Genomic DNA, 144,179 nt, shown 5'->3' with positions numbered 1-144,179 from the left:
TTTTTTAAATCAGAAATCTTTCCCGCTCTCTTAATGAATCAGAGTTGTTACATTAAGGGTTGCAAATGGGTCCACAACTTTAGGTTGCCACCACATACAGTCTTGTTTCCAAAACAAAGTCTCCTCTACTCCACCTCTGAACAGTGGGAGTAGTTGTTCCTTGAGGCTTAAATAACTTCTCAGCCTTCATATTTGCCAATATTGATGGTAGCATCCCAGAGAATGAGCTGCCTGTTCTGGAGGAATGTGATATTTATATCGGATTTGGTTTTAAAACTGAGCAGACCGGACAGCATCAAAACTAAGGCCAATGATGAAAGCAATAAGCCTGGAAAGATGGTGTCTCAGAATTTGGAAGGAAGTAGTAGAAGACATAAAAGTTTTCTTCCCTGAGAATGGGAATGGGACCAAAGGAATAGAAAAGAGGTAATTATGATGGGACTATACTTAAAGTGAATAGTTCCTTGTAATACAGGAGGAAAACTAAGAAGAAGGAGGGAAATGAAGGTTTCTAATGCTCATGTTGGTAAGGAAAATGCTAGAGAAAAGTGTCCACTTGTCTGAATTTAAGTTCCAAAGATTTTGTGCATCTTTACCTACCTAGTCTACATGTGGAGCAATCTCAGCTGAATGCTTGCATTTGGACATTTGCACACTGTCTTCCATTGGCATACACAGGTACCTTTTGCCTGCATGCATGGGTGAGAATTGGATCTCCTGGTACTGTTAAAAAATGCAGCAGCATGTGATAACTGCAGGGTCCTGGCGAGATGCTCCCTCTCCAAAGCACATTCCCGGAGGTGCAGTCAGTGCTGTTACACACCCTATGGCAGTCTTGTGTGTGTGCAGAGTAACTAGTTGGTGTTAAGTACCTAAACCCTTGGTGAGCCACTTTGGGGTAGCGCAAACAATGTCATCTGGAGATGACTGCTCTTCTCCTCCTTTCAGTCCAAAACAATTGAGGTAATAGATGAGGTTTCCTGGATGGATGAATGTGACTCACCCAGCTTGATGTACAGAAGGGAGAGGAAATGAAGTAAGGGGCCAAAAATAGTCCTAGAGACATTAGCTTAGAAGGAAGGACAAAACAGAGCACTGACTAGAAAAAAAAAAAAAAAAAAGACCTACAGTGATGTGACATTAAGACCATCTGGACAATGTTTGGCAGCAGTTGAAAAGCAAACAAAGCCCTGAGAAGGGTTTCTAAAAGTGAGGGGAATATAAATGACATACTGCCCAGCAAGCGCTTAGAAAGCATTGAGCTCTTCTGATCTATCTGCCTTGGTGTATCCAATTTTGAAAAGGGGCAGCGCAAATGCAAGAAAAAAACTGTCTCAGGGAGTATGACAGTTTGAAGAGAGATTCAACCAAGTCTTGGCTTGCTTATACTTAGAGAAGCTCTCCAAGAGATCTGGCTGAGACAAGGGTGTCTGAAAAGCAGGTAGCATAGTAACTCTAACCAGCTATGCAAATAAGCCCAAACAATAAAGAAGAGCTCACTGACTGACATGCAGAAAAGTGTAAATGGGCCTATATGTTTGCATAACATCTGCCAAAATGATTGAGGTTGCTAGGTGCTATTGCCAGAGAAATGAAGTAATATTGATAGTATCAAATGCGGTGTAAGAAGAACTTCAAAGCTTTGAAATTCTTAAGAAGAAATAGCACTTTCAGGGTAGTTCTTGATAATCACTATATTTATCCAGCTGCTTTAAACATGACAACAACTGTCCATGAGAAATGCTGTAGTTGAAGAGAAAGAAGGGACTGCTGGATGCTTTACAGAACAGACAAAGGTGGTTTCCTACAAACTTTTTTCCTGAAGGAAATCCCAAATCAGAAAGTTTGCTGTGCTTTTTGGGTTAGTGTTTTGGAGTTTTTTCCCCTGCTTATCTTTTTCTTTACAGAAAAACCCAAAACATATTCTAGCTACAACTTTTCAGGCTGTGAGACAATAAGATAAGGAGAAAGAAGAAATGCTAGGAAAAAAGTTGTTTGATTCCTCCTCCCCCTTCCCCTGATAACACTCATTTTGATCCAAGTGCCACAGCAACACTGTTGGGAATGTTTCTCCTATCTCTAGTTCAAAATTAGAGTGAGGGAACTTTTCTGGCAGGCAGCTAAGCTTTGTGTTGGGGAAGTCTATCTGTACAGACGATCATGAGCTACGCTGCTTTTGGACAGCAGCTAAGGATGTGGGCCCTTATCCACCCAGACTGATGGATGGAACAAAAGTTTTCCTATCCAACAATTGCCACAAATTGGATCAAGCCCTTAAAAACACCTCAACTACTGATGTGGATAGGTGTCTTTCCATTAACAGCAACGGCTTCAGATAGGGTGACGGTTTGCCATTCTTCTGTATAATGTATGCATCCCTCCCTCCCAACCCTTAAGGAATCGTAAAAGTGGATGTCAGCTTTGGGGTAAGCTGTATGTTTTGTGGGTTTTTGGCTGCTATTTTGTTTTTGCTCTGTGTGTGTTCAACAGGAAATTCCTCCTACCCTTTCTTTCTTCTGACTCTGTTCTTGTCCTCTCAGCACTGGTTTCTGGATCCTCTTATCACACAGTCCTGCTGCAAAGTTCCTTCTTATCTAAATTAGCTTATGTGATCTTGCAAGTGAGCGCGCAGAACAGAGGAAATGATCCATTGCAGGTACATAATCCACAGAGCTTCAAACTGTTGACTTTACGATTTCCCTGCAGTTGTCAAGCAAGCTTGTAATTTCCGAGTTAGGCACTCCCAGTTACTAGACTCACAAGAATTGTGAGTAGGAGTTGAATTATGTGAGAATATTTAGGAAGAGGAATAAATTAATTAGAAATTAATCTCTACCATAAATAAGCGAAATTTGGAGCTCTGCCTCCATTTAGACCTCCAGCACCAAAGGATTGAAAGGGGTGTGACCTTTCCAAACATGGCTGCCCAGCTGGGGAACTAACATTAGGATAGTCAGTGCTCAAGCACATGGCCAGCCGTAGCTTAGAAGATGCCTTGCACCAGCTGAGCTGAGGTAGCTCATGGCTGAGCACACTTCGCTTGTTCCGGCAGAGCGGTCAGGCTGGCCAGCTCAGACTTCTCACAGCAGATCTCTTCCCTCACTTTTGGTTTTGCTGTGGGTTAGGCTGACACCAAGCCACTGAATAAGCAAAGGTAATGTCACCGTGTGATTGATCTTGGAGACTTAAGGATACCTCCACCTTAGATATTGTGAACGTCTCTCATGCTCTGAGGCCACCATCTTCAGCTGTGTCAGTCTCCAAATGAGGGACATACTTGCAGTGATCAAATGGCTAAGAAAGGTCTGCTCTCAGGTTGTCTGCAATGTGAAATCCACCAATGAGCCTGAGAAAAACAGAGGAAGTGAATCTGAGCGTCAGTAACCCATTCGTATAAGCAAAGAGTAGAATAATCTTTTGATGAAGGTGATTTATTTAAAAAGTCAATTTGTAAACAGTAAACCACAGAATACAGTCCTGGAAGAAGTATCTACTCCATTGCTGTGCCTCAAGGCTGGTTCAGCCTTGCTCAAGTTATCCAAGATGGATGCTTGTCTAATCTCTTCTTCAATCTCTCCAGAGGTGGAGGTGTTACACATACGCTCTAGGGCTCAGCTGTTCCTGCTGTTTGAATGTTTGTTTCCTGAAGTCAGAGCTAAAGATCTTTTCCTGCAATTCACAGCATAATTTTGTGTCCCATCTGCAATGGAAATGGAAAGCATGTTATTCCGTTCTTCCTCAGAGCAGCCTGGGACATAGCTGAGGACTGCTCTCATACCACCCTTTGCTCTCCTCCGAGCTGAACAACCAGCAAGGTTTTCAGTCTGTCTTTGCTGGTCATGACTTCCAGCCTTTCAATCACACTGTCACTCTCTGCATTTACTACAATAGATTCACATTTTTCTTGAAATTTGATGCCCCAAAATGCCCAAATGAGTAAACACACGTAAAACCTTACAAGTGTGAAGAAGTGGAAGGATGGCTTCAGATGGCTTAGGCAGAACAGCTGTATTCCTGTATCCAGGCATATATTGGCTGTATCACTCTTGGCTTACGTTTAGTTTGTGACCAGCTATAACACCCAGGTATTTTCATCCTGTATTTGTACTGTTGATTATTCCTGCCTGATTTTCTTTATTATTTTTAAGACAATTAAGTTATTTTCTTAATCCTTTTTTCAGATAAATTTTCTACTTTGTCAAGATGGGTTTGAATTCTCAGCCTGTTTTCCAAAGCCCACGGGCCCTCTCAATTACCACCTACAAATTGATGAACATACTTTCAAGTCTCTCAAATCAATAAAAATACTGAATAGTAAAATGTTGAACACAGCCTTTATCTGAATATTGCTGCAAATTGACTTTTTATTATGCCAAGGCAATCTCTGTTTCACTTAATAACTCCTCCCTAAAAGGAAGCACTCAAAGATGTCTCAGTTTTGCCTCATGCAGAAAAATGCCAATTTCAGACATGCATCATAGGAACAGAGATTTGTGTAAGGAAAGGAGACAGAGTTTAGACGCAGACCTGTTTTATAGCCGAGGTTTCACACTGCTTTGGGTCTCACCAAGCTCGCTAAAGACATTAGGAATCTCTTCCTCACCAAGCAATATAATCAGGAATGTGACTTTCACAGACTGCCAGAGTACAGTGACTCACTCGGCATTGAAAAGGGACAAAACTTTAAGTTTCTTTTACTACTTCACAGTGACCCAAACCTTCCTATAATATTCACCAATAATTACACAGACTGCCAAAGACTATCTGTTACCGCAAGTATTTCATGTGCATAATACAGGGCTTTATGTTCCCCACTGCCCCTATGAATTCCTTTGATTCTTGAATCCGTTCTTATTGCAACAGTCAGAGGTGGAAGGTCTTGTATAAAAACAGAAAAGGTGATAATGGATGTGTCTGCATGTTCTACCAGCCAAAGATATGGCCTAAGAAGACACCGATTTAATACTCATTCTTTTAGCTGATGCCTTGTTATATAATACAGCTCCAACTTTTTCAGGACTTGCACTACTTTGCTCAAGTTCAGAACTTCTTCAACCAGTGGTAGCTGTGTTTTATCTCACTTTTAGAAAATGCACCAAGTTGTAGATGATCCAGTTTACTCTGTCAGTTTGAAACACTGTTGATTCAGCTCTGAAGTATATGTTTCATTATAGAAAAAGGTGGCCTTTCTTTCTGATGCAATAGTAATTAAAGCCTGATTTCCAGCGGGAAACTGACTCAAGTGTTTCTTGGAGGCATCTAGATGTGTTACAAGAGTCCCATTTTTGATGTATGATGGAATTTGTCTCCTCTGGGCTTTTAAAAAGCCACCCTTGGAAAGCAAGTGTCCTGGTTTCAGCAGGGATAGGGTTAATTTTCTTCCTGATAGCTGATATACTGCTGTGTTTTTGATTTGGGATGAAAATATTGATAACATAGTGACGTTTTTAGTTGTTGGTAAGCAGTCAAGGGCTGTTCAGCTTCTCGTGCTGGCCTGCCAGCGAGAAGATGGGGGGTGCATGGGAAACTGGGAGGGGGCACAGCCAGGACCTGACCCACGCCAGCCAAAGGGACATTCCATACCTTGACATCATGCTCAGTATATAAATTGGGGGAGTTGGCCAGGGAGGTGCAGCGGATCAGGAACTAACTGGGCATCAATCAGTGAGTGGTGAGCAACTGTGCTGTGCATCACTTGTTTTGTATATCCCTTTATCACTTTTTTTTTGGTATTATTATGTGTTCTGTCCTATTAAACTGTCTTTATCTCAACCCATGAATTTTTAATTTTTTTTTCCTATTCTCTCCCCTATCCTACTGGGGCAGGGGGGTATTGAATGAAAGGATGTGTGGTGTTTAGCTGCCTGCTGGGTTAAACCACAACACCGTGTAGGCAAGATTTCTGTCCTTTAGAACAACCCAGGATGGAAAGCTGCACTGAAGCTGTAATTGATATTGTTGCTTGGGAAAGTATTTGGTGCCAGCACAGCTAAGTTTTCATAACCTCCTTGCATTGTACCCAGTGTAGCAGGTAGAAATGGTTAAAACTATGTTAAGGACAAATAGGCTCTATCTAATCTTTTGTTTGCAGTGATCCAAAATTTTCTTTAGGGTCTACTAAGGACTGAGACAGTATGTGCTACTTTCAATGGGAAAGTTGCCTTAAATTCAGTAAGTGGTAACTGAAATGTCCAATGGCAAAATTGGGTACTGTTCACAACTCTGGTTGCTCTCCTGATACCCAGTCGGGTATCAGGAGATACCAGTCAGCCAAAATCAGCACAGTGTTGTTGTGGTTTAACCCTGGCCAGCAACTAAGCACCACACCGCTGCTTGCTCACTGCCCCCAAGTGGGGTGGGGGAAAGAATCAGAAGAGTAAAAGTGACAAAATTTGTGGTTTGACGTAAAGACAGTTTAATAGGGAAAACAAACCAGTCCATACTGTACCAGGCTTCAGCTGATCTGATCCACAGCAGTAGTGTGGACCTAACTTCTCATGGTATCAATTAATTTTCTTGCTGGGGAGAGGATGTCAAAGAGGAGAACATTTATTTGCATCTGGTTATTTTCTGCCCATCAGGAACATAAAGATTCTTCCAAGTGCTGTGATCTCATCTTGTTCTTGTTCTTCTCAGCAAATACTACTTTTGATTTTCAGGCCATTATTTAGTATGGGATTTGGGGTGTCGTTTGATTGCTCCTTTTCTTCCAAGAGTAGGAGTGCTTTTACAGTATTAATGGTGTTGCCCTATTTTGGGTAACCACCAAGCCCAAAGGAAAAACCTGTTCTTAATTTCAAGAGGTGCAAGCACAGGTGGGATGAAGTCTAGGAGGCCATTTAGACCAGCACTTTTCACACTAAAGCCATGTTTTAGTACTGTCTCTGCACAGCATCAGTCACCTCCCAGCACTGGAACTACAGGTGTTTTCATTGGACCTCCTCATCCTTTCAGGATATTTGCAATCCTCAAGAAAATTATCTAAGATATCTTGGAGATCTAAGTGATCTAAGGAATCTTGGAGGCCTTATCTACCACCTTCTTGCTTGTGTCTTTACCGCCCCTGTTATAGTAGAGTTTGTGCACATTACAATCTGTCTTTCAACATTTTAATTTCAGAAACTGCTGGGAAGAGGGAAGTGCTTTGCCTTCTACTTCATCAATAGGAAAATCATGTAATGGACCTAGATGAAACAGATCTTAGCCTAACTTCATATTTTTAATAGTCTAACACGGTCATCTTACTTTACAGTCAACAGAGAATGGAGAAGGTAGTCAATGAATCCAGCCCTCAGTCAGGAGGGATGCCTGTGGCATAGCAAAGGAGATGAGATAAACTGGGGTGTCTCCCAGAAGAGCAGGTTAATCCCTAGGTTATTCTTCCTGCCAGATTTTTGCAGACAACTTTCGGCTGGGCAGAGAAGAGGAAGGCTTAGTGGGTAATCTGGTGGCTGGCTGTTCCCAGGGCATCTTTTAGGTTATCTCCGACAGCTCCAGCTCTCTTGTGTGCTTCCAAACCATACCCGTGTCACCATGTGATAAGTTCTATCTTGTATTAACTTATTTCATCGGTAGGAGAAGCTGATTCTGTGCAAATGAAGCCACAAGGAGAAGTGAGGTGGTGATGACAGTGTGGCATGAAACAAATGAAGGGTTGCTTTGTTATCTAATTGAGGATGGCATCATCTGGCCACACAAGGAGTTGTGGAGGTGAAATTGAGGCTGTGAAATCATATGATTAGGTGATTTTCTCCCTACGATAAAAACTAAATTAAAAATAGACATTAAACCGTTCAACTACTTAGGCTGCAATAATATGTGCCGTGTTGGAAGTAGCTGCTTCTTCCCCCTCTGCCTCCTTATAAATAAATCATATGCTTTCTGGATCAACTCATCCAATTATATCTTAATTGTTTTGAGGAGCAAACGTTACTACTACATTAATTGTCATACAAGGATTTGTTCACACAGGGCCAGATTCCCATTGGTGATATTTTAATCATTATTACAGTGCAAACAGGGACTTCAATAGCTTATTAACACTAGAGGGTTTAGTAAACTTTTATCAGCAAACAAATACCAAAAAGGGTGTTTCCTGTGTGGAGGTTGGTAAGCTCTTTTCTTAATTCTTGATAACATCTCTGAAGAAGGCGCAAACCTGAATAGGTCTTAGAAGCCTTATTTGGTAATGGAGATGCATATGGTGATGTATCTGACATCATCCACCCCACAATGATGTTTGACATGCACTATATACTTAGATATATTACAAGACATGTAGTGAAACGGAGGGGTTATTTTCTTGTTTTGTTACAACTAAATTTCTGAAGTATAAGGGGCCACATAAGGTTTACAAATAACATTTAGTCAGACAGGTGCAGATTTAAATCAAGGTTTAAGAAAGCTGAAGGTGGCTTTGATAGTCTGAGCTCCCAATGACATTCAATACAGCTTATCCTCCTACATCACTTTGGCACTGTTGAATCTGCAGCTCTTCCATGTGTGTTTTAGCATATGCCAATAAGCTATGTGGTTAAAGATAGGATAAGAGATGATGAAACTTGCAGTGTCTTATCTATATTAGAGTTTCGTAAGGCTGGAACTTTGTGAAAAATAGGTCTTTACACTTATTTAATTTTACTGGCCATGTGACAATTTTTAAAACTTTATCTTTTGTTTGATTGTTCCATTATAAAACAAAAAGCAGTGGGAAAAACTCATCTAGAGACAACCAAAAATTTAGGCTTGAACAAAAACATCTATTTTCAGCAGAGACTTGAGTTTTGAAAGCAAATAAATAAGCAGAAAGAGTTTTGGTAACAAACATAATTTTGAAACCAGAAATCAAAATGTGATGTTTAGGCAGTAGTGGATCAAAAGTAAGCTTCATTTTGCTTGATCTCCCTCTCCTCCTCCTAAAAAAATTCTTTCCTGATGAGTGACATCTTAAGCTGCTCTGTGCTACCGACCTAAAAGCTTTGGTTGTCTAGGCTTTGTATTTTCAGTGATGGGGTGGGAGCAACAAGCTCCACCCAGCTAGAGCACATTGGTGAATAATAACTTTGCAACAGTGAGAAACGAGTGTTTGATCTGCACCACATCCTTCAAACTAGTCAAAACCATCCCCTCTGCAAAGAGAGAGCAGCAGCAGTGTGAGCTTCCTCAGACCTGCCCAGACACATGTCTCACCCCCTCTGAGAAAGAGCCTTTTCTGGGGCTGAGATAGGCTGTCCACTTAGTCTCTCCTCTTCAATGTCTTTGCCGAGTTTGGATGATGAAAACTATGACAGCGGTTTCATGTCATCTAATGCAGCCCAGGAAGGTCTTGAAAATATTCATGGATGGGAATAGCTTAAGCTCCACCTGGAGCTGGGCTCTCCCAGTATGCCCCAACTGTCTCCCATAGCACTCCCCAGTTTGCATCAGGGTGAGAGAGGAGAGAATTAGCTCCTGAAAGATTTATTCTTCTAGTGGTTTTATCCATGAAGAAACTTATTGAAAGCTGTTAGAAAATGCTTGTTCTCATTCTGCTCTTTCAACCAGGCTGGTCCATTCACTTCATTTTGTAAAAGGAGAGGCTTGCAGCCTCCAGCTGTGTTCTAGGACACCTGAGTTTGGTCTCCAAACCCAGTTCTCCACGTGGCTCTGTGAAGTGCTCTCAGCCTGAAATCCAGCTCTGTAGAGCACTCATACACGCCTCTGCTTCAAGCTTATTCATGGAAGGAGAGCACTTTGCACAGGGCCTAATGTCATGAGGTCATGTTCTCGGTTTAAGGACCATCTGGGCTACGTTACTTTATTGATTAGGGATACAGTTAGAAATAAGATGAAGTGCGCGGCAGGTCTCTGGTTGGCATAGCTATGGACGTGATGCAGCTCCCTGGAGGTCAAAGAGTGAACTTTTGTCTGAAGTTAAGCCTGAATATACTATTATTTCCCTTTCAGTAATCCACTAGCAGATAATCAAATAAATGTGGCACAAGAGAGGATGGAGACCTGTTGTTGCTGTGATAACTTGAGTGGGAAAGCAGGACTAGAGACCAACAATAACACACAAGTATCCAGACTCAGGAAGAACAGGACCAAGGTTAAGCTAAGTGCCAGTCTTGACACACGTGCTGCACAGCCAGAAGGCCCTGTGAGCTACCCCATCTGGATGGAGATGCAAAGGTGGACAGAGATGCAAAGGAGTTATGTGCCAACAGAGCCCCGGCCAACTCCAGCTACCCCATAAGTGCAGAGACCTCCTCCCCAACTCACCTCCTGACAAGGAGGAGGGAGATGTGGGGCTTGGCACACAGGCCGTCCCACGCCTGCTGACAGACCTTGTTGTTCCCCAGGAATCACTAACGGGGCAGCCATGCTCTGCTCTCACCCCTTGGTGCTGTGAGAGTAGTGAAAAGGGGCCAGAAAAGGGAAAGCCATGTCAAAGAGAAGAGCAGCCTGTCGTTGCATGGATTGCAGCACTTGCTGGAGCTGAGCTGGGGTGTGTGCCGTTTGGTACTGCTAGCTCTGCCACCAGAACATTGCCTGGGAGAAGACACCAGCGAGGATGACAAGTGTGATATTAACTTCCAGCAGAAAAGACAAAAAAAAAAAAAAAAAAAAAGGATGAGGAAATTTTAATGGGTGAGGTTATGCTGTCTGCATTTATTCTCCTGTGAGGAAAAAAAACTGGAGAGAGAGACTTCTAGCTCTTTCTATCTGCAAAGACAACCTGGCTTCTCTAAACTGAAAGCGTAGACTGACTCCTTGTGTCTACAGACAGATGGACGGAACTAATAGCACTCGGCCAGATACTTGCCCCATTTCAGTGCTGGCTCTCATGCCAAAAGAGATCCAGCTCATGCACTTCATTGGGCATGGACAGAGGCACCACCACCAAATCTCCACCTCTGTGAAAGGATGCTGTGCAGGACTGTGTCTGCAATTGCAATTCCAGCATGCAAATGTTTTGCCAAGTGGCAAGTCACTGGATTGAGGAACTGTGGGTGCTTGCATAATCCTGCTGCAAGTGGAGGTGCTCACACCACAGATGACTGATGCCTCTCCAGCTCCATCTGGGGTGCTTGCTGGGGAGGATGGTGGCACTGGTGGAGATGGGAGCAAGCCCAACACCTCAACTCAGCTCTCTGCTCTGCCTGTGGGTTTTCCACATGAGGCTGTTTGGTCTTTCGGTGCAGCAGTTCCCCACCTGAAAAAAGGAATATTGCCATTACCCCATCCCAATGAAAATGAAAGGAAAATTAAAAGCATGATGTACTCTGATCCTGCTGTAGAGGCACAGCAGTGTTATGCAGAGCTGGGGTCATTCAAGTTTATTCAAGACTCGTTCATGCTGCAGTGGGACCCCTCACAGCATCTCGATTAGTAATCTGATGGGCATCATCTGGGCCTATTCTTCTGTTATTCGGTGGCTGCTTTTTGCTACTTTGGCAGGTGGGGATTTGTTTTTTGAGGTCAATACCAGAGATAAAATCTCTGACATTCAAAGTTTTTGTAGCCAAACAGAAGAATATGCCAGACACCCAGCCAGGGACCTTCAGGAGGAGAAACTAGAAGAACAATGATGAGGGCTCTCCCGTGGTCCAAATCCTCTGCACTGTTATCCACAAAGCTCTGAGGACCTGGGTCTCCCCTACTCCACCCTGCTCCAGTAGCATTAACAAGCTGGCAGGGTGGGGGGACCAGTCAAAGTCACTTCTGAAGACACCAGCCTCAGTCAGACCACCCTGTGCATGAGATTTTCTTCAGGACTAAGTGTGAGGCAGTGTCTAATCTTACACTAATATGCTGTTTTTAAGCAAAACAGAAGTCTGTAATTCATGTCAGTGATAGACAATATCCCTTGGCACATAGCAAAACTGGCACAAATGGACACTATTTAGAGTACATGTATACATATGTATAGTTGTATTTACCTTTCTGTTAGGTTATCTTTCTCCATCTTCCCTTTGTATTTGCTTTTTATTCTGGCTCCCCGTCCACACATGCCCTTACTGTAACAGTGCTCTTCTAATACTTGTATTTCTTCTTCAGTTGCACAACAGGGACTTTTGATGGTTGGAGGTTTAAACAGAAATTCTCAGGTGCTTCACTGTCATTTTCAAAACTAACCTAACCTCTTGGGAACCTAATGCCTTGTTGAAAATGAATAATTAGGATTTTAAATTTCTGGTTCTCTTTTGGAAAGGACACATAAATTGGCTATCTTTTAAGTGCCATAAATGAGATGAATTCATGGGCCAATCCTGTTGCTAATGAGAAACTCACGTGTTACTGCAATGATGGGCAAGAAGAAGTACTTGGAGGTAGAACTCTTTTCCTTAGATTTCTATCTTAACCTTTCCTCAATTAATTCATCTGGATTTGTAAAGAACACAAAATCTTTCAGCTGGGTAACTCAGCAGTGTTGTCCCACTGCTGTGAATGTGTATTGAATATTTACTGATCTTTTGCCTGTTTCAGACCCTTTCATATTTCAAAGGTATAAATTTCACCTTCAAGAACAAAGGCTAATCTTGATGCAATTATACAAAAAACTTCATTATAAGAGGCACAAAACAAATTACAGCTATTAGAAGGAATCTTTCCACTGTTTTTCACAACTAACTTTGCTCTGGCAAAACTAGCAAAGACCACTGGACAATTAATAGCACACAGAGATAATTATGACGTTGCTATTCACAAGCAAAAATCTTGTGCTTGGTTATTCCAAGTACCTGTTCCTCACTTTCACCTTTGTTTAGATGTTTTTTATTTACCTATAGGATATTTTCTTTCCCAAGAACTTATTTATACTTGATAGGATATTTTTACTGTTGCCACTAGAGGTCTATTCACTACTACAAATATAAAAGAAAGAGACAAGCAATGCATTTTCTTCTCTGGATTTTATTTCTTTTAATTATCTTTCAGTGTCAGTATTGGACTAACGATCTGAAGTAACACGGCTGTTGCTTTATAGCAAGAGATGTTACGTCAGAAAGTGTCACTTTTTTTTAGGGTGTATACAATTCAGTCTTGCTAATGTCATCCATTTGGTTTGTTAATGGGCATTTCTTGGTTGTTTGGTTTTTTTTTTTTCTGTCACGACAGGGCAGTTATTCGCTGCACCCAGATCCGTGCAGCCCAGCTATGACACCTGATAGGTGTGTAAATACGTTCCCCTGTGATAAGCAAAAGGAAAGGCAAGTATTCCCATCCTCCCCAGATTTGCTCCTGGAGAGATACACTCAGTTATCGTGGACTTCAGCAGGATTTGTTTCAGCTTGGGTAAAAGCAGAGTCTGTTCTTTTCTTCCCCAAGCTTTCCTGCTCCTTCTTCCCCTCCTTCCATATTTCTTTGTCGTAGTCCATGTGAATGCTGCTTTTGCCTGGTTTATCTTTTCATCCCTTTTTTCACTTTCCCCGCTTTGGCTGACATTAAATCAGGCTTCATTGCTGATTATTTGAAACATGCCTCTGCTCGGCTCTGGAGGGAAGGAACAATACTGCACTGAACAAGTGGGGTTTGCAGAAAGGCCAAGCCCCGATTTCATTCTGTTCCCATTGTTAATAAGGTGTAAAATTTCTGCTGACTTCAGTGAAACCAAAGTTAGGCTGAGCTCATGGCATTTGAAAATCTCCTCTTTACATCCTTTGAATCCATTTTTCCAAACGAACAAAATTAGAAGGCACTCCAACATTTTTTTCTGTGGTTGGTTTAAAAGCTACCCTGCCTGTCCTTTCCTCTTCAATCTGTGTAGATGAGCTTAGTGCAGGACAGGATCATGTCCTACCCCAGGAGGAGAAGTGGCAGGATTCTTACAGAATCATAGAATAGTTTGGATTGGAAGGGACCTTTAGAGGTCATCTAGTCCAACCCCCCTGCAGTGAGCATGGGCATCTTCAACTAGATCAGGTTGCTCAGAGTCACGTCCAACCTGGCCCTGAATGTTTCCAGGGATGGGGCATCTACCACTTCTCTGGGCAACCTCTGCCAGTGTTTCATCACCTTCACTGGGAAAAAGTCTTCCTTATATCTAGTCTAAATCTACCCTCTTTTAGTTTAAAACCATTACCCCTTGTCCTATCGCTACTGGCCCTGCTAAAACGTCTGTCCCCATCTTTCTTAGAAGCCCCCTTTAAGTACTGGAAGGCTGCAATAAGTTGTCCCTGGAGCCTTCTCTTCTCCAGGCTGAATAACCCCAACTCTCTCAGCCTTTCTTCACAGGAGAGGTGTTCCATCCCTCAGATTTTTGTGGCCCTTCTCTGGACCTGCTCCAATAGGTCCATGTCTTTCCTGTGCTGAGGGCTCCACAGCTGGATGCAGGACTCCAGCTGGGGTCTCAGCGGAGCAGATCAGAGGGGCAGAATCACCTCCCTCGATGTGCTGGCCACGCTGCTTTAGATGCAGCCCAGGATTTGGTTGGCCTTCTGGGCGGCAAGTGCACATTTCTGGCTCATGTCCAGCGTTTCATGCACCGCTACCCTGAAGTCCTTTTCAGCACGGCTGCTCTGGATCCCTGCATCCCCCAGCCTATACTGATACTGGGGGTTGCCCCAACCCCAATGCAGGATGCTGCACATGGCCTTTTTGAAGGTCATGAAGTTCACATGGGCCCATTCCTCAAGCTTGCCCAGGTCCCTCTGGATGGCATCCCATCCTTCAGGCGTGTCAACTGCACCACTCAACTTGGTGACATCTGCAAACTTGCTGAGGGTGGACTTGATCCCACTTCTATGTCATTGGTGAAGATACTAAAGAGTACTGGTCCCAATATAGACCCCTGAGAGACACCACTCATCACTGATCTCCAATTGGACATCAAGCCATTGACCACTATCTTGTGGATGGGACCACCTAACCAATACCTCATCCACCATAGTGCTGTGTTTTGGATTTAGTATGAGAATAATGTTGATAACACATTGATGGTTTAGCTGTTGCTAAGTAATGCTCATACTAGGTCAAGGACTTTTCAGCTCCCCATGCTCTACCAGTGAGGAGGTGCACAATAAGCTGGGAGGGAGCATAGCCAGGACAGCTGACACAAACTGGCCAGAGGGATATTCCATACCATACGATATAACATCATGATCAGTATATAAATGGGGGGAGTTCGCAGAGGGGTGGTGACCGCGGCTTAAGAACTGGCTGGGCATCGGTCAGCAGGTGGTGAGCAATCATATTGTGCATCACTTACTTTGTACCTTCTTTTTTTTTTCCCCCTCTTCCCTTGTTGTCCTATTAAACGGTCCTTATCTCAACCCACAAGTTTTACCTTTTTTTTTTCTGACTCTCCTCCCCATCCCACAGGGGTAAGGGGGTGGGGGGCAGAGGAGTGAGTGAGCGGCTGCATGGTGCTTAGCTGCCAGTTGGTGTTAAACCACAACAGGGAGCCTCAAAAGGAGTGTGTCAGTTGCATTTGCTTCTGCTCTGACAGAGCTGTTTCATCCTTGCCTTACTTCAGCACAGCCTCCCAGATCTACAGTGGGCTTTCTGTTTGGGTTTTTTTTTAGTTTTTTTTTTTTCACATTTCCTAGCTGTTTTTTTGAACAGGGCAGAACTAGCAGGAAAATCACGCATTATCTTTATGGCAATATTACCTGAAGGTCCCAAACAATACCATGGGATCTCTGGGATGAGACCTTTACACCCCTAAGCAAAGGGAAACATGCTGCTCTGAAGCGCTTTTAATCTAAAGCAGATTTCTCAGTCCTGTTGACCTAGCCTGTGTTACATTACAGTCACTTAATGGTTTTACAGGTTTCACCATAGCACAGATCTCCATGGCTGGACAGAAGGATGCTTTCCACTGTGCTTTCTGTTCCCAATGTGATACAGCATACAGCTGGAGAAGCATAAACCTATATAGGTAACACAGGTAAAGGTTAGGGGATATATCTGTAATTTCCAGAAGACAAATAAACAGAATACATAGTTTATTCACCACCCCTTAAATCTTTGCTCCTTTGAAAAACACCTCTGGATTTTGCACAGTCTATGAAGAGCTGAACATAGCAAGAGAACATGTCTGTTTGGAGGCGTAGGAGCTGTGAACCTCAGTGGAAAGGAGAAGCCTCATGTCAGCTTTTTTTCTTGCTTGACATTTCTTTGAATCTTGGTGGCTTTGCTCTTCATCTAACCAACGAGTCACATATGCATATCAGGGTAAGCTTTGTGCTGCTGACCGTGACCGATACAAAAGAAGAGGTCTGCACACACACACAGTCTATGAACACGAAAAACATCCCACTGCATCACCTTGAGCCATGCCATTAATCTGTGACTTAAAGCCTTTCTGAGTTTTGGAGGGAAAAACGGGTAAGTTTCCCAATCTGGAATCACAGAATTACAGAATAATTAAGGTTGGAAAAGACCTTTAAGATTATCAAATCCAACCATCAACCCAACACCACCGTGTTCCCTAAACCATGTCCCGAAGTGCCACGTCCCACATGTTTTTTGAACACTTCCAGTGATGGTGACTCTACCACCTCCCTGGGCAGCCTGTTCCAATGCTTGACCACTTTCTCAGTAAAGACATTTTTCCTAATATCTAGCCTAAACCTCCCCTGGTGCAACTTGAGGCCATTTCCTCTTGTTCTATTGCTAGTTACGTGGGAGAAGAGACCAACCTCCATCTCACCACAACCCTCTGTCAGGTAGTTGTAGGGTGCAATAAGGCCTCCCCTCAGCCTCCTTGTCTCTTCTTCCTCAGCCTTCTCTTCTTATGGGGAGCTTATTTTGCTCTCTATCCCTGTCTTCCAGCTCAGGGAACCGAACACCTGAAGCATACCTGCTCTGGCTATTAAAGACTCAGGCAAAGAAGGCATTAAGTATCTCAGCCTGTTCCTCATCCTTGGTGACAATGTTCCCCCTGCATCCAATAATGGATGGAGATTGTCCGTGGCTCTTTTTTTGTTGTTAATGATAAGCTCTTCGCATTCATGTTCCAAAAAAACTCAATAGGAATAAAACAATGAAAGGGTCACATCTTCACTACATGTGAATTATAGGAGAGAGGCAGGGCACCCCAACAGGCAGCAGCTGGGGAGCAGCCCGGTGAAAGAAAGCAGGGCACTTGTCCTGACATACTTTGTTTTGCATCCAGAGGTTTAGAAGAAATCCTGCTGTCCTTGATGCTGGAGCTGTTTACTGTTTTTAGGCTTGACAGCATATTATTAACTGCAATGGCAGAGAACACCATCTGTCCTTTCCTGAGCTATTTGATCCGTCTGTGAGTTGGAGGTTTTGTTGTTTTTTTAGAGGAAAGGGTTGTAATTGTCCTGATTTGGTGAAAGATCTTGAATTATCATATCTAAATTAGAAATTTAAACTCTCAGACTTTTATTCTTTCCTTTATGGCCTCTCAATATCCTGAGCCTATTTTCTCTTGGCAGTTGACTACTTTTAGTAATCATTTGTAGTCAATCCAGGAAATAGAAGAAGACAAATAAGATGACAGACTGGAACTTGGAAGGTTTTGGAGCAGGTCATCAGCTAACATGTCTAGCTTAGTAAGTAGCACTGGCTGTTTCTTTTCATTATCATCTGAATTTTAATTGTTAATCTTTTTCCCTCTGCAATTAGTAGGACTAAAATTTTGCTTTTCTTCTCTTTTTTTTCCAGAGGTACTCTTGTCTCTGTGTGGTTAAATTTGGAGTCCCTAGTACCTACAAAGAGACATCAGAGAAAGAGTGTTAGTAGGAAGGTAGACTGGTAGACTTGGGAAGAACTTTAGGATAAGTATCACAGAAACTGGAAGCGTTATGAGTAGGTGTATTTGGTTTATGTGCCAAGGTTTTGGTAGCCGGCAGGCTGTAGCAATGAATTCTGTGAGAAGACACCAGAAGCTGCCCCCATGTCAGAAGGAGCCAGCTTCAGCCAGCTCCAAGACTGACCCACTGTTGGCCAAAGCTGAACCAATCAATGACGGTGGTAGTGCCTCTGTGACCACGCATTTAAGAAAGGGTAAAAACTGCTGTGTGAGAGCCACTGTGAGAAAGAGGAGTGAGAATATGTGAGTGAAAGAACCCTGCAGACACCAAGGTCATGAAGAAGGAGGGGGAGGAGGTGCTCCAAACACCAGAGCAGAGATTCCCCTGCAGCCCATGGAGAAGATCATGGTAAATAGGGTTGTCCCCCTGCATGGAGGCCCATGGTGGAGAAGATTTCCACCCTGCAGCCTGTGGAGGACCCCATGCCGGAGCAGGTGGATGTGCCCTGAAGAAAGCAGCAGCCCATGGAGAGCTTGTGCTGGAGCATGCTCCTGGCAGGACCTGTGGCCCATGGAGAAGAGCCCACACTGCGGCAGGTCTTCCGGCAGGTCTTCCAGCAGGACTTGTACCCCATGAAGGACTGCACCCCATGGAAAGGACACATACTGGAGCAGTTTGTGAAAGACTGTCTCCTGTGGGTAAGACCCCACACTGCAGCAGGGGAAAAGCATGAGGAAGAGGGAGTAGCAGGGATGAAGTGTTGTCGACTGACCACAACCCCCATTCCTGCCTGTGTTGCTTGCAGGGAGGACATAGAGAAGTTGCGAATGAAGCTGAGCTTGGGAAGAAGGGAGGAGTAGGGGGGAAAGTGTTTTTACATTTGTTCATATTTCTTATTATCCTAATCTGTTTAATTGGTAATAAATTAAATTAATTTCTCCAAGCTGAGTCTGTTTTTCCTATGATGGTAACTGGTAAGTGATCTCCCTGTCCTTATCTAGACTGGTGAGCCTTTCATCATATTTTTCTCCCCTGGTTGACTTCAGGAGGTGGAGTGATAGGGCATCTTGGTGGGCAGCTGGTGGCCAGCCAAGGTCAGCCCACCACAGTAAGCTCAAATCTTTTGGCAGGTTCTTCATTCAAGGTCAACACAAGTCTCACTAGCACTGAAGATCTCTTTAGCGCTACACCAAGATAAGATGAGGAAGGGGAACTGGTTTACAACTGAGAATCAGGATCACTCTAAAACTGACTTGCTGACTTCCCAAACAAAACTCCCTGCAGCTTATCCACAGGGAAAATACTCCCCTTGTGCATGTTTGCTCCCTATTGTCTTTGTCAACACAGTGAAACACTGTGCGCAGTTGTTGCGCATGTGTCATGCTGTCTCAGTACAATGCCCATCACCAGCGTGTGGTGGCGTTACTTTTGCAAAAGCCAGGAGAAATTTCCATGAGTAAATTGGGGTGTGGGTTTTTTTTCTTATAAAACACAGACCAAAGTAGTACAACATTGATTTTTACATTCCTACCCCTCCTGCTTTTTTTTTTTGGTACTGCTCTTGTGAAGGATTATTCTCCCAGCGCCTGTGTTACATGTTAGAATTTTTTTCAGCCTCTGCTCAAGCAGCAAGGATGGATGGTGCCCAGTCCCAACCTCAAAATGGGAGCAGAGCTTTCCTGGATGGGGAGGTGGGGGGGCTGGTCCTCACCCACCAGCACCCCTGCCCGCTCCCCACTGGCTCCTCTCATGGTCTGCATGTGCGGACCAGGACATGGGTTATTATTAATTAATAACAAATTAATTATTTCATATTGCAATAATACTTCACAGTTCTCATAGGGAATTGGGACTGCTATTCATTATATTCTTAATGCAGTAAACATGCAAATGCATGATATTGTAATTATAGCAGTCCTGGATAGATGTGATGGAAATTGGATATAGGTATTTTATTCCTTGCAGAGTTTTGGAGACAAGTTAAATGTTGTTCTGTAATAGGTGAGGAAAACAAAAATAAGCCCTCCACACTTTTCGTTGGTATGAGAACTGAAAACTGTTTCACTTTACATAGAAAATTAGATGTTTCACTTTAAAATTGATGTTTTGATAAGCAAAACCAAATTTGTGCCAGCAAAGCTGAGTATTTTTTAAAATGGTGTTCTTTTGCTTAAATTGGTTTCCAGAAAAGAAACAAACAAAGAAACAAAACAAAATCCCCAATGTTTTGTCTGTGTTTTTTCTCTTGCTGTAAAGGCTCTTCACTGGCAAAGGTAAAGAATGGATCAGTGCCACTTCTGGGTGGGATTGTGATACATAACAAATTAGTAACAGCAATGCAAAGTACCTGTGCTGTCTGCTGAAAAAAAGGGGGAAGCTGGTATAGTGGTTTTGGGAACTCAAGTCCCGACTTGCAAAAGGTCAGTGAAGAGGTAGCACCCATATCACTACCACAATCTCTGAGGAAACATGCCCATGAGGTGTGCAGACACGACCGCACAGCGAGTTGTAAGACCTGAGTGCCAGTTCTCAACCCAGCTGGAGCTGCAGAGGAAGGGAGTTGTGGCTGCAGGCTTCCTTGGGAGATACCAGAAAGCTTCATCTAGGGGCTCAAAAGTTTTACAGTGGAGCTGCAGCAGCTTATAACCTCTGGGGATCTTTCTGAGAGGTGATGATGCTACCAAGGTGTCACACAGGCAGCTGCTTCATAGGATTCCCTTCACTGAGGAAAGACACTCAGGCATTCGTTGTTATTTTTGGCCTGGGCAAGCAGTTTCTGAAATGGTTTTTCAGGGCAAAAAAGAGAGACACAACCTCCATGCTCCAGAACTGACTAGATGAAGTGTGATACGCTGGAATGAGTGAGGCATGTGAGAGGGAAAGCAGAACAACGTCAAGGACTTTCTGCACTTAGGCACTGAAGTGCTACCACTGCTTTTCAGTAAGGTCTGCTTTTTCATAAGGTGTCAGCAGCATGGGTATAAGCATCGCTGCCGTTGCCTGCCTGCCTCCTTGCAGAGCTTGCAGAAATGAATCTTCCAAGAGGCTTCTCAAGCATTAAGGAGTTACTGAGAAAGTCAGCAATATTATCTCCATTTGATAGGCACAGTGTATCAAACCAGGGAAACTGTGCTTTTTGCAGCAGAGACTTGCAATGAGACAACAGCTTCTTTAGACAGAGCTCACATATTTCAAACATTATTTTCAAGATAACAGTGGTAAAAATATTTGCGCTGGTGAGTGATAGAAGCCACAGACATTAATGCAGCTGCCGTCACTGCCACGCTGCTAGTGAGTCACCATTAAATACCAGCGTAATGACACAGTGAGAAGCTTGAACATGTTCAGCTTAGTGAGTCCTTTCAGTGCTTTGGAGATGGATCCATTTTATGACAGCAGCTCCTAACCCAAGGGAATTGCTGCCACTGCATCCTGGGTTACGTGAGTGCGAAATGGCTCTCCAGCTCTTCATTACCAGGACACAGTGCTCATCTGCATCCTTGGAAGGAAGGACAAATTACCCACAATGCTTCTCCTACGCACTGGGTGTGTAGAAAAAGTGTATTTATTTGTAACTAGGAGACCACCACACATTTAAATCCTACTCTTATTTTGTCATCCACTAAGAGCAGGAAAATGGCCACATCCTTGGCCCTGCTGGCACAGCATGAAGCTAGCCCTTGCTGTGGAGGTGTTGAACCAAGAACACAAAGGTGAATCCAAGGCTGAGGATCCACCTCTAGAAAAACAAAGAAAGCAGCTCTGTGAGTGCAAATACAGTAGTGTGCTCCACAGTGTGTGGTATATGTGGGTTGGTGGGGGAGGGAAGAGGATATGTGGCATTGACCACCAAACTAAGCTTAGTGACTGTTCCTATCTAGAATGGCCCAGACGTTGCTCTTCTTGCCATCACTCTTACTAAAAGGCAAGTCTTTCATGACAGACAGCAGGAGATCATCAAGTCTGCCTTCTGGGTCCAAGACAGACTCAGCTGTATCTACTTTATTCCCAGCGGAGGTTTGCTTAACCTGCTCCTAAAGACATCCCCTGACAGAGGTCCCACCACCTCTCCTACTCCCTCACTGCTATGAGGAAAAAAACTGCAGGAATATTTCCCTTCAGGTCTCATCCAAGCCTCATTGCCACAGCTTGAATCCATCACCCCTCCAGTTGTGGAGACGTATTCTCTTTCTCTCCCTCTCCTCCTCAAGTATTTGAAACTTTCTGTCATGTTCATCTTGAATCTTTTCTAGTCTCAACAGAAGCAAGCTCTCTCACAATTTGCCACTTTCTAGACTTCTCATCATTTCCACGGTTGTGCTCTGGACGGGTAGTGGTTTCCAAAACAGGATACAGTACTGCTGCCATCCAGTGGAGAAGGGAATTGTTCTGGGTGTGTTGTATATGAAAACCCTGTTTGTACATCACAAACTTACTTTCTTGTTTTTCCCACAGCAGCACACCACTGCCATGTCCTCTCAGCTTCTGCTTCACAAGGACCCTGATCAGCTGTGGCCCTGGTTCCCAGGCCCACCAGGTGATGGAAAGCCATCTCCACAGTTCAAGTCCATCTGAACTTCAGTGCTCTTCAAAGGCCGATTTTGAAGTGCGCAGGGGTGAGTTCAAGCAGGTTGCAGAGCTGCCTTTGCAGCTGCCTACCTAGTTTTGGGCTGAACATGGCTCCACTGGATAAACAATTGCAGATCTGTTTCAGTATGTCATGCAAAGCAGGCAAAAGTATCCAACTTCGGTGGTTTTTTTTTAAACCAGGTTAAAAATTACATACATCCTGCTCAGCCTAGCCAGCGAGGAAGCTAGGAGCTGGTGTGTGTGCTGGTCTACCATTAACAGCAAACAGAACTGGTGTAGGGTGAATCCCTTGATCTCTAGTATTACTTCTACCTGGCATAAACCACACCGATTTATCTAGCAGCTGTGACCTGAGGCTAGCTCACAGTCTCCAAGGAGCCCACAGGTGGATTGGGAAATACAATGGCCTTGGTGTACTTGATATATTTGCCTTCTGTGTTTTGGGGCTTTTCAGGTGCTTGCTGAAATTTCTCATGAATTTGCATAACTGCAGCATCTAGTGACTTTCAGGCAAGTCCCAGATTCCTCAGGAACTGCAATTAAATGTAAAGAAATTAGCAAAAATGGACTCTCCTAGCTGTTATGAGCATTGAAAGATTTTTTAAACAGGTTGGAATATATATATATTTCTGTACACTAACACTGTACACCTTTTGTCTCAGTCTAGACAAGCCTTTATCTTTCCCACCACTTCACCAGAAATTCCACATCCTGAGCAGAAAAAAAGCCTCAGAAAGCTCCTCACCAACTTGCAAAACGCACTGCCCATATCCTTCATGGAACAGAGTGTTTCCCCTTCAAAGCTCACTCAGCAAACCCTGAATATCTACAGCAGAAAGAGATGCTAAAGAGAGAATGTGAGATTTAGAAATGGGGGTTGCTGGTGCATGCCTGCTCAGTGACTTGATTTTGTTGGGGTTTTCTTAACCACAGACATAACAAAGAAAACAGGACAGAAGCGAAACAAAGGAGAAGAAAACTAGTTCCTTAGTCCTCCCAGGATACAAAAGGGTCTATTTTGGTTCTGCAGCCTACTGCAGCACAGTGCCGACTTCTTCTACATGCTCTTGTTCCTGTGTTTTTGTTGCACTCATAGTTTGCCAACCTTTATTGGTTTAAGTGGTGGGAAAGGTATGTTCCTATTACATACACACAGACACTGTGGAAAATGGGATTGCTCACAGAATAGAGTTCCGCCAGTGGAAAAAAATGACAGTGTAAACCTCATATTTTATTCTTTCTTTGACAAACTTACTCTTTAAGCTGTTGCTGCCCACTTTGATGCTGGGCTGAGGCTCCTTTCTCAAACCCACTTCAAAGCTCCCACTTTGACAGCTTGTGCTAATGTGACCCATCTTTCCCTAATACAGCTGAATTATCTTGATGCAGCATACAAGCAGCAGACATGATGCAAGTATCCCCTGCTTGCGTTGGGTCAGAAGATTTAAGCACAAAGATAAAAACAAAAAAACCAAATCACAGTACTTCTATAACAGTAACATCTGATACCACAAATAAGCTCAGGGTTCCACAGCACCAGGACTTGTAACATACACAATAAAATAGTCCCTGGTCTCCAGAGGCAAGAGAAAGGATGGCAGAAATTAGCACATTGATCCAGTTCTAGGGCTGGGTAATTAAGACACCCTGTAGTTAAGTAACTTGCCTAGTTTTACACTGGGGAAAAAAAAAAAGAAGGCAGAGGCAGGAGCTTATCTGAGGCAGTACTTTAAGTATATCATTTCAGCAGATTGTTATTAGACTGTTCCACCCACACAGCGCTTAAATGGGACATGTCTTAATGATTCTGTCCTTTCATCTGTGCTGTCATACAAGATTATTTTTCCGGAACAAAACGATTTATCTCCTAACTTCTGTGTTGTAAAGTTTTAACTGTTTTGTCTGTCTTAGTGGTCACTGCATATTTTGTGTCATGTTAACTACCAGGTTACCCTGACATCAGCTATAACCTTCAGAGCTGTTCACTGCTGGGTACACACTGCAAGATTGCTACCACAGCTCATCCCCTTTGGCAAATATCTAGGATAGGATCACAAACCAAATTATTTTCTACTGCTCTTTGCACTAAGTCAAGAATATTATCCTACTTTATAATAAAGTCAAACTGTTTCTTTGCAGTACCACACCATTAATGATTTATTTCTGAATGCTTTAACAACTTCCCATCTGACAATCTTTGGCCACAAGAAAGTACCGACTTTACTCATTGTTTAGAAAGAAAGTCCCTGGTAGATCTGCTGGATGGAGCAGGATGGTAAAAATACAACCTACATAGTCAAAGTTGCACATTTGTGCTTTGTGGCTGTGTCCAGGTCCTGTATTAACATTTTCACCTCTAGATTATTACTATTTAAATGCAAGATGGAGACAAGGTTTGAGCAACAACAAACCAAAACACACCACCTGCTTTGCAAGACCTTAGAGTCTAAAAATAGACAGGATGGGTTAATACAGTTTAAGAGGGAACAAGGCAGGTGAAGTGACTTGCCAAATGTCACCCACCAGAGAAAGAGCCTCTTAAATACAAGTAAAGAAGGTAACCCGGTAAATTGTATTAAATTTTACCAGAGTCCTGCTCACTCAACTACACAGCTTTTTCAAAGCCAAGGCCTCTGGTTTTCATCTTGGTTTGACCAGTGTCAAACAGCAAGACATACAATCAAAGATGACACACTTGGACATGCTTAAAAGTCAACAAAATGTCCAACAGCTGTAAAAGATAAACCAAAATCCTTGAGGAACTCTGCAAGGGCAGGTCTGATTTTGACCTTTGTTATACAGACGAAAATCAGACCTATTCTGCTACAAACAGAAATCACTTTGATGTGTTAGAATAGGAAAACATTTATAAAGTTCAGATGATTTCTACAGTGAGGCACCAGAGACAGAGGATGAAATGTGTAACCTGGCATAGTCCTTGTCAGGATCCATTGGGGCACCATCCTGCCATGGCCACCAGTTGCAGCTCATCATTTTATTGCATGGGACTTGTTGACTCATGCCCTCCCATCTGGAGGCATTTGGGAGGCCACCTAATGAACACCTACCAGATCTGGTTATACAGAGGCAGTGTGCTGGCTCGGACCACCACAGCTGCTTCCAGCATTGAGCTGCCTGATGGCTTGGTGAAGGCCACCATCCCAGCTCTGCCACTTGCCAAGGCAAGGAGTCCTTTGCTTGCTAAGGGGGCTAGGAAGGGTTGCCCAGGCTCCATAGGCACAGGAGTCAGGGACCCACAAGCCCTGGTGGGGAAAGCTCTGACAATATACTTCCTACTCTGCCTTGTCTGGCACTGTGCAAGAATTCGGTGCTCGCCTCAACTTGGCCTCTTCTCCTCGTGTGGTCTGCGCGGCATCATGCCAGAGCTCGGATTCAGTACTGCTCAATTCCTTGGAGCACTCCAAGATTATTTCATATTTTTTTCTTTTTAAAGGTGGGAAAAGAAAAACCATCTCTCCTCTCTGAGAATGGGATGGTGCCCAGCAGATGAAAAGAAATTAAACGGCGCTAATTTGTTGATCACTTACACTGCCATAAACATGTCTAATAGCAATTTTGTAACTTGATTACATCCTAGCTGAAAAATCACACTGCTTGGAAGAGGAAAGCCTCATAAGAGTGCTGCTGTTTTGCTTAAATGCTTTTTCAATGGTTACAACGCACCTCTATTCCTATTGGTACAAGAAACCTCTTTTCCTTTTCTGTTCTAGTTAAATGGGTGCCTTGTGCAGGAAAAGGAAAAGGAAATGAGGCGAACCTGCAGGAGGACAGAGGCAAAAAGGTGAGTGGAAGCGGGGCAAAGGGAAACAGAGACATCATTTGAACAATGCTCAGACTTGACAGTTGCAGGGTTTAATGTGTGACAAAGGCTCATTCACAGGAGCAAGGGTGGACCTGGGGGCCTCAGAAGGAAAATCATGTCCTTGCAGGAAGCAGAGAGGAAGAGGCCAATGCTCTGACTCTTCTATTGCTTGTCAAGCTGGAGGAAATAAGATTTCCTCATGTTAAAGACCAGCAGAAATGAGTTGTCTTAGCAGCAGGGGAAAAGCAGCAGAGCGGACTTGCTCCTTTGGTGTACCTCTGGGTATCAGACTGGCTGCTCTGGAGGCCAGGACGACTCCCACATGCTTCCTCTCTGAGGGCTATAAAATAAACAGGCAAAAAGAGAAAGCCCCAAACCTAGCAATGTTGCATCAATGAGGGGACAGCATCCCTTTAAAGTTTCCTTTTTATTATAAAAAGCTGAATATGAGCTCTTAATATCACAGTGAATAAAAACAACATGAGGAAGTGCCTAAATACAGTAAAAGGCAATCAGTTATGGGAACGGCCTTAAGTATGGGGGGAAGCTTTTTACTGAACTTCCCACTGGGAGAAGTGGTATGAGCATTACTCTTTCTTATCTGCATCAGCAATTCCAGCGATCAAGCAGGAGGATCAAGAGGAACTCACAGTTTCTGCCAGTGAGGATTTGGCTTGCTTGTGAATGGGACAAGAGGACATCAAAAATAATGACCTTCAGGACCAATCAGTGTTAAATACATGCATATGTAGGAAGGTGTTACTAATAGGCTGTAGTAAGAAGCAACGCTGAATTCCACTGCCTGGGAGCAGATTGCTAGTCAGAGTCGTGAGCTTACTTTATATTTCCCCATCTTCACCCCAGGGAAAAAAATGATCAGCTCGTGCCCCTAGTCTGGCTCTTGCTCATGCGCTCCTCCTCTTCCAAGCTGCCTGCAGTACTGGCGATCAAGAAATCACATTTCTCTCTCCTCTTCATCCTATTGCCTTACAGAAGTGCCAGGTTCTGGCTGACAGGTTGCTCAGCCTGGGTACTTGTGAAACAGAGAGGCTATGCCAAGGAATAAGCAGTCTGTCTGGAAACTGAGCACATGGATCAGTGTTTGGCCCTAAATAAGGACATAAAATATATTATGATGTGTGAGTGTTAGAGTTGATCCAAGTTTTCACATTCTGAAATCCTGAAGGGAATTACTAATCTAATTTAAAGGGAAAAAAAAGGGGAGGGGGGAATGACAGACTGTTCTTCAAAAAAGTTAACAATTTCTTTCCCCTATATATACACCCTGATTAGCATGCTGTACAGATAACAAGTCCGGGGTACTCTGCAAAACTCAGGCTGGGTCTGGATTAGGTGTAGGGGATGATTCTGGTGTTGGACTGAGACCAAAGCAAGACCACGGGTCATGTTCACAGTCATCAGCACTGAGTTTTACAAGCTGCTCTCAGAAGCAGCTGCCGTCAGGGAAGCTCTAACGGCTGTTTGATCTCGTAAGATTTTCTCTACCTGGTATGCTGGCAGTTCTGCATGATAACACTTTCCTAACCTCTTGGAAGACTTTCAGGAATTTCCACAGGAAAAAAAGAAGAACAAACAGAAGGCCAAGTCCCGGAGCTGCACTGCAGCAAAAATGACAGAGGCAAGTTTAGAGAATTCACATCTGGAATCCAGAGAGGTGTCCTGACAGCGGCAGCGCTGGCCTGTAGAGGTGATATGGCCTTGTCTGCAAGGCTTTGGGCAAGTCAATTCCTCCTTGGGCAAGCTGCTTTGGCATAGGCTGTAAAGGTCTATGTGCAGGAGCAGGAGCTCTCTCTTACCAGATGCTTGTGTGGCAATTAGCACCTGGTCTCAAGTGGTAGCTCTGTGCCTACTCTAATACATATAATAAGGCTCCAGCGCAGAGCCCTCCAGTTGGAGCTTATTACCTTGTGTTGAGCTGCAGGAAAGAAGCCAAATCCTTACGTTTTTAAGCACTCTAGCTGAACTGGAAGAAGAGATACTGAGGAGTTCACTGACAGCTACCAAGGTTGCAATCCTAACAAAAGGTACAAGGCTACAAAACTGAAAAGATTGTTAAGGCAGTGAAAGGATCATTAAAATAGCCTCACTTAAAAAACCTTTCTAGAACTCCACAAAGGGTTCTTTGCCTGAAATTGCTATACTCAGCTGGTTCCTTTTTACAGCCACTGAAATGAAGAAATCCACTGCAAAATTAGCATGGCTAATAGATCATGAGGAGGCACTGGGTGAGGGTCTAGAATGAATTCTCTTGGGGCACAGTACATCCTATGAATAAATCTTGTACCAAAAATAAGTACAGGCCATCCAGTACATGAGAACATCCCTACATGGGAACCTAGGGGGGTAAGTGTATCCCAGGACATTTGTTCCAGCCACTGGTGCCTATAAAGCTGGGAGTGGCTTAGGGAAGACCTCTGCTTTACCTCACAACTGATTGTTCGCCACAAAGGCAAATCAAAGAATGACTTAAATAGGAGGTGAGACAAAATAATTGCAGTTTTTTTCTGACATTGCTTTCCATGCTGCGGATTTCATCAGAAGGATCAAGCCACTCTCCATCATTTATCAGCAGTCCTGGTTAACAGGGGAGGCCCCAGATGACTGGAGGCTTGCCAATGTGACACCCATCTACAAGAAAGGCTGGAAGGATGATCCAGGGAACTACAGGCCTGACAGCCTGACCTCGGTACCCAGCAAGATTATGGAGAGGATCATCTTGAAGGGCGTTCACAGGCCATATACAGGACAACCAAGGGATCAGGCCCAGCCAGCACAGGTTCATGAAAGGCAGGTCCTGCTCGACCAACCTGATCTCCTTCTATGACCAGGCAACCTGCCTAGTGGGTGAGGGAAAGGCTGTGGATGTTGTCTACCTGGACTTTAGTAAAGCCTTTGACAGTGTCTCCCACAGCATTCTCCTGGAGAAACTGGCAGCTCGTGGCTTAGACAGGTGCACTCTTCTCTGTGTGAAGAACTGGTGGGACAGCTGAGCCCAGAGAGTTGTGGTGAACAGAGCTAAATCCAGTTGGTGGCCAGTCAGAAGTGGTGTTCCCCAGGGCTCAGTTTTGGAGCCGGTCTTGTTTAACATCTTTTTCAATGATCTGGATGAGAGGATCGAGGCTCCCTCAGTAAGTTTGCAGATGACACCAAGTTGGGTGGGAGTGTTGATCTGCTGGAGGGCAGGAAGGCTCTGCAGAGGGATCCGGACAGGCTGGATTGATGGGCTGAGGTCAGTTGTTTAAGGTTTAACAAGGCCAAGTGCACTTGAGGTTTAACAAGGTCCTGCACTTCAGTCACAACAACCCCATGCGACAATACAGGCTTGGGGAGGAGTGGCTGTAAAGCTGCCCATTGGAAAAGGACCTGGGGGTGCTGGTTGACAGCCGGCTGAACATGAGCCGGCAGTGTGCCCAGTGGCCAGGAAGACCAACAGCATCCTGGCCTGTATCAGAAATAGTGTGGCCAGCAGGAGTAGGGAAGTGGTTGTGCCCCTGTACTCGGCACTGGTGAGGCCGCATCTTGAATACTGTGTTCAGTTTTGGGCCCCTCACTACGAGAAAGATGTTGAGGTGCTGGAGTGTGTCCAGAGAAGGGACAACAAAGCTGGTCAAGGGTATAGAGCACAAGCTTCATAAGGAGCAGCTGAGGGAACTGGGGCTGTTTAGTCTGGAGAAGAGGAGGCTGAGGGGAGACCTTATTGCTCTCTACAACTACCTGAAAGGGGGTTGTGGTGAAGTGGGTGTTGGTCTCTTCTCCCAAGCAACCAGCGATAGGATGAGAGGAAATGGCCTCAAGTTGCCCCTGGGGAGGTTTAGATTAGATATTAGGAAAAGTTTCTTTACTGAGAGAGTGGTCAAACATTGGAACAGGCTGCCCAGGGAGGTGGTGGAGTCGCCATCACTGGAAGTATTCAAAAGACGTGTGGACGTGGCACTTCGGGACATGGTTTAGTGGGCATGGTGGTGTTGGGTTGATGGTTGGACTTGATGATCTTAGAGGTCTTTTCCAACCTTAATGATTCTGTGATTCTGTGAATGGCTATAAGAACAGTTTGAAGTTATTGCTCCTAAGCTGGAAGCTGCCATCTCCTATCAAGCAGCAGTGTCCAATGCTCTGATTGCTCCTGCTCTGTGGCAGAGTTATCTAGGAGGAAAATTCCTGCAAAACCTATACCAGTTGAGTAAGACATATCCAGGCATTTCCACACTGACTGTGGCTCTATCAGACACAGCGGTGAATCACTTCTTACTTCAACTTGAGAATTAAGTGGGTGGTATTTTGTGGGAAAAATCAAACAAGTAGAAAAAGCAATGGAAGTTAGGTGATCCCATGCTGATTCATGAACATCCACTCTCTCATGACTAAGGGGTCAAGACGCCAAAAATCCAAGGCCTGGCAGCTGCTGTTTTGACTTTGAGACATCATGAGTGCCAGGGTTTAAAGCACAGGTTCTGTGTGTGTGTGAGATGGGCAAGGAGAGGAGCTCTACTAAGCAAGAGAAAGGGCACATGGCACAATATTTATGCTTCTATTCTTTATAGCACTCTTCCTAGAAAAATTGTGTTCCAGATTCCTCCTTGTCTTCCAGGAAGAAAAGCATGCAAGAACCAGCTGTGATAGCATGGATCCCACCTGGATGCTAAGCAACTCTCTCATACTCCATCTTTATCCAGACCCTCAACAACTGTAGCTGCCTAAAATAGGAAACATCTTTTTTTATAGTGTGCCAATTTCACGACACACCAAACCAAATCCAGCAAAGGTTCTAAAGTCAGGAAGATTTTCAGAATGTGATTATTTCTCCCCCTTTTTTTTTTTAAATGCAGACTCATGAGATAGATTGTTAATATTGGTTGTACAATAGCTATCACATCTGTTACTCTGCACCACCTGTCAGTATGCACGCTCTTTCTGTGTCATTTCACAGAAAATGAAATTGCTCACTTTTCTTCTGACATAGGGTACTTTATATTACCTTGCATTTACTGCAGGTAAAAGCATCCAAACAGGCCATCAACACAGAGCATGGAAACTTGTGACCATTTAGGAACTGGTAGCTTTGGGCTATTACACCACTGAGTAAATGGAAATATATCTTAATTCCCTGTTTTAGGACCTCTGGTAGGTGAAGCATTGTTTTGTTGATTAATGTCTCCTTCGTGTCTCAGAGAATTTCTCCATAACTGAAAGGCCTAAAACTTGGTTTCTCTACGGGAGGTTTCTGCCCACATTGCAGGAGAAGGAGACCAGAGCATATGTCTGTGCCTCTGCTATTCTGTTCTTGGTCAGGGTTTTAGCTTTGCCTGCCAGTAAACTTGCTGGGCTGTGAACAGTGGTTGCTGAAACAAAGACACATGCCCCCTCCTGCTGCCCCTTCAACAGAAGCAGAAAACCTTTTTAGCAGGAGACTGAAAATAAGCAGCACCTCAACCTCTGCCCAGCAAGGATGGAGAGAGAGCACTGGCCAGAGTCCTAACAAACAGTTTCTGAAGAAGAGACCAGTGTCAGGCAAGAACAGCACAGGGGACCAGAGAAGAAATTGCAGGTCCTGGGTTTGATTATCCAGGTACTGCACATTAAACAAAGTGTGCTGATGTCCTGGAGAGCCTGCTGACTTCCCCCATAGCGCTTTTGAACTTGTTGTAAAAAGCAGCTGAATCTTCACTGCTGCCTACTGTTCAAAAAGTGTTTTGCTCTAAATATACAGTCTCCAATGCCTATGAAAAGTTCTGCTGAATGTGTTACTTTGACAAATATTGTGAAATATCATTCCATTACCACTGACATATGGTTAGAAAGTAATACCACACAATCTATTCCGGGGTGCTTCATCTTAATCTGAAGCCATATTTTGCTAGACAGATGCAGCTTCCAGATTTGCACCTGCAGAAGTGAAACCAGCGTTCGGTCCAAGTTAGTCACTGAAACAGTTGTGCTACATAGTTAGACTGCACTTGCTATGGTAAAACCAATATTTCAGTGCATTTCTGGATGCTGAAGAATACGAAAGCCAGCATAATCCAACTGTTAGAAGGACAGAATCAGTTCTCAGAACATGTTATTTGCCTAATGCTGTTTTATTAAAAATATTTTAGTTTTATTACAGTAAAGAATACATAGCAGGCAAAGAAGTCAGCAGGTTTGGGATCAGAATTACCATCAAAACAGCCTGCTCTTTGGAAAACCGGTACCACTGCGTAGTAGCAGGTACTTTTTTGTTTCCAGGTTTGGAATTCTGCCCTCTCCAAACTGCACAGAGATCTAGACTGGACCACATCTAAGATGTCATTTTTTTTTTGCTATCTGCTCATCTGGACAACCCCTGGAATATAAATAGACTTGCTGTCTCTTGCTCCTGTTGATTTGTGTATTTATTTCCAAGGGGAGATTGAAAGAACAACTCCAGCTTGATTCAATGTTACCTCGTAAGAAGAGCTAGAAGCTGAGCTGTACCTAACCCTCATGCGCCTGACAAGAATCACTGGTCTTTCAGCAATGAGCTACGCTCTTTCTAAGACTTCGAGCCTTACAACTCTGGGACACTGGAATCAGTTTTCAGCAAGTTTTAATACGGTCAATTAGAAGAACAAAAGAACTCCAGATCAAAATGTTGCACCTTTGCTCTGAACTTGATTTCTTTGCTGCTTCATTCGGATCCAGACCACTTCCAACCAGTAAGTCTAGCAAGTGAAATGTCTGAAGAAAACACGCAGATCTCAGTTAAGCCTGGAGGAAGAAAAACGTTACTGAGGAAGAGGAAACCACAAAGGAAACCTCCAGGTACAGTGCAAATGAAGGACGCTGCCAAGAATTTCAGGTGGTAGGACCCCTTGTTTTCTGATGGGGCAGTTCTTCACTGGCTGTATTGAGAGCACAGTGCCCTTTCCAGGCACCACCCCAGACTACCCTTCAACAGCAGTGGACCCCCACTTGTATACCACACCAGCTCTGTTACCCAGGACAGGAGTTATCTGCAGGTGTGTGCTGTGCCCCATCCTACTCCTGCCCGCAAGTCCATCTTTGTGCAATCTGCGGGCTTTGCTTGTACTTCTCTGATGATCAGCTCAAGCAGAGTGGGGTGTTGCAGAGGTCAGACTTAATATTACACTGTACTTTGCGGTGCAAACGCACCCCAGAACAGACCCCACCTCTTGCAACTTTCAACACACAGATCTGTTTCTATGGCAAATGAAACAGCAAAATTATTGCATGGTGTCCTCAGGCCATGCTCAGTGAGATCTCCACTAGAGGTGTGAAATGCTGCTGCCAACCATGGTATGTGGTGGCATGAATTGAGGCCTCTGTTGGCAGTTCATTTTATCCTATTGCCTTTATCCTCATGTTGTAGTTTAAGTCAGGAGAGACAAGACACACACCTTAATAACTACACAGTAATAGGATCCAAATGAAGGAGTTTGAGTGTTTATCACCTCAATGAAACAGTAGTCAGTGGTGCAGAGAACACTACAGACTTACATGCAGAAAAGCAGTCACCTCTATTTCCCTGTTTCCTGTGGGCAGGAGCAGGGGTCACAGTGGTTGGAAGGAGCAGGGTGCTGAGTATGTCGGCTCCTGCCATACAGACTTGGTCCAAGGCATCCCTGGAGGTCCTCCACAGCCTAATGTCCCCCAAGTCAGAGTTGTGCCATCCCTCATGTTGGGCAGAGGTGGACTAGGATGATAAGGAGGAGAGCATCTTCCAGGCCATTGGATCTTTACCAGCCCGTGGACTGCTCTGAGCTTTTGCTTATTGATTTTTATAGCAAGATGCTGAGAAACGATCCTCATGTAAAGTTTAGTTCTGTTACTTCTATCAATTGCACCATTTTTTCATCTCACCTGCCCAATTGTCCTTCATCTAACAAAAATTACATCCCTCACAACAACATAGCAGCACACTGGAAGTCAAAATGTGGGCCTCCTCTGTCAACTGAACTACTTGACCAATGCCAGCTCCATCAGCAAGGAAACACCAGTATAGAAAAGAATACACAACCCAGCCAGAGGTGCTGGCAGAAATGACCATGGTTTATCTATACAGCTTAGCCTTTCCTGTCTGAGTATTAAAATCTGCTAGACAAGATCTCAGACCTCATATGTTGCCCATTTCCACTTAAAAGGAACACTGTATTTTCTCCACTGATTCTTGTCTAGTATATCTGATAAGGCACACCTTTCTCTTCTGTGTTTTCTAGTTCTAATTTGCTATACTCCAGAGTTTTTAAATTCCACAGTCACTAGGCACTCTGTAGGCATAAATCAGATTTTTCACTGATTCTAGGTCATCACAACATCTGAGGATCTGACCTTTTAAGCTGACCATCTTAGTATTGCCCTTCTAAGTCTATCTGTTGGTTTCTGTTCTAAAAACACTCCTGGGATAAACAAGATTATTTGATATTGGTAAGATGTGACTTTTCCCTAACAGCCAAATAAAGATGTGATATCTGATGAAATGCAAGGGCTGTTATTTGCTATGCGAGAACGATACCTATTTTAAATGTCAATTCATAACATCTTTACTATAAATCACTTGGACAACTGCAATCTCTTGTTTTTGTTCCCATATAAAGGTCAAAGTGTCCTAGTGAACACAAGTTCTCTACAAATAGTAGGAGCTAATACTCTGCATGACTAAATGCCTGATAGAGACAACACACCACTTACAGCAGATCTGGATATAGCAGCAGAGTTTATAAAAATCTTGGATCAGAGTTTCTGATAAGCCTGTCTGCAGGCAGCATGCCTGAAGGGAAGCAGAAGTGGCATAAAAGGCTTTTTGCCATCATCTCACTTCCCCAAGGCTTTATCTCAGACCTCATCTTATCTGAAAAGCACTAGCATTTATGACATTAAAAGCATGTGTGTATCTCAGTTTAGTCTTGAACTCCCGAACAAGTTGCTGCTTAGAAAAAAATCTTAGAAAGACTGTTGAATGGTCACACAAGTGACAAAACAAAAAGAAAGACCCAGTTTTCATCTCACATTTATTTTAATCTTCATGAAATTCATGGTTCAGAAGAGACAAAGGATAGGTCAGAATTAAGATTATTGGAGTGTTTCTTGTTTTATATCACTATTTAGAACAGTTTTATCAGGAAAGCTGAACACCAAATTGTATTACAGAAAGCTTCCAAGAAAAACTTTTTGTTTTAAGACCGTGAAAGGCAAAAATAAACTGCGTTTTTCTATGTGATCAAAGACCCAGCATAAAGAGTGTCAGGAGGACTTTAAATGCCAGTTCCTGTACTCCCAATGTGTGTATCTTGGACTTCTTCCAATATGGGAGCAAGATGGACTTTTATTTTATTTTCTTTTTAAATGGAAGAAAGCTGCCAAAATACATAAGGAGAAGGATTAAAGCCAGTTGCTCTTTGTTGGTTCTTGGGTGGGAACATTGCCAGGCAAAGCCGTATGCTGAATTCCCAGGGAATTTCACTCTCAAAAGCCAGCTTCTGGATTTCCCTCGTTTGGGAAGCTCTCCCTGAACGGCATATTCATATCTAGGAATCGGCTCAATGCAGAATTGTTGTGCTGGCAAATTGGCTGCTGGCTATTCAAATGCTTCTCTGCATAGCAGCCTTTGCTGATTATTTTTCTCTAGGTTGGGATGACTGGTGAGACAGGCATGTTTCAAAAGCAAGATTGCAGGGCACCCTGGGTAATCCAAAGTGTACTCTTACAAAAGCAGGACGAGAGCGTTGCTCTTGGTATCAATAGCTGCTAACACTGAATCTCCAGAGTCGCTTGCCAAGGCTGAACAATGACCACAGACACATTATTTCTGTCTTCTGTGACAGCGTTGCAGCTGTTATCCTATAAAGGGCTATCTCTTGATACTAATCTGCCCTGTGCTAATCATTCTCACTGTCCTGCATCTCTCCTTTGCTCTATTAGGTGGCCACATTAGTGCGGGGAATGGAATATTTTTAAAGGAAGCTGCACCTTCTCAAAATTTTCTTGCTATCTACATAAGCAGAAGCAAAGGATGTGAAAAAATCAGACAAAAGATGCAATTCTGAGAACTGCTTTGAGATGGCAATGGTTTTGTCAACTCAAAAAAATAATCTTGGCAGGAATCACACTTCATATTTTTCATATGTCAAGGAGACATTAGAGATCTTGAGAGATTTCCTTGAGGCTTTGCAATAAAATCTAGTACTGCAGAAAGTATGATTAAAGTATTAGACAGGGCCTCTGGATTTTTCTTCCTGGAGAAGTAACACATTTTTTACATGTCTATGGATCACTTCTTTCCTCGATATTTCTGCCTGTAAAATGGATGCAATAACATCTATGTACCACAGGTAAATTCTTGAGCTGTTTTGAGACATTCAGAGGCTTCAGTGATGAGAACAAAAAAAAGTGCTAAGAAATAATAATATATACTACAGATATTACACAGAAAAACTGAGCAAATTGTCAGATATTTCAGCTGGCTTCGGCATATAGCAAAGAAAGAAAGCATAGCATCATTAGCCAAGTATGAAAGCCACATAATTCACCTTTAACCTACAAACATCTGTGATTTTGAAATAAATTATTTCTCTGTTCATTAGTACGAGGCATTATTTAACTTTGTAATAAAGTCCAAATATTCTTATTATTGCTGAACCCTGATGCTGAAATGTAGCTCTTTTAGAGTTAGCAGTAATCATTTGCAATACAGTAAGCAGATGGAGACCCCATCAGAAATCAATGTCCCATTGTAATAGGTCCTGTGCGTCTAGACAGTCAGAGACAGTCCCAGCCTTTGAAAAGATTACAGGCTGAATAGACAAGAGAGACAAAAAATGTGGAGAAGAAGCCAGCAGACCACAAATGAAGTGTTGTGCTCAGGTTCCCAGTGCTGGTCCCTGGTGAAACAGAGATGAGGATATGCCTGGAGGTGCTGTGGCTGAGTGCCTCGCACATTACCTCCCACTTAGGGCCCAATGTAAGGACTGCTGAAGGGCTCCTGCTGCCAGTGAGAATAACAATGAAAGAAAGATAACAGGATCAGCCAGGGATTCTGCAGCTGAGGAGAGCTGACATGATATTTATCAGCTGTCTGCAGGAGGGAATCATATTTCTTTTGCACAGATGGATGCGCACATAATCAACTTCTGAAGATGCAAAACAAGAGTTTCTGATTCCCACCCAGGTTTACCTAGCAATTACATTAAATCCAAAGATGTTTGTACCTGCATCTGAATAATTATAATTAGGAAAAATGAATTAGTGCATGTACACAGAAGTACCTGCAGGTGTAGCGGGCCCACTTTAAACAGGTCTTGTTAGGATTAAGCTTCTGTGAAAATGGTCTGTGTGACCTCCAAAACTGTTTGCCAATTTCATTCAAACTTCACACGGATGTTCCCATAAGATCTGTGAAAATATGTGGTTGATAGAGAAGACCAAAACAGGGTCAGTATCTCTCCAGCTGCATGACATTATCCCACTGGATATTGGAGCTTCCATGCAGGCAAACACAATAGGAACTGGGGTTTTGTTTCTTCATGGTATGACTTGTCTGTAAATGCATCCATTGTACCTCATTTAAATGCTTCTTTACCTATCTTTCTTCTCTTCAAGGTCCATAGGATTGAACATTGCCTAAATCAGATTTGGTTTTTTATATATATGTTTTGACTGGGGGGTGGGGTTTAATAGATATTATTTTTATTCTTAGCATCTTATCCTGAAACCTTGAGAAAAACCCAAAGTCCAGAGACAGTCCTGTCAATCCTGGTAAAGTCACCTATGAGCCAACAAAAATCAGTCATGATCTGAAAACGCATGGTTTGTTCTTACCTCGCTGGTACAGGACCTTCACAGTGTAATCATCATGAGTACAATGAAAAATCTGTCCTTTGAACTGAGGACATGTCAGAGCAAGGAACATGCCATTACATGCATGGGCAGTACCTATGTATTGCAGATGCCTGAAGAACGTGAATGAATGATAGCACCTTTTTCTTCATTAATCTGAACATAGAAGACATTCATGGATTCACAGAATCCCACAGAATCACAGAATCATTAAGACTGGAAAGGACCTTCGAGATCATCAAGTCCAACCATTAACCCAACACCACCATGCCCACTAAACCATGTCCCGAAGCGCCACATTCACATATTTTTTTAATATTTCCAGTGATGGTGACCCCACCACATCCCTGAGCAGCCTGTTCCAATGCTTGACCACTCTCTTGGTGAAGAAATATTTCCTAATATCTAATCTAAACCTCCCCTGGCACAACTTGAGGCCATTTCCTCTCATCCTATCACTAGTTACTTGGGAGAAGAGATCAACACACACCTCACCACAACCCCCTTTCAGGTAGCTGTAAAAAGCAATAAGGTCTCCCCTCAGCCTCCTCTTCTCCAGACTGAACAACCCCGGTTCCTTCAGCCGCTCCTCAGAAGACTTGTGCTCTATATTGATGCTGTACTATAGGGACATCATGATTTCTTTTCTAAACAAGACATTGAACTATCAACAACCTTTTCTGATGTGCCCAAGTGTGCTGGTCGAGACTGTAGATTAATTGCCCACAATGTTTCAGTGCAAGACTTAAAAAAATTCTTTAATTTTATAACAGTTTCAACAGCTGAGTTGAACAGACACATTAAAAACAGACTATGCCTTTTTTAGTAAGGCTTTTTTTGAGGGTAACTTACAAATAGATAACAAATGTCTAAGTATTGGGAGATGGATTTGGGGAAACAAACACTTATTTCTTATTAGTATAAGAATCTTAGTCATAGACCCATTTTCCTGAGCATATAACTTTATATCTAAGAGTATGCTTCAATCCAACTGGATTGTATACTCAATAAGTATTGAGTATTCAGAAAGAAGACACAGTTCTTATAAGCAAGTCTTTTTTGCACTTTTCTTATTTGTGTGTGTGTGCACAAAACAACCTGTTAACCACTCTGCTTATAAACTCTGTTTGTTATTAGGGGTTGTCTATGCTATTCTATATCACAGTGCAAGTTCACTTCTCATTGCTGTGTATGCTTGTCTCCTCTGTGACCTTTTGCCTCCAGATTCAGTTGAAGTCCCCCAGGAGGTAACAGAAAGAAAAAAATCTTTAACGTCGCTAGATTTAACAGTGGAAGATCATTAAATCCTGGTGATCAGCTATTCAATTACAGTCCATTTAATCATACAGCAGCAAAATAATTGGCAACAGCTCAAGGCAAACTAATTGTTTCAATCTGAAACTCGGCAGGGTGACAAGTGAGCTGCGGATGAGGTGGTGATGGATTTTGAACATCTGACAGGTCTGATCTGTGAGGCTCCTGACAAGGACACTACTGACAGTCCAGGAAGGGTTATCTCTTAGTCATGTCAAAAATAAGGGGCAGAAAAACAGCTGCTGGAGGTAGAGGAAAAGAGCACTTTCAGGAGGAAAAGGGGAGAGGAAGAAGGGTGGACTCTAAAAGCCTCTAATCTAAACCTTAATGTTGCTTTGCAACAGGGTCACAGAGGCAGGCCAATGTGTACAGTTTGTGCTTCTTTTGTTAGTGGTTTTTTCCCCTCTGTATTTCTTGCATCAGCCAGAAAGTAATGAGGCTTGTCAGAACACATGTGTGCCCTGGGAGAACTGTGTGGTAAGCTCAGAGAGCTCCTGGGCTTGGAGCTGCAGGAAGGAATTAACTGGAGCACGCTGGGTATCAGCACATGTCCTGGAGGCTGGCCTGTCCAAGAGACAGGCAAAGCCTGGAATGGCACCAATATTGACTCAGCTCATTGGGACTCAAAATGTAGCAGTTGGGTGAGTATCTCCAGGTTAGTGACAGGCACAGTCTTTTCCTGTGCAGAAGGTAAGCACACCACTGCTGTCAGGTGAGACCCTAATTGGCTCCAGTACACCTTACAGATGCAAATGTTATTCACTACTGGAAAAACATAAAGGTTAGTTGGATATTGTTCTGGTTCAGGCTGGAAGTTCAGATGTTCCTCACTAAGACCTCAAAAGTCAGGAGACATGCCAAAATGTTTGAGGGAGAGTTTTGAGGACAGAATTTCCTGGAAAGGAGGTACAAATGTTTGCCTTGCTCATTCCATGTGGTAGCACAAAAGTTTTTCAAAATACAGAGATGGATGTACCAAAACAACAAAGTGATAAAGTAAAAATTATTTTCAAGTGGGAGCTATGAAGAAGTTGTCACATCTTGTTCTATAAGGCATAACCTGGTGAGTAGCTGAAGATATCAGAAATTAAAACAAAATTTTATTATTAAGAAAAATTTTTTTTCACTGACCCTGAAACAGAAGGCAATAGCTATTGCCAGAAGCCAAAGGTTGAACGTTGTGAGCAAATCATTCAGAATAAAAATTTCAGTGTTTTGGGGAACAAAACCTCTCTCTTTACAGCATGGGTTCATGAAAGGCAGGTCCTGCTTGACCAACCTGATCTCCTTCTATGACCAGTTGACCCGCCTAGTGGATGAGGGAAAGGCTGTGGATGTTGTCTACCTGGACTTTAGTAAAGCCTTTGACAGCTTCTCCCACAGCATTCTCCTGCAGAAACTGGCAGCTCGTGGCTTAGACATGTTTACTCTTCACTGGGTGAGGAACTGGCTGGATGGCCGAGCCCAGAGAGTTGTGGTGAATGGCGTTAAATCGGCTGGTGGCCGGTCACAAGCAGTGTTCCCCAGGGCTCGGTTCTGGGGCCGGTCTTGTTCAATATCTTTATAGATGATCTAGATGAGGGAATCAAGTGCAGTAAGTTTGCAGATGACACCAAGTTGGGTGGGAGTGTTGATCTGCTGGAGGGTAGGAGGGCTCTGCAGAGGGATCTGGACAGGCTGGATCGATGGGCAGAGGTCAACTGTATGAGGTTTAATAAGGCCAAATGCAGGGTCCTGCACTTCGGCCACAACAACCCCATGCAACACTACAGGCTTGGGGAGGAGTGGCTGGAGAGCTGCCCGGAGGAAAGGGATCTGGGGGTGATGTTGACAGCCGGCTGAACATGAGCCGGCAGTGTGCCCAGGTGGCCAAGAAGGCCAACAGCGTCCTGGCCTGTATCAGAAATAGTGTGGCCAGCAGGAGTAGGGAAGTGATCTTGCCCCTGTACTCGGCACTGGTGAGGCCGCATCTTGAATCCTGTGTTCAGTTTTGGGCCCCTCACTACAAGAAGGACGCTGAGGTGCTGGAGCATGTCCAGAGAAGGGCAACAAAGCTGGTGAAGGGTCTGGAGCACAAGTCTTATGAGGAGCAGCTGAGGGAACTGGGGTTGTTTACTCTGGAGAAGAGGAGGCTGAGGGGAGACCTTATTGCTCTCTACAACTACCTGAAAGGGGGTTGTGGCAACGAGGGTGTTGGTCTCTTCTCCCAAGTAACTAGTGATAGGATGAGAGGAAATGGCCTCAAGTTGCACCAGGGGAGGTTTAGATTGGATATTAGGAAAAATTTCTTCACTGAGAGGGTGGTCAGGCATTGGAACAGGCTGCCCAGGGAGTTGGTGGAGTTGCCATCTCTGGAAGTGTTCAAAAAACATGTGGATGTGGTGCTTCAAGACATGGTTTAGGGAACATGGTGGCGCTGGATTAATGGTTGGACTTGATGGTCTTAAAAGTCCTTTCCAACCTAGTGATTCTGTGATTCTGATTCTGTGATCTACTGTGATCTTAGTGGGGGGCCACAGCACTGGGAGGGGTGCAAGAAAAAGTGAAATAAAACTAAAGCCTGTTGTGGTTTAATCCCAGCCAGCAGCTCAGCACCACACAGCTGCTCACTCACTCCTGCCATGGCGGGATGGGGGACAGAGTCGGAAGAGTAGGAGTGAGAAAACTTCTGATTTGAAATAAAGACAGTTTGATAGGTAAAGCAAAAGCCACACACACAAGCAAAGCAGAACAAGGAATTCATTCACCACTTCCCATCGGCAGGCAAGTGGTCAGCCATCTTCAGGCAAGCAGGGCTCCATCACTCATAATGCTCACTTAGGAAGACAAACACCATCACTCCAAATGTCCGCCCCTTCCTTCTTCTTCCCCCAGCTTTATATGCTAAGCACGATGTCATATGGTATGGAATATCCCTTTGGTGAGTTGGGGTCAGCTGTCCCAGCTGTGTTCTCTCCCAGCTTCTTGTGCACCCACAGCCTGCCCACTGGTGGGTGGTGTAAGAAGCAGAAGAGGCCTTGACATTGTGTGAGCACTGCTCAGCAATAACAAAAACACCCCTGTGTTATCAACACCATTTTCAGCACAAATCCAAAACGTAGCCCCATACTAGCTACTGTAAAGAAAATTAACTCTATCTCAGCCAAAATCAGGATGAGTTATGTATGTGTGTTTATTAAAGTGGTCGCTGGAGATGAAGGACAGACTGCTAATCAGATCACTTGTTTCTCATCCATTGTAATCCTACTCCAGAAACATGAAAAGTTTCATAAAATCATAAGAATTACATAAAGGTCCAGGCTGGAAGGGGACTCCAACCTTCTGTGGAAAACAGTGCCTTAGGTTAGGTTATCCAGGCTCTGTCGAACTCAGTCTTGAATACTTTCATCAAGGGAAAGTCCACCACTTTTCTGGGCTCCCAAGTCTAATTTTTCTCACGGTGTTTTTTTTTTCTTATACCCAGACAGAATTTCCCTTGAAATAGGGGAAGGTGTCCATAGGTGTCCAATTTGTGGAGATGGTTCCTAATTCAAATTTCCTCCACTATTGGTATTTATGTATTGGTTTGTCATTGCTTCTCAATGTAGAGACTTGGATGCTGATCTCACCTGTGATGACTGAGGTGAAGGCGGCACTAGGTACTTTTGCCTTTTCTGTGGGCATTTTTAATTAACCTTCCAGCCCCATTTGGCAGCACACCTACAGCTTCCTTGTGCTTCCACTTGGTAGCATACCATTAACAGCCTTTTTTGCTGTGTTTGACATCTTTTGCTAGTTTGAGCTCTGGATGAGTTTTTGTTTTCCTAAATACATTTCTGCATGCAGGAGCAATATTTCTATATTTCTCTGTGGGAGTCTCATCTTTTCCATCTCTCTTCTATTTCTCTTCTGCATTTGAGCTCATGAGCTCATTGAGCACTCAGTAGCTCACTTTTTAACCAGACTGTTTTGTTGTTATGACTGTTGCTTTTTCTTATGAAGGGTGTGGACTGCTCATATGCTTTGAGAAGGCTGTCTCTGAAATTCCCCCAGTATTCCTGAGGAACTTTGCCCCCAAGGCAATCTCCCATGGGATATCTCCTAACATTTCCATGTGCAAGCTAACATCTCTCTTTCTTGGGTTCAGGGTCTTTATTCTGCTACTTGTCTTCCTCAAGCCCATTAGGACCTTACACTTCATAATTTTACAGTCTTACAATGGTTAACCTAGAATTTACTGCTGTGTAAAGATGCTGTTGATGTTGAAAGAGCTGGTGAGAGTTCGCACTTTTTTATTTTTGGCAAAGAAAAGTTCTTTTTCCAAGGTTTATCCATTAAAAAGTTACTTTTGGAGGGAGAGCTTGCGTGGAGGAAAAGCTCATGTTGCATGCTAGAAGTGATCCCCTTCTCATTTAAGGCAGAGTTTTACTCCCAGGACAGCAGTACTGTGTGCAAGCGTGCCATTGCGTGCCCACGAGCCCTCTGAGCCCTGGACTCTCCACACCTGAAGGACAGAGCTCATCATACACTGTAGGCAAAGCTGCCAAAAAGTCTTCATTATTGCTAAAGAGTAAGTCCAGAAGAGCACCACTCATAGTCAGTGTATGCAGCAATTGCCTTAGGACACACTATGTCCTCAGCACAGAAATGCGGATTGCTTGTACATCACGGTGTTTCTTTCCCAGCAAATATCAGAGTAGCTGAAGGATGGATAGCTGCTTGCACGTCCCACTTCAGTGAACTGCTGATAATCACATTAAGCCTCTTCTGGGAAAGGGATGGTTTCTTTTTCAGAAGGCATGGGAACAGAGTCTGTGCTGGATGTCTGTGCAGGATTTGCTGTGAGTCTGTATGCTATTTCTCTAGTGTGCTGAGGTAGAGAGACAAAGAATTAGTCAGGTGTTTCTGAGACCTGATCATTCAGGTAGACCTAATTCAAATTTATAGCTGCAGGTGAACACCTGAAACTTCAAAACGTGCAGGAGAAAAAGATCCTTTTCACTGACGATGAAGGTAGCAACAGGAGGACTCTGAACTAAAGCTGAAGGAACAGACTAGGCCTTTAATTGTCGTTACTTTGTACAGCTGATATTGAAAGAGACAATGAAAGCTGACTGAACCTTGCCTTCTAAGCTTAGTCATAGCCAAGCTGCACTGCCTCCATGACAAAGAAAGAAGCTGTGGACATCATTAGAATTTGGCTGCAAGCAAGCCTCACCTCTGTTTGACCCTCCCTACCATTTCACTGACTTTGATGATGGCAAAGGAAGAGCCTGCAGCTAAAACGTGCTCACAAACTCAACTTGTTCTCCTGCAGCAGAACTGGCAATCTGGGTATTACCACTTCTTCATTTTGTAAAAACGTGAGCTTTAGGAGATTCATCTGAGCAGGAACTCTGCTGGAACAGTAAAACACGCATTGTTATTCGTATTGCAGCAGCAACTAAGGGCTCAGATGGAGCTCTCTGCCCATTCTCAGATGGTTAAAATTCATGTCCCAGAGAGCTCGCCACCCAGAGCGAGAAGCAGACTGTGGAGTGGTGTTGGAGAGGAGCTGCCCTGCCACAAGGGCTCACACACTTGGGACTCTGAGAGGCTTTCAGACAAGACCGGTGGCCCTGGTCTGGGCCACTTGCCATGAATGCAAGCTGTGAGACCTTGTCCAGCAGCCTGACCCAAAACCCAATTGTGATGAACGTCCCCCACCTGTCATTCCTTCTTTTTCAGAACTGCATGTTCTTCTGAGAATAAATTTTGGCTTCCAGTAGCTAACTACTAAGTGGCACGATCACTTACACTGGTAATTTTCAATGCTTATTAAAATTTTAACACGCAGCATTTCACATTATGTTTTCTACAGTTGTTAGTTTTATTTACTTCAATGGTGGAATATAAATGAAATAAATACATCTGTTAAATTAATAAATAAAAAAATAATTTTTTTTAGAAGAGTCTTTTAAGAATGAGTATTATTCGTCTCCTTGGGAAAGTTATGCAAGTATGCAACCATGTAGATACACATTAAAGGAATATTATTAACACCTGACATACTATTTATTTACTAAGAATGTGATAAATTCTGTCATACTACATATCTGAAAAAAACTTTTTGTTAACCAGCATGGATAGTCTCAGTGAAACAGAATTAAACACAGAGAATTAGAATAAGTATAAAGAGTAGAGTTAAGAATAAATAAAATCAGAATTAATATTAGATGTAATTCTCAACGATGTGGAAAACAATCACAGAGAAAGACACTTGAAATGAAGAATGTAGTATATAGCCTCTGCCCAAAATATAAGCAATACTTCAAGAAATGCTTAATGAGATACATTGATCAGAATGCATGCCACTGAGGCATATAAAAAGTTGTTGATCCAGACACTGATGTTTTATCAACATCAGTAAATGAATTTATAACAGCTAAACAGGGAACAAGAAAAAATGACTTATCCAATGTCTAGGTACAGCTCGAGCAATCTATGATTAAGAAAGTCAGGTAAAATCCCATTGCCAGAAAAGGTAGCTTGCTATCTTATTTATGGGGAAAACGGACTTCACTTCTTAAACTTTTGTTATCTACTTAATTGTTCATTGTTACTGTTAGGTTATCACAAAAAGATAATGAGTACCACAGACAGACTTGTTTAAATAGCATGGATGATTCAATGTTAAGGTTGACTCCAATCAAAGCTGAAGATATTTTACTTTTAAGTCTTCAGCTCTGAAACTGCGGGATGAGCTATAATTGTCTAGCAAAGATTTCATCAGTATGTGAGGATAGATACCTCAATACTTTTTTGCTAAAGGACTATTTGAATTGCATATTTGGCGTTCAGAAAAAAATCTTCTACAAAACATGACTTCCATTGAACTGAAAGAATTATTTTGACTGTCCTCAAATGTAATCTAATATTCCTGTGGTTGACAGTGTTAAAATGATTTTGTTAAAAAGAAAAACAACAGGAAAAAACCCACTAATTTACTACACTTTCTTGTTGTCTTGGCACCCATTAGAAGTGTTTGCTAGGAAAGAAACTGGCACAAGAGACTTTCTATGAAGATTAGTGCATGTGGAATTAGACATAGATAGTCAGCTGTCTTTTACCACCCTGGAAATGAAAGAGCAAATGGATTATATCTGACTTCTTGTAAGAACTGAAGTGATAATTACAAATTTTTTTCTCCTAAATAAGTATAGAAATTGGAGTCAACTAAATAAATGTATGACTGTGGAACTGATTTTATTAGACCATACATAGTCATAATAGGCTTTTTTATTAATGCATATGAGCAGTAGTTTTGAACTGAGTATTCATAAGTTATTGAATGCTGTACATAAACTGGGCTACCACTGTGAAATCGAACATCAGGAAGCAATATGATTTAGAAGGAATATTATTTCAACACATTTGATTAACATCTGCTATGTTACCTATGTGAGTATTCACAATAGCCAGAATACTGCATATATGTGGAGTACAGACATTGGTTTAATAATGAACGTGAGGAATCAGACTCAAACTGAGAAATAAAACATAACCTCACTTAAAGCAGTATAAGATAAATTATTCTTAAATTTACTATAAGTACACTGAAGAAGAAAATTAAAATTTCCAGACTGTTAGGCTGCAGGAAAAGATCACCAACTTTTATATATCTATATCTATATCTATATCTATATCTATATATACACTACCATCATAAGTTTTCTAAGTTAATAGCAAACGAAATTGAAATCTAAAATAATCCTGTTGGCATCATTATATTTTAAATCGAAAATGTAAAAGAAAAAATGAAAGCATCGCTGCAGGATCCGACAGTTTGACGAAGGATGAACTTTTCTGGAGCTTCGATGCCACCTGCTGGATGGGTAAAAAGAATGCAGTGAGCCTGACACATCTACGAGGTACTTCTGCCACATGGAAATCTGAGGATGGGCTGTCCCCAGAACTGCTGGTACTCAACAAGATAGCTTCAGAATCAGGAAACAATTCCTTCCTGGGACTGGGCAGCTCTCCAGGGAATGGAAGAAAGATGAATAAAAGAAGATGTAAAACAGTAAACTGACATCCTGATTCCATGCAAAGATGGAATAACCATTTCAGGAAAGAGGAAAGTGGACACATCACTTTCACATCACACTTCACATCTTTTGAAAAAGTTTCTCCAGCAAGATCCCTTCCAAGACAGAAACCTCTCACTTTGGGCCCTAAACGTCGCAGTTGAGTCTAGTTTTATACAAGAGGACTTACTCTTCAAAGATGAGAAACATAAGAAGAAACTACAACAAAACTACAAGGACAGATGGTTTAAGATCTACATCTTAGTTGTAAACCACAGAAGACTAACAAATCAGACTCCAGGGATAAAAGACTCCTGAAGGATTTCATATCCTTTGAAGACCCACAAGAGTGAGATTTTTAATCTATTTAACTGGACTCCAGGTTTCTGCTCTGCAAGTTTGGACTTTCACGCTGACAAGCTTCAAATACCGTAACATATGGAAAACACTAAGCCTTCTGCGATACTCCCACTTCACAGAGCAAATGGCAATGTCACTTGGGAGAGAAAAATGAGGCAGTGTAATAAGTGAGCAGTAAGATTTGGAAAACTTCTCTGTGAAGTTAGCAATCAGATACTTGAGGAATGTATGTCAAGGCATGACCTAACTACTTTTCCACACCCAATACAGTCAATATTTGCTTATTAAGATTGACAAAATCATCACTTACCATATTAAAATCACATTCTTACCGTAGAGGTGACCAATGATGACTTTTATCATTGTTTTCTGGGGGGAATGCAGGCATGAATCTTCCAGCTAAGTCAATTCATCTCCATTGCCATCCTGGTTGTGGAGCTTTCTGGATTTTTGGATGGTCCTTTGCTCTCTCCTTTTTTGCTAGTTGGAAATTAAGAGTGTCTTCTGCACTGCTGGAAATCTCTGATGAGACCACATTGCTCAAGCCATGGCAACCAGCTGCACCTATCGTGCATGGCTGCTGTGCTGAATAGTTGTGGCTAAAAATTGTTGGGCTTCCATGCCCAGTGCACATATTCTGTCCTGTCTTCTCAGGAAAAAAAAAGTAATTTGCTGCACCTTGAGTGCATTGGGCACATGTATACATGCAAAAGCATGTAATTCACATGAACTGTCTGACTCTGGTGTCTCAGCTGGAAACACGAAAGCTCTGTCTCTTATAAAAAGCACCACACTGCTGAGGGTTATGGGCAATTTTACTCTTCTGCCTCTCAATGTGTAGTGTTATTGATTATGTACTAGTATTCTTCCACTTTCAGCTTCACTCCATTTACCCCATCACCCCTCCACTGCTCCTTTTTATAAATGTGAACATCTATGGAAGCAGAATCCTTTCATTCTCTCCTCTTACAGCAGCCATGCAACAGCAGTGAGCAGGAGAAAGAATAATTTATAACTCCTGATAATTCCTTTAATTTCTCTCCTCAGTGCAGATTAAGTTGGATGGCATGATTTCTCCATTGCATCTCATTGAAGCTTGGTTAAAGGCTGCTTGCTTTTCCTGATCTGATGTTTGCTCTTTATGCTCAACTTGAATGAGTTTATGCTCAGCTTTGCAGTTTTGAAGTCCTTCTCACCTCAAACAAATTATCCCTTTCATGCCTTTTGCACTTCTAATAATCTTATTTGTATGTGACAATTGTAGCAGAAAGTAAGCGTTACTATAACCATCAATATTTGTAACCAGACATGCAAGTGAACACTGCTGAAGTGTGCAGAGATGCAATCAGAAAAACCAAAGCCAAGCCAGGGTTAGCAAGGGATACATGAAAAGCAACAAGAAGGGCTTCTGCTGCTACATAAATAGTAAATCAGGCAAGGGAAGCCTGTGCCTGCTTGCCCAATGGGTTGTGAGGTACAGTAAGAGCAAATGCAGGCAAAGCTGAGGTACTTGGAGCCTTCTTCACCACAGTGTTCACTGACACTGTTCCCAGGCATTTTAACCCAGAGGCAGGGATCAAGGAGCAGAAGAATTTCCACATCAGCAGACATTCCACTCAGGGGTCTCCTGAGAAACCTTGTCCCATACAAGTCCACCAGCCCTGACGGCATTTGTCTGAGGGTGTTGAGCGACCTGGCTGTGAGGCTGCTCTCTGTCACCTTTGAAAGGTTGTGGGGCTTGGGTGAGGCACCAAGGACTAGGGAGTGCCAAATGTTGCACCCCATCTTTACAAAAGGCAAGAGGATGATCTGCGGAACTCCAGGACAGTCGTCCTCACTTCTGTCCCTGGGGAAAAGGAGGGACCGAGCCCTTTCCATAGCCATTCTGGCCATGTGAGAAACCAGCATGGTGGGGATAGCAATGCCAGCTTCGTTGTTAGAAATACCAAGACTATTTCTGTAGTTTTCATACATTTATTGTACTATATCATATCATCATTAGAACTAGACTAATAATGACAGTCTCCTGGTCCCCTTGGGGGCTGGTGGGTGCCCCAGCTCTTGGCCTGCTCCTGGGGCAGCCTCCTACTGGCGGCGGCGGCGTGGCCTCTTGTTTGGCCGTGAAGTGGCCTCTGAGCTGCTGGCCATCCTCTTTGGGGCTCGCCGGGGCCTCCCAGGAGAGCGTTCACTGCCCGCGTGGGCAGTGGAGGGCCCCGGCACAGTCTCCTGCTGCTCTTCTTGCTCCCCGCGGGTGGGAACAGGGGGAGGGGGGGAGCTTCCAGGACCCCCACGAAGGGCAGCCGATGAGGTCCCGGGGAGCTCTTCTGCCTCAGATCTCTCAGGGCTGCTGGAGGAGGCTGGACTAGGGGAAGGAGACCCCCCTTGGGAGGCATCGGGGACAGGGACAGCTGCGGGGCTGCCCTCCCGCTCCTCGGACGCACGGGCATTCCCCAGGTCCACCCGACGTCGGGCCTCCCTGCCGCACCGCTCCACAATGATGTCAATCAGCCGGCGCACAAAGCTGCTTGTGTGCGTGCCCAGGGCAGCCTGCAGCAGCTGGAACAGGGCTTCCTCGTCCAGGCCAAAGAGGTGCAGGCTGGATAGGACGAGGCTCTGTGCTGCGGCTGCTTCCCAGCGGCCAGGCCTGAAGATCAGCCACAGCTGCTGTCGCAGCCAGAGTAGCACAGGCCGGAGCAGAGCCGGGTCCTCTCGGAAGAGGAACGCCCAGGTGTGGGGATGGAGGCTGCCCACAGGAGGCCTGGGCACTGGCCCTGCAGCTGGCGGCCGGGATGCTGCAGGGCGATGGAGACTGTCGGCTGCTGGGTGGACAGGAGCTCCTCCGGCCAGCTGGACAAGAACTGATGATGCCGCAGGTGGTGGGATGACGTGTTCTTCAAAGTCATCATCCCCCCGCACCGAGTGCAAGATGGAAGTCACCCTCCTCTTGCAGAGGGGGCACTCGGGCTTGCTCTCTGCCCACCGCAGGATACACGCATAGCAGAACTGGTGGAGGCACGGAAGTACGTAGCTGGCCTCCTCCCAGCTGTCCAAACAGATGGGGCAGCGGTTCTCCTCCTCTGCGGCCATGGTCTCTCTCCGCTGCGGTGGGCTGGGGGGAGCTGGGGATGACAAGCCGCTCCCTCCCACCAGCGCTGCAGCAGTGGCTGTCACGCTAGAAAGGGAAGAGAGGCCACGGTCATCGGCTGGCCCCGGGGAGGGGTGGAAGAAACGCCCAGGTTCCTCAAGAAGGAAGGCCTCCCAGCTCCCCAGGGTGAAGTGTCCCCTCCCAGCTCACCTCTGCTGCTGCGAGCGTGCCGCCTGCGTGCCCCGGCTGCCTGAACCTGGCAGGGCTGGGGAAAATCCTCTGATGGCTCTGGGGTCAGGCACGGAGAGCTGCAATACACAACTCCCCGAGCACACCACCAACACCAAAGCGCTTGCTCAACACTCCACACGTCACGAACTCGCTCCGTTGGAGTTTGGGCACGAGCCGGCCGGGTGGGCCTCGGCAGCCAAGTATAAGCAGCGAGGGACGCGTGGTCACAATCCCTTGCTTGGGTACATCATAGTCCGTCACTAGGTGACGTCACCGTCCATCGCTCAGGGATGTCACAGTGGGCCATCCTTGCCCATGGCGCTTGCGCTGGGCAGTGCTACGGCCCCAGCACATGCATGTGGGGTTAGCGCAGTGCTACTGCCCACTCCATCCCACCCCTCTCGTCCTGTGCTCAGCATCGCTGTTTCACACCAGTCCCCCAGGCCTCAGCTATGTCTTCCCTGGGCCCCATCAGGTCGCTCTGGCTGGGGAAGGTGTTTCCAGGCACATACGGCGAGAGGCTTCACTCGCTAACACCTCGTGCCTCCCTGGGAGGCTGCAGGACAAAGTCCCACAGGCTCTCCCCACACCCCAGCCCTGCTGGCCAGCCCTCTGGGCTCCCCCGCTTCCTCCCACCCGGGGTCCTAGGCAGCATTGGGCTTGCTCTTGTGCATCTTCTCCTGTCTTTGTTCCCTAGCCAGGGGGCACAAGGCTGATCCCCTCTGCTCAGCACCCAGCAGGCCTCATCCAGTCACTATGTCATGTTTGGGGTCCCCGACAGGAGATACACTGACAAACCAGAGAGGCTCAGGGGAGCCCAATGGGACTGTGGGACTGAAGTACTTGCCCTGACAGGAGGGTCCGTGTGACTGGGGCTGGTTCAGTATGAAGCAGAGAAGGTTTTGGGGTACCTCACAGCACACCCCCGTGCCTATGGGTATGGGATGAAGGGGATGGGGACAGGCTTTTCCCATTGGTGCCTGCCAGGATGGCAAGAGACAGTGACTTCAGCTGAAACTGGAGAGGTTCAGCATGGTTAGAAGGGGAAAAAAATGAGAATAATTAAGCACTGTAGCAGGAGCTGGAGAGGCTGTGGCATCTCTCTCCTCAGATGTGTTCAAAGTCTGGCTGGACAAAGCTCTGAGCACCAGGGTCTGAATTCATTCTTGACCCCACTCCAAAGAGAAGTTTGGGCTAGAAGCTACCCATGTCCCTGCAATTTACAGTGCTTCTGTGGTCTCTGTGACCTAGGAGTTAGTATTGTTTTACAGACAGTTTTAAGTGGACAGAGTAGCTACACATACAAGTGAATTCCTGATGAATCCAGCGGGCTCACACTCTCCAGCTGTCAAGTTGTGCATATGCTAGGAAAGCAATGTACTGCAGCAGCTACATTACTCCACAGCAGATGGCCTGTTCCAGCTATGAACACTGTGACAGAGGCCTCAGAGCATAGCATATTGTTCTCTTTTATCTGGCAGTCAGGATAAAAAACAAGGTGTTGGAAAGTGCACGCTCAAAATCAAGTAATGCATAAATCCATAGTAAGGTCTCTGTAGAAAGATCTGTTTTGATGTCTAATTCCTCACACCATGCTGGAGAAGATTAGTCTGTGTGTGGGGCAGTACAATTGAGGCCAAATTTCTTTAAATGAGTTTTAACTGCATTTTGATTAAATTAAAATACTTTCAGATAACCACAGTGATGACTGTAATATAATTAATGACTCATACAAAAATAAACGGATCTAATTTATTCATAGTAGGCCCAGTTAGACCTGTAGGTTTTGATTCATTATTTTTGCAGATAAATATTATTCTTGGAATCAATGTTTCAGATTAATTGCTGCCAACTTCTGATGTAATTTCCCTAGAAGCTTTTCCTAGTGCACTCAGCAATCCATTCTGCAACTGCTCAGTCCAGCCCTGAAGTTGGGAAGACCCTCACTGTGACACTGTCAAATCGCAGAAATAGCAATGCCCTTTCTTGGCTGACTGCATTATTTGCCATTCTAACGTCTCATGCAATAATTGGCCTTGATGTGGAAATATTCAGAGGTCTGGCCTTTACATAGCAGCTCTGCAGAACTACAGGAGGCCAATATGCAGCTTCCGGCTTCCATTTGTGCTTGTTACTACAGCACAAGCAGGGACGAACACACGACAGAAGCTCAAACAAAGCCTAAATATTAAAATAGTTGGCAAAGAGTCTGCGCTCTGAAACACCATAAAATCCCCCTACAGCAACAACAGCCTTTCCTGCTAACAGACCCAGCCACCAGATAACTGTCCTCTGAGACACACATTGGCAACTGTCAAACCCAAATAATTTTTATGCCCTTCCCTTTCAACTGTCTAGCACTCCAAAGAAACCAGTGATTAAATAATGAAACTTTTCACAGATAAGATTTGTGCATTTCCAAAGAAACTCTATTGAAGCACACAGAATTCAATACCTTCCTCTCCTCCTCACTGACAAGTAGTCTTTATGCATACACAGATTTAGAGAGTTTAATTCCAATGCCCAGTCAATAGTCTCTTCTGGGCATTGACACTGATGGGCTAAGCTTCCAGAGTCACTAGCCATGATTTTTACAAGCCTGGAAGATGACCTCTGCTTTAAAATGCTTTGGGCAACGTGCAGTATGCAGCCTGGTCTTCAACTGCAAGCTCCCATACAGCCTTTCTTGGCAAACCTCAAACCTTGCAGTAGCAAAATGACACTGACAGGACTGCAAAAGAGCCTATACACAAACAAAAACATGTGTGAAGGGACTAGGTTCCAACTGCAGGCACAGAGCTGGCGTGAAGCTGGACTGTCAGAAGCAATGCTCTAGGAATAGCTCTCAGAGGCAGCATGCCTTGCAGCCACTCCCCAAATTGAGATTCCTCTCCCTACCCCTTGTCCCTTACTTCCTTAATAAATGGGGTAAAATGAATTAACAGTGATTTCAAATTAGGAAGTTCATGTACTTACTCTAGTTACTGCACCTAAACATAGGGGCAAAAGAAATGAAATCAAAGGTTTTGCTACTGAATGAGAAAATTCATGATCTATTTAAGGAAAACTTGAAGATTAGAGTCAGCTGAGAAATCCTTTGTGGGTTTCCTTATGCCTGGTACTGATTTTACAGATGGGAAGTACCATCTAGATATTCCTAATACAACACCCACATAATTATTGTAATAAATATATAAGCCTGTCAAGATGATTGTCTAATGCACTTGCCATGCTGTTATTTTATAGTGAATTCCCAGTATTCCTGGCAGCTGAGTTCCAAGAAAGTTTTTACAAAAGGCAAGAGGAAGATCTGCGGAACTCCAGGACAGCCGTCCTCACTTCTGTCCCTGGGGAAAAGGAGGGACCGAGCCCTTTCCATAGCCATTTCTGGCCATGTGAGAAACCAGCATGGTGGGGATAGCAATGCCAGCTTCGTTGTTAGAAATACCAAGACTATTTCTGTAGTTTTCATACATTTATTGTACTATATCATATCATCATTAGAACTAGACTAATAATGACAGTCTCCTGGTCCCCTTGGGGGCTGGTGGGTGCCCCAGCTCTTGGCCTGCTCCTGGGGCAGCCTCCTACTGGCGGCGGCGGCGTGGCCTCTTGTTTGGCCGTGAAGTGGCCTCTGAGCTGCTGGCCATCCTCTTTGGGGCTCGCCGGGGCCTCCCAGGAGAGCGTTCACTGCCCGCGTGGGCAGTGGAGGGCCCCGGCACAGTCTCCTGCTGCTCTTCTTGCTCCCCGCGGGTGGGAACAGGGGGAGGGGGGGAGCTTCCAGGACCCCCACGAAGGGCAGCCGATGAGGTCCCGGGGAGCTCTTCTGCCTCAGATCTCTCAGGGCTGCTGGAGGAGGCTGGACTAGGGGAAGGAGACCCCCCTTGGGAGGCATCGGGGACAGGGACAGCTGCGGGGCTGCCCTCCCGCTCCTCGGACGCACGGGCATTCCCCAGGTCCACCCGACGTCGGGCCTCCCTGCCGCACCGCTCCACAATGATGTCAATCAGCCGGCGCACAAAGCTGCTTGTGTGCGTGCCCAGGGCAGCCTGCAGCAGCTGGAACAGGGCTTCCTCGTCCAGGCCAAAGAGGTGCAGGCTGGATAGGACGAGGCTCTGTGCTGCGGCTGCTTCCCAGCGGCCAGGCCTGAAGATCAGCCACAGCTGCTGTCGCAGCCAGAGTAGCACAGGCCGGAGCAGAGCCGGGTCCTCTCGGAAGAGGAACGCCCAGGTGTGGGGATGGAGGCTGCCCACAGGAGGCCTGGGCACTGGCCCTGCAGCTGGCGGCCGGGATGCTGCAGGGCGATGGAGACTGTCGGCTGCTGGGTGGACAGGAGCTCCTCCGGCCAGCTGGACAAGAACTGATGATGCCGCAGGTGGTGGGATGACGTGTTCTTCAAAGTCATCATCCCCCCGCACCGAGTGCAAGATGGAAGTCACCCTCCTCTTGCAGAGGGGGCACTCGGGCTTGCTCTCTGCCCACCGCAGGATACACGCATAGCAGAACTGGTGGAGGCACGGAAGTACGTAGCTGGCCTCCTCCCAGCTGTCCAAACAGATGGGGCAGCGGTTCTCCTCCTCTGCGGCCATGGTCTCTCTCCGCTGCGGTGGGCTGGGGGGAGCTGGGGATGACAAGCCGCTCCCTCCCACCAGCGCTGCAGCAGTGGCTGTCACGCTAGAAAGGGAAGAGAGGCCACGGTCATCGGCTGGCCCCGGGGAGGGGTGGAAGAAACGCCCAGGTTCCTCAAGAAGGAAGGCCTCCCAGCTCCCCAGGGTGACGTGTCCCCTCCCAGCTCACCTCTGCTGCTGCGAGCGTGCCGCCTGCGTGCCCCGGCTGCCTGAACCTGGCAGGGCTGGGGAAAATCCTCTGATGGCTCTGGGGTCAGGCACGGAGAGCTGCAATACACAACTCCCCGAGCACACCACCAGCACCAAAGCGCTTGCTCAACACTCCACACGTCACGAACTCGCTCCGTTGGAGTTTGGGCACGAGCCGGCCGGGTGGGCCTCGGCAGCCAAGTATAAGCAGCGAGGGACGCGTGGTCACAATCCCTTGCTTGGGTACATCATAGTCCGTCACTAGGTGACGTCACCGTCCATCGCTCAGGGATGTCACAGTGGGCCATCCTTGCCCATGGCGCTTGCGCTGGGCAGTGCTACGGCCCCAGCACATGCATGTGGGGTTAGCGCAGTGCTACTGCCCACTCCATCCCACCCCTCTCGTCCTGTGCTCAGCATCGCTGTTTCACACCAGTCCCCCAGGCCTCAGCTATGTCTTCCCTGGGCCCCATCAGGTCGCTCTGGCTGGGGAAGGTGTTTCCAGGCACATACGGCGAGAGGCTTCACTCGCTAACACCTCGTGCCTCCCTGGGAGGCTGCAGGACAAAGTCCCACAGGCTCTCCCCACACCCCAGCCCTGCTGGCCAGCCCTCTGGGCTCCCCCGCTTCCTCCCACCCGGGGTCCTAGGCAGCATTGGGCTTGCTCTTGTGCATCTTCTCCTGTCTTTGTTCCCTAGCCAGGGGGCACAAGGCTGATCCCCTCTGCTCAGCACCCAGCAGGCCTCATCCAGTCACTATGTCATGTTTGGGGTCCCCGACAGGAGATACACTGACAAACCAGAGAGGCTCAGGGGAGCCCAATGGGACTGTGGGACTGAAGTACTTGCCCTGACAGGAGGGTCCGTGTGACTGGGGCTGGTTCAGTATGAAGCAGAGAAGGTTTTGGGGTACCTCACAGCACACCCCCGTGCCTATGGGTATGGGATGAAGGGGATGGGGACAGGCTTTTCCCATTGGTGCCTGCCAGGATGGCAAGAGACAGTGACTTCAGCTGAAACTGGAGAGGTTCAGCATGGTTAGAAGGGGAAAAAGGTCCTAGCATACCTCACACTAATTCATGCCCATTTAATGTCAACAGCTAGTGGAAAATGCCTGCTTTCGAAAGATTTTTCTGCGATAGGTCATTCATTGTGAAAGGTGTAAATGCTGCCTTTCATTAATGGTAAGGAGGGAGCTCTTCATGTTACCACCTGCCTAGATTTCCCTCACTTCTCCATTACCAGCATGTGCTCCAAACACCCTCCAGACTGTGCTGCCCTTCTCGAGTCCTTCTAGACATCTATCTAAGTAACAGATCTTTCTAGCCACCATCACAAGCTCAAAATCTTGCCTCTTCCATATCTCTGCTGCTGCTCATCTGCCGGTATCCAGCCTCACAGGCATCCACCTGGAGCATGGCCCTTGGCATACCTCCCCCCTGTTCAGCATAGCCAATACTAGCTGCTTTCTCCACCTTCAGGGCCTTACGCAGGCCATGCTACCATTCCTGTCGCTTTCTCACTTGATTTTGAAAAGTCAGCCATCACTTCCAAAAGGTCTGACACTTAACTTCTGCTATGAATGGGCTGCTTTCTTGGAAGCATTCCTTGCTTCCTTAGATTGTCAGTTCTTTGGGTGAGAACCACCTTCACATTCTTTATCTGCCATCAGTCCTAGTATCTGTGTAGGACTTGTAAAAATTACAGTAATGCTAATAATGATTGGCAGCCTTAACAACATACAGGCATCTAAGACAGTGGGATGACCCAAGCAACAGTGTGTAACGGCAAGTTGCTGCAGAGATTGAATGCACTGACTTACCATGAGCACTGATCGATACAAGTATTTGCCTTGATGTTTGCCAGAGAAACTGCAGAGCCTTTTACGAAGAGTAACTAGGCAAACTGTAGTAACACGCAATACGGAATTTTTTGGTAGTTGAAGAGGTGAAATCTGAGGTGAAAACACACAGACATGTAAACACTGATCTTGTTACGGCACAGCCCTGGACAATGCTGTTGGGTCTAAGGGTCTTTAACGGTCTGGGTCCTTGAAGCCAGGAGTATGCTTACAGCTTTGAACTGATATGAGTGGTAAGAAAATTCAGTCAGTGGTGAGATCTTATCCTAAGATGTTTGACTCTCTAAGCAGAGTCATAGCCTTAGGCCTCTGCCTGATGGACTTACCGCAGTGTGAGGCTTTGAGGGTGTTACTTTCCCAGGTTGTCAGGCATACTATCCTGCTGCTCAACACTTTTCTTGCTTAGCTTCTTCCTCTTTTAGTCTATATGAAACAGTTTTTCTCAGGTGTCAAGGCTATACTTCTTCCATGACTAGCCACTGACTACTAGTGAATTTTTTATAGCCTTGGGGATGCTCTTTTAGCCCACAGTCATGTTTTCAAGGTCTTTGCTACTACCTTATAGTCGAATTGCACATCGTAACACAAGACACTGTTACAAAGCTTCTTTTCACAAAGTAAGTTCTCACAACAAGCACAACAGACCTTGGTCCTCTGGCCTTACAAAGTTAGCATAATGACTGTGGTCTGTTACCAACAACCACAAAACTGCTTTTACTGGGCCACCATCACCTGAAAGTATCATGTCCTTGCATATTCATTGTAAATAAGCAGGCTTGCTCAGGCCTGTTTACCGTCTCAGCTGTCAGGTTCTCCTTCCATTACATCTATTTAGGGTGAGAGACCTAGGAGGTCATTGACACCGGCTGCTAGCTACTGGGGGCTTCCACACCCTGATAAACTACTAGCACGACCCTAAGCTTTGGATAACTCTTTCAGACAGAAAGGGGATAGCACTGACTCATGCCCCCATCTCTGTCATTTAAATGTGCACATCTTTCCAACTTTCAGAAGCATTGGGATTATGTAACGAAACCTGACTGCAGGGAAAGGTGTACTGGAGGCACAAATGCCTTCCAGTTATCTTCCCTACCACGTTGTGGTTTCACTGTGTTTTTCTCCCCCTCTGCAAGAGCCAGCTGTAATTAACAGCTTTGCCTAGTACATTCTAAGACATGAACACATACACCTCCATTTGGGAGACAACAGTTACTGGGGAATCATGGACAACCGAAAAGAGCCAAGCAGGACAAAGCCATGGTGGCATGAAGTTGGAGTAACTGCACCAGGGAGATCAAGTTACTTGGAAACAAAAATCCAGGAGTTCTGAAAAACAAAAAGTAATTGCTGTATCCATTTTTCATCAAAATTGCTTTCTAACTTTTGGACTTCATTTCACAACTCTTTCAAAACAACGTAAGTTTTTCTGTTTGCATCGAAGAGGTTTGTGCGCCCAATGAGTCAGCATACAACCTGTTGTAAATGAAGTTGTTAAGTGTGATACTCCAGTCTGAACACAGGGCAATTATCCAAAATACTTCAGACACAAAATGAAAAAAACCCAAGCACTGGCTGTCAAGGAGAAGCACTATGAAGATGAAACACAAGAGTACTCTGGGAAAAAAACAAGAAGCCTCAATTCTGCAGCTGATGGGAAGCTGTCTGAAGGAAGAGCTGGAAAGTCAAGCTCTGCCATAACCTATTTTATGGACCTGAAGGGGCTGATCTAGAGTAAACACCAAGAACTTATTTATTTAATTTAGGCCCCATACAGTGAGTCATCCTATACCACTCAGCAGGGGGAAAAAAAACAGTTATTTTTTTGTTTTCTCATTCCATTTGCTGAAAGTTCAAATAAATGGTCAGGAAAAACTTCATCCTTAGCAGTTCACAGCCTGTGCAGTGATTCCCAGTTACAATGAGGCTCTTACAAGCCCTCACAGCAGAGCTAAACAGCCACCATGTAAATGAACCCTTGCCCTGCCACAAACTGGTCAGAACTGTTTCATATTATAACCAGCAACCACAAAAATCAGAATAAGAGTAGTCTACATTTAACATACTCTGAGAAGAAAAGAGTAGTGAAATCAACACAACCTCTCAGCACGAGATACTTTAATTTGCATGTGAAGCTCAGCACTTACATATGCTGGACTGATGACTGAAAAGTTAAAAAAAATCCCTTTTATTTTATCTGCAAAGTACAGAATTAGATCTGGTATCAGGCAATAGTGAAAGTGAACAAGTGGCATATTTTAAATTGTAACCACCCATGCAAAAAATAGCAAGGCATGAGATAAAATATCACTTTTTTTTTTTAATGGCTCTCCAAGCAAGGCAAACTAGTTATTCTGTGCTGCCAAGAATGCTGTATTCCTACTAGCAACAGTCAGCAGTTTCTTTTTGGTTGTGAAAGCCCTAAGAGGCTTTGGCTGTCTAGCAGCTGTGTGTCAGAACCTGAGGTGGATGATGACAGAAGCAGCACCACCAGCTGTGTGTGCAACACATGTACACATTCATACACTCCTGCAGGGAGAGGTGTCTCCCACTTTCCCTTTGTATTGCAATGCAGCCTGCTGGCCTCTGCTCCACTGCGCTGCTGGTAAGAAATTACTATTAAGTCAAAATTACTGTAATAATGACTTAAAAAATGTTTTTCCTTTCGAACATTATGTTGACAATGTGGCAGAGTAGAACTTCTCACATTATTAAGAAATTTGGGGTTTAATTATATTACAGTGTTAAGTCAGCCTAACATCAGCATCCTATTTTGCAGAAAGACAGCCTTGGTTACAAAGAAAATGCACTGGGAGATCCCACACCTACTAATGGAAAAGGTTATAAGGAGCTGGGGCAGAGGTCTCTCTTACCATTATAGCTGGCTCAACTTTAAAGGTTCTTTGTAGCAGGGCTCTCTCTACACTGCCTAATCAGTACCTGGGGAAACAGAGGTTAATACCTCATCGAAGGCAAGCACTAACTATTGAAGTCAGCACTGGCAGAATTGAGGCATTACACTGTCCCATCCACTGCACCAGTTTCTGTGATAAGCAAGTAATGTTCCAGGCTCCCTATTTATATGCACGGGACCGAAGCAAGGTGGAAATGATAATGCAGAAAAGATCGTACAGACTTTAGGAAGAGCAGACAAACAACTTATAAATGTTAGTTATAAAGCTTGGGATGACTATGGCAAAGAATTAGCCTAAACCTTTGCAATATGTGCATCGTAAGACTTGTCACGATATTGAAATTATATTTGGTCTTCGAGAAGCTTGTCCTAGGTATAGCAATACGTTGCTGTCAATTTCTTGGGAGGGAAGTCTTTCACCGTGTTCAACAGGAGATTTGCTATGGTGACAGTAAGCTTCTTTCCTGACATGTCAGTTGAGGCCTCCACACATCAGTCGATGCTGCTAACAAACTGCGCCCACATTGAACGGGCCCACTGACTTACAGCATCACTGTGAGAAGAGACCGGGAAGGAAACATTACTACCCACTGTGCATACACAGGCTGAGAGCAATCTGCGCCCTTCAGCGTGGTGAGGCAAGGAGGTGGCTCACTCCATGGCAGTCACCTCACAAGATGACACGTGCCAGCGAGGAGACGCAGAACGACCCCAGCTCCCAGCCACTGCCCAGCGTCAAGGAACCAGCACCAGCCACAGCCACCCTGCAGGCGAATGATGCAGCCTTCAGGTCCCCTTGCCTCCTATAAACACGTATGTGTGTATCAATAAACGTCTAACAATAACGTATAAGCGGTGTATATACGTACACACATACAACCGCCCTCCCCCTTCACGCACGCCCCTCCCTCAGCCCCGCTCAGCGCCGCGCTCCCCGCCCGCCAGACGCGCCTGCGCAGAGAGGCCACAGCCCGCCGCCCGGCTCCCCGCGCCTGCGCATTACTAGCGCCTCAGGTGGCACCGCGGGCACGAGGCGGCCGCGGCGCTGACGAGGCGGCGGCGGGCAGACCAGTGGGCGCCACCCAGCCTGGGCGACCGCGCGTGCGCATCCGCACCTCCCCCTCCCCCCCCGCCCGCCTTCCCCACAGGCTGTTGGCGGGCGGGAGAGGAGCGGCGAGCCCGCGCAGGGGCACTCCGCCTGCCCTGCCCCCTCCCGCCGAGCGGCGGCGCGCACCCGCCGGCCCGGCCCGGCCCCGCCCCACTTGCCGCCGCGCGGCAGAGGGCGAGCCGTTGCTCCTCCTCCTCCTCCCCCGTCTCCTCTTCCCCGCTTGTCCCGCTGCGCTGCGGGGGTCGTGGAGGAAGGAGCGCGAGTGCGACGGCCGGCCTGCCGCCGCCGCCATGCAGATCACGCTGAAAACGCTGCAGCAGCAGACCTTCCGGATCGACATCGACCCCGAGGAGACGGTGCGGGCCACGGGTGGGAGTGGTCACGGCCGTGGGGAGAGCTGGGGAGTGGGGAGGCCGTGCCCTGTCCGCGGGGTGGGGTGCGAGGTGGGGAAGGGGGGAGGACGGACCCCTCTGCTGGGGAAGGAGTTGCCGGAGCCCCCTGCGAGGCGCTGGGGCTGTGTGGGGGTGATGTGGTTACTCTGGGAGGAGTTTGGGGGTGCGGGGCGAGACGGGGCAGGCCGGGGTGGGGGTGAGCGCCACCATCGGGGAGAGGAGCGGGGCGCTTCGGCGGGGGGGGGGCGGGCGTGATGCGGACCCCTCTGCGGCGGGGGGGGGAGCGGGCGGGGGGACACACACCCCTTTTCCTCGGGGTGCAGAGAGGTCACCTGCTGGGTGATAGTGACTGGAGGGAAGGGGCAGTTGTGGCCAGCCCCCCATTCGGAGGGCTTTCCTCGTTGTTTTGGAGAGGAATGCCCAGGAGGTGGAAGGCAGTGTCGCTCACGCCGTACTCTGGAGGAGAGGATCGAGAGGACTGTCGGAAACTAAAGTTTCTCCTTTGAGGAATATATACGTGCCCACACCCGTGGATTAGCGGGTGACGGGCCAAAGTAGTACTCTCTGCTGTTTTATGCAGTGCTGGGAGTGGGTCGGTACCCCGGGGCGGGATGGTAGTGCGGCAGAAGGAGAAACGAGGTTCTTGCTCTCTACGGATTCCCGCCTAGAAAAGACATGTCGGGAGAGTTGTAGAGGTCTTCCCTTGCAGGAGCGTGTACTGGAGAGGAGCTTGTAGGCGTTTGCTCTTAGATGCGTCCCTATCCGCTTAGGCAAGTGTGCGGTGCGTTTGATGACGGTGGGTGATTGCGGGGAGGCTTTGTTGTTTTGCCTACAGCGTGAGCTGCAATGATTAATCTGCGTTTACGAGTGGAGGGCGTGCCTGTGAGATGCTGCTAACCGCTGTAGGGTGAGTGTTGGTGTCTCCTGCAGAACTGGCATTCGGGTGTGCAGTGAGGTCTATGATAGAGTTAGCCTCGTTGGCAGGTTGCAGTGAATGTCTACCTCTGTACTTACAAGACTGGGAAGGGGGAAAAGAGGACGAGTTTTGGTTGCAGGTGAGTGTTTTCTCTTGGCACGTGGGAGTCTGCTGAAGAATCCTGAGGGAAATACAGTGATCTGAGGTGAGAGGAAGGGCCTTAAGTGAGTTTGCAGGGTTGGAAGTTGCCTTGTCACTTGCCTGAGCATGGATGGTTGCCTCTGCTAGCCCAAGCTTCCTTGTGGCCTTCTTTTGAAAGATTTGCGGGGTTTAGCGTCTGAAGGTATGTCTGCAGCAGCCTTTCGTGTGACATCTGGGCAGTGAAACTCTGAGAACTATGGAAAACTGCGTCTGCTCTTACAATGTCTGTTGGTTTACCCTCTTCCACCTCCATCTTAAGAAAAAATAAAGGACGACACTTAACGTCAGACTAACAGCTCATTTGGTTGAACAAAGGGAGATGGCAAGTGTCTAGCTGAAGCATGTTAGAAATCTTCAAGGATTTAAAACATTAGACTTTACCTGTTACTGAGAAAAAATTATCTTTTCATTTTTTTCCTGTTCTCTGTATTCAGTAAGGTCCTGGGAAATAAAAGCAAGGAGAGGACTGAAGGAATGTTGCCAGTCAAAACCCTCACCAGTTTATGAGACAGCAAAATGCATTAGCTAGGAGTTGGATTATGGGAAATTAGACTGTACTCTCTGTTTATAAATGTAGTTGCTACAGTAGCTCAGTAACTGAAACAAGAATGCTTCTCATGAGCATACTACTTCAGGTTTTGGCTAGGAATGGGTGGTAAGGTATAAGAAATGGGGGTAGGATTTGAGGAGAACTTTGTTTTAAGTGAGCAGGCCGTAAGCCTTGATCTTATTAGATGTAGAGGTGAAAAATGTATTTAAATTTCCTTGGTATATTTTTTTTTAGAAAATTACAAAGAAATTCTTGTTGAAGGTGTTGTAAATCGTTGAATTTAACAAAGAGAATAAGGCTTTTGAGCCTTCTGTTAGAAACCAAATCTGTTAAAATTGGAAAATGCTTTGAAACGTAATCTGTTAAGCAAGTGTTTCACAGGTATATGTTTGAAAATTCTCAGTCTGATTTTGAAAAATAGTATTTTTAATTAAGTGCACTGGTTTCTTAGATTAATCTTCTAACATCTTGAAACAAATGTGTTCGTTTTGTGGAATTTGGGAAACATTACTTTTAGTCTTTGAACCATATGTGTGTGTTTCTCTGCTAGAGATAGGCTTGTTTACTTGGAGCTGTGCCCTATACTGTGACAAGGCCAAAAATCGTCTAGATGTGACAGGCCCAGGAAACTTGTTGCTCTAAAAGCAGATTCAGTTTCTCTAAAATTGGTTTCTGGTTCTAGCAATTTCTCCCCTCATTATCAATACAAAGTTAATCTGAAGAGACTTGATGTTACAGTGCAAGGTGATATTCTAACAAAGTCTATGCATATAACTGAAAGCTGTCATTCATAGTAAGGAATATTTAAACAAATCTTCCAGTGAGAATTGGAAGCAACACACTTCCTAATAACTAATTAGACTTGTTACAGCTTTCACACAAACAACTGATATCCCCTGGCCCCGCTTAATCAGACAGTTGAATTTTCAAGTTCAAAACATGCTTTTAGTAATGTGACTTTAGTTTTGGTTTACTTGTCTCTTAAATGTTGGCCCACTGAGTATTTTGACTGAATAAAAATTAGACTTGAAGCATGGAATATTCATGTGAAAGTGCTAGAGAAAGTCTATAAAATATTTTATCTAAAAACGTTGAAAAGATTTACCCCCAGGCCCTATTATTTGAGAAGACTTTTTATCAAATGGAGAAATTTTTGCAGGCATTGCTGGTTTTTTTTTTTCTTCTTAAGTTTTGTTGGAAGTACCTCTGGAATGCAATGGGAATCAATGTTGTATTTGTCGAGGGGTATATTTACCCACTTGTAATCATTTTAGTGTTCTGAGTGGGGCAGCTTAGTAACTTGATCATTCAGAATTAACCGGAATAAATGAAAGCATGCAGTTATCAACACAAGCTGCTTCTTGTGTTTGTTGACTCTGTGAGAGAGTAAATATATTAAGTGTTCTGTGGGGAGTAAATAATAAGCCCTGTTTGAAACTGATGCAGACCTGTGTAGCAGCATCTCTTGTCTGAGGTGAAGGTGATGACATCGTAGGCTTATAAATCTAGTGCTTCTGTTGTAGTTATCACTGTAAAAACATGAAACAGGCTTTTTAAAAAAATCTCAGCAAACATTCTTACTTTTGACTGGTATTCCACTTTCAAAAAAAGTTAGGTCTGTTCTGTTTCTTTTTCAGCTTCTCTGTGCTGTTAACCTAAAAGCCCAATTGTGAAAATGCAGAAAAGTGCGAGGAATATTCAGGATGTCACTAGTCTTTTGGCTGCAATCTGTGTCACCTAATATGGGCTTTCATGTTTCACTGTTCTGCCACAGTGTTTGAACACCAGAACATGCCTGCTTGTTTAACATGATGTCAACAGGACACTTAGTTGTGGAAGTTTGAACTTCTGGTGCATCCTGAATGTGTTTATGCTTTATTGTTAAACATGTATATGGGATTTTTGGATGCTAATGTTATACCCCTTTGGTGCTGGAAGCTGCTGTGTTTTAAGTTTAGAAATTCAGTCTAGATACTAACTGAAGCTGTATTAAACGTGTGGGGAGTGCGCTCCAGCAAAAATGAAACAGGATCCAAAGGGTACGTAATAAGGAAAAAGTGAAGTTTGGCATGTATTTTATTTTTCCAGATAAAACAGGTATACTGCAGGGAAAAAGAGGTACTACTCTCATTTTTCAAAAGGCAATGTAATAGCAAAGAATTTGAATTTTCTGATCTGTATGGGGTATAAAAAGCACTTGGGCTTTGTAACACCAATCAGGTGGTACATAGAAGGGAGGTACTTTTTTAATATGTACGTGGGGGTGCCTATGACAAGCTGCTTTAATTCTTTTCAGAGAGTGCAGCAATAAATTTCTGAATTAGTACAGGCTATCATCTGAGTCGATAGAGCATAATTTGTGAACCCATACAAAAGCAAATGCTATTAGTGAACACAATTTTATTAGTTACCTCTGTTTGTATCTACTTGGTATACTGAGAGCTATACTAAAGCATCTAATAAAAGAAGGAGATGAGTATTGAAAGCCTATGCAATTTTAAACCATGCTTTTGCATCAGTTCTTGCTCTGTCTGGGGCTAGGAAAGGTGCATGGAAACAAATAATGGTGGTTGTAAACAGTATTGATCATATTTCTTATAGCTCTCCTGGTAAACTGTGGGCTTCTGTTGGAAAAACACCTCATCTCGCAGCATTAGTGAAGAATAAAGGTTAACACAATTCAATATATAAGTGGATGAATTGTAAGTAATAGCACATTTATCTCATAAGAAAGTGATTTTTTTTTTTTTTTTTGGTGCTATAAGAAGGTATACAACTAAGATTTAGTTAGTTGGTTTAGTTTAGGTAGTTAGTTTAGTTGGTCATTTTTGTTTTGATGAATTTGTAGTTTATTGTACTTGTCAGAAGAATTAACTTTAGGCACAGTTCTGCAAGAGCCAGATAATATTTCTGGGTGAAATGGTAACATCTGACTTTGAGGCTTATAACCTATAAGAAAATGTGAACTTACTCTGATGGTCTCCTTACACTGTGCGTTTCAGTGTAGGTGAATCCTGCAGCAGTTGCTGTTAGGAGGATTTTTTTCTATTTCCCTGGGAGTTTTATCATCATACTGGTTAGAGGACAAGTGCTCTCAGGATCCTGTTCAGAACCCAGAAATACTCTTCTAGGTTAAAGATGTCCTTCCATCTTAAATCTGGATATTTTTCTCTAATTCTTCTTTAATTTTACAGCAGGTATCTTTGTCCTCTGCTAGAGCACTGTTACGTTGCTCTTGCATCTCCTGGGGTTTTATTGGTAAGTGTATGTACTTGCACAGTCAGAGAAGGTGTGAATTTGAAGGGCTTGTACTGGCTGCTTGAGGTTTGATAGATGATTCTGCAAAAATGGTAGCTTCAGAGTTTACCAGAATAAGAGTGTCTGGGAGCATTTGTGTTTTTTTCATTATTTCTATACTTTCTTTGCAGACTGTAGCATTTTCAAGTGATGTTCTTTGATAATTCATGTTTATTTTATTAACTGTCTGAGATGTTTTGCTAGTGCTTTTCTTTGGTAGCTAGTCTTTTTCCCTATTTCCTGGCTAGAGTTAGCATTTTCAAGCAAGGGACGTTGTTCTGTTTCTTGCCTGAAGAAGGCTAGGCTTTCACGTATTCAGGAATATTTTCCTTAAATTCTAGTGAGTGTTCTAATATAATTTCCAAAGAACTTAATATGACACAGATTTCTTAATAAAAGAAAGGTTAAGATACCATAAGTTATGAATACAACTAATTTTATTAATATTAGAATAAGTTTTCACATGTTAGCCATTTTTCAAATGCATTGGCCCTATGACCATGACTTTACAACTGTTTTATTTGGAATGTTCTTGTATAATCTAGCTGTCAGGAAGAAAAAGTTACATTTGTACTTCTAATAATTTGTCAATATTATGTGCTGTATTTCTCAACAATCCAGATGTTCTTGGACCACCATTCCCAAGGTGGGCAGTAAACTGAGATTTTTGTTGTACGCACTTACTTCTAGCACTGTACATAACTGGGTCTTATATTTAAAGTCTGTTTTGCAGGTATGATTTGTAAGCAAAGATACCTGTCCTTGATATGGATAACAACAGGCTGGAAGGTGTTCCCTTTGGAACTTCAGGGGAGTGAAGAGTACGTGTTAATGAAAGAATAATATGAGCAGGTGACCATGCTACTGTCTATACAGTCTCATTGTTGCCCATGTGCACACAAGGGCATGTTTACTGGCAAACCCTTTAAAAGCATTTTCATTGTATTTCTGAAACATAGGAGAATACTTTCCTGAAGGGAAATTTATAGGGCTATGTAAGCTCACAGGACTGAAGGATATGGCTGCCGATGTCTTCTCCCAGCAAGGTTTGTCTCTTTGGTCACTGTTCCAGGCAGGATACTTGGATGGAGTGGACTCGCTGAAGCAAATCACTTATTACAGAGAATATGGTGAAAGGCTGCATGTCTTATCTGGGCCCTGTAAGGACCAGATTGGAGGCCTCAGTGGCTCTCCTCTGCATGCTGCCCTGTAGGAAGCATCAAATGACAGAGAGAAGAAGAAAGGGCTTATGACTGCTATAAGCATACTGAGTTAGTGTGGTCTAAACGGTAACTGACTCTGTATCCCCCTGTCTCTATCATTCCCTGTGGTTTTTGTATCAGAGGGAAGTTAAGCTCAGGGAAAGGAACAGAACTTGGGGTGATATCCCCAGCCCCCCAACTTGAATGTCTGAGCTTCACACCTTCTATTTCTAACATGTTTTTTCTTTGTTTATCTAAATAAAGGCCATTATCGCATCTCTCAAAACTTGTTTTACCCCTCCAACTGGTTTGTTAGTATGCAGTATTGGGAAAATTGTTTCTTCAGTGTCTTTTTGTAGTTACTTAAAATGTCTTGTCAATTTTGGTCATACTCAAACCACTGTATTGCTTTTACACTCATCATAAATCAGTTTGTAGAGAATATACTTCTTGTAAAAATTGCCTGCTTAGAGGTACTGGAGGGTTTTTCATCCTAATCAACATGACCATGCAAGAGTCACCACTCAGGGAAGGTAAGCTTTCTCCTTGAAACAAGCTCTTGTGTGTTCATAGGGAGCACTTAGAGCTGTCAATAGACACATCTTTCTGCCTTTTTTTGGAAGGTGCAGATAGACAAGCTTTTTTTTTTTTCTGTTGCTTAAAGCTCTGGTTGTGTTTAAATCTATGTGTTCATGTGTTAGTACAAAGCTGTATGGATGCAGCTTTCTTAGTCGCTATTTAGCACCAGAAAACTGGCCCTAATGTCTCCTCTTAAGCAGGGCTTAGATCAATTTTGAAGTACAGGGTAGAAGCATGTAGAGGCCAACTCTGAGATCAGAAATTCGTTTTGTTGATCTCTGGGCAATGTATAACAGCAACTACTAGACTGATAAACTTCACCTAGGTGTAGATGAGCTCAATTTTGGAGAGGAAATTAGAAAGGTGAAGGTAATTGCTCAGGAAATAAATGCCAGAGCTAAATTTGGATTTGTACTGTGCTGATTCCAGACTATTTACCTTCCAGACCATGCTGCTGCTTTTTTTGTATGCGACTTCAGCACAGTAAATGCAAATAGTAAATACAGAAGTTTATGAATGCTTTATACTCTCTGTGAGACTGTTTTCAAATACTGGAATAATTTTAAATGTCTTGTTTGGTTGAATACAAATGGTGTTTTTTTTCCCAGTCACTCACTAACCTTGTAAACCTGACTGGATTCACATCATCTTCATCATGCATGGTTGGACTTGATGATCTTAAAGATCTTTTCCAACTTCAGTGATTCTGTGTGATTCTGTGATTCTGATCTCCTATGCTTCTTCTCAGTTACCATATTTGTTACGGCTTTGGGACCTGAAGTAGGGCAGTAATCTTCATGCAACCATCAAGGTGGTCTCCTGACCAAATATGAGTGTTCTGTTTAGGAAGACAGTATAAGAGATTACTGTAAATGTAGGTTTGTGCCAGTAAAATCTAATTTTATTATTTGTAGAAGGAAGTAGCTGGAACCAAATGTGTTCTTATCAATAAAGCTACTATAAAGCATTTACTTATGAGCTAAGTAGTTTCTTATCCTCTGGACGTTTCAGTGGTAGGTACAATATATGCCATTGATCTGTTGCTGATCATGGAGTTTGATTAAGGGTAGTAAACCTGTTGCACTGGTCAGTTTGTTGCTTCATTAGCTTGTTTATTGTCTGATACAACTGCATCATCCTCATGTGACTTTGAGCGGTGTCTGTATGGCACTGTGGTAAATATGTTTTCAAGGGCAGTAGGAGGGAAGACTCTGGCATATTAAGCCTAAATTCTAAACAGAAGTGTTTAGACAGCATGTCCTCCTTTAGGGAGGAGGCAGAGAGCAAAGCTTTTGTCCTTGCCTACACAATGACTTTTCCCAAAATCTGGGAGAAACCTGTTAGTCTGTTACAGAAAAGATGGAGATTAGTCGAGAATTATAAAGTAGATTAAAATCCCTTTCTGCTCAGAGTCTCTTCTCAAAAAGAGAAGCAGTTCAACTGTAGGTAGGTTAGTAATGAAGGTTGGTCAGACTTAGTCTTGGGATACGTTTTTTCGTAGTCCTTTTATTGATTTGATAAAAATTTGACTATTTTGAGTACAAATCAATAGAAACATGATGGAATTGAAGAACACAAAGTTTGATTATGGGTCAGTCTTTTGGAAATGGCTGTCAAATGAGCAGCAGAGATTAATCAGTTGGCTTCACTAAAAGATGAAGACCTGATGCTCATAGGTCCTGGAACTTCCATTAAGAGTAATGATGCCAATCTGCTACATGTGTGCTGGCCACCTGTTCCCACAGGATTTCTCTCAGAGCAGGGGGAGGAAAGAGGTGCTAGGAGGGTATGCAAGAGACTCCCATATGAAAAGAAACTGAAGGGCCCTGGCTAGCTTAGCTCACAAGCTGGGAGGATGATTTGGTAATGCAGTATAAATATTTTACAGTGGTAAGCACCATGGGAGGTGGGAAGGCTATTCATGCTTGAATTATAACATCAGCATAAGAACAAATAAATATTAATAGTCCATGAATTAATTTTGGGCTGGAAATTAGGAAAAGGATTCCAACATCAGAATAAACTTTGTAGCAGCCTTGTAGTAGAAGAAGTAGCAAATTACCTTACTTGCCTTTAGGTGAAGGTGGATCAGACTCTTGGTGAACATTGTGGTGTGGGAGGTGGGTATGTGGCTTGATGTTGGAAAGGGTCCTATTCTGTTTCTCTATAGATCTCAAGAAATTAAAAAAATTTACCTTCCCTGTGTTGTACAGCCTGTGTAATTATAAATTAAAATTGATAGAAGTATACTGTTTGCTTTTCTATTAGGAGTTATGAAATGTCTTTGAATCAACTGATTTTTTTCCTCTTCTGTTTTAGCATAGTGCATAAGGTAAGAGAAGGGGAAGTTGGTGCGTAAGAGGGAAGGGAAGGAGTTCGCTCAATGTACTGAGCTACAGGAACCATTTGCCTAGATGGAGCCCAGCATGGCCTGCTTGCTTAGCTGGCTAAAATAACTGTAGGGAACAACTGGGCAACTTAGCACTAGCAGTTTCATGTAACCTGTTTTTAGGATGCCTATCTGGGATGCAGTTAAGGACCGGTATTTCTTTGGAAGACCTCAGTTTTTCACTTAGGAGTCGGATCAGCTCTGACTCTTAATTAAACAGATTGCAAGGCATATATTCTGCAGGATATTGTGTTCAGTACAGTTGATGAATAGTAGGGAGTTTCCTATCTAAATTCATAGGGGTGCAGAAGAAAATGATCTTGTCTTGTAAGTTAGCCTCTGTAGTGTGTAAGTGTGCTATTTCTGAATCTTTAGGGTAAGTATATGCAGATGAGTTGATGCTCATTCTTACAAATGTGTTGTTATAGAGTATGGGTTCTTTTTATTCTACTGTGAAATTTATTACAGCAGAAGAAAAATGGGGTTCTCTGAGGTCTGAAATATTTTGAACTCTGATAAAGTGGAATAAAGCTAGGTAGCCTGATGATTTGGTTTATAGATCTGTATTTTTGAGAAAAATACATCATGATGTTATGGATGCAGAGATTCACTGTATATCTTAAAGCTGCTTTGTAGGTTGACGGATGGATGTGCTGGGTGTGCTTTCCCAAAATTAATTTTCATTTAAGCCTGAACTGATGGTGATGCTGAAGTCTGAATTCTCAGCAACCTAATCTGTTAGAGGCAAAGTTTAGGATGCTGCTGTTTTCGGCAGCTCACTGTACCACTAGCTGGAAGATGCCGCTGCCTTTCTGAAGAGTAGTGAGAAGACTTCTCTCTTGTTTCTTTTTTTGTGAAAAGGGAGCATTTACAGTTTAAAACTAAATGAAGGTGGTTCAGACTACTGTGTCTGGTGACACACAGGTTGTTTAGGGAGTGCTCTTATGTATTCTTTTCTGTTGGCAGAATTAAGGGCATGGGTATCTTCTTAGCGGGTGCTAAGTGTTCTGTCACTCCAGTTAGAACTACAAAAGGGAATTTTATGCCACTAGCACACTGCTGTTAAATTGGATGTATCTGATGTTACAGATAATCCTGAGAATTAGTATTGTATCCTCTGCAAATGAAGTGGTTTTGTCCTCTTAGGATAGGCAGTGTTGAAAGCCAAAAGAAGAGGCAGGCACTGCTTATAAAAACTTACGATAACCTGAGTGTTTCTTGAACTTCTGCCTCTAACAGGAGGATGCTGACGTCTGCATCTGACTGCATTCTCTTGCAGATTCAAGTTACAGTAGCTGAGTTGGCTTAAGTAAAGTCCTTTTCGTTGACTCCTTTGAATAGGTATGATGACTTAAGTGAATTAATTTGAGAGATGACAGGTTCACTTATATAAATTACTATTCAATATAAAACAGTTAAACAATATTCTGACGTGTATTTTCTGGAAGTTACTTGTCTGTTTTCTATATTTTCAATTTTATAGGAACAACTTGAAATACATTACAGAATTTTTAATTAATACTTCGGGGCTCATGTCTTAAGTCACTGTCAATCACCATAACACATTAGATGTCTTTGGCAAAAGTTCACAGCAGAGTGAATGTTCCTTTAAATGAGAGGCCTATGTTAATGATCTTTGCCTTTGCAAATTGCAGTGTGTCTATGGAAATAGTTAGCAAAATACTGTAAATTAGCTGAGCTATGTTAAGCTCAAAATTGTTTTAGATTTTTGTAAACTGTCAGATGGAGAAATGTGTCTGAAGTAATTTGTGTTTGAATTTAGTGCATGATCTGTTCTTAAACTGATTGACATATATGGCTGGTACGGAGAATAAAGGCAATCAGTATTGAAAACTGTAATGGCCTTCTCTTTTCAGCATTTCCAGGGTTTTTTTAGTTCCTTTAAGAAGCTAGTCATGGCCACAGTATTGTCAGGCTTTAGCCAAGGATTGCCTCTGTTCTTTGAGGAGCAAATGTGTAGTTTGTTCCTATGTTGAGTACCACTGTGGTTTGTGACACCTGTCTGTGGAGGACTTCCAGGGATGCCTGGGACCATGCTTGCACAGCTGGAGTCACCGTGCTCCAAGCCAAGGCAGCTGGCACCACCAGCTCAGCAGCCAGGAGGAGCAGCATGCTCGCAGTGCCGATTGTCAGAAAGCAAACGAGAAGCAGAGGTGACTGCTTTCACATATCTTTGTAGCAGTATTTGCATTAGTAAGAACTACTTCACCGAGGCAATGAATACTAAACTCCTTCACATGGATCCAATTATTGCATAGTAATTAATGTATGGGTTTAGTCTGTCCTGACCTAAACCACAATATTAATAAAAATGATGTCAGTGGTAGGATCCAAAGGAGGCTTTTGGATGGTGGAAGGGGATTCTGCAGCTGAAGTGCAGTCTCTTGAATATCGATGAGGCTGAGACTGCCTGTGGCTGCTGAATTAGTTTTCCTGGGTGTTCTTGTGGAATCTGAGGGTTCATGCTTGGAGTAGGAGTCTGGCAGGCAGTGCATACAGTACTCCTTCTGGAGCTTGTGTATTAGTAGTATATATAGGATAGCAGTAACTCATAGGTAGGTTAATATGAACTCTTATTCTATACAGGCCAGCAGAAGCTGCATGTAGTAGAATCTGAATTTGGTCTTGCTAAAGGAAACTGTAAACCTCATGATGTTGTAATGGGACTTACCTTTGCATCTTGGCCACTGACTTTTTTGAGGAACAGGTATTTTAAGGATCCACAAAGACATTGAGTATTTAGCATTGCTACTGTAGAAATGAGTAATAATACCCCTTTGATACCTCAACTACCTGATCTCTTAGAAGGAGCGTTAGTAATAGAACTACAGGTATCACTGATCAGTGCTGGCTGAAACTCAAATGGAACCAAATGGAACACCAAACACAATACTGGACTGACAGAGATTTGCTTTGTACCATACATGGTCATGTCAAAGAACTGGAAAGTCAAGCGGTGGTTGGATGACCCTTCACCAACTATGTCTAACTTGTGTGAAAACCCAGTGGGAATCAGAGATCAACTGTATACTATTGAGGTTTAAATATGAGGTAACACCACCCTCCAGTGTGGCAGTATCAGCTGTCCTAGAACTACAGTATAAAGCTGAAGCCCCTGTGAGTCACTCTGGAGCCCACCCGATCTGCACTTGTATGGCAGATCTCAGTGCACAGGGTGTTTCCTGAGGCAGGGAAGTGCCAGGGCGGTGGAGAGACCCCTTGGCAGCTCTTGGAGGAGATCTTGACAAGACCTGGGCACTGCCAGAGCAATGGTGGCCACCCCCACACCTATACAAAGCAGCCTGGGGAGCGCTGTGAGGAGAGCAGGCAAACAGACCCTGGCATGGCAGTTCACACGGAAGAGCATGCAGTAAGGGCATTGTCACCCTACCGGCACAAGGTGTGAGTCCAGTTGATGGCCATCATCCTCTCAGAAGGACCTTAGCTATGGTATCCACCTGGCAGGAAGCCATGTCCTCAGCACTTGCCAGAATGTATGTGGCAACCCAGACAGAAGTCCCATGGAAACATGCAGCCATCCAGGTCTCAGGCTGTGGGGCGTGTCAGAGCCTCCCACTGGTAATGGATGGCAGTAGTGAGAACAGCTGTGTGAGGTGTGACCAGGTGGATGATCTGCTCAGCCTGGTGGCAGAGCTATGAGAGGAAGTATAAAGGTTAAGGGGTGTTAGGGAATCTGAGAAAGAGGTGGCCTGATGGAACCATGCTTTGCCCTCCCTGAGAGAGAAATAGGAACAGCCACCAGGGGGGGAAAAAAAAAAAAAGGGGGTCCTGTATCCTCCTCTGCATGAGGCAGAAGGCAGTAGTTTAAAGGAAAGGAGCAAATAGAGGCAAATCCACGCTCAGGGTGGCAGGTGAACCTGTTCCTTGCCTACCTGCTTTCCCACGTGCCTCTGTACAAAAGGTATGAGACTCTGGATGTGGAAGGTCAGTCAATGGATGTGGATGATGGTCCATCTATACCACAGGTGTTGCCAAGGTTGGAAAGGCCTATGCTCTGTATCATGACCACCTCCATGAGTAAGAAAACAAAGATTATAGTTGTAGGTGACTCCCTTCTGAAGGGACAGAGGGTCCAATATGCCAGGCAGACCCTCCTCTTAAGAAAGTCTGCAGCCTTCCTGGGGTCTGGGTTAAGGAAACTTAAGTTTCACTAGGAAACTTCCTAGCCTGGTACAGGCCTCACAGTTACCCATTATTGCTTTTCCATGTGGATGACGATGAAGCTGCAAGGTGTAGTCCAAGGATGATCAAAAGAGACTTCAGGGCCTTGTACAGCAATGCACACAGCATGGGCAGTAAACAGGAAGAGGTGGAAGCCACCATGCTGTTAGAAAGCTACAACCTAGTTGCCATGACTGAAGCTTGGTCGGACAAATCCCATAACTGGAGTGCAGGTGCTGATGGCTACAGGCCCTTCAGAAGGGACAGGCAAGGCAGGAGGGGCAGAGGGGTTGCCCTCTATGTCAAGAAATGGATAGAGTGTGAAGAGCTAAGAATAGCCATGAGCAGGTTGAAAGCTTATGGGTAAGAATCAGAAACCAAGGAAACAACGGGAACCTCATGGTTGGTGTTTACTACAGGCTGCCTAATCAAGGGTTGTCTACTGACTAAGCCTTCTCACTCCAGCTATACGAGGTGTTGTGCTTGCAGGCTCTTGTCCTGCTGGGGGATTTCAACCACCCTGACATCTGCTGGAAAAGTAGCACCGCAAGCTGTAGGCAGTCCAGGAGACTCCTGGAGTGCATGGAGGATAACTTCTTAAGCCAGGTAGTAGACAGCGTTATCAGAGGGCATGAGATGCTGGACCTGATGGTCACCCATGCAGTTGAGCTCATTGGTGACATCAAGATTGGGCTGCAGTGGTCATGCACCGGTGGGGTTTTGCAGTCCTAAGGGGTATGGGGCAGGCGAAGAGTCAGAACCCTGAATTTTAGGAAAGCAAACTTCCAGCTCTTCGAGAAGTTAGTCAGTAGGACCCCCTAGGAAACTGCCCTCAGGGACAAGGGAGCAGAACAGAGCTGGCAGACCTTTAAGGTCGCTTTCCATAGAACGCAAGAGCTGTTGATCCCCAGGTGTAAGAAATGAGGAAAGGAAGGCAAGAGCCTGGCATGGCTGAGTTGAGACCTGCTGGGCAAACTAAACAGCAAAAAAGGAAATGTACAGGCTGTGGAAGCAGGGTCAGGGATCCTGGGAAGAGTACAGGGATGCTACCCAGTTGTGTAGGGGTGGAGTCAGGAAGGCCAAGGTGCAACTGGAGCTGAAGTTGGCAAGGGACACAAGGAATAATAAGGGCTTCTATGGGTATGTCAGCCAGAAAAGGTCAAAGAAAACATACCCATCTTGATGAGCAAGACTGGCAGACTGGTAACAATGGATGAGACTGCTGAGGTACTCAGCAACTTTTTTGCTTTGGTTTTCACTGGCAGCCTCTCTTCCCACATCTCTCGAGTGGCTGGACCACAAGATGTGGACTGGAGGAGCAAAGTTCCTCCCAGTGTAAGAGAAGATCAGGTTCGAGACCACCTGAGGAAGCTGAGCATACATAAGTCTATGGGACCTGATGAGATGCATCCCAGGGTCTTGAGGGAATTGGCTGATGTGGTTGCCAAGCCACTCTCCATGATATTTGAAAAGTCATGGCAGTCAGATGAAGTCCCTGGTGACTGGAAAAAGGGAAGCATTGCACCCATTTTTTAAAAAGGTAGAAAGGAAGACTGTGGGAACTACTGACCTGTCAGCCTCATCTCTGTGCCTGGGAAGATCATGGAACAGATCCTCCTAGAAGTTATGCTAAGGGACATGGAGGGCAGGGTGGTGATTTGAGATAGTGAACATGGCTTTACCAAGGGCAAGTCCTGCCTGATCAACGTAGTGGCCTTCTACGACGGAGTGACCACATCAGTAGACAAGGGAAGATCTACCGATGTAGCTTTTGCACGGGGGTGGTTGGACTAGGTGACCTTTAAAGGTTATTCCAATCCAAGCTGTTCTGTGATACTATGAATACTGCTTGTTGTTCAGCCATTGTCATAACTAACACGTTTTTCTCAATTCCCTTGTCCCCATAGCGTAAACTGCAGTTTGCCTTTGTCTGGAATGGAGGGCCACCTGCCAAAGGGATGAAAGCATAGCCCTGTCATTTGTCACAAAGTTACACAGAAGGTTTTGGAAGAGGGCAGTGCCCCAGGTGACTTGCAATACAGCAGTTACATCGTAGCATGGGGAAACTGCACACAAGGTGGACAGCAAAGGCAAATGGATCATTGAACTTTTGCTGTCAGTATTTTACTACAGTAAACGTCTTAACTCTTCACACAGATCCAATTATTGTGTGGTAATTAACACATGTGTTTAGTGTATCCTAACCTAAACTACCACATTTAACTGTTCAGCCATTTTTTTTGAGAGAACAGATTTTGGTTTTGTTCCTTGTAGGAAAAAGACAGTAGTCTGGAATAAAACTTGAGCACTAAAACATGAGGAAGACAAAGTAGATATTTGAAACCAGTAGCTTGATTGAGTACAGTGGTCATGAAACAATTTCCTCCTTCAAAATAGATTACACTCACTGATCACATTACAATATTTGTTACAAATCTGTGTCAAATATGGTGGCTGTGAATGAAAGAAGAAGCTTTGAGACATCACCTTTGAGTGATATATACGGGTGCATAAATATATGAATATGTAAGCAGTGTGTTAAAAAGGAGGCATTTGAAAATATAACAGGCTTTTAATGTGATTCAGCGGGTTAATTTGCCCTAGTGCGTGCAGGACACTTAACTGAAGTTGCCCAAAGTATCTAATACTTTAAAGGAGAAACTGCTTGATGGCTTACCTGTGGCTTAAGGAGACTGTTCAGTTGTAAGGTGAATGGCTTCTAGACTTGAATAATGATTGGGGAGGAATTCACAAATTAGATTTTTAGTCTTCAAGGAAATACTCTTTTAAAATAAATGTAAATACAGGGGTAGAACAGGCTTTTGTAAAGTAAGTGCACGAGAGCGATGACATTACCAGCAAATTCTTACTAAAATCAGTAATTGTTTGACCCTGCCTGAAGACTTATGGTTGGCAGTGAGCTGCTGTTAATTTTGCTGTGGAAAAGCAACTGGCTGGCTGAAGACTGATTCTACAGCTTTTGGCAGGTGCTGGGATGGCCTGTATAATAAGAATACAAAGAGTATCCTTACTCCATCTGCTGAGGAAAAAGGGATTGGCTCCTTATTTTGGTGTAGTCCTATAGAGGGAAGTCATATGCTGTGTTTTGTATCCTTGTTGGCTAGTGATGTAAACACCTACATCAGATGTAGGCTTAGAGAAGAGGTTTGATTCTGCAGGGCTCCTGTACTGGGTCATGAAGCATCATAAAACAAACACTTGTATACTGCTGAAAAGATGAAGCTCTGTTGTGAGAGTTAAAGTTTGGTTTCTACCCTTTGGACCAAACATCCAAACTGAAAGGATTAGTCTGGTAAAGAAATTGATAAAGAAACACGGAAATAAAATCTGGGAGGGAGAAGTGAGGGGACCGATGAAGGGAATGGTAACACAAGGTCTGAGACATCATTAACAGAAGAATAAAGTGAAGCCAGGAAGTGTGACTTGTATGTGAAGTAGATGGCATATTTTAATTATGCTGAGAATCATGATGCTCAACTTCTCAGTAAATATTTACCATTTAGCACCTGAAAATACTGTTTCAGGGTATTTACTACTGAAGCAACTGTAATAGTGAGCTACAGCTTTAAAAAATAACAAAAAATGGTAATGCTACAGCTACCTGTGGCACAAGTAGTTGCCAGTCCAATTATGCCGTCAAGATAACCAGCTAAGCACATGAAAATGTGTTTAAATACCTACATATATTCATCTCAATTGCAGTGTTTCATAAAAAAAGCTTATGAATATTCAGAAAGAATAAACTCTAAGAAGTTGGAGTTAATTTGTAGTAGTAAGTTCATAACAGATTGGTTGTCTTTTGTTTTACATGTATTGGGAGGGAGGGTCTCTCAGGAAACAAGAAGAATGTATGTTTCTATACAGGCATTTTGTCTTAAAACGTGGTTTCAAATGTATCAGTACAGAAATGCTTCTACAGGAACATCCTGTATCTCATCAGGATAGCGATATGCAGTCTTTCTGGAGAATACGGGTATTCTGATAAATGACAACTAACACAATGTCATGTGAGCTATTGTATGTGGTACTCTGAGAGTGTGGACTATATGTCAGTATATAGTAAGCAAGTAAATAAGGCAAAATGCTTCCATGTGTAGGCTTAAAATTGCTATGCAAAGCTTCAAAAATTATGGGGGAGGAGAAGGAGTTGAAAACTACTTTTATAGAACAACTGGACAGTTCGCAAAAGTCTTTGCATATCAAGGCTTCAAGTCATTCCAGTGAGTTAAATCAAATGTCATGATGACCTTACCAAAAAAATAGGCTTGTTCTGAAGAGTCGAAGTGATGAAGAAAGCTGTCAGCTGTGTATAGCATGTGTACTCCCTGCATTGAGAGAAGGAACAGTGAGGGGAAATAGGACAGTAGATAAAAGCTTTTTGTGCCAAAATTTCTCAGTTTTTAACTGTGTTGTAAACTCATACTTAAAGACTTGTCAAGGAGAAATTACTGAAGTTGATTAAGCATGAGAGATTATTTGGGAACATGTTGCTCTGCAGGTGGTTACAATGACGTCTTTGGAAGACTTGACATAATCAAAATATGACTGAAACCTACTTTTTAGTATTTAAAACTTAGAACAAAGTGTATTTAATTAGGTTTGTATTGTGAGACAACTTTTTTTTTTTTCATTAAGACTGTTTCTGTGCTTTAGGTGAAGGCACTGAAAGAGAAGATTGAATCAGAAAGGGGGAAAGATGCTTTTCCAGTAGCTGGCCAAAAACTAATTTATGCAGGTAATGGATATTCTGAAGATACTGTATCTAAATCTACCTTATTTTTTATGTTCTACTTTGACTTGGTGTGAATGTTAAGTCTTAAAAAGATTAGAATGCGGAAATGCAAACAGATAAAAAAAAATCCCCCAAAACTCACAAAACCAAACCAACAGCAAACCTCATTGTTGAAGGGAACTCTTAATTTTGAATCAGAATTTTTCAGGTTTTTAATACATGTGTGCCTGTTATCTTTGCTCTTGTAGCATGATACGCTAACAGCTTTAGTGCTGAGTGGGGTGTGCTATGTGAGATAGAAATAGCTTTTGTTACAGGAAATCAACAGATCACATCACATGTTTTTTGGGATAACTCTTGTCTTTTGTTCAGTTTATGCAGTGTATAGCTGAAGTGTTTCTGTATATACCTCAGAGAATTAAAAATCAGATTGTTTCTTTTGCATTACCAAAAGAAACTCACCACCAAATCCTTGCTAAACAGAAAGGTACTTTCAGTACATTTAAGCTCTGTCATGAGAAACATGTCTTATGTATTAGTAAAAAGCAGGCTAATGTCAGATAAAGACATGAAGTTACTTTATTTGAGCTAATGTGGTTAGATTTTTTTTTTTAAACTGTTTTCTGCCTGGCTGGTCCATTCTGGCACTAATCCACAGATCCAGTTTTTTGTTCTCATATTTTGATTATGTCAGAACTTAAAGTTCTATTCCAGTACAGCCTCTAGTGCTTTTTCCTCTCAAACTGTGCTTGAAAGAAATTTTGGTGGTCTTCTTACTACTTCAATGCAGTATTGGTTTTCCACTTCTAATAATCTAAAGCCACTGATCACAATAGAAAGATGCTAATTGAAGATAAGTTGGGAGTCTCTCCATGTTTGTATGGACTCCTCAGGACTATGTTTCTTAGCAAGTTTTACATCCCTTGTACTATGGTGAAGGGAATGCGCATGAAGCACATAAGTCGTATGTATAATAAAGAAATAAGAAGAAGGCAGAAGGCCTTGTGCAGTATGTATAATTGCATGACATTTAATATTATGTCTCTGTGATTAAAAAAAATCAAAGGTTGTATAAGATCATATGATGTGGCTTGAGTATTTTCAGAAGCCAGAATTTATCTGCAGCATTATATAATTCTCACAAGGAGAGGGTGGTCAAGCATTGGAACAGGCTGCCCAGGGAGGTGGTGGAGTCGCCATCTCTGGAAGTGTTCAAAAAACGTGTGGATGTGGCGCTTCAGGACATGGTTTAGGGTGCATGGTGGTGCTGGATTAATGGTTGGACTTGATGATCTTGAAGGTCCTTTCCAACCTTAGTGATTCTGTGAAATAAGATTTAGAATAGAAGATCATCTAAAGATTGATTGTATTTTTTTTTTCTTGGACAAGAGATACAAAAAGATCTACTTTGCTTTACCGAACTTTGAAAATTCTAAAGCTCATTTTAATGAGTGACATCCTAACTGAACCTGATTAAAAGTATACCATTTATTATTAAAAACACTTGCAAATTTAAAAAAAAAACATGCTAATCAGCAGTGAGGTAGATCTATTGTGTTGTCATCTGTATTAGGGTAGAGTCTAGAAACCCTCAAAGTGATGTGTCCTGAGAAGATAGGATATTTGCGTATATACATTGTGCAAGCTCCTTCCCCAATATGCCTATAAACCAGAAAATTGTAAGTAAACCTGTGTAGGCTCTGAGTCAGGTGCTGTACCATCTGCTACAGGTATTACTACTACTACAGTACATAAAATATATTCTTGAGTATTTAACTTGCAAGACTGGTGAAACCAGTAGAGAGTAGATGAGTGCCACCTCCTTTGTGTTCCAAAAGCATTGCTTGATTTCCTTGCAATCATCAGGATAAGGTTATGTCCTGATAGTTACAGTTAAGTGGTGTAATCCACTGGCACTGAGAATGTTTATGAAAATGCATATTTTCCTCTTGACATAGGGAAATGGTCCTTGGCACATCTTCAGAAAATGAATTTATTAAAATCGTAAAATATTTCCTGAAAACTCTTCAGTATAAGTAGGTGCTATAAAACTTACTGACAGACAGACTTAATTTTCTGATTTATGGTACAATCTTTAAATCTGCTTATCCCCCCAAAAAAGTTTGTGGTTTAATGTGTTTTGGAGTTCTTGTAGGTCTGAGGCAAATCAACTTTGCCACAGTACCATCTCTGCTTATGAAATGTCAAAAGTGGTAGAATAACAAACAAATGTTTCTGGTTCTGTCTGATCACTTTTTTCATCCTTCTGTCAAGGTAGCAGCATACGGAATGGTTCTAGCTTTTTCTAATGCTTTATCATTCTTCTAAGAACAAACTGTTTAAAGTTGCAAAGTTGCAAACTTATCTAATGCAGACAAATTTAGTCTGTGGTAGGGAGCTGCAGACAGAAGATAAGCAGGAAGGAATTTTCTTACTGTGTTAAGAGTGTGTAAGCAGGCATAAGTTATTCAGTTAAGCTTATTGTAGGCTAGATAATAATAATAAATAATATTGTATCCTCTACATTATTTGTATCTGTGTTAAAGGTCCAGTAAATCTTTCTCTAGATTTAACACTTGTGTTCTAAATTATTTGAAGCATCTTCAACACTTACAGCAACAGCCTTTAAACTAACTAGTACTGTGGATATCATAGAAGAAAAATTACTGGTAGCTCTACTGCCAAAGCTTAATAGCCAAAAACCTTTTTGTAGGGTTATTATTGTTTCTAAATCTACATAACATGTTTTTACAGGTTTATTGGAAGTGTGTTTATGTGAGGGAATCCCAAGATCATCTAAAGATGGGTTAAATAACTTAATTTGTGTCTGTTTAATTTGCCAGGTAAAATCCTTAACGATGATACTGCTCTAAAAGAATACAAAATAGATGAGAAGAACTTTGTGGTGGTTATGGTGACAAAAGTAAGTAGTCCTTATTTTTGAAAAGGAACTTGCATTGATTTAATTCTTTTTCTTCACTGTGAGTGATTGTATATACCTATCCTTAAAAATAGTGGAATTTGATCATGTGAAAGTTTTGGTCAACAGTAAAAGTAAATGCGTGTGTGAATAGATAGGAAATACTGCTTCACAGTCCTAGTTTGCCTACACTGATTGTTGCTGTTCTGTGCTGAATATTTATATAAAAGAAAAAATTTGCCAGTGGTTGATTTTACTGTTTATTCTTTCTTGTCTCTGTTATTTTTCCAGTGGTATATTAAAAGGAAGAAGGGAACCTGATAGTTTGTTACTAAATCCTCTCTACAGAACTTTTCCAGTCTTGCCATGTTGCTTTTCAAAACTCATGGCTGTTTCTTTTGTCAAGCTCAACAGCTTAAAACAGTAGAGAAAGGATACATATGCCACTCAACAGACCTGTGAGTTTTGAATTACTGCAATGGCAAATTAAAGGGAGTGACTGTGACATGTATTTGAAGTATCTCTCCTTGTAACCAGTCACCAGATTGCTTCTGGGAATCAAGCTACTGGTTTTCTAGGCATTCCAGACCCTTGGGATCTGAATAAAACTGGCTTCAACTCTGTCTTGAGACATGAAGTGAATTTTGGAGTTAGAGGTCCAGCTTCTGACAAGGGAAAACTATATTCAGTTGCCCTTCACTTTTATCTGGCGTTGGTTCATCAGATGTGCTGTTTGAACATAATTGTTAGGCTCTCTTCCTGAACAAACAGCATTCTAGTCTGTGGTTTGTGTGGAGGAGAGGCATTTATTAGTACAAGAAAACAGGTGCAACTGGGATTTCAGGAGTACAGCTTTCATTTTGTTTGTATCAGAAGAAACACAGACCTCTGAAGAACTGATAAATGCAATGCCTTCTTATATTAAAGGACCTGTGTTTTGGAGTTGGACATTTCTTCACTGTTAGGTCTTTTTGCTAAGTATTCAAGCTCAGTTTCCTTTTCATTGATTCTTCTCTGGATAAGACTTGCCTTGTCATGTAAGCACAACCAGTAACTGATGCTCATATGTCTTTCAGTGTTATTCTCCAAAAGCTTCTTAAAATGTTCTTTATTGTGCCTATCATGTTGGAAGCTATTAGTTCTGAACCTTTCATTTCAGAAAAAAGGAGGAAGTACATTTTTCCTAGTTTAAGCAAACATTGTCTGAAAGTGATTCACTTTGAATAAGTAGTTGTGTTTTGTTAATGTTAACTATTTCTCTTGGTAAAGCAGAGATGGGGGTCAGCCTTGTCACTCCTTAAGGATATTTGTAGGTAAGGGACTACAGTGATAGAGCTTTCAAAAATGCAATTCCATACCTGAGCTGGCAGTTACATGCGTTCTGAAAAATGTAGTTTCTATATAATGGGATTAATGCTGCATTCAAGCAAAATCCCTGTTTCCAATAGAGCTGTGAAGATTAAATCATAATTACATGCAAGTGTTACCCACTCTAAATTTGTTGCTGTATATGTAGTAGCCCTTGATTCTGCTGGATTTTTGGTGCTCATTATAGAACTCAGGTATGTGAAATGTTATTTATGTAGTGCTTTGAAGGTAAAGAGTTCTTAAGTAAAACTTGTTGCATGTTAAATTTAAACTTTTTAGCATCTCATTTTACCAGCAAATAGCATTCATAATGAAATGTGATTTTTGTCTTTATCACTTTTTTCCAAATTTGAGTGGTGAGAAAACATGCTTGCTATGCTTGTCAGAAGTCTTTTGACAACTGTTTTAGTTTCTTCTGACAAATGTGCTTCTGTAAAATACAAGATTGTTTTCAGGTTTAGAGTAATGCAGTCAGTAAATATTTATATCTTATCTTTGCATTTCACTTCATACAGTGTGATTGGTCAGGTGTCTAAGTACTTCAGTGACCCTGTCAGTTGCCTGTTTAAACACAATAAAAGGTGTTATAGGTTTAATGTCTTGCAATGTTTTAATGTTATGAGGCAGCAATGTCAAACACAAGTGGTCTTAACAGAACTTACTCAATGTGTTGACTACAGACAGCATGGGTTTAGGAGCTTTGTGCTGTGTCTGAATTCTGTTGTCCTCCTATAGACCAAAGCAGCAGCTGGAGCAACTCAGCAGTCAACTGCTACTACTGCTATTAGCTCAACAACTGCAGCTCCCACACCACCTGCTGCACCAATGCCTGCTGCTGCCCCTGTGCCAGCTCCTGTCCCTCCACCACCAGCACAAGATGCTATTGCTTGTGAATCTGTGCCTGTGAGTGCTCCTAAAGAAGAGGAGCCGGCAGAAAAAACACCTGAGGCACCAGCTGCTGTCAGCCCGTCATCAACTGACAGGTATGAATGAGCCTCCAAAAATGGCTTCCCTGTCCATTTTTGTTGCTTGCAGTTTTGATTTTAAATTGAATTTTCCACTACAGTGTTAGATCAATAACTCTTCTACATAATTTTTCTTCTTAACTGTAGCTTCAGTCTCTGGCTCAAGCATAACATTACTGATGGCAAGAAGTGTCCCTCCCCACCTTCTCCTGTGGGAAGTGTGGTCTTGGGACTAAACCTGCAGACTGAATACTTAAGTGACACAGAACTTGTGCTCCCATTAGGTGTTTCAGACTTACTGTAGCACAAGCTTATTTATAGACTGAGGATATTCACCTGTGTGGGGATCTACTGTTCACAAAGCTCTTAAAGACTTCAGAGGGATGTATCCTGTCCTGTTCATAGACCTCTGATTGTGTTTTGAATCATGCTAGTTAGATGTGAACCATGAATTCTTTATTGCTATAAGTGTCTCTTAACTACTGGAAAGAGCTTTTTCTTGCAAAATGTAGGATAAAGTATCGCTCTTAATCATGTAATGTCTTAAAGCTGCAAGCTTATTTGTTCTGAATGCTCCTTGGCCCATCTGCAGATAGTTGTGGGAGTTTGAGTAGCTTTTAACCTCAGTTCTCTACATTTAAAAAAATCAAATTGAATTTAGATCTTTCATCCCCTTTTTATACTGTGGCCTTTTTTTTTTGCTCACTAAGTTGCTCAAGTATTACATGGGATGAAAATGTTTGTTAACTGTAACTTAATGGCCCTTGAAGTTCAGCATAGCATCAAGTCCTCATTTTTCATACACAGGTTTTCAGTTATTTGTGTTATTTATGTGAATACTGGTGCACAAGACATGAATTTTTGAAGTGTTTGTATGTAAACATCAAATACTGATTTGATAATAAAGAAACAAAATGTGCAATTACCTAATATGTTGAAAATGCTACCACAAATTTATTGGACTAAATATCCCGGTTGATGATTTAATTTTGCAGTTCTGAGAAGTGGAATACACATGAAGCTTCATTTCAGTCAAATAACTTGGTTGGGTTTTTTAAATGTTAATAGGTGGGATTTTTTGCTGCTCAGTTTGTCCAGTAGGTTCAAAGACTGGATTAAATCTTTGATACTGAAACAGTGCTTTCCAGGTTTTCCATCTAAAGATTGAAGTGTTGTAAAATGGCAGTAAGGGAGCCTCAGTGTACATACTTAACTGAAAGCAAGAGAATAATTTAGCAAATACATTGTAGTTACCACCTGCCTTGATTTCAGTGAGCACTCCTTGTTTCTCATTTGCTTTAGAAGTTAAATTACGAAGGCTGGTGAAGATTTATTGAGCCACGACCAGGAAAGCTGGTGTCCTGTTTTGCCTTTGATCTTTTTTAGTTGTAAATCTTATTGGTTATAGATACTAATGAAGCGTTCTTGTTGGAACACGTTTTTTCTAACATAAAAAATGCAGCTCTGTAAATGCCTTGTCAGATTTTTAGCGGCATCTTCTGAAAACTGATTCAGGTTAACCTGATGATATTTCACTTCCTGATAAGAGTTGATGACTCTGGTAGCCTGATAGATGCGAGGCTGCTGCAATTCCGTGTCCCTAGGTCTATCAAATATCAAGACTGAATATGTATTCCCATACCTACACACAAAATGTGTGTGTGTGTAATATATGTGTGTGTGTCTGGCTGCATAGGTCAACAGAGGCAGGAGAAAAACAGCACTCAAGCAATGACACAACACCAGCAGTCGCATGCTGTTCCCTCTGGCTACTCAAGGCAAAGCCCACTAGTGCAAAATACATATGTACAAACATGCAAATGAACAATATGAATTTCTCCAGTAGCTGGCCTTAGACAGGCTGTTCTGATAGCTGGCCCCTAGATCTCCCAGTCTCCCAGGCTTTTGGTACCTGGACATGTGACTGCCTGAGCCCTGCAACCCTGCTCCAGTTGCTGATACATTCTTTTTGAGGATCCATCCAGGAACTGGCTGTAGACATTCACTCAACCTGGTAGTTAGTCCCTAGATCCCCTGGTCTCCCAGTTGCTTCATTCATGGCACAGGAACAGGTCTCTCCACTAGCTGGGTGAGGCCTATGACCTTACCATAGCTGACCCCCAGATATTACAGTCTTTCCAGCAGTATCTCTCTCAGACGCTTCAGTTGACTTTGACTTACAGCTGTTCAATACCCAGCTCTCAAGCATCTTATCCTACTCACTGCAGTCAAGCTTGATGCTTGCTGGTGATTACACACGCGTCGGCGTATGCATCCACACAGAATATGCACGCACTCTAGTCTCTTCAGTTGTCAACACCCCAGGCACATGTTCCTCTGTAGCCTCTTCTCCGGTTGCTGGTACTGAGACTGCCACAGTGTCTGGTCTCTGCAGTCACTGGCTCCACAGATGTGTGTATCCCTGTGACTCATGGTTCCCCGTCCAGTTGTGGGCACTTAGACTTCCATACACACACATGCATGTACAATAGAGAGACCCCCTAGCATGAAAAATAGTTAGAAATGGAATTTAATTAGAAGGCAGGATGGGCTCGTGCTCAGGTGCAGAGCATGGCCAGGCAAGTACTGATTACATGTGACTGGCCCTTTCTCTCCTCTTTTCACTCTCTTTACCCATGCTTTTCATCTGCAGGGTGCCTTGATGCTTCCCTTTCTTTCCCTGCCCTTGGTTCTTCCCCTAGATACCCCATAATAAGTCTTGCACAATCCCCGAACACTTTTTCCTGGCACCCCATGGTGAGTTACACCACCCTGTAGGCAGTCTCTGTAAGGAGACTTGGAGAGCCTCTCTTGTTGACCCCTTAGGGGTGTCACTCTGAGATGAAGAGGCTGATGCTTTAAGTTGCAGCCCAGAGGAGGAGCCAGGAGAGGGGCACCCTTGGCTCTGACTGAGTTAACTGGGGTTCCTCTGCCTGGTGTTGTGCTTCTGTGTTCTTGGTGTTCATGAGGTGAGCCTTTAATCCTGTAATTTAAAAGCTTTCATAACTTGAGATGGAGTAATTGCAAACGTTAGCAGTTTATATTCCTGGGAAAGTAGGATACTGAAAATTTAATAAGTGCTTGCCACTGACCTCCTTTGGTCCTCACTGGGGTCAAACCAGTGTCTATGGGGAAGCAGTTATTGAGACTGCTGTACGCTTTTGAAAAATCTACCTTGTTCTCCCCCCCTTTAAAGCATTCAAGCAAGCAGATGGCTAATCCCTGAGCAGATGGGCAAGAGCCAAGCTATTGGGGGGTGGGGGGGGAGGTTGGCCTTGTGTTAAAAATGGTAGTATTGTAAGTTTGTAAAACGTGGTCTCACTATAAGACCAAAAGAGAGCTCTTTGGAAAGCTTTGTTCATTTTTTAGAAACAAAAGGGGCTATTGGAGTTATAGCTGCTGCTTCTTTTTTTTGAAAAACAGGAAGTTTTCCAAAGTTTTGTAATTACCATTGCACTTGTCTTCGTCTTACAGTACAACAGGTGATACATCTCGATCAAATCTTTTTGAGGATGCTATAAGTGCACTTGGTAAGTGGAGTGTTTTTTTAATGTAGACATTATTTTGGTGCAGCAGAAACAAATGACGGATTAGCAGATGTTGACATTCTCTTCTGTATCTGTCATTGTAAAAGTTATAATCGAATTACTCTTCTTTAAGACCTGAAGTTGGTATCTTAGAACCAGCATCAAAAATTTTACTGAATAATATTTCACTTCATATATTTTTGTTATGTAAAAGGAAGATCCTTATCATTCCTTGTTTTTTCCCCTGTTTGCCTTAATTTCTCTTCTAACTACTCAGTTTGAAGTGGCTTAAATAGAAGACTGGACATAAATATGTGTATGCTTTTCTTTTCACCTTTTGCTTCCCAGTGTGCAGGTCTGATAAAATGCCTGCCTTTGTTATTCACTTGTTCCAGCTTTGACAGTGCTGTCTTTTGACACATTTAATTAGATAAATTCACCAAATCTGCTGCTGGCTGAGTTGAGGAGTGAATGCCTCCATATACTTACACTCAATTCACTTTTCATTTGACAGTGTCTTTGTTTTTCAGTGGAATAAACAGGGTAAAACCAATAGAAAGTTCTGCCCTTCACGTACGTTGATTCTGGTAGCTAGGTAGTTACTAGGCAAACCCACACCTCCTTACTCCTACTTAATTTTTTTGCGGGGGGATATTTTTTTTTAATGTAACAAATTAAAACACAAAAATAAGGGGGAGTTGGGGTTTTTATTTTGTCTTAGCTCTCCAAACATTAAGCTGCAAGTTGGTACAGAAAATTAAACTAATTAAAGAGTTTCACATTTTTGTCTAGGGCTGTGTGGATATATTGGAGGCAGATGTTGTGATTAAGCAGACCAAGGTGATTTAGGAGCAGTAGTGATGTCTTACCTGTATTGGTGGTAACCAATTGGTTTAGTCTCCCTAACTGCTGCTTAGGTCTTATGTTATGACATACTGTTTTAGGCTGAAGAAATGTGTGAGCTTAAATAGCTGATAGATACTGTAGGAGACAAACAGTTGACTTCTGTTGAATTTTTAAAGTGACTGCTGCTACCAAAGGTGCTGCAGGCCTCATTAACCATTCATTATACCTTAGTAGTCAAGATGTGGTCATCACAAATACTCATGTTAACAATAATGACTAACAAGTTTAAGTAAGCTGGTGGTCTTGAGTCAGTTATATGAAAAAAAAAATCTTTCAATGTTACAGGAGAGCATCACCTCACCATTTTATATGGAAGTTCTTTGATTTGTATCTGATACAGTAAACTCACGAGTCACTAACAGGTTGGAAAGAACAGGCATTAAGTGTAATTTCCAGGGTAAGCACACTGCAGGGGTTATATGCCAAAAAAGTTTTCAAAGGCAATAGGCATGAACTCTGTGGTTCTTTTTCTTTACAAACTGTCTTAAAAGGAATTTGCTTGCAGGAATTAATGTAGTATGTTTTTACATCCTAAGTAGGATCCTAGACATGTTCTTGCTGTGGCTTCTCAGTTACATGATCTGAAGATAATTGTCTTCACTTTAAAAACGGATTGGTTTCTACTGAATTGCTTTTGTTTTCAGTTAAATATGCTGACTGAAAAACAATGTGACTTTGTGTGCTACATGAAGATCTGCAAATATTGCAGTTCCTGTGCAACCATGTCTTTCACTGGAGCAGCCTAAGCTTTCTTTAGGGCATGGGACAAGAATTATTGCAGGGAGTGTCATGAGCTGGATTTGAAAGTTAATCTGGCTTTAAAATGTTATTTGAAAGTCAAAAACGAACAGTAGAATCAGTTCAGCATTCATCTCACCAACATTCCTAGTAGCACCATGTAGAGATAGACCTAGCTCTGTAACATGACATTGCTGGTGTGCAATTCCTGAAATATTATTATTGGTCTTAATTTTGCATTACTTGTGTAAGTAGACTGTATATAGGGTTCATGTGCCTCAATTTGCAGTAATTCTGTTTCCTTCTTTGGCTTAGAAGCAGTCTGTCCAGAGCAAGTTGACCTTGCATCTTTTTTTCTGTACCAAATCTCTCATATTGCTCTAGTCTCTACATATCTTATACTGAAAGAGCACTACAGAAATGTTTGAAGTAGTAACTAATTAGGTAGAAGGTGTTCTGTCTGCTGTTTACCTTGATTAGTTTGTTAGCAATAGTAAAGGTGAACTAGTGATGTGTAAGAAAGAACATGAGCAGTAAGTTTAGCAAAATCACTGTATTGGGACAATTTTTGTGTCTCAAGTTATGTACAGAAATAACGTATCTTTAGAGCGAGGATTTTTTTTATGTCTGTGAAAAAATGAAGGTAGATGTAAAATGATTGATCTTGTAGTTGTATGTGAAGACATGAACTACCATTCCTTAAACTCAGGTTGGCACTATTATTTTGAAGTCAGAACATTAAATACTAAAATTAGTCAAGGGTCGTTAAATCCATTATTTATCTTTATGGATAATGGACAAGTATCCTTGGGCTAGGGCTGTTTTATTATTTGTTTTTGAGTATATTGCCCTTAGTCATACATCCACTGATTACTTAGAAGCATGCTTTAAAAACAAAGCAATGTGGTTGTATTAATGTTGGCTTGAGTTGAACACCTTCTCCCTAAGGGAATAAAACTTGATATTTCCTTTGTTTCTTTTAATTGTGACTGACTTGTCTTAACAGAGTAGCTCTAGCAGTATTTTTCCTGTACTTTTTTTTTATTTGTTGTTTTTTATGGTGACTGTTAATTATTTAACTATCCTGACACTAACTTGCTAGTGTTACAGAGTCAGTAGTAGGGTTCCACTGAGGTCAGAAATAGCTTTTTTGAAGGAAGGAGATGTTTATTTCAATGCATGGGTTTGTTTTCTTTCTGTTTTTTGCATGGGAAGATAACCTTAAAGATGTTGCTCAATTACTATTTTATAATAGAATAGTTATTGTTTTGAATTGTTAAACCTGCTGTCTACTTTTAAGAAAGAGAAATGAAATAGATTATGGAAAGAAAGAATAACATTCCCTACGATATCATTAGCATAGTGATCAGTTGTCCTTAAATTGCTCCATATACAGTGTGTGTACCGATTTGTCTTAATGGCTGCAGGTGGGGGTCAGCTTCAGTCCATTTATGCTGTAGAGGTGGGGGTTTTGATGTGATGGATGTCTAGTCAAATACACATGAATTAAATGAGATCACTTGATCTCTTGAAACCCCATTGAAGTCTTGAGTAACTTCCCTACATATAACTTTAAGTCTTCTGCCTGACTTGAGTTGGCCCATGTTAAGTTGATTAAATGACTTTGATCTTCATCATCAGCATGTAGCAATATACAGTTGTAGCCTGGTCATCACTATTTGTCATCAATTTAGCCATAGCATGTCTTTATTTGGAAAAACCTTAATGGGTAACAGTTTGACAGGCAGATTTCTGCCTAGAAAGTTTAATTTCCAAACTTACACTGCAGGAGGCTTTTCTTGATTACATCAGCAATTGAACATGAGCTGTGAGGATGCTGTTGACCTTAGATGAGAGTATAGAGAGGGAATGATTTTGGTTACAAGTACAGAAGTATCGCAAGTGCTGCTTTTTTCAATAGAAGTTTGCATTGTGTTCATTACTCTCTACTATTACAATCAAATGTATAGTGAAACCACCAGGATATCTTCGGAGTTAAAGCAACAGAACCATGGCAAATTTAATATGAGCTATTCTTTACTGTTCAATGAATGACTCCAATCTGGGTAGAAATGAAATTTATCCATTGAAACTTTTTTGTGCCTTTTTTGCCTTATTCTCCTAAAACGGTGGTCATGTTACTTCTAGTGACAGGTCAGTCCTATGAGAATATGGTGACTGAGATCATGTCAATGGGCTACGAACGAGAGCAAGTAATTGCAGCGCTGAGGGCCAGCTTCAACAATCCTGACAGAGCAGTGGAATACCTTTTAATGGTGAGCAGTTTATTTTACTTACACCTTGTTCTTTCAGTCTTTCTTTTGTCCTCACTAATGAATAATTTTAACTTTAATTTACTTGTTATTTTGAATATTATTCAATCAGTAGGAGTAATACATGTTACTCCTACTGTAGGAGGAGCAGCATTGTTGTAGGAGTCACTTCTTAGTTCAGGTGGAATCCATTGTATAGCATTAGTAAAAAGCCTTAGGCTGCAAGCTGTGAACTTTTACCTACATACTGATGAACTTATACTGAACTCTTAGCTACATGAGGGAAGGCCCCAAAATTGGTGTAAATTAGGAAGATAACTTAGCCACCTTCATCAGCAGAAGTTGCCTCCTCGAGAAAAGAAAAGAACGGCCCACCTGGAGACAGTGAAAGGATCCAGTGAGGAACAAGAAAACCCCAGACCCAAATATCGCTATTGGACTGAACTGTCTTGTAAGGGGAGGGAAACTTAGATTGTAAGGGTATAATTGCCATGAGATTCTTCTGTTCAGGGTCCCTCTCCGAGGGCACCCAGCTCAAGCTGTTCATTGCCACCATACCACTTAGTACATTCATCTGGCATATGTATTTCGTGTCAGAGACTCTGCTTTGGTAAACCTAGGGTTGAGGCTGAGGGAAAAGGATGTGCCCGACAGTGAGTGAGTGTGGGGGAGTTGAAAGGGGCACTCAGCTCACTGGAGTTTCCCACTGCAGAGGGACTCTGATCCTAGTAGTTAAAGTCTCAGGTGGTGTGTGTGACTCCTTGATTGGTCTGTGAATACTCGGGTAGTGGCTTCTCCCTTAAAAACATCTCCAAGCATCTGAAAGGCTGAGATTTAGATTTTGTGGGTCATACTATGTTGTAGGAAATACTGCCTTCATCCCTAACTACCTCTATCACTTCTGTGCTTTTATTCTTTGTTGATTTATATGGATATGTATGTAAACTTTGTCCAGTTACAGTGATAATTTTAACTACCTATAGCTAGCTCAGGGAATGATTTTGTGTCACATCTTAGTGACAGCATTAGCTGTATTTTTGTATTAGTGTCAGGGCATTTTTTTAAGTTCCAGTTCATCGTTTTTACTAATAATGCACAATGTTGATAATAACACTTTCCAAACAGAAACATTTCACAGTTTTTGAAGTGTACTTAAATTAACTGGTGTTTTAATTTAAGCAGTGTTTTGGAAAAGGAGCAATTTCTTATCTGATAAATATAGTTCGAAGGGTGAAATGAAATTCATTGGCCTGAAAAGAAATAGAACAGTAGCTTCACTTTAATGGAAATCTTGTGAGTTGTTTTAGGGGCTTTTTGGATTACTTCTCATTGTATACCTTAATCTGACATGTGAATTTGTAACCACCAGAGAATCCATCTGGGAGCTTGTTTTTTAATCAGTATTTCCAGTGAGTTTAGTTTTCACTGTAGCATAACACTTTTTCTGATGTGGTTTTTCCTTGTTCCAGATCTGAACTTTGGTAAAATCTTGAAGCAAGATATCTTGAACCAATACTTGCAAAATACATGCAGATTGAGTTTATGATAGATTGATAAGAAAACTGGCATCTTTACCTCCAGTTATAAAACTTTCCTTTTGTTAACAACATTTTTCTTCAGTAGTTACAAGTCGCTGGTGTGCTTCCTACTTGCATTAATGATCCCAAGACTTTGTAACCTGCAGTTTTTAAACAGACAACAAATGTTTTGAAAGAAGTTCAGTTCTCATCTAGTATTAGGCCAACAAAATGATAAATATTGTCTTGCCCTAAGGTCAAATGCAGTAGCTCCCATCTGCCCTAAGTCTGGAATCTCAAACATTCATTTTTAATGTCTTAAAAATGTTGATTTTACTGTTTCTTTAGTCTGTACATATGCCATAAATCCAGTGCCGTCTGTAAGGGTTGGGCTTGCTGTGCATGTAACAATTATGTACAGTGTGGAGTGCTTCTACACTCAGTCTGGTATTTCCCTGCTCTAGCCTATTTCTGTTCAGGAAGTCCTGAGTAGAAATAGAGCATCTCTGTGGTGGAGTTTGACACATGGCACGTCTGTCAAATAGATTAAGTCTGACTGGTCTGAACAGTTCATTTCTACTGCCTTAGTAGGTCCTGTGTTTAAAGTAGGTCCTTCTGTTACATAAGTTCATCACTTTCTGTTTCATGTTATCCTTTTACTATGAATATCTTTTCTTTGTTCTTACTCTTCTTTGTCCTGGAAAGGTCAGTGGGAAGGAACAGTCTACAATCTAGAGACCATATTAGCAAACAGACTTCTATTTTCTTTCTAGAAGAATCCTGTTGCTGCAAATGGTCTTTCTAACGGTTCTTGATCTGCTGGGGTCTAAACATGTTCCTTACCATCCTGCTGCATAAAAAAAACTTCTCTTTAGTTAAAACTGCTCCATTAATGACACTGTTCTTTGACCCTTTAGTCATCTCCAAACAATTATCAATGTTGTTTTTCATACAATCTGCAGGGTAGGATTAGAATGTTGAGAGCTCTAAGTGTATGCTACCATCCAGGTTTAAAGAATGAGTACACCAAAGGTACCTGTGAAGTGTTGGAAACAAAATGCCAGGAGAGTATTTATGCTTAAAGTGTGGCTGTTCCTTAAATGAGCCCTGAAGAATCCACTTGTTGTCCATGGTTCAGATGACAAGCTCTTTAGCTTTCATAATTTCGTGGCTGATGATCTAGATATAATCCTATGTCAGTGAGCTGTGGTCATGGAAGGAGGTCTTGATTCCAAAAGACAGTTTCTTTTACTATGCCCCAGACTCGTCTTTGGAGACATTTGGATTCAGATCTGGTTTTGACCCAAGGATTTCCTAACCCTTAATTAGGACGGAGTCCTGTCTTTCCTCCAACAACCAGACCATTTGTTACAGCCTCTTAGTTTGGAAATTTCTAGGAAACTTCCTTACTGCAAGAGTGGTCAAACACTGAACAGACTTCCTAAAGAGGTAGCCAATGCCCCAAGCCTCTCAGTGTTTGAGGCATTTGGACGATGTCTTTAACACATGTTAACTGTTGCTCAGCCCTGGTGTGTTCCCACAAGGGAGGTCCGGTACCCAGTGTGCAATAAGCTGATCTTACACACAGAGACAAGATATTTATTTATTTCATGTTTGCACAAAGTTGGGTGCTAGGGGATAATTCCACAAAGCTAGCACACACAGGAAGGAATTACAGTGTATTTATCCTGTTGCATGATTAGCAGAAACAATGGAAAACCCACCCAAATTTATGTTCATTGGTTAGTGATCACCATATCACTTGCTATTGGCTTGTGATATTTAAATTAGCTTGGCTTGCCATGTAAATCAGCACACATGCTCTTTACAGGTGGTGGGGGCAAATTTGTATAGACCCTCAATCAAGTCGGTGGTTGTGATCTCCCCCTGCTGCTTTTACCTTTACCCCAGTTACTGTGGATTTTTGCTGACTTCAGGCCAGTAGCATTCTTCTATCCTTATTATCTTCCTTGTAACAAGATGTCTCCTTGAAGTCCCTCTTATCAATCCCTCCTCTGGAGGTGGGTGACTAGTAAGGCATAGAAAGTAATCAGACCTAAATTAAACAGTGTCACCACTATGTTGACATTAACCCAATCATATGGTTGCACTCAGTCTACTCTGGCCTGGTCAGACAGTTGGACTAGATGATCATTGTAGGTCCCTTCCAATTGGAACTATTATGTTCTAAATGTGTACATTCCTTGGGCTGGGCCTGATGTGATTATTACCCTGTGGAGAGCAATGTCAGCTAAAAACTGCTCTGGTGCTCATTTAAACAGTAAACAATTGTTTAATGCACCATAAGGCACAAATGGCCTTTTTGCTGTCCAAGCAATGTTTACATTCAAAATTAATTATATGTGAATTGATGTCATGCTTTATTCTGTTAGATAGCTGTATGAATGAGGTGCATACACCTCACTGGTTTTGTCTAATTACAATTGTACACAGTCTTGGTTATTTGGAGAGCTTGTATTTCAGAGTTAAGATGATCAAGATGACAAATCATCTTTAAGTAAACTTGGTTGGGCTAGTTTCCATAGTGCTTCCATTCAAGAGCAAACTTAAGGTTTAAACAAGCATGAGCTGTTTGATCTGGGCACAGATTACAGTGACAACATATGCCTGTGAATGGGTAAAATCAACCAGTAATTTCATAAGATTAACCCAGGTTCCTACATTACACTTAAATTCCCAAAAATGACTGATTTTATGGGAAAAGGTATTTCCGCAGTGCTCTGTAAGGTACTCATAAGAGTTACTACAGAATTATGTCATGAATGAAATTTTATTCCTCTTCTGTGGAGGTAGGGATGCATAGCAAGCTGACCAAGCCATGTAATGGTAATGAAGTCTGTGACAGCGAAAAACTTGCATTTATTCCTCTGAGTGGCTTAAACATGGATTTAATGATTACGTGATTTATACCTTGATGTGCTGTTTTATCTCACAGGTAGGGCAAAGTTTTGCCTGGAGCACTATCCTGTTCTCCCTTCCTAGATGTGGCCTTTATATTAGCTGTGTATTTGTCCTTTTTGTTCATTTGTCCTTTTTGACCCTATCGTATGAAGACCATGTTATAGCAGGATTTTAATCTACACTACTTACTAGCGATCTCTGTGGTAGTTTTGCCAAACCTTTTCATTGTCTGGTTACACTGAAGTTCTGTGATTGTTTCTACCCATCCTGTTCCTTATGTTTTGTGGTTCCCAAACTGAAGGGTGCTGCCTTCATTTGAGGCAGGTGAAATATATTCACTTACGCTGGTGCTGTTGTTACCAGAAAGTGGGGGAAAGAACTCTTTTTAATGCCAATGTAGTATTAAAGAGCAGGCATTCTTTACTTGGTGCTGGGTGCATGGGGAATTCTTCCACCTAATGTACACTAATTCGTGAGAGGCAGGTGTTTTTATACATGTCATGATTCACATATTCATTATATTTCCTGGAAAAAGCAGTCTCATGTTGATTAGTTCCCCAAAGTCATTTACATAATTTCCCTCCCTTTCACACATACTCCTCCACACTGTCCTGTGGGGTCCCTTGGGTGGTCTCTGGTGGTTGTGGTCCCCAAAGGAATTGTTCTCTTTATCTCTTGTTCAGGTATCAGCAACTTTGATTGCAGCAGTTAGCATGTAGTTAGCATGTCCCCCTCCTAAGTGCGTGTTTACATATCAACAATTTTGATTGTGACAGTTTCCCCCCTTTGAGACTTCCAAAGTAAGGTCTCTTTGGGATTCTCACCTAGATTGCCATAATTAAGGGTAAATACACATCTCAAGATACATTAAGAATAAGAGTCACAATAAAGCATAATATAATAAGTATTAACACGAAGACAGGGTGTAGTATTTTGTTTAGAATTCCAGTAGCAGTTGATGACCACCCAAAAAGAGAGTCCCATCTTTGATGTTCTCCATCTTTTTTTACTGTCTCTGCCATTTGATGTATTTCTTCCACGTCATGATGGGCAGTAACTAGAGTTTTTTGTCCATTCTCCTGAACCTTCTTCAACAGCTGTTTCAGATCCTCATGTCGTAAAAGTTGCTTTACCCGAGTGAGATTCATTCCTGTAGGGACAGGTAAAAAATCTCAGAATAAAGTATAATTAGACTGTAGTAATTGATAAGTTACAACAGGAGCAGAATAATTTAAGTCACATCCCTTAATGTTAGTAAAATTACAAACACAAATGTTAGAGTGATTACTTACATCTATAGTCATATCATCCGCCAATGTAGAATCACAAGGGGCTCTTGCACCCTTTACCAATATATACAAATATAGTTTTTGGGATTTCATCTGGAATAGCTTAGTTACTTCCCTAGCTTTGTTGGTGCGACAGGGGAAAGCCTCCAGCCATCCTGAGAGGGTGTCAACCAACACCAGGAGATATCTATAATTATTTTGTTTTGATAATTCGGAAAAATCAATTTGCCAATAAGCTCCAGGGGAATTTCCTTGCTTAGTATTCCCTGGGGGTGGTCTTTTCCTGTTCATGGGATTATTTTTTTTAAACAGATGGGGCATTTTGCTATTACAGACTTTACTATCCCAGTCATCCCTACTACAAATAAGAGAATTTTGAAGACTAGAAATCATAGCCTCACTACCCCAGTGTGTTTCCTTATGTCTTTTTCCTACAATTTCAGTCATTATCTGCGGTGGAACAATGACCTGTTTCATGGGGGTTATGAACCAAGCCTCTTCGTGGTTGTTTTCAACAGTGATGCCAATTGTTGGTCTACCTTGCTAGAATTAGGTCTCAGAATTGGGAGTCCAACCTGTTTTACTAGTACCAATGCAAGAATGCTTTGCTTAGCCACCTCTTTAGCAGTTTTATCAGCCAATTGATTACCTGTGTTTACCACAGTGTGTCCAAATTGATGTGCTTTGCAATGCATTACTGCTATCTCCTTAGGTTTTTGAACATCCTGCAGAATCTGGAGAATTTCTTCCTTATATTTCATTGGTGATCCTTGAGCTGACAACAGTCCTCTTTCTTTCCAGATAGCCCCATGTGCATGGACTGTCCCAAATGCGTATGTTGAATCAGTCCATATATTTACCTTTTTCCCTTCCACTATCCTCAGGGCTTGTCTCAATGCCACCAGCTCTGCCTTCTGGGATGATGTGTTAATAGGGAGGGTCCCAGCCTCTATTACCTGTTGTAGTTGTGACCACCGAGTATCTGGCCATCTGTTTTCCATCTTGAACAAAGCTGCTACCATCTGTAAACAGCTCCAAATCAGGACTAATTAACAGTTCATCTTTTAGATCTTGTCTGCTTGAATATACGATGTTCAATGGTTTGCAGGGAATCATGGTGCAAGGATTCGGAGTGCCTCATCTCCAAATTCAAAAACATTGCGGGGTTGATTGCTGTGGTGGTTTTATGTTCCACATCATCCTGTTCCAACAGGATAACTTGGTATTTGAGCATCCAGCTTGGACATAGCCAATGCCCTTCCTTTTGTTCTAAGACAGAAATCACCATATGCAAAATATACAACGTGATTCTTTGCCCTACTGTTAGTTTTCTAACTTCTTTGATTAAAAGAACAGTTGTGGCTACAGCACGCAAACATCCTGGCCATCCTTTACTCACATTGTCATACTGTTTGTAGAAGTATGCCACAGCTCTTCTCCATGTTTCCAGTCTCTGACTCAGCACTCCCAGGGCAAGATGTTGTTGTTCCTGTACAAATAGCTGAAAAGTGTTACCTAAATTGGGCAGTCTCAATGCAGGTGCTGACATCGAAGTCTTTTTCAAGTCCTTAAAGGCTGCTTGGCATTCAGGGGTCCATAGTAGGTGTTCTCTTTTGACCCCTTCAAAGTTTCATGGAGGTTTCAACAATAGTCCATAGTTGGGAATCCGCAGTCTGCACCATCTGACCATATCCAAAAATGCCCTCAGCTCTTGTGCAGTTCTTCATTCTGGAGTTTGGCAGATGCTTCTTTTCTGTCGGCTCCCAGTCTCTGTTGTCCTTGTGAAATCTCAAAACCTAAATAAATCAGTCTCTTTCCCTACCTGAGCTTTACTCTTTCATACACGATATCCCCCTTGTCCTAAGAAATTCAACAGGCTTACAGTCATCTGTAAACACTCTTCCAGAGTCTCTGCAGCCACCAAATGTCATCTACATATTGCAGTATTGTTCTCTCTGGGTTTTCCTTTTTCCATAACTCCAGCTCCTTTTCCAGTTGGTTGCCAAATTTTGTAGGAATATTTTTGAGCCCTTGAGGTAGCACCATCCAGGTAAGTTCTGTTTTGTTCTGGGTCATGGGGCTTTCCCATTCGAAGGCGAGTATCACCTCCTTGTCTTAGTCTAGAGGCATGCAGAAGAAAGCATCCTGAGATCACGTACAGTAAACAACTTAGGTTTTTCCTTCAAGGATGTCAGTGAGGTATATGGGTTAGCTACTATTGGATGAATATCTTGAACAATCTGATTCACAGCTCTTAAATCCTGAACTAATCTACATTCCCTGCTGTTTTGCTTTTTTACTGGCAATATTGGGGTATTATATTCTGATTTGCACTCTGTCAGTAACCTATAATTCAAAAATGTTGTTATTAATTCTTCTAACCCCTTTCTAGCTTCCCACTTAATAGGATACTGGTTTTGTCTTACCGGTTTAGTTCCAGACTTTAAAACAATTTTAACTGGTTTTGCCAATTTGGACCGACCTGGGATTCCACTAGCCCATACCAAGGGTGTTACTGCATCTTGTACTTCTGCAGGAATTTCCTTCTCCAGACTTTGTATGTCCTGTAACATAAAAATTCTTGCTTCCACAGCTTTTGATTCAGGTATAGTGGTTGCATCTCTCCATCCTTAAAGGTTATCTTTCTATCTAATTTGCTCAATAGGTCCCTTCCCATCAAGGGTGTTGGGCACTTGGGCATATATAAAAACTGATGAGTCATACATTGTTGCCCTAACAAATTTTAAGGGCTGCCAAAAGGGCTGATTTTCACATTTCCCTGTAGCACCAGCAACGCTTACAGTTTCATGGCTAAAATTTCCTTTACAACTATTAAGCACAGAATAAGTGGCTCCTATATCAACTAAAAATTCTACCACATCGTTCCCCAGCCTTAGTGTAACCAGTGTTCAGCTGGGGATGGTTTCTCTGGTCATCTTCAGGATTCATCATCTAATGTCATTAGCTTAAAGGCTTGGAGGGCTGGGTCTAGGTTCCCAGCCTGAGGGCATTCCCTTTTCCAGTGCCTCTTTTCTTTGCAGGTTGTGCACTGATCTTCTGCAAGTCGAGGTTGCACAAAGGGAGGTGATCTTCCTGTTCCCCTATTTCTTCCCATCCCTGGATAACCCCTTCCTGTGCTTCCCCTTCCTCTATAGGCTCCTCTAGGAGCCCCTGTTAAAGGAGCAGTAAGTCTCCCCTCTCTTAGATTTTCCCTTTGAACCTGTTGTGTCTCTTTCCTTCTGGCTATTATTAAAAACCGTCCACGCTACCTCTAACATCTTTCCCAAATCCCTTGAATCTGTTTTTGAAGCTTCCTTCAAATCCCCTTCTAGTTTTTGAAGCTTCTTTCTTATATCCGGGGCTGGTTGTCCCATAAAGATAGACAACTGAACAGCTGCTTCTGTTTTTTCAGGGTCCAGATTAGTGTATTTCCTGGCAGTGACTTTTAACTGCTCCATGAAGGTGGACGAGGATTCGTTTGGTTTTTGTTTAACCTCATATAATTTGGACTAATTAATCGCTTTTGGCATACCATGCCTTAGCCAAATAGTATCCATCTCTCATATCTTGTTAAAACCTGCAGGGGTCCCAGCTGGTTGGGATCCCACTCTGGATCTGCAGCAGGAAAATTCTGATCTATTGTTCCCTGCAAATCCCTATTAGCATATGCCTCTTCTACCTGTTTCCAAGCAGTGTTTAATACCGTTTTCTTTTCAATACCAGTTCAATAGCAATATGTCTAATATTACCTGCAAGTCAATCCAGTCAGGATCTTGGGTCCCGATTATAGTTTCAAACACTTTAGCCACCCTTTTTGGGTCTTCCCTGTAACTATGTGCTGCTTCTTTCCAGGATCTTAGGTCTGTTATCAAAAACAACACCTTAACTGTTACTGGCCCATTATTTCCAACTCCTTGCTGGAGGGGAGCTTGAATAACTCCCCTTGTCTCTTCCTGTCTCCCCCTTGTTCTTCCTGCAGTTGAGATAAATTATTCTGCCCCACTAAGTCACCTTCCCCATTCATAGCTACTTTCCCCTGATCCTCCTGTGCTGCCACCAGCCTCATCGGCTTGCTTACGACCACTTTCTCTTGTCCCGCTCACACTACTAGCATCATCCTCATCATCATTTTCAATGGGACTCTAACCCACTCCTTTCCAAATTCCAAACCTGGGTATCCTACAGACTTAAGTCTGATAGGATGAAATCCTTCCCTTGGGCACCTTTATGGCCCAACCCTGCAAGGCTTTTGCTGCCGTGCCTTATGGGCAGGCAACCGTTAACCTTTAATATCCCTTAAAGAAAAGAAAGCCTTTACCTTCTCAGGGGTCTTGCTCAGAGCTCTTCGGTCTGGGGATCGGAGGTTCTCTCTGAGAATCGCTCGGTGCTGGCTGGAGATCCTGCAATCCCACGGATCCGTTGAGATTCAGAAGCAGTGTCCCAGCTGGGGTGCCAGAAACTACTACTGAAAAGTTGGGGAAAGAATTCTTTAACACCAATGTAGTATTAAAGAGCAGGCATTCTTTACTTGGTGCTGGGTGCATGGGGAATTCTTCCACCTAACATGCATACCGATTCATGAGAGGCAGGTGTTTTTATACATGTCATGATTCATATATTCATTATTATATTTCCTGGAAGAAGTCTTATGTTGATTAGTTCCCAGAAGTCATTTACATAACTTCCCTCCTTTTTTGCACATATTCCACACTGTCCTGTGGGGTCCTTCGGGTGGTCTTGTGGTGGTTGTGGTCCCCGAAGAAATTGTTCTTTACCTCTTGTTCAGGTATCAGCAACCTGGATTGCAGCAATTACCATGTAGGTAGCATGTCCCCCTCCTAAGCACGTATTTACATATCAACAACTTTGATTGTGATGCTGCTGCCTTCTCAGTCTTTTCTGGACTGAATATGGTGGAAGACTGTAGGAAAACAGAATTTTTTTGATGCCCTGGAAACGTGAGTGTTGTGAGGTAGAGGGTCTTGTATAGTCTTGCTCGTTTGGGTTTAGCATAGCTCCTTCCACTGTCGCTCTGTGTGTATCAGGAGGTTTACTGCTCTGTGAAGTCTGCCTCTCTTGGGTTCCTGTCGGGCAACTTCCCTTGCCTGTACCACCAGGGCTTGTAGTGATACAGGAATCTTTCTTGGTGTCGGTCCCATGCCAAGTTTCTAGGCTTCGGGGAGGAGGATGGAAACAACAAATTTAGTGCAGTTCAGTGATAGTGAGGAAAGCATGGTTAGGTGTGGGAAGTTTGAAGGATTCCTACGCAGGCGGAAGGTAATAGGGTAAGGTCTGTCTCAGTGTTATAACCCACATTCTAATTTACTATAATTATTCTTTTTTAGGTTTGTCGGTTTCAACCCCTTGAGCAATTAGTTCCTATATAAAGTTGTTCACACATGGAAAATAAGCAAAATTCAAGTTAACTGGTTTTTTAACTGCTAAAATTTGGTAACATACAGGGCTTTTCATACGTAAGATACAGTAGATAACAGTTGTCATGCTGTTGCTTTGAGGAAGAACATCCAAAGAGCCATGTTCTTTATATCTGAATTTCTTGCTAAATTGTATGGCATCTATAATCTCAGTGTGTGCATTGTGTGCTGTAATTCTGTTGCTGTAATGTATCTTTTATTTGCATAATACTGACTTATTGTAACACTATATTTAGTTTAACTTTTTCACTCATATCGAATATCTTAGAACAGGATTCAAAGCAAGTCTTTGTTTATGGAGTAAAATGTATTTTAAACTGATATAGTGAATGCTTTACTACCTCACTATACAAACCACATACTTTTCTTGCAAAAAAATAAATTACTCTTTCTACACTATTCTCTTACAGTTGTAAATGCATACTTATCACAGTATCTTGCTTTGTATTTGCAGTGAAAGCATTAATTATTTTTGTCCTTCATTCTGAAACTGAAATAATACATGCGGTAAAACATACCTTTTAGCATTCTGTAGGGTAATTATGTGAACTGTGGCTTTAGGGTATACCCGGAGATAATCAGGCTGTGGCTGAACCCTCTCAAGCAGCAAGCACTGGTGCCTCTCAGTCTTCAGCTGTCGCGGCAGCAGTAGCAACTATATCTACGAGTACTAATTCATTTGGAGGTAAGAAACTTTATATTTGAGAGGGTGTGATAAACATACCGACTTAAGCATTCTCTGCTTCAGTGAATTTTAAGTTCCTGGTGCTTTGAACTGATCAGAGTGAATTGTATTAAGAGCTGTAACATGGCAATATCAAGTGTGGTACTTGCTTGGAACAAATGGCCTGTATGCGGATGTATCTGGAGTAAAGTGTGAAGTTTCTGAAAATGCTGTGAACTTCCACATTTGCTTTGATTCAGTATTTTGGATTTAAATGTAAGATGACAAATATGGAGGAGGTTGTGTTTTCTTTTCACTTAAACTTCGGCTTCCTACTTCTGTGGCTAACTATGCACTGTTGACTGTGACTGTACTAATGCATTTACTGCTTGGAGGTTGGAATATCGAGGGAGAAACCTGTAATAAGGCCGTGAGGTGTAGCAACTGAGACCTACCCATGACCTCGGACTTCTCACTCAACAGTGCAGCACGTGGACAGAGTGGTTGGTGCCTACTGAAAAGAACTCTGTCTTAAAGGGAAATTAATACATGAAGGGAGCATAATCAAGGAGGAATAGGAAAGCTCTACCTTAGGCAAAGATGGTGTTCAAGATGTAAGCCTTGATAGAGGCCATAGTGTTAAACATACAGGTAGTAGTGACAGGCACGTGTGACGTAATCCATGAAGAGAGAATGGAGGGAATGGGGTATTTCAGAGCGCTTCTGCTACTACTGCGTTCAAGGCAGTACTTAACAGTAAAGGATATATGGGAAGGCAAGACTCAGTTGAGGCAAAGACAGAACTGACCAGTTGCAGAAGGTAGATAACTCTTGTTGTAGGTATAGAGACAAGACAGAAGGCTGGATAGGTGTCTCAGGTTACTCAGGGATGAGACATAAGAGAAAAGTGCTGGAGATCAAGGACAGAAGGCTGTTGGATCTTGAGAAGGCTGGGTGAAAAGAAAATGCATTGTTTAACCTTAGTATAAAGAATTCTTGCTTAAACTTGGAGTAAATTACTGTGAGGAAGCAAGCTCTTCTGTTCTTCAATGAGGGGTGTCTTGTCCACTTTCATGTCCTGTTTCAGTCTAAGTTATAGTGTAGGTATGTATTTTACTAAGACTCTTGGTAACTTTTTGGAAATCAATGAGATAACATGTTTTTTAGGACATCCACTTGAGTTTTTACGAAACCAGCCTCAGTTCCAGCAGATGAGACAAATTATTCAGCAGAATCCTTCTCTGTTACCGGCACTGCTGCAGCAAATTGGACGGGAAAATCCTCAACTACTGCAGGTGAATCTTAAAACAACAAAATAATGCTGCTGATTTTGATTTGGATTTACAAGAAAGGGGTATGTTGATGTTAACTGGGATAGTTAACAGCAGTTACAACATTCTATTGTTGGATTTTCAGAAATTTTTTCTGTACAGAACTTTTTTTTCTATGACATTAGAAATGAGTCTGATCTCTTTAAGAGGTGTAAAGGGCATCAGGAAGAGGGAAGGGTCACTCCAATTGAACTGAAACATGAAATTGCATTTCTTATGGTTAGATTTAATAACTTTTCTCTATGCATGTTCTTTTGATGACTTCGTTCACTGAAAATAAATATTCTTACTTGCCTGTTGGCAGGCTTGAGCATGCTTTATTTTGATATATTTATTTCTCTTATTCTCCAATGCATCACAGCAAATAAGCCAGCACCAAGAACATTTTATTCATATGCTGAATGAGCCAGTTCTAGAGTCCCATCAAGGTTTAAGTGGCAGTGATGATGGTCCCAGCTCTGGAGTAGTAGCAGAAGCTGGAAATGGTCATCTGAACTACATTCAAGTAACACCTCAGGAAAAAGAGGCTATAGAAAGGGTGAGTCTTTCTTCTTTGAAATGTTGCTTGGCTGTTGCTGTAAGGTCTTGACTCTGGTGCATGCTTAAGCTATGCCTTAACTTAAACTTTGTTTATGCTCAGTAGTTCTGCAGCATTTTTAATATTCTGTATTTCATACTTCATACTGTTGTAGTCCTGTTTCAAATCACATCTCTTCTTGCTTTATAGCAGTTGAGTAAAATCTGTTGAATCTGTCTTAGTAGATGCACAGCCTCTTAAGTGATCAGAGGCTATCTGTAATAACTGATGATTGAATGGTTTCCCTCAGGAGTGGGAACTCAGGCAATAATTCCTCTTGCAAAAGCCTCAGACTGTTCTAGATGGTGCTGTGATAGGCTTCCAGGTATGAAGGTGTGTCTGCATGAGCACCGTTCGCAAAGTACTTGCATAGTAAGAGCTTTCATAGTTAAGTAGATTAGTTGAAGTCACTACTTAACGCAGTTATTTGTCTATCCATGAGAATTAGGTAATTATACCTTTCTAAAAATACATGTAAACATGTCTATAAAAATAGATTTGGGGGACGATGTATTGCAGTCATAAATACTGCGTGTTACATGACTAAATATGGATTTGCATAGATGGCAATGCCTCTGAGATTTTTTTCTTAGAACAAATTGCAAAGACTTATGTCATACTGTAGTAGTGTTTTTGTATATCAAAGACAGTGTTTGTCACTGTCAAGCAAAACTGTCAAAGCAAAAGGATCATCAGAAAAGAACAATTTTAACATAGGTGTTAATTTTCTAGATCTCAAGGAAATTGACCATTAGTAAAATTAGTCTAGTAAAACTGTTTGTCCACATACTTCTTCACAGATCATCTTCTCTAGTCTGCATTTCCTTTTAAGGCCATTTTTTTCAGTAGAGCATTACCTCTACAACCTGTTCCAAAACTCAACAGAGACCTGTATGCTTCTTCCCCTTTCCATGAAAGACACACTTCAAAATTTAGATGTCATAATATTACAGCTGACACATTCATGCTGTTTGTAAGCACGAAATTAAATCTAAGAATGGTTGATAAGGGATAATAGGACATAGTTTTTCTCGCAGAGATTTGATCTGCCCTATATGTAAAATGCTTTGCAGGTTCTGTGAGGTTTTTAAGAAAATCTCCAAATGGTTGTATGTACTTGCCTTTGGCTAAAACAAAGATTGGTTTCTTGATTTTATTTAAGTGCAGGCTAAATTCATTTCCCTTGGCACAGTAAAAAGCTCTTCTCTAGTATTCTCATCCCCTATTGTCATTGTGTCCCAGACATTAATTAGTTCCTTGACTTCTGAAAAACAGGTTGTTCTCAGCTTATTTCTCATGGCTGCAACGTGCAGTCAGTTCTTTTCAAAGTGAAAATCCAGATGGAACAATGGAAAGTATGGCTTAGTGTGATGTGTTGGGCTACCTACTAGTGATCACAGGCTGGGAGCTTTTGCTCCAGAAAACTATTGTTAAAAATTCTGAGCTTAATTAAACATTAATAGTTTAAAATGGGCATTGTGTCAAGTTTTTTTTTCTGCAGCAGTGCAATGTGTCATTACTCCCTGACATTACTGTGACCCAAGTCTGTTTTAGTGACTTCCTGTGGTAGTGAAAGACAAGTGACATATTTTATGGTGCTTCATTAGACTCATTCAAATCACTTTTTCAAGTGAGAATTCTGTTTACTAAAAACAGGAGCAACACCTGAGTGAGTTTTGCTCACTAAAGGCTGTATTGAGCTAGACAGCAACATTTGTTTCAAGAAGGTAGTAATTGCTTAAGTAGCATCTCAAGATACTAGACATACATTTTGTATATTAAGCTTCTTTGTAGTTTCTAAATGTGTTTCTTTTCTTCAGTTAAAGGCATTAGGATTTCCTGAAGGACTTGTGATACAGGCATATTTTGCTTGTGAGAAGAATGAAAACTTGGCTGCCAACTTTCTTCTACAACAGAACTTTGATGAAGATTGAGAGACATTTTTTTTATTTCACACCTCACACCAGTGCATTACACTAGCTTTGTTCACTGGATTGTCTGGGATATTTGGGCTTACGTTCGTAATGCTTGGTGTACAGTATATGGGGAGGGGGAGAAAAGAGAATATAAGGAAGAAGAGCAAAAAAAGCAGCAAGTATCTCTGCTTTAAATTAGCAGGTGCAGAAAATCACATAGTGTAAAATAATATACAACCAAAAATCAGCTTCTGCAGATAATTAGTTTCTTCTATAAACTGTAGGTTAACTTTTTTCTAGGTTTTCACACTTACTGTACTAGTTCCAGACATGTAGTGTAATACTCTGTTCATGTTCCTTTCTACTCAGTGTTGGTATTGGAAGTAGCCTGTGCTACCTAGATTTTACAATCTGTATTACATGACAACACTGGATAGCAGCTTTGTGAAATCTAAAAGATTTGAGCAAATGTAAACATGAATACCAAAATATGGGTATTTTGCCCTTTCAGATGTGTTAAAGTAGTCCAAGAAGCACAGTATTTTGTTTAATGCTGGATTAAAACAATGTTGGCTTTTTTAAGTGAAAACCCTTTTCAGTTAAAAGTGTCTTGATCATTGAGAAACACTGCCCCCTCCTCTGCCCCCCTCAAATGATCTGAGAAATTATATACATACAGGTAAAATTATTATGCTGTTCACAACTTTTCTTTTTGGGAAAAATGATAGATACCTAATTACTGTTCACCTCAATGTTATGTTGCAGTAAAAGTTTTAAACGCAATAGATTGCATGTTTGGTTTTGTTATATGCGCTCTTGTAAATTGAGTATTCTTTTTCTGCCAGTAAACAAAAAGCAAGCTTCATTTTTTGTCTGCTGCAATGAGACCAAATCATTTCACATTCCTACCTTTCTTGAACCAGCTTTTACAATACAGCTGTAAGCATCTGAAGATATTGGCGTTCTGTTGCTCTTGACTAGATTGTAATGATCAAACTATTTCTGTTCAGTAAGGACTTTTATTCACTTTATGAGGAAGAGAAGTTCATAACTTAAGATATCAAGCAAACAATCTGGCCCAAAAGAATCTGCACTCACACGTTTCTATTAAAAATAAGGTCTGGTTATAGAGTTTTGAATCTCACTTCTTGGTACCTATTCGTAATTTATTTTGTTTATTCATGATAAAATGTAACAATCTTCCTTCTAATATACATTGACTTTTAGAGACAATTTTGTCCATCATTGCAATGCTAGCAATGAAAACAAATTCAAATTTCATATAAAGCTGTTATGTGCAACATTCCTGAACACAGCTTGGGGATGCTTTGAGTTTTTACTGTTACTCCAATTACCTGGATTACAAATTTATCTGTACAGTAACCAAGAAAATATTATTAGTGGTACAGCACAGAGCTGTTGTACCACTAATGATATTAACCATTTAGTCGTACAACTAAAAAATTATTTTCTGCTTACATTGTGTATCACTGGTTTTAACTACTACTTAAGCTCAAAGTACATGTCAAGTGTCTTGAGAAAACAGAGCAAGAAAGAGTGAAATATTTCTATTTGTTTTTGTTTCTTCATTGATTGGCCATAGTCTGTTAGATAATTATCTGTACAAAATAGTGAAACATATAAAAGGCTTTTAGTTTTTCTTTCTATCCTTAGACATCTGTCATGTTTTTCCAGATAGTGTGTATTTTAATTATTCAGAGTTTATTCTTTTATGGGTATATAATGTCTAAGTGATCAGAAGCACAAACCAATCTTATCAGTAGGAGGTATGATATCGCTAAGTAGAAAATAAGTCTTTCATAATACTTTCATCTTGGAGAAGTTAATGTTAATACCAGAGCCAGACAATGGATTTCAGCTAAATAGGATTCTTAGTATATTTGTGGTCTGGAAGAGATGGATTTTGATTTTAACACTTTGCAGGCAAAAAGGAGCTCTTTGTTATCTATAAAAGGGCCAGCTGCCAGGTACTTGAAAAATCCCAAGTTGATACAAGGACTTCTTAAATGTACTTTACTACTTAGCTAATATCTAACTAAGACAAAAGCTTTTTTTAGTTTTTGGGAGTCATTTTCTCTGATCAAACTGCTATCAGAAATAACCATCCCTTTTCTAGGAGCATGGAGAGTAAAGCAAGAATGTCTGTGGGCATTTCAGCCTACTCCCTCCAATTTTGATTCTGAAATACTTACTATAAATGTAATTGAATTAAAGACTGTTGAGCTTGGTCTGTGTAAAAAAGCTAATAGCTTTGGTCATTTGTAATTTTGCATGTGAAGTGACTGAGGGCTTAATAGCTGCTGTGGTTGAAGCCTTACTAGTAATTCTGTTCCTGTTTTTCAGCAGTGGAACAGTGTTTCTGTGATTTCTGATGAACAACAGGTGTCTGACCTTATGCTAGCAAAAACTGTTATCTGTTCAGTAGTGGGATACTTGCCATGTCTCTCTCTCTAGTTGCTGCCAAAAGGGAAGAATATATGGAACTCATATGGTGTTGAGAAGGTAAGCATGACCTGAACAAGTTGTGTAAGTTGTCTAGGTATGCTCTGCTTTGTTTTCTACCAAGTACAACCAGGAATTGTCTGTACAAAGTACTTTTCAGCTTGTTAGCTACAGATCTGTGAGGGATTTGGGGAGCAGTCTCCTCAGGGCTTTGTGAACAGCAGCGAAGCTTCAGTTTTGGGCCCATCAATACAGGAAGGACATTGAGTTGCTGGAGCGTATCCAGAGAAGGGCAATGAAGCTGGTGAGGGGTCTGGAGAACAAGTCTTACGAGGAGCGGCTGAGGGAACTGGGATTGTTTAGTCTGGAGAAGAGGAGGCTGAGGGGAGACCTTGTCACTCTCTACAACTACCTGAAAGGGGGTTGTGGTGAGGTGGGTGTTGGTCTCTTCTCCCACGTTGTGCCAGGGGAGGAATAGACTAGTATTAGGAAAAAATTCTTTACTGAGAGAGTGGTCAAGCGTTGGAACATGCTGCCCAGGGTGGTGGTGGAGTCACCATCACTGGAAGTATTCAAAAACATGTAGACGTGGCACTTCAGGACATGGTTTAGTGGGCATGGTGGTGTTGAGTTGATGGTTGGCCTTGATGATCTTGAAGGTCTTTTTCAACCTTAATGATTCTGTGAATAAAAAACTATTTCTTCATAAGTTTTGGTACTGGAGTGCTTACTTTTGTTGTAACATTTCTAAGTATCTGCTTAGTGAAAAGCTATTGATGATGCACTTTTCATTGGGATTAAAAAAACTACTCTGAAGTCATATTAATTCTCTAGTTGTCTATTCTTACATCCTTTGTAAAGCTGCATTTTAATGCTATGGTTTAATAACCTTGTCCAGAATCCTCTTACGAATCTAGCTAAAACCCAAGGGATTGATTGATGATATGCTTTATTCTTAACACACTAGGAGAGCTTTTTAGGCATGTGAATTAATTACTCATGAAATCAAACTGTGGCTCTGATTTTGAAGTGTCAAATTGAGCTTTACTTCAAGAATACACATGAATGAATGAAACTGGGAGACAAAGCCAAGTCCTCAAGTAATGTGAATGCATCTGTTGCCTGTGGTTTCATTGGATATTTCAGTTGGTTTTACAGACATTTGGAGGCAGGCATGTTAATATTTGAATTTTTTTTTGCTGATTTCTCTCAAGCACAGCTCTGCACAAAACTAAACTAAGAGTTTCTGTACTTGGAAATACTATATAGTTCAATGGAAACAATAAGGTGGGAGTGAAAAGAGAACCTCTTTGTCAGTAACATTTTTAATTCTTCCTCCTTGCCTGGTTTGGGATGCCAGCAAAGTGTTCAACACTGTCTTTTAAAAAACATTATTTTGAAACTATAGTTATGTGGTTATGAAGCCACAAATTGTAAAATTTTTTTACTTCACTAAACTATCCAGAAAATCAGGCTTGTTCTAAACTATCCAGAAAATTAGAAAGTTTCTAGCTCTAGAAAGCTCTAGGAAGCCTAGAAGAAAGTTTCATCACTTTCATTCACAGTGATGAAACTGTATATGGGGGTAATTTAATAGTTAAAATCACCACAAAATACGTGACAGATCAGCAGTGCTGATGGTTGGTATTTATGGCTGCAGGCTGTAGCTGATGCTGCTGACTCCTACTTGTCAAGTGCTAGTCTGTGTTTATATTTCCTCATAAAATATATGACCTGTGACATAAAAAAGGACACTAACCTTCTCGGTTCTTGTTAGCACTCAACTTCTTCCTTCCTTCCTCATAGTGAGAGATAATTACTGGCTAGGCAAGAAAAATAAATATTAATAACACAATTTCACTCCAGTTCTAATCAAAGCACACTTTATGAAGACACTAGCATCTGTGGTATTTCCTGTCCATACTGCAATGAAATTAATAAAGACGCATGCATATTCTTTAGTAATAGTAATAGTCTGGAAAAATAGTGGTAGGCTCTGAAGATGCTTACCTTGTGCTGTGGTATTTTCCTCAGTGAACTCTTTGCAGTATCTGCTATATACTTTTGTCTGCTGAGAGTCTAGTGCTAAAAACAGTACTTAAGTGAAAGTTTTGTGTTGTGTATACGTATGCAGGTGTGCCTAGCTAAAATGCAGTTTCCTTTACTTTCAAAATAGGTAGCTTTCTATGGCTCAGCACATTAATGCAAGTACTGTGTGCTGCAGAGGGCAAGGAGAAACTTCCTTGAAATTCTTGTTGCCCGAGAGAGGGATTTTAGATTAGATAGACTAGGAGTGACCAGATATTCCAGCAGGCAGCTCTGTTTGCCATCCCAGGGGAAGGATTCATAGCTATCTTTGTAATGTGAAGCATTTGACTCTTCAAATACGCAGCAGCCGGAGATGAAAAAACGAGGCAATGGCTTCCCAGTGCCTGTGTGGCTATATCTGTAGAATTGGTCAAAATCTTGTAAATTCAGGTACATGTTTTTAATTATATATTTGAATTAAGCATGTTCCTTCCCTCCTCCACTCCCTTGTCTTTACCCTGAATTTCCAATTTTTTTTCTTTAAGTATGCAAGCCACCAAGGGAGTGCTATCAGTTCCTGTTAGAGAATGGAAGAATGCAATTTCTGAGGCAGGAGTTGAGGTGTTGAATAAGGAAAGGGTCAGTCTTCTGTGTGGGATATGAAGCAAAACAATAAGCGGTGCGTGCCTGGATTAGAGATTTCTTCTAGGTTGAAGTGAGCAGTCTGCACCTGGAAGAGGCAGTAGTGTTTGTGAGAGGGCATGCCTGAAAGGGTTACATTGAAGGTTGAGAGGAGTGGAGTGCTGTGGCAGGACCAAATGGCAAGTCAGCTAGTTCTGGGACTCTGTGTGTATAAACAAACAAGTGATGGAGAAGTTGGGAACAGGATCAACATTTATATTCAGGCAGACTTCAAAGACAAAGAAATGATGGGTTCCTTTTCAGACAATAGGTCTTTGCCCGGCAGTTTGCTTCTAAAACCAGCTCTGAGAGGTGATAAAGAGGTTACAAAACAAAAAGGACAATTAAAAAAACCAAGCCCGTTTGTATCTTAGTACAGATTTTACAAATGACATGGAGTCTTGGGTAATCTAACAGCACTGAGATGCTCCTGTTTAAAGGTGAAGAAAAAAGTAATTTGATTTTTATTTCTAGCTACATGTTGCATTATGAAGACCTGATCTGCTCTTTGAGTCTCTTCAGGAGCCTATGTTGTTTGAAGTGAGAGAAACGAGTGATCTACCTGAAATGTGCTTTTGATAGTAGTACTGCTGTTGGCTTTATTTGTACCTCCATCTAAAGTATCATATTACCCTTTGGCAAAGGGTGGGATTATGCAGCATACCAATGGAGCAATGGTGCAAAGTTCATTTGGACAACTGCTTCTGGTGGGATTATGCCTCTTGAGTGTGAATGTAATTTGTGACCTGTCAGTATGTGTCAAAAATTGTCCACTGTGACCTGTGGGAAACTGCCACAAAAACTGTGAATACCAATCTCAGAACAGCAGCAGGGTTAAGATGAGAAGCTGTCACAATATATGAAATAGGGCTACAAATCAACAGAACCGGGTTTTTTTTCAGCTGCAGTAAGAAATTAAGTCATTTCTAAACGAGTACATACCTATATTGTTTTTCACTTTTCTCAGAATTTGAAGTAACTGGCTCACTGGTACACAAATATCACAATAGCCAAAAGACCATTTTCTATGCCTGGATAAAGTGTTCATGCAGTGCCTTAGGTTGCTGTTCAAAGTCAGTGGCAAACTGACATTCCTAAAGCACTTAACCTCAGTTTACTGTGAACAAGAGTGATGATTTTGCTTACATGTAGAATAGCAGAATGGAGACCCGTTATTGCTGAATACAACTGTTTGGCATGACTGACTGTGGGAGAGGCACGTAAAAAGCTTTTAATGGTGGCTTTGTCAGCTGCTGCTAGCAATGAGGGTAGCACTGTGTTCTGAATTCAGTTCAGAATTTGCCTTGCAGCAGAGCTGTTGGAAAGGATCTGTTGCTTTGCAAGCTTGTTAGAGAGTCCACTTTGTCACTTGTGGGTTGTAAATAAATCCTATACTGCTTAAAGGGGAGGCTAGTTGAAAGCTAAGAATGCAAACAAGGAGAACTGAGAAGGTCACGGACTTCTTCGTGAAGTGATTAAGACCTTAGGTTTTTTTGGTTTTTTTTTTTTTTTTTTGGAAGAGTCCCATTACTTAAGCATACTGATGCAGGGTTGAAGTCATGCATTTGATGTACTGTATGTGGTGTTCATGCTGCCAGGTGGGAGAGAGAAAGTGGTGGTTTTAATGAGAGAAATATGCCCTGTTGGAAGCTAATGTGGCAGGAAAAATAGGTTTGACTAATGGGGCTTCTTCTAGTGCATAGGCAGAATTCTGCCATCATCTGTGTATTTAGATTTTGAAATTGAAGATACTGATGCTGCAACTTCTTTTTTTCATTGCTGCACTGCTGGAGTTTGTGGTGTCTTTAGAATGCTGGTTTATGTCTTAATAAGCCTTAACATGCCCTTACAATACCCTTTGAATGCCTTAGATATAAGTGATGAAGCTTGTGCTTACACAAATAGGTATCTTAGTGGTAAGATGTTACTTGCATGATTGTGATTTGCACATGGAGAAACTGCAAGCTTATCATATTATTACTCATTCCAGCTGAAAAAATTGTCTCTGTTTGGCTGTCACACCATCTTCATAGCCTGCATGGAACAATTAGTGTATTTTACAGGTGTCTGGAAGACTGTTTTTGTCCCTTTTATGTAGTTTCTCCTTGGGGGTTTTGCTTTATGGCAAGAAGAAAACAAGTAATTTAGAACACTGAGACAAATGAAATAATGTTTTCTGTATACTTACCTTTTACTAGATTCTGCTAATCTCCAGTCATGTGTGTTTGTAGACATTCCAGTGCCCTGAAAAGGGCTGCAATTTTTTTCTTTAGTAGAAACAGTAGCAAGGTGATCATTATGCAGTGGCCTTAATCAGATGGAAGTATAGGTTGCTTACTTTTAATCCTGCTCTCCCTTCACCTCTGACCCCAGACACAGTGTTGCTTGTCCTCATGTTAACACTCAGACTTTGTAATTGTGGGTTGAACTACACTTGTGAGATGAAAATGAAGAATGAACAGTTCAGCTGTCGAACTAGCAGCTACAGAAGTGTAGATGGAGGTCACTCAAAGATGACCAGGCTTCTTGTATGCCTGGCTTCCAGGGCAACTATGGGAAGCGGGGAGAAAGAGACAAAGGGATTCATTTTGCATTTGGGGCAAGAGAAGGTAAAATGTTTGGCAGGTTATTATAGCAGTCTGTGAAGCTCTGCTCTGACTGTAGAGTTTAGGTCCTAAGTTAGTGAGTTGATGCAAATGAGATGGCTAGAGAGGGTAGACACCTGAAGAAACCTCTCTTGTTTATGTGAGGGTTTTTATAGACATATGAAAGTGTATGCAGCTTGCAGTACCAGGGTTGGACTGAAGTTGTTAACTTTTACGTAAAATTGCATCACCTTTGTCTTGCAGACTGAGTGTAACCTCATGATGCCAGAATGTGTGCTTTTGTTAATGGAGTCTGTTATCCCAAATCTGAGTATGTAAGTCTGAGAGCAAATAAAACTGGAGAGCTTGTCTGTACAGGTGGGAAACAGTCATTTGGGAGAATAGGTTAGAGTTTGGTCCTGCACTTGACCACAGTGCAGGCCGTTTAGCAGATCTGAGCAGCCTGAACAGTGTAAAAGACTAACAATTACCCTCAGAAAAATTAATGATTACAAAGCAGGTGGTATGAGGGTTTTGGAAATATTTGCTATTCTGGGACTTTTTAGAAAGCCTATTTCATGAACTGAAACTCTGATTTACATCCTATATTCTAAGATCCTCTGATCAGTTTTTTCTAACTTTTCAGCTTTAAATGATCTGGAAGGAAACTTGACATGCTTGGTGTCTGTCAGTGACTGTCTTTTTTGTCTTTTTTTTAATATGTTTCAGATAAAAAACAGTTCTTCTGTTTTGGAAAATAATATTGGGGGTAAGGGATTACTTTTTCAAATTTGTTTCACTGAGCAGAGGTGCTAGATATCTAGATATTTTTGGATGTGGTCTTGTTTTTTCCACCTATGTGCTTGGATGTCGTGGTTTAACCCCAGCCAGCAGCTAAGCACCACTCACTCTCCCCATGATAGAATGGCGGAGAGAATCGGAAGAGTACAAATGACAAAATTTGTGGTTTGAGATAAAGGCAGTTTAATAGGTAAAGCAAAAGTCACACACAAAAGCGAAGTAAAACAAGGAATTCATTCACCTCTTCCCATCGTCAGGCAGGTGTTCCGCCATCTCCAGGGAAGCAGGGCTCCATCACTCGTAATGCTCACTTGGGAAGACAAACACCATCACTCCAGATGTCCCCCTGCTTCCTTTTTCCCCATCTTTATATGCCGATCCCCATCTTTATATGCTGAGCTTGATGTCATATGGTATGGAACGTCGCTTTGGTCAGTTGGGGTCAGCTGTCCCAGCTGTGTCCCCTTCCAACTTCTTGTGCAGCCCCAGCCTACTTGCTGGTGGGGTGAGAAGCAGAAAAGGTCTTGACTCTGTGTAAGCACTGCCCAACAGTAACAAAAACACCCCTGTATTATGGACACTGTTTTCAGCACAAATCCAAAACATAGCCCCATGTTAGCTACTATGAAGAAAATTAACTCTATCCCAGCCAAACTCAGCACATTGGGGCCAGGAAGAGGAAAAATTACAGTGGTTGAATTTTTTCCTTTGGCTTCCAATATTCTGTGCCCAGGCAGAGCTTCTGTGATGCAGGAAGTCTGGAAGTCTTGACTGTATCCATCATGCCCATCTCATAGCAAGTTAATGTTTCTGGTCTGTGCATAAACAATTATCTGACCTAGTCCAAATATGCTGATTTTACTGTTCATGCACAGATGACTTGTTCGTTGTAGGCAAGGGAGGGTGGCTGTTCTTGACTGCTGTGAGAAGTTAGAGCACTTGAAATCTGTAGACTTGAAGTTTGGACAGGACCAATGGGAAGGAAGAGACCACAAGGAATCAGGCTTTGATTAAAAGAGGCAGAGCTTTTGAGCCACTTGGACAACCAAAAGCAAATGAGATATTGTGCTGCTGCAATAACTTTTATTTACAAGTATGTAAAACTTGGGCTCTCTGATGACATTTTTATTAACTTCATTTTTTCCTCACTTTTTTTCCTTGCTTATGTATTATTTTGAGATGTTCTATTTCTGTTTGGCAGCAGTTTGTGGGCCTCCTTGCAGATACTGTGCAGATCACAGGGTATGAATCACTAAGCTATGGCACATTCAACTTTGGAGATGAGTCCTGAGAACCTGGAGCATCGCCTGTTGTCTGCTGTCAGCAAATATCTGTGAAGGCTACTAACAAAGTCTCTGTCACCTTGTTCTCATTGCTATTCTGCATGAAAGGGATGAATACCTCGTAACAGTTAAAAGCTGTTTTCTTGGATGAAGTGGAAAAGCTGTGTGGTTTTGATCACCATCTGTGCACCATGAAGGGATGCAATTTGAATCAGTTTTTCATATGGGGAACCTTAACTTTATGGTTGGGTTGGCAGATGAGTGTGCTGTTCCCACAGGATCATTTTAAGTTCCAGGATCATTTGTGTCTAACCTTACTTGAATAATGGAGGACATTGTTCTTAATATAACAAAGCAAGATTTGAGTCGAATGTTGGAACAGGTTGACCATAGCGGTCGTGCTGTCTCCACCTTTGGAGATTTTCAAGTCAAAACTGGTTGAAGCCCTGAGCATTCTGGTGTGACCCTATGGCTGACCCCGTTTTGAGCAGGAGGTTGGGCGAAGGATCTCCCAAGGTCCCTGATTGATCCAGTGCCTCAAATTTAAGTACTTTTGTCATCCAACCTTACCATTCTGGTGGGGACATAACTTCTGTGAAGGCTTATCCTTAATTTCCACATCATGTCCTTCCTTTTGTTTGTTTTTTGGGTTTAAGCATAGAGGCTGTGTCTCATCATATTTTAAGCAGACCTGTAAAAATTAACAAAGGAAGCTTGGCTGACACTGTTAGTTCTTTAAAAATTCATCAGTGATGTCAACGCAAGGTAGCTCTGGCTTAAATTTATTTCTTAAGTTCTGATATGTGAGGAAGACAAGTTGCAGAATCAGGTAGAGTTAGCTGACAGTTCTTATTTAATGATGTGTGACATCTACCATAAATTGAAAGAAGGATTTATATATAAATGCTCTATGCATCTTTGTATTACTTACTGTAAAATTGTCTGGCCTCCTTTATCTGGTATGGAAACAACTGCCGATTTGTTTATTTGCAAAAACATTGCTTCCACAATGGGCTTACTTTCCCATCTCTTCTCTATCTAAAAGCATCTGTTAGTGTTTGTGAAAAATCTTCTTTTCAAGCTGTCCAAAAAAGCTTAATTTTGTGTTTTTTTTAAACAGGTCATCGAGATGAAGAAGAACCTGAGCTTCCTCAAAGTATAGACTGAAGTAATTTTAGAAAATGTTACTAGAAAGCCCTTAGTATTTTCAGATCAACCATACGGCTCAATGATCTTGTTCAGTCTGTCTGGGTTGTGAAGAAATGTGTAGAATAAATCATAAATACCATACAGATTTCAGAGACCTAGATTCCCAGGCTTTCCTCGAGGAGAGAACCTGTTGAGTCCCTTGGGTGAGTTGTCAGAAGGTGGGAGAAGCCACATAGCGGAATCCCTGTAGGCTGTAACGGAGAGCGCTTGAAAATTGTGCTAAGATTCATCTGCTGGAAGCAACATGGTAGTCTTTTCAGTGTGCCAGTGTGTTGGGTTTTCAGACCATGCTGGTGGGCATTGAATAAAGCAGATGCACAAGCCAGTGCTTGTTTGCTGTTCCTGTTTTCTGCTCTGGGTTGGTGTCTAGCTAGATTTACTTTGATACTCTCTCACTGTGGGACTGCTGTGACGGATTGCCAAGATGGGTTCATTTACTTTGTTGGGAAATCTTCTAAGTTCAGCTAGTAACATGGATGATTATGGGGGAAGTAGCACCGTGGCATTTCTCAAGAATTCATTTTCTTTGTCAACAAGTTATTTCTTTGGGTGGAAGTTGGGAGGAGGTGTAAATCTGCCCTACTTAGAACAGCTTGTACTGAAAATTTAGAAATTTCACCACTTATCACTGCAGTGACTATTTCTGTCACATCTTCTCAGGTTTCTGTGCTTTGGAACATGCACATTCCAGCTGCCTACAGTGAAAAATGAGGCTCACGTTATCCTCAATCAGTCTGTCAGTCCATGAGGTATAGAACAGCATAAGTATTTATGAAGACACTTAGGAGCCAGAAGGTCAAAGCTCCATTTCATCCACAACAGTAATGCATTTGCTTCTTGGGAGATGCTTGCTAAAATGTCTCCTGATCCTCGTAAGGTTGAACTGCTTTGGTCTCCCTGCCACTAAAGCACTTTGTTCAATGCAAAATGACAATATGAAAGGGAATATCCATGTGGAAGCTTCTGAGAGGATTTATCACCTGATAATCTCTGAGCAATTAAGAGCAGATTGGAAGTGGGAGGAGGAATTCCTGTTCCCAAATGACAGGGCAGGAGACAGCACCAAATGAGGTGTTGCAGCTCTCTGTCTACTACTTCCCTTCAAAGGACCCCTCATTACAGTCCTGAAGTTACCATGTACCTTTCTAGCTGTGAGAAAATGGAGGGATAGAAGAAAGCATTTGCTTCTCAAGCCTGTCTGTCTTGCTAATGCACACAATCCAAGCTATGTCAAACCTATACATTCTTCTTGAGCTCATTCCTGAGTGCTAAATGAACAGAACTTTCCACAGTGGCTGTGGAAAGAAATCACAGAATCTTTGGGTTGGAAGGGACCTTTCAAGGTCATCTAGTCCAACCCCCCTGCAATAGGCAGGGACATATTCAACTCGATCAGTGCCAAGTCCAACCTGACCTTGGATGTTTCCAGGGATGGGGCATCTACCACCTCTCTGGGCAACCTGTTCCAGTGTTTCACCACCCTCATAGTGAACAATTTCTTCCTTATATCTAGTCTAAATCTACCCTTTTTTAAAACTGTTACCTCTTGTCCTATTACTACCGGTTCTGCTAAAAAGTCTGTCCTCATCTTTCTTAGAAGTCCCCTTTAAGTACTGGAAGGCTGCAATAAGGTCTCCCCAGAGCATTCTCTTCTCCAGGCTGAATAACCCCAACTCTCTCAGCCTGTCCTTACAGCAGCGGTGTTCCATCCCTCTGATCATTTTTGTGGTCCTCCTCTGGACCCGCTCCAACAGGTCCATGTCTTTCCTGTGCTGAGGGCTCCAGAGTTGGATGCAGTACTCCAGCTGGGGTCTCACCAGAGCAGCGTAGAGGAGCAAAATCACCTCCCTCAACCTGCTGGCCACGCTTCGTTGGATGCAGCCCAGGCTACAGTTGGCCTTATGGGCTGTGAGCGCACATTTCTGGCTCATGTCCAGCTTTTCGTCCACCAGTACCCCCAAGTCCTTCTCGGCAGGACTGCTCCTGATCCCTTCATTCCCCAGCCTGTACTGATACTGGGGGTTGCCCTGACCTGCATGCAGAACCCTGCACTTGGTCTTGTTGAACCTCATGAGGGTCACCTGGGCCCGTTCCTTGAGCTTGTGCAGGTCCCTCTGGATGGCATCCCGTCCCTCAGGCGAGTCAACTGCAGCACTCAGCGTGGTGTCATCTGCAACCTTGCTGAGGGTACACTCAATCCCACTATGTCATTGATGAAGATTTTAGAAGAGTACTGGTCCCAATATGGACCCCTGGGAGACACTGCTTGCCACTGGTCTCCATCTGGACATTTTGCTCTTGACCACGACCCTCTGGATGTGACCATCCAAGCCAATCCTCATCCACCAAACAGTCCACACACCAAATCCATATCCAATTTAAAGAGAAGGATGTTGTGGGGGACCATGTTAAAGGCTTTACAGAACAGATATATGACAGCAGTAGCTCTTCCCTTGTCCACTGATGTGGTCAGTCCATCATAGAAGGCACTAGGTTGGTCAGGCAGGACTTGCCCTTAGTGAAGTCATGATGGCTGTCTTGAGTGTTCTGCTGTGTTCCGGAATGAAGATCTGCATTTTGAGTGCCTGCTTGTCCCGCCTCTGTCTGAGCGTGTGCCTCAGCAGACTGAGAAGGAAGCAGTAACTAAAAGAACAAGCCATGCACTGGATGGGTACTCAATATAAACAAAAAAAGCTATCTGTCTGCTGACCAGACAGTATCGTATTGTACAGGGTTTTCTGACAGAGAAAACATAGTGATACTGCTGCTGTTTGTGTGAGAACAATGTACTTGGTGCCGTGAAGGTCTCCACATAGATTCTGACATGATAGGAATAAATCTTTCACACCATTAGGTTGCTCCTTGATGTCAGTCTGAGAGCCTGAAAATAGTCTTGTCTGCTTTTCAGACTTTTATACGCTCTTAAGCAGTGACTTGTTTGCATGGTGCCTGTGTTCTGTACATCTCTTTGATTATATTAGCAAATTAAAAAAACTTTAACTGCTTTCCTTTTTTCAACCCCTTCTGCACCCAGTGTTAGAGATGGCCTTTGAAACAATGACTGTGAAGGTGTTGCTGATGTAATGAGGGAAGGAGGAAGTTTTTCTCAACCTCCCTGTCCAAAATAACCCTGGTGCCCCACACATCAGCTCTCTGTTGTGTCATGGTCTTGCCTTATGAAAAAGATGGTGGTGCCTAAAGAAAAATGGAAGTGTGGTTTACATCAGTTGTCCCAAGGATATGTTGCACTATGGTGTATAGTAAAGGGCCCTGTTATATTAGATCTCCTTTGTCCCTGTAAGTCTCCTGTGATCATTGTGGAAATCTGGCTCACATGAGGAGCAGGGTGATTTGTAGATGTTCTTGCTTATGGCAGTTGTCAACCCGAGAGGGGATTACCTTTGTGATACTAAGTGGGGTGGGGGCTCTGTATGAAGCACTTGAATAACACCTCAGCTTGAATGTAAGTTTGAGTTTTATGGTTCCTACAAAATGGAGGGCTTTCAGTGCCCAAATGACAGTTCAGCCTTCATGGGGGTTTTGGTGAGAGTTTGGTGTTTTCAAAAATGCTTCAATTCTCTGGAAAACTTTTTTGAAAGTGGACCTCTCATACTAAATTTTTGGCAGCTTGGTCATTTGTAGTCACCTTAGCACTGGTGACTTTCATCATTCACGGCAAGGAAAAATTTAGAAAAGATGTAATTAGAAATTAGCCTTATGAGAGTTTTTAGTAACTAGAGCAAAAGAGATCACTTGTAAGGAACAGGTCAACTGACTTGTAGCCCAACCTGTACCCCTATAACTATGTTAGCCTGCATCATCTCTGGCTCTCATCTGAAGCAGCTGGCAGTGCTGTAGATGAGTACTAGGCTGCTTTAGATCTCATGTATTTTTAAACTGTCTGGTAAAGATGCAGTTACCTTCAAGCTAAAGCAAGGAATGATCTGTGTTGCATAATTACATTTCAAACTCTTTTTTTAAACTTTTACAGGTCTCCCATTAATCCTGCTGCAGGTTTTGTCAGCAGTATGTTACAAAAGTTCATCGTCTTCGCAACAGCATGCTGACTGCTGTGTGAGTTTCAGATGGCACTGACATTTTGCAGACCCTTTGCAGAACAGGAGGAACTGAAACAAAGACCGTGAGGTTCCCCCTTGGAAATTCTACTTCTCTCGGAAGCCTCTTTCCAAAGGCAGAGTGCTGTAAGGAAGACTAAGTGTAAATAAGAATCAGAAAATGTTTAGTGTGCAGAGGGCTAACAGACAGACCCATTAATTTTCTTTTTGTGATAGAGCAACAAAGGATATTGCAAGGGCCAGAGCATCTGCTGATGTAAATTATCATCGTTTTACTGGTCAGGGAATTCGTATTCCTTCATCCCAGCTAGGAGTGTGTCACTGAGAGATAGTTTAGTGATTTACACCATCAAAATTGAGGGAGACAAAAAAGCAACATTTAGAAAAAGGAATCTGTATAGGTTGAGATATGGGGCATTAAAGGCCTACTTTAAAACAAAATAGAAAAAGCCTACACTTTGTAGTTAATTTGGAAATGGGGTTCTAGTGACTGTTTATACAAGTAGGATGATTGTGTGTGCAGGTGGTCATGTTAAATATGAGGATTTTGTTTGTGATTACTGGTTTTGCAGATTAAATAATATTAAGAAAGTGCAAATTAGTGCCCTGCTCTTGCAAATGCTCAAGTATTCATATAAGCAGGTCCTTAGATTTCAGAGGGTTTACTTATATGAGCAAAATGAAATGCAGAACTGTTGTGTTTTCATTCTCTTTCTACTAGGTTGGTGTCTCCTAGTATAACTTCTGGAGCTTCATTCTGAAAACCACACTAAGGTCCTCTGACAATTCCTAGTGTAATCTCATTACCTGCTAATAAACAGCTTTTTTTTTTTTTGTTACTGTCTTTTTGCGGCGTCCCTCTCCACGTAGTAGATTACTTTGCTGTGCATTGCTTCTTGGGCATTAATGAAAGGCTGAAATTAACTTCTAGCTGGTGACGCTCTTGCAAGAACATGCAGTCTGGTCAGTCATCAGTCAGAGACATGACAGATTTATTACTCATCTCACTCTGGGACAACCAACTTCTGTACATGTAGGGGACATTCCTGGTCCCGGGCAGGTGTCTGAGGAAGGCCGCGCTAACACAGGCAAGTTTGCAAGGGCCAGCGTGTCCCACTGCTGCCAAATTTGATAGGGATCTGCCTTCTCTCTGCTCTTTTTCTCACAGTGGTTCTCCAGTCCTGTTGTGTGGGGCTAGGGGCGGGGGGGGCGGGGAGGAGGAGAGGTCAATAAAATTGTCCTGTGGGCTGACAACTAACCAAACCTGTTTAACACTCTCAGTTGTTTGTACAGCATATTTGCTGCTGCATTTTCTATTCAGAAGACTCAAGTGACTTGGTTTACAGCTGTGACTTGGAGAGTAGGTACATGTGACCCAACCAAGGGTCATTATAGCGTGGCTAGTTCAGCCTAATAAGTCCTGAATGCCAAGTGCACTTGATTCTACTGAAGTTGTGAGATGAGTAGTTTGCTCCTGTTTCTTTAAGCTCACAATTATCCTGAAAAGGCCCAGCATTAAATGGGTTGAAAAAGGTCATGGGGAAAGTCTGTTGCCATGGAGCTGAAGATTCATCAGTTCTGCATCTGCTTCTGAGTGCTCCCTCTTCTGAAATATGGACACCTCTCACCCTTGGGCTTCACCACACACTGGCTCTGCAAGCAAAGTGTTGGCAGCAAACACCTGAGAGGAGCCCTGTAAAGGAAAAGCCACTCTTCTGCAGTATGTACGTGATGGTGGCTTTGGCCATGTTTGAGGGCTCCTCCCCCTTTCCTTAGTTACTGGTTTTCATTTCAGGGAGCTGGTTGCATGATTTAAGAGAAATCTAAACAGGCTGAAATCTCACAGAATGACCATTATGTAGTTTTTTCCAAGGTAAAGAGCAGCCCAGCGGCTTGTTCCTTTCATATAGGAATGATATAGGAGACACAGGGATGTGACAAATGAGAGATCTGCAAAATCTCATCTTAAGTCCTACTGCCTGTTGACATAAAACAGCTCAACCCTCCAGCTCTCAGCTTACCTAGAAGATTTTGCCTGGTTTATGGCTGCTCTGAGGTGCTCAGATGTGCTATAGCAATTAGTTATCCTAGCAATTAACTGTACCTCCAAAAGTGGAGCCCCTCATTAAAGCCTGGCCCAAAATGTGAAGACTTAGCATTTCACCTGGAATCTTTGAAGTCTCTGAATGTTGAAAGTCTAATAGTAGTAGTAATAATAATAATAATTATATATAAACACATAAACACTTCCTGAGTGCGTCACAACCACATGAAGGACAGACTAAGGCATGTTGATAAGAGTGCAAGAAGCAGCAGAACAAAAGGTCAAAGATACTGACTGCATGTACTGATGATAAGCATTACTATTTTAATAGAAAATGTGTCCCTTTGGCCAAATTTTCTTCTCAGTTCCACTGGCACACGTTGAGGGCACTTCGTAGCGTAACTGAGTCACTAAGATTACAGAGAGAAGGACCCATGTTTAGAGGTGAACATGTGACTGGGCAGCTAATGATAGCAATTGTATGAAAGTGCTGAACGATTGCTTGAAAGGTTCATGGAAGTATATCCTTGCAACCTTGGCTGACAGGTAGGAGGAGATCATTAAAATAATCTCTGGAGTATGGCAGTGACCAAGCTTTGCTCCAGAAACTGCTGTGTTAGGGAAGGGATTGGAGGTGTAAAAAAACCCAGGAACTGCAGTTGTTGTTTAAGGAAAGTTTGTGGCCCATAAGCTCAAGAATATTTTGAGCCAATAGAAAGTATAAAAGGTGGGAAGCCTGCTATTCGAAAGGCCTTTTCCAGTTGACAGTAGACAGCTAATCCTTCCTGAGCCTTAATAAAGCCAGCTGCAAAAAGTATTGGGCCCTTTGTCAAAAGTAATGCATGATTTCCAGGAAGTTAAATACACAAGGCCTCAGATTTTCTAGAAATGTGCCTGGTACCTCCTGGTAAAGTCCATCCAAACGGTTTTCTGGTGTGGCACTGTATGGAAAGAGAAAAGTAAAGTTTTGAGTCTTCCCAAAGGAAACCCTTGGAAGCTACCAATCAGACATCCACAAGGACTGCTAGCTGACTAATTCACTGTTTTCATAGCCTTCCAAGACAGGGACATTATTGTTGTGCAGATCTGAGACCAAAATGACACTAACAACCTGAGGGAAGCAGCAGTGGCGTGATTTCCTTCACACATGCTTCTTGTTTGTTGGATTTGTTGGACAGGGGGCTAAAGGAAAGAGAGAATAGGGCCTTAATGCTAGATAACTGAGTATTTTCAAAAGGAAAGTCAGATCAGAAAAGAGTTTTGATCCAAAAACGTTCTTTTTTTCCCCTCACAAGAGCTCAGAAGCTGACGGAGCGAAGCATGCATGTGAGTACAGTCTTTAATTACTCTCTCCTGTGGCTTGTGCACAGAAGAGGGCAGAATTCACACAATCTTTAGGTGCTGAAGTTGGGTGCTGAGTGCAGGAGCAGAGCACCAGTCTGCTTCCTGGAGCTGGGAGTTAGGATTAACCCATCCCATGAACCTCCCTAGCAAGGCAGGTCTGGCCTTCCTCACCTTCTTGGAGCTGTTGTCGTACGTGAAATGAAACATCTCCATGCACTGCTGGACTCGCAGCCTTTGGCTGTAGGCTGTACCTAAAGACTCCTTTAGGGCATCATTGGAGTTTGAAGCTAATCTGAGCATACTGGTGAACACACAGCATTCAAGCAGATGTTGGGTTTAGGAGGTAGGGTATTGCTGGTTCAATGCTGGGAGAATATCAATGCTTGCCTTCACCACTGATTTCCTGTGTGTTTTGGGGTAAGTCGTTCACCTTTTTAGCACACAGACTGATGTCATGTTTCCGAGCCTGGGGTGAATGCCTTTTAAGTGTTATTTTAATTTTGTTGTGTGGGTGAAGTGTAATCCTCAAAAGAATGAACAGTCCTGTGCTTATTGCCCAATGACCGTTAAGGTCTCAAAATAATTACAAAACCACATAGTGCTGAACAGTAAATGAAATCTGTGAGTTGTTTGAGTTCCAGAGCTGACCTGGTGAAACATTTCCAGGTGGCCTGAAATTTCTTATCGGTAGCCTGTGCAGTGTAGGGAGTTGGACTGAATGGCATAATGAATTACTCTGACCACAAAAACCTAAGCATCTGTGACCCATTTGCTGGATAGAGGTTTTTGGAAGGATTGCACTTCCTGTGAAAGTCTGAAAGCTTTCTTCAAAAAAAAAGAGACATCCTAGAAACATTAGTTTAATCCATAGTTGGGGATTACAGTTTAAAACATATGAAGGGAAAGGGGACAGGATTTTGCATTACATAGAATGAAGTAAGTAAGAATGTAGTGGGTCATATTTTCAGGAAGGAGCAGTGCATTTAGAAAACTGTTTGGATGGACTTTACCAGGAGGTACCAGGCACATTTCTAGAAAATCTGAGGCCTTGTGTATTTAACTTCCTGGAAATCATGCATTACTTTTGAAAATGTAAACCCTTAGGGCTTCTGGGCTGTTCTGAATCCCCAGGTCCACCCAGCTGTCCTGTCACTGAAGCTCTGTTGTAAAGATTTTCAGAGCTAGAAACCAGGGAAACTGATCAGCATTATGATAAAATACCTCCTGCTCTCCTGCCGAGAGTTTTAGGCTCCAAAATATGTTACCTTTTTCAGGAGATTAAAATATGCCAAGCACAGAAGATGAAGTCTCAGGTACTTGATTTCTAAGACTTAGCCACATGATCCTTTCTGGCAATCCACGTAATTTAATTGCAGAGGTCAAACAGCCCACTTGCTGTGTCCATGCCAACCAGACCTGCGGTAGGGAATTAATTTCTTCTTCACATCTAGAAACAGTCGGGGGTTGTTTTTTTGACTTCTCAAAATGTAATAAGGGCACATTTCTTCTCAGCACCAATTCCTGGCTGGTGTTAATGTCCTCTGGGCTTCCCCTACCTGAACTCAAGCACTAAACACCTGTTAAAACATCGGGAGCTGTACGAGGGGAAGAAAAAAGTAAATTTGTCACGTTTTTCAGAATTGCAGGGTAAAATAGACTAGTATTGATAGCTGGCAACATGCAGTCTCATAGTCCGTATCTTAACAATTGCCTAGTTTCAACTGCTAGCTGCTTCAGCAGCTATCCTTGTTGGCAGGCATGAGGTGTTATTTAGCATCTGATGCCTTTTCCTTGTGCCAGTGTGTGGGCTGAGCTGCGCCTCAGTCGTGGTGGCTCCCATTCTCCCTCTGCACCTTTTTTTGGTAGCTCTCCTGTTACTCATGAGCCCTCTTTGCTTATCTGTGCCTTTCGAGCTCCTTGAGGTGGGGACGGACATGGATTAACTATAAGGAGGCATAGGACAACACCCTGTTGGTATGACTTTAATGCTCTGTGCTTGGAGGTGGTACCTAGTTTTTAGCTCTGCAACAATATGTTTTTGTTATCTTGTGACCATTAACTGGTTGTTTCAGATCATTCTGTAAGGATGACCCATCCTCCTTGGGTTTTACTTATCCTGTAGCCTCTGAGTCATCCACTGAGTATACCTGCCAAGATTTGGCATTGTTGTCTAGATATCGGGTAGTCAAACAAAACAATATTGCAGCAAGGATTGCATCTGGAGGTGTTGGTAAAACAGACCCACACGTTTCTCATGATCTCATTGGCAACCACAGAACTTGAAGACCTGTCATTGGGGAGAGTGTTTATTGACATCATGTCTATCCCCTTAAACTTCTATAATGCAAGATCTTACAACAGACTGTAAGGTAAAACACCTTGGAAAATTCAGGTGTATCAAGGCAACACAGGAATCTCATTGAAATAAAATGTTTATTCCACAAGGCATACTGGCTGGTATTAATTACGCCAGTCAGACTCTGTCAGTATATCCCAGAAGCAACTGTCATTTTGCTCCCTGAAGGGAGGCATTAGTCTAAGTGTACCAGAAATGAGGTGGCACTTTAAGTGCCAGCTGTTTGCAAGTTCTTCCAGAATTAGAAAATGTTTGTAATTCCTCGCAAGCACAAACATTCCTACGCCAGGCACTCCTTTCTGCTGCAGATGTCTTTGGATCAACTACAGTTAGGTGGGGTAGGAGGGTGTCCCATTGTTAACCCTCGCACACAGCAGCCTGTTTGTCTGGAGGTCACCCACGCCAGCCCTGTATCGGCTCTTAGGTCTCAAGCGCCGTGCTTGCTTCAGTGAGAAGGGAGTTGGCGTGTGTGTGTGCACGTTGCACGTTTGGAATGCGTAGGATTATCTGTGAAAGGCTCCGTGGTTGTGAAGCACTCCCCTGTGGGTCTTGAGGATGGCTGAAGGGGTTGGCTGGGTAACTGCAGTCTGCAGGCTCCCACGGTAGCTTGCGTCTGCGTGTGCGTACGCAAGGTCTCAGGAGGTGTTAAACTCCGCTTAATGCTGTCAGTGTTGCCACATTTAAAATTCACAGAGCCAACAGACTTCAGGCTCCTCTGCCGCATGTGTTGGATTGCTTTTGTGCTGCTTTGTTTTCCAGTTTCCTACAATTGTAATTTTCTCTTGTCAGCTCCACTGTGGGGGGAAAAAAAGTTGAAATGCGATTCATAAATAATGGCTTACTGAACCTATTTTAGAGTCCTGAGAGATACCTAAACATGACACACACCAATTAGCCAAACTACAGAGGGAGAAGTCTGCATAATGTAAATGAGCACTTTCTGCAAACTTGCTTTACTGGTAATGACCCTGTATCAAGGAATAGGTGATGTAAAATACGTAATTAAGGGCAAAGGTAGGTGGTGATACCCCAGGACTTCCAGTATCTTCTTTCTGGCTGATTGCAGAGATCAGCATTTGCAGCACCTTGGGCCAAATTCTGCCAGGAGCTTAGCTGTTTGGAAAACCAAAGTACTTGTTTAGATGCAAAGTTACTTTTAAACTGGTTTCCTAAGGAAATCAGGGATTAGGCACTCCCCCTGCCTGTCCCTCTCTAACCATCTCTGTCTTTGAGGGCTCATCCCTGAATAACTTCTGAATCCATTTGCTAACCACAGGTTAGCAGCACCCACAGCAGCAAAGAGCTTCAGAGCATGTGGACTCCATATCATAACTGATTTTTCACACGAGGAGGTGGAAAGGCCAGTGGAACAGCCTCTTATCCCACTGATGAGTGAATCAACACGCCTGTTATGAATCAGCTTCTGTTTGCTTAACCTGAGGGGTAAAGGGGTGTAAAAAAGGGGGTGGTCTCATAGAAAAAGGGAGCTGGAGAGAGGGAAAGGATCCAGGGATGCCTGGCAAACTCAAAAAAAGAAAGGGACATGAGAATATTGGGTACAAAGTTGTAGGAAACTGCTTCAATGTGAGCGTTTCCACAGTGGTGTCTTTGCTTGGGTTTCTGCTCCTGGAATGGCTCCATGAAACGTGGGCCTGAGTTAACATGTATCTCCAAAACAGCTGAGGTGAGAGGGATGTTGTGGTAACCTCTCACACACCAGTGGGGTCCGAGTAATGCAAAGTGTAAGAAAATGGACTAAAATCCCAGGTGGGATGTTTTTCTCAGCAGGCACCCTCATGACATCCACTGGCAGAGCAAGTCACCGTCGTCAGAAGCCTGCCACGCAGACCGGTTCTGCCTCCCTCTGCCGTGGCGTGGGCTCGGTGGGTTGCTGTGCTGCTCGGAGCTTGCACCATCCCCGCTGCCACCTGGAGCGAGGAGGTGGTGGCGCTGGGGTAATGCAGCCAGGATGGAGGCAGCAGCTGTCCTAGCACAAGCTGGGTTGGGGATGGATGTCCTGGGGTCCCTCATTGCTTCTTTTCCTTCACCAGCTGGGGCAGGAGTGAGCTTTGTCCAGCATCTGGATTAGGAAAGTGAAATCACAGAATCATTAAGGTTGGAAAAGACCTTTAAGATCATCAAGTCCAACCATCAATCCAACACCACCATGCCCAATAAACCATGTCCCGAAGTGCCACGTCCACATGTTTTTTGAACACTTCCAGTGATGAAATCATTTATGTCAGCTCAGGCCTCCTCCTCCTCCTCGGTCTGATCTTCAGTCCCAGGCTAACTTGCTGGTAGGGACTCTTAACACCCTCAGCAGTGAGGAGAACCCGCAACGGTAAAGGGATGTCTTTGGGACCCTTACATCCTCTCATGTAACAACGCACATCAATACTTGTGCTGTGACACTGGAGCATGATCTACTCTGGAAGAAACAAGAGGAAACTGTGTGGCATGGGTCAAAGCCACTGCAAAGTCCTGCTCCATTAACTGAGATTACTACTGTCCAAAGACCTTAAGCTTAACTGAGCACATAGGCAGTTAAACGATATATTTTAATATATTTATAAATTATTATCTTTATCCCATCCATATCTTTGTTACAGAAAGCAAGAATTTGGCCAAAGCTGCAAAAATACAAATTAACCTTTTTTTTTTGAATACCCAAAAGTTGAAACTGAGGAAAAGGAGATCTGAGTTCTGGTGCCGCAGCTGGTGCTCACATGGTGTTTGATGTATTTAGTGGTAATGTGTTTGGTAATCCTCAAGGAGTGTTTTACTGTAACCCAGGCTTAGCATAGTGAGGTAGCTTTACTCCCATCCTCATATGCAAGTCTACCATCTCAGTCTGCTTGTTTCACTACCACTACATTCCCTCTGCATCTTTCCCAAGTGTCTGCCCCCATGTGATCCCAGGAGCATGCAGGAGACCAAATAATGGTCATTCAAAGGAAAGCCATCTAATATCAGAGCCAGAGCGAGTGTTGAAGGAAAGCTGTCCAGGCAGTGGGCTCTGGTGGCTTGGACAGGATCGCAGTAGGTGACATTTGGTGGCTGTGCAGCCTCTGCTGGGATCTGTGCCAGGGCAGCCAACTCACCTCCCAGCACTCCTGTCTGGCCTCCATCGTTCAGCTAGATCGTTGGTGAGCTGTACGCTAAGCTGTCCCCCAGGGGCAGAGCTTTTTCTCTTCTCAAAGTCAGGTTGGCTTCAGCCTTTGACTCTGTGGGGACAGAGCTCATCCAGAACGGATGGTGTACTGTCAGCCTGCTTATTTCTAAATTGGATGTGCCTGTCTGTACATGCTGGCTATTGGAAAGGCCAGCATAAATCTCATTAATGCTATGTGTGAGGGGCCCCTCACATCCTATGTGTGAACTCAAGGGCATATTTGATATTTCCTGAGGGGCAGGCTTCTTGTGCACTGGCACTGGGAATGTTACCAAGTGGGCAGGCAGTCTGCTCTACCAGCTGAACAAACACCATTGCTCTACGTATTTTGTCATAAAAGAGTGTTTCTTGACCTTATACTTCCTACGTGCTGTCACAGATCCTGTTCTTTTGCCCCCATGCCAGCTTGAGTACTGTCACTGGCTTTCTTTGGAGTTGTGGCATATGATCAACACTAATATAAAGGTTGCCTTACTTGGCGTCCCTGGAAAATCCCAGAACATTGCAAATGGGTTGAGACCTCTAGAGGTCACTAGTCCAACCTCCCACACTGGCCTCCCTGTGCGTGAAATCACCTAAAACACATATGTATCCATCTTCCTATTTTTGACCTTGCCACTCCTGAGGGCAAAGCTCATCCTGAGCCTCCCTTGAGGGAACAGTATCATGAACAGTGGTATACAGCATGTACAGCATGCACCACTCCCAGGCCCTCTGAAGGCTTGCCTTGCTTCCTTTTCACGGAGCACATGTGCTTCAAAGAAAAAAAAGCATTACATAGACTGGGGGTCCAAGTGAAAGGTAAACAGAAAAAGCAAGGAAAGAGAGAAGATGTGCTTTGAATACAGATAAGCTTTTAATTGACTTTGAAAGAGAGGACCAGCAGGTTTTCTGGCCCTGATCTTCATCACCAGCTATTATACAGCTGCCAGTATGTTGAGATAAATAACTAGTTTTAACTTCTACATATTTTCCTAGCCTGACATAATATGAGAGTGTCAAGGGGCTGTGGCTCTGTGACTTCCCTCTGCTGTTGGCTGCAGTGTCATCCATCCTTCCCGTTAAAAGGGTAGCCCTCATTCCTAGTTTGAATGTGTCCACTTCCAGCTTTCAGCTCCTTTTAGTTCCTCTTAAGCCTTTCTCCGTTAGATAGTAAACACTGTAGGATGCCATTCTTTTTAAAATTGATTATTTCTGCATTGTGCTGTAGTACAGAGATACCCAAAGACTCTAAATGAGCAAAGCTAGGTTTCAGAAAAGTCTCAATATAGCAACATATGTCTTTTTTTTGAAGCAGATGGTGTTGGTCACAGTGGAAGAAAGCACATGGGGAATAACATGCACTTTTGGGCTGATTTATTCTTGTATGCTGGGTTGTTTTTTCCAATCACTGCCTTGCTATGCAATTAATTAGTACTTTTCTCTACTGACAGTGTCCTGTCAGTAGAACTGGATTCAGTGATTTTGCCCAAAACACAGGAATTCTGGGACGTTTCAGTGATATCCTTAACCCCTTTTGCTCTATATTTCCAAAAATGTAATGTAAAATGCTGTAGCTTGCCATCACAGCAGTGAGAACCCTGGAGTGCTTTGTTGCGTTTACTTTAAATTATCATTATGCAACATGAAATACATGGCTTGGCTTTCCTCAGATTTGCATGGCCCCAGTTTCCACACCCTGTGCCAATTCTGAGCTGCCATGACTCCACTGTGACCTCATGACTACCATGGAGCTGATGTTATACACTGGGCGAATGACCTTGGTTTCTGTCTGGCCTACTAGTGAAGTGCTGTCTGTGAGAGTGTCTCTCCAACTTCGTGTCCTGCACTGCAAAAGAGAGCCTGGACTTCTCCTAAGAGAACTCTTAGGCTTGTCTGGCTGTTGCATTTGTGTTGGTCCATGCTCTGCAGCCTCTTGGTGGTTTCCTCTCTTGTACGTTCTGAGTATATTGGTGATTGCATTCTCTGGAAGAATTCCCACCCTTTCTAGGCATTGGATGGTTCCAGTATTTGTAGGAAGCTCATGCAGGTCTGTGTGAAATTGCCTCTTCCAGTGAATGGGGATCTACACAGAAACAGCACCCAAATATCTTCCAGTGGGCTGAGACTTGGGAAAATCAGCTTGGGCCATTTTGTTCTGCTGAAGTGGGGTGTCATGAACAAGCTCATCCCCGCACCTTGGCCTCAGTGAGGATGTAGGCACCACCTCTGTGTTAACTGTGGCTATGTCAAGGGCTGATGACTTTACAGTAGCTTTGCATTAGGCCACAACAGCTCTCCAAATCCACTGAGAGGCATGAGTTTGAAGGTAAACAAGATATAAGCCTGACGCTGAGCCTCTGCTGAGCCAGAAGAGGAATAGCAAGTATTATTAGCCCTGCTGGCCAAGTGACCTTCCTTGGGGCTTGTGGCAACACAGTCTTGCCATCCAGGGAGGACGGAGGGGATAAGCCCGTTGCAGCACTTGGTCTATGCTCCCTCTACAGAGACACTTCCCTCCACCCTCAAGCTGGAGGGGTAGATGATCCAAGCCTGGGAAACTCAAGAGTTGATCCTATATAAATAAAAATGGTTGTTTTAAAAAACAAATAAGAAACACGTCCTTCTCCTCTTCCACCCACCTTTTAGAAGATGGTTCAGACACAAAGTATGGTGTGCCACCACTATGAAGACTTAAAACAGTGAATGTCATTTCAATACAGTGTGTCTACACAAGCTTCCTTGAGCAGAGGTTGATATGTGTAAGGATTTAATCAATGTATGAATAATAACAGAACAGAGTCAAAGAACAGCAAGTCAGCAGGGCTCTCTGCTCACCACTTAAAGGTTATCTGCCTGTGTTTATCTGTACCCACACACTGAATATCACTGAGTCTCCATGTACATTAGCTTTGCTGCTCATGCCAGTTTAGCACCCATCTGCCAGCTCTTCCATGAGCACTAGCAGCCCAAGCTCACATGGTCATATGACATATCTTATTATGAAACATTCAGCTTTTTTGTTTATAGATCCTAGATACAAATTTCAGATAAGTATGATGAAATAGTGGGTCTGTTTTGGTTTTTTGTGCTTGTCCTGTATGTTAAATAAATACCCCACTGAAACATGTTCAAACACCTACTAAAAAGGAGCCATCTGGGAGGAATTTCGTTTCACAGCCAAATATGGACCTTGCTTGAATCAAATGTCAGGATGCAGACATTTGGGATCACACCTAGATCCAAAAGTAAAATTCCAAACTTCTGTCAGGTATGTGGAAAGCAAACAGCTGAAGCCATTCACCATGATTGTTGAGGAATAATCCTTTAAAATTTCTGGGTTTTCGGGGGGGTTTTGTGGTTGTTTTTTTTTTTTTGTAGAGCAGAGAAAATTCTTAAAGCAGTGGGTCTTAAAGCAGTGGATCCCATCTTTCCTGTCCTTGTCACGCATTGCCGTATTGCACTTGGAACAGAACATGCTGTGGCAATGTGAGCATCCAGCCTAACGCAGTTCTGGGGGTCGGCGGCTGAGGTGTAGCACTGCTGCACCCTGCCTGGCAGAGGGGCTCTGGCAACAGGGCTGGGATCTGTCCCCAACCCCACCACTAATTCGGCAGGCATCCTGGGTGAGCCGCTCCACGTCCTACCCCAAAGGGGGTAGGACGTGGAGCATCTTTTCTCTGTGTTGTAAAGTCTTCAGGTCTGTGGCAGAGTCTCCCTGCGGTGCTACGCACCGGGGAAAGGTATGTCTACGGCCACTTGGGAACACGTCAGTTGGCGTGACGATATGACACAGTGTTTGGGTTTCACAGGGTTTCATCCCCTCTTGATGCACCACAGGGTGCAGCTGAGCACGCTCCCCTGCTGGCCAGAGCTCGCTGGCCCCGCGGCTCCTTGTCTTTGGGAATTTGTCCCTTGTGCATTTGGGAACGCGCCTGATGCCCCCCTTGCCCTTCGGGTGTACACGTGCCTCCCCTCTGCTCTTAGACAGCACACAACCTGGAGCAGCTCTGTCGGGGGACTGGGTTTTCACCCTTGATCTTGGCTCAGGGATGGAGGAGCTGCTTCCCCTCCACACTGCAAGGTGGAGAGTGCCCTTCGTGGCCCTAAATTAGTTTTTAATTTGTACTGAAATGGGAGACGCCAGGGAGTGCGTGTGCCAGGCTGATGTTAAAGCTGTTCACCTGGGGCTCTGAGCCACATCGCTGCTCCTGGTACAAAGCACAGCAGCGTTTCAGGTGGTTCGCAGCTGGCGACGGTCTGTTCATTCGGTGCTTGGTCGGGTTTTTTCTTATTCAAAGCACCAAATTGGTTGCTGCATCAGACACGTGCTGCAGCGGATGCCTTATGAAGCATATGTCTCCTTGCTTTCATCAGCATGTGCTACAGCCTCAACACTTGTTATTACTCAGGAGAGGGGAAGGTTTGTGTGTAAACAAAGCATTAAAAACGTGTCACACACAGTGTGAAGCACAAACCTCCTTGTAAATGTGGCAATACAAACCCAAATATTCTAAGTGGGGCTTCCGCACTGATGCTTTGGTTTCAGCTCAGCTGTGGTCTGGAGAGAAAAATTTCGCTTTCAGTCCTGGTGTGTCCTGCACATTTCCAAGAGAGGAATATCAAGTATTTCGGTTGTTTTAAGACGGGGCAAGAGCATTTGTGTTTGGGGTCTGCTCTGGCTGATGTAAATAGAAAGATAACTGTATAAATGCAGAGACTCTGCTGTGAACAGGAATCTGTAATGACATTTTTTGTTCTTATAAGGTGTGAACCTTCTTCTCCTGATTCAAAGCAAAGCAGTAAGAACAACTAGCTTGCCCTTAAGAGAGAAATGACCAGGGTAAGTCAACGCTGCACAGTTGTTTTTTGCCTTCCTAGAACAAGCAGGGGTGGGAATCTGGAAGGCAATGGGTACTTAGGTGTCTCTGTCCTGCATAGCTAGCCCAAATCGCAGCTAGTCATGCCAGTAATGAGAAGTATCAGACTGTCTTGTCCATGAGCTGAGAAACTGAAGACATCTTTCTGCACCTAGAATTACCTCTAGGTTGATGGGCATTTATTCCTTGGACCAAATATAAAAGCTGTTGATTCGAACGGCGTGGTATTTGGGAAGTTTGTTTGCTTGATCTTCTTGAAGCATCTCTTAAGCAGCAAGCGTGAGATTTGCTGATCTTTGCCACCCACCACGCTCTGACTGTGGCTCGCCAGGTGGCTGTTTCACACGCCAGAGAAGGATTTCCCAGAAGAGGCGAAACTTCCAGGACGTTTAGGCTCAGCAGCTCTTCCTGGCATGCTTTTTGCCAAACACATTTGCAAACCTCGCCAGGGTCCTGGTGAGCCAGCCCAGATCAGGCGTGTCCAACTATGCACACACAGCAGCTTCCAAAACAGGCCACCCCTCCTGGCACGTGTCTCCGCAGCACCGAAAACATACTGGAGCCACTCCACTGCAGCCAAGCAGACTAACACCGATTTACTTTGGTTGACAGCCCTCCTGTGGTTTCCCGACGGAAATCTCCGCGGCAGCAGGCATGAGGCAGTAATTTGGTGCAAGACCTCTGCTCTAGGGCCTATTATGCATTAGCCTAACAGCTCATTTCTAGAAGCCCTTTGGGATCACCGGGCGATGCTTACAGTACATCCCTCCTTGGCCGGCAGGTCCATGCTCCCGGAATAGCAAGGCATGCTCTTAGACATCCACGTTTCTAGCTGGGCTGATGCTTCAAGGCCGTCTGCGAGGTGCCCCAGCCATTCCTGCCCTCCGGCTCCTGTCGGTACCCCATCAACAGTGGTGTCGGTACCCCATCAACAAGTGATCATGCTCTGGTGATTGATAAGATGCATTTTGCCTTCAAACCGGCTGGAGGTTCCCTGAGCAGGAGGTGGGGTAACCCACCTGTGACACTGGTTGCCTCCAGAGCAGACGTGCCAGCTTAGCACCTCTCTTGTCACGGAGGCAGGTATTTTGGCTAAGCCAGCAAGAGGAAACGAAATTTGGATGCTTTCTCCCTCACTAATCCCTGCTGTGTAATTGTGACCCGAGGCTGAGGCTTCGTCACAGCCACCGTCCCAGAAGCCTCGATGAAATAAGAGATTTTAGTGGTACTTCCTGGACCGCTGACCAGGAGACCGGGGCACGCGGAGGCTTGGCGATCCACACAGCGGTTAGCTGCAGGAGGCACGGGCCAGTGCTGGGCTGCATGGGCCTTGCAGGTCCAGCGTGGCATCCCTCACGCATGGGGCAGCCCCCAGCTCACCCTGATGGGGGAGCCTGCGGGGACCTCCCACTCAGTACCAGCAATTACACCACCTGCATGGCATCACTTTTTATCTAAAAGTGCAGCAGGAAGATCTTGTTTGGACATCATCTTTGGAGGAATGATGAATAAAGTTGTTTTCTTGTAAGAAAATATTTCAGTGATGTCTCAGATGACCAAAATGGGATAACCCTTCCGTGGAATGGATCTGCACAGCACGTTGCAGATGGGCTGGATCATTAGGTGCTGCACAACTCAGGGTTGCCGCTATCTGAACGGACGTAACATTATCTACAGTTCTCCCTCTTTCTTTATAGTGTTAGTGCTAATAAAAAGCATGTAAAATGATGCTTCACAAAGCCGGAGTGCCTTTCTCACAGAGAACACGATGGACCAGCACCTCCTGGTGCAAAAGCACCGCTGTGCAGGCAAGGGTTTACTGCTGTAAACAAGTTACAAATAGCTGGACAGAGCGTGAAAGTTCATGTTGAAAACTGAGTTCAGCAAAGAGGAATTTGATTTTGCTGAGGTGAGACTGCTGCTGGACTACTTTAGCTTAGGCTTTTTGCATGACTGGTTCTCAGTATCCTGTGGAAAGCCGAGACATTTCAAACTTAATTCATGCATTTGCAGGCAGGCAAATAAAAAAAAAAAAGTTTTTTTTTTTTTAAATCACTAAATTAGATCTGATTGATAGTGCATTTGAACACAAAGTTAGAACGATCAGGAGACTTCTGCTATGGCTGGCAAGGGGCTAACTAAAGACACCCTGTCTCAGAAAGAGAAGAATTAGCAGCAGACGCGGGTGTTTTGATTTCGGCTCTTGCAGTCAGGCTTGGAGACAGCTCATGCAGCATTTCCGGATGCTCTACCACCAACTCTCTGAAGGTGGTAGTGTTCTCTTCTCCAAACTTGCAGCTCTCACTCCAAACGAAGAAGTTCAATGCCTGTCTGCTGTAGGGATGAGGAAGAGCCAAGCGGGTGGGAGGAAAGAAAGTCAACAGAGGGAAGCCCTTGCAGAAGTTAATCCGCACTGTCCTGGTGAGCTGAAAACTGTCCAGCTCATCTCAGTGAAGAAGGATCTCCGCTGTGCAGTCCTGAGGGCTCCTTCTTCCAGGGTCTTACCTCGTTTATCCCTTTTTGGAGCAAAGCCGAGGGAGGGACACAAAGATGCACAGGACACTCTGGCCACTGTCTTATTTTGTTGCTCCAAGGAGTGGTGTGGAAAAGGAGATCCTCCTGCCCATGACCCAGGGAGGGGACAGTAAAAAATAAGAATGCAGTGCAAAGGTATTTAGACCATCTGCACTGTCTGTTCTCATCATGGTGACCCATGTAGGGACAGAAACACTGCATTTTGCAGAGGGAATTGGAAATGCATTCCACTTAAGTTGTGCATTTGCAAATGCCAAGTCTTGTTCAGAATAATCTCTGCTGGATCCAGTATATATCCCACTAGCCAATATGCGGCAACCCGCATTTATGAGTTCTGCGAGATGCCTTTTACCGTATTGGATGCCATTTGAAAAAAAAAGAAAAAAAAGAGATGTTACTGGTAAACCTATAGGTAGGCAGGGAAGCAAAGGTCTCAGGGAACCAAAGGTCTTAGGGAATCAGAGGTCCTAGTTCATAGCATGGTAATACCTAAACTTGGTTTTTGAGAATCTCAGTTTTATGCATATCCTGCCTCATAGAGGAGGAAAAGTTTCTGTGAGTTGGTAATAGCCTGTGCGCAGTATTTTCTTGAAAAAGCATCCTCAGTGCCACTTGAAGGCCATTATACCACCTCATGAAAACCAGCTTGTGATGTCTATGGCATGAGAGACTGCATCCATGCAAGCTGACCTGGGATAACTTACTGTAAAACAATGAGGCACCGGACAGCTAAATCTCTTAAATAGCTGCTTGGTGGTTTGTGTCCATAACTAGTCACGTAGCCACAAACAGGGCCAGACCTGTGATGTGGGCAGTAGCGTGGGCTCCATGGATGATGAATGCCTGGATACTCATGTTCAGTGCTAATATTGGCAGAAACATTACTTAATAGAGGAAGACTTTTCCAGACCTAAATTCTGCTTCTTCATACGCACAGAATTTTCCTTAAACTTTCCTTGTGTTGCACAGCACATGAAGTTGCTCCTTATACTTTACTAACAAGCCTCCCACTGTGCATACTGGTCCAGCTGGTCAGAGACATGGTGAGAGCACTTCAGGACATGGTTTAGGGGACATGGTGGCGCTGGATTAATGGTTGGACTTGATGATCTTGAAGGTCCTTTCCAACCCAGTGATTCTGTGATTCTGTCCCTTCAAAGCACGTGGTTCTGGGGACACCGAGATGGCCAATAAAGCTGGGCTGCTGTCACTGGCATTTTGTTTTCGAAGAAGCAGCAGGGCAGGAAAAAAACAAGTCTCTTAATGGTAAAGAAGTCCTTCAAGCAGATGGGGGTTGCCTCAGTCCTTCAGATGGGGCAGCCATGGCCGAGGACATTTTGAAAAAACCCTGCCCTTGTGATGAGATGCAGGCTAAAAATTTGCCGGTGAGTTGGAGTGATGTTTCCACTGCTAATTTTCCACCGTTAAATGTATGTCAGTTTGTGAAAGGACAGCAAGCATTGCGAGGACAGGGCATTAACAATTATTCACTTGTCATCTTAAATAAAGGAAGACAAAATACAAAATTTACCTGGCAGGTAAGTTGTTAGGGTAAGTCTAAGATACGCCAGCTATAAAATAGTTCTTCACGTCTTTGCTCGCCAGCTCAGACATTGATCTGAAACCAAACCAAACCAAGCCTTGTGATGCTGGCCTCTAAGTGTCTCTCCAGGAAGCAGCTTGAGATGGGAGACAGGAATTTAACTTAATCATATTCAGAAAACAAAGAAGCAAAAATTACAGCATCACTGGAGTCACTGAAGTATTTTGAGCTGCCTTCTTGGAGTCTTAATAAAAGATGGATAAACAGGTTCCAAAAATATGTGAAACCACCACACCTAAACCCTAGCCCATTCCTAGCATTAAAATGTTAAATTAAACGAAATGTTTTCAAAGGCTTTGAAATGTTTGGTGATTATTTATATGATGGCAGTGCCTTCAAGCCCAGACAAAATCAAGGCCCGACTGACCGTGCACAGCTCTTGCCACTTAAACAGTCAGGGCTGTACTTCCCAAAACGCCAGCGTACTGCATCTTTTAAAAGCGGGCTGCTGGTTGCCATGACTTGAGAAGGCTACAGAGGACCATTCTTAGACACTGACAGACTTTTGACTCCTTCCTCCCTATCTTTTTTCCCCCTGTCTTTCTCTCTAAATGCATTTTCCCTTATGTTAAATGTGCGTCCAGGCCCGTGGTGGGACGGCAGGAGAGGTAGCAGCAGCGCGGGGTCTCCGCTTGGTCCCTGATGGGGCTGGCAGCACTGCTGGGGTTCTGGCACTGCTTTAGCACAGCGGACAGCCTGGGGCACCAGGGGTCATTTTGGCAGGTACCCGGTGAGGCTTCTAAGCAGCAACCCATGATCATGAATAAAAATGGATTACGCCTCCAGAAGCTACAAGACCTCTGGTCTGTTTCTAAAAAATGAGCTATTGCCACCTCCCCAAGCCCTACAGACAAAGGGCTGAATTTTTTGCGCGCTCATCAGAGTACGATAGGCCTGAAACCGAGTTTGACCCCGGCACGAGCACTATCTGAAAGACAGTTTTCAGCTCGTGCGCCTCCGATAGATACTCGGTTGTTGTGGGGCGCCTGTAGAACTACCACGTTACCAGGCTTTGCTAGCGTTGATGACACACAAAACGTTGGCGTCTGAGGGGGAAAGGGAGTCACGCACCTGCCTGAGCACCGGCTGATGAAATTTCAAGCTGCGCGGCTCCGCGTCGACGTAGCGATTTGCCAAGGAGGGGGGGAAGGCTGCGCGCCGCTCTCCTTCGCGCGCCGCTCTGCGGCGGTCCCTGCCACGGCCGGCTGGGTACGGCAGCGGCGCGGGAGCAGAAGCGTGGCCCTGGCGCCTGTATTACCCTACAGTCGCCGAGCACCGTGCTTTTTAAACCTTTGCACATCACCCAGTTTCTCCACGAAGACAACCCTCAAACCACACTTAAACAACTAGCGCATGGGGAAGTGCTGTGCGAGTTCCCAGAAGTTTTGTAGATGCAGTAAGGGTAAAATAAATTGACTGATTAGATTCATTTTACCCACTTAGCTCGAATGTGGGGGCAAAGGTTATTTTACCACAAGTGTTTATCTTGCTGGTTATGATTCAGCTTGCCAACTGTTGCCATATGACCAGAACAAATTTATTCTCATAACCAGAGGAGCGTTAATAACCATTTTATCAGTCAGATGTCTAAAAATGTCATTTGATGTTCTAATGCACGTCTCGGCACGGAGGGTTGCTGGGTTAAATGGCCTGTTTGCTTTCTGCTTCCCCCGTGGACTTTTTAACTTCCTTTTCAGAAGAGCTAAACAAACTGCTTGACGCGTTTAATGCTGAAATCAAAAACCTAGCGCGGAGGGTGAGTAGTTCGCTAAATGCCCTGGAGGGCCTTGGTCGTGCTCATCGACTTAATGTTGGCTGTAACAGTCAGGTTGGAGCCATGCATATGTACCCGAGGCTTCAATAACCCCGGTCTCACCGAGGCTGTCTTTGGTTACTGCTTTGCATATGCAGGTTGTAAGTGGAGGCAGCTCAGGAGCCACTGCTCTATGCCCGGCCGAGCCGAGCCACCACCACCATCAACTGTCCGGGAGAAAGGAGGACCTGGACCTGGAGAAGGGACCTGCAAACGCCTGACTTCAAACCAGCGCCGCTCACAGCAGCCTGCCGAGGCCTGGCCGTGCTGCCTGTGCCCCGGTAAACGTCAGCCCCGGCACAAGCAGCGTAGCGTGTCAGCAAGGGCCAAAATCTATTTTCATTTCAAACAGTCCCTGAAAATAAATAAATAACTAAAACTTGAAAGAAAATGTTGTCAGAAACCATCCTGAAACAGATAGTGAAAAGTTTTCCTCCTGATGCATGCAAAGTCAATTAGCGTGTTACTAAATACATGCTGGGAGACATCATCATAATAGGAACAATCAGGTCATTTGAATAGCCAAATATGCTTTTATGCTGTATTTGTTTACCTTGTAGAGCGTATCCGTGATATGCATGTAAATGCCAAAGTCTATTTCTTGTTAAACGTACTAATCCCTCCTCCCCTCAGCTATCAGTGCGGTTCCTTGTTTGTACCTGTCAAGGGTTGCTGAAACTCACAATTGTTGGTTTAAGCAAATGCACAGCCCTTCGCCAACAGGAATATCCTGTTTAGAGGAGCGCTCTAAGGTGCCAGTTATATAAACTTAGCTGTATACTGTCACAACAGACCACTCCATGAAGAAACGAA

The 144,179-nt window shown here is 43.0% G+C and overlaps 1 protein-coding gene across 1 annotated transcript; it reads left to right on the top strand.

Moving 5' to 3' along the window:
* Positions 1 to 61,971: 61,971 nt before the first annotated feature.
* RAD23B (RAD23 homolog B, nucleotide excision repair protein) lies at positions 61,972 to 108,529 on the top strand (the record flags this gene model as incomplete). The annotated part of the gene is made up of 10 exons (XM_082012952.1): positions 61,972 to 62,037; positions 80,085 to 80,166; positions 83,007 to 83,086; positions 85,187 to 85,434; positions 88,891 to 88,946; positions 92,736 to 92,863; positions 104,585 to 104,708; positions 105,855 to 105,982; positions 106,380 to 106,556; positions 108,416 to 108,529. The coding sequence occupies 10 exons, from the start codon at positions 61,972 to 61,974 to the stop codon at positions 108,527 to 108,529; spliced, it is 1,203 nt and encodes a 400-aa protein (XP_081869078.1).
* Between the last annotated feature and the right edge of the window lie 35,650 nt (positions 108,530 to 144,179).

The sequence above is a fragment of the Phaethon aethereus genome, assembly GCF_964289735.1.
Source record: "Phaethon aethereus genome assembly, chromosome: Z".
In the NCBI taxonomy this organism is placed as follows: Eukaryota; Metazoa; Chordata; class Aves; order Phaethontiformes; family Phaethontidae; genus Phaethon; species Phaethon aethereus.
This window is presented reverse-complemented; position numbering and strand designations above follow the sequence as displayed.